General features: G+C 43.1%; 2 protein-coding genes across 3 annotated transcripts; one reads left to right on the forward strand and one right to left on the reverse strand.

Annotated features, from left to right (window-relative positions):
* The first annotated feature begins 42,203 nt into the window (after positions 1–42,203).
* apela (apelin receptor early endogenous ligand) lies at positions 42,204–43,037 on the forward strand. Its single transcript, XM_072255915.1, has 2 exons — positions 42,204–42,304; positions 42,965–43,037. Exons 1-2 carry the CDS (start codon positions 42,204–42,206, stop codon positions 43,035–43,037), a joined length of 174 nt encoding a protein of 57 aa, XP_072112016.1.
* Positions 43,038–57,254: 14,217 nt separating this feature from the next.
* On the reverse strand, positions 57,255–116,587 carry tmem192 (transmembrane protein 192). 2 transcript variants are annotated; one of them, XM_072255912.1, is made up of 6 exons: positions 116,400–116,587; positions 87,074–87,220; positions 85,023–85,275; positions 66,246–66,377; positions 61,441–61,549; positions 57,255–58,215 (listed from the first exon to the last, which is right to left on the reverse strand). In XM_072255912.1, the coding sequence occupies exons 1-6, from the start codon at positions 116,427–116,429 to the stop codon at positions 58,092–58,094; spliced, it is 795 nt and encodes a 264-aa protein (XP_072112013.1). In that variant the 5' UTR covers positions 116,430–116,587; the 3' UTR covers positions 57,255–58,091. The 2 variants fall into 2 exon arrangements, with proteins under 2 accessions (XP_072112013.1, XP_072112015.1); XM_072255914.1 differs by lacking the exon at positions 66,246–66,377.
* Positions 116,588–144,179: the final 27,592 nt, after the last annotated feature.

Here is a 144,179-nt window from a genome sequence, read left to right on the forward strand (position 1 = left end):
TGTGCAGAGTTAAATTTTTAATAGGAGAGCCAGGTAAAAATGATGGAGAGAAACAGGCAGGAATTCATTCCAGGAAGAGGCCACTGGTGGAGTTGTAGAGCAATTTCAGGTATGATGTTGAAAATGAGTCAGTTCAGGCCAAGAAATTGGAAGCTGTCAAAGTGGTAGAAACCATTAGAAATGTTACAGAGTTGGGTCGGGACTGAACAAGAGGAAAAGAATAAGGAAGAAGTTCTGTGCAAAAGAACTGTAGTCTCAGAAGTCTATAGTTTCTTGTATTTATGACCTTCTTCTTTTTCCCTGCTCTTGAAATATCCATATTGCATGCTTGCCTTCATTGGTAGGGCTGTTGAGTATCAGCGTAAGGCTGTCAGGCTGCTGTTATGCAGTATATAAAACTTCAGTCAGAACACACTCGGAGTATTGCGTGCATTTTTAGGCATGCCATTATCAGAAGGAAGTAGAGACTGTGGAGACAGTATGACTGTTTACCAAAATGTTGCTTGGAGTAAAAGGAATAAGTTATAAGAACATGTTCTTACTAGAGCTTTGGAGGCTGAGGGAGACCTGATAGAGGTTTCTTAAATTATCAGAGGCTTAGATATTGTAGACAGTCAGAATCTTTTCTCCCCGTATTAGAAACATCACACAACAGAAGACCTGCTTTTAAGATTGGGAGCAGGGGTAGTTTTGAGTGGTAGTGGAATGGGCTACTGGAGTAAGAGTGCGAAAGGTGCTGGTTAACAGGTGTTTAGATGGACACGTGGCTATGAATAGATGTTGGTGATACACAGAGAGGAGGGCATTTAGTGCACGCTTGTATCAAAGTTAGTACAGTGTCATGGATCAAATGACCTGTTAGATGTTCTATATAATTGTAAATAGTCCTTTACACTGTCCACAACTCCATGAATCTTCATGTCATCTGCAAACACACTAATCCACCCAACTACAAATCATTGTTATATATCACAGAGGCCCCAGAATTGTTCCTTATGGAACACTCCGGTCATAAACCTCCAGCCAAAATAATAGCCTTCCACATTTACTCTCTGTCTTCTAAGAGCAAGATAGTTCAGAATCTAGATAGCAAATCACCCTGGATCCCGTATATCTTTATCTTCTGAATCAACCTACAATATGTGTGGTCTTATAAATGTAATGGCTTCTTTGTAATGTTTCACTGCTAAGGCTAATGTAATGGCTTCTTTGTAATGTTTCACTGCTATGGCTAATGTAATGGCTTCTCTGTAATGTTCACTGCTGAGGTAATGGTTTCTCTGTAGCAGCAATGTTTGGGTTATGGCTGGAGATAACAGGACCGTAGTATGCCTGTTAGCCAATCGGAGATTGTTGCTTTGTCCTGTGTATCTGGAAGGATGTTGTTTTCGCGGTCTTTTGTCGAGGAGAGATGAAGAGGGAAGACGCGTGTGGAGAGAGCTGGTAGACCACCAGACAGAGTGGACTGGGATCTGAGGGTCTGAAGGTCGGCGATGCTCGGAGGAGACCGATGGCGGAAGAATGACTACTGAGTGAGCTCCAACGGGAACTTTGACTTGAATTGGGCCCTTTTAAAATTTTCATCACTAACCCTATATTCCGATTAAGATTCATAAAGTTCAATCATTTAATTGCATATGGTGTACTGTCTGAGATTTTGCGTTGTGGGTTTGTAACTGGGAGTACATTACACAGCATCCACACAAACGTGATTTCCAGTTTGGCGGGGCCAAAGTCTATTTCCCCTAGATGAACACAAGCTGGGTGAACCTGAGGGTTACATAAAAATTCCTTACTCAAATCCACTGCCTTATCCTCACAATGACAAATGACAAATGACAAGCACATTTGTCAATTCCTCAAAACACTCGACAGGTTTACAAAACATGACCTACCGGTACAAAGACCATGCCAGCAATCCTTAAGCACGCCACGCCTTTCCAAATACCCATAAATCCTATCCCTCAAAATCCTCTCCAATAGCCTCCCTACCTGATTTGAGGCTCACTGCTCTATCATTACCTGGACTATCAGATTTCCTTTCTTGAACAAAAGCACATTCTTTACTCTCCAGTCCTCCAGGGCCTCGCCTGTTGCTAGTGCGAACACAGAGATCTTTACCAAAGCCCCAGCAATCTCCTCACTTGTTTCTTTCAATAACCTGGGATATATACCATCAGACCCTGGGGACTTGCCAAACGTAATGCTTTTCAGAAGACCCAGCACTACCTCCTCATTAATCTCAAACTGTCCCAGTACATTAGCAATGTCCCACTCTGCTTTCACTATCCTCCAAACCCTTCCCCTTGGTAAATACTGAAGCAAAGTACTCATATGTTACCTCGGTCAGGTCCTCTGACTCCAAGAACAAATTCCTTCCTTAGTTATCCTCTTTCTTAATTGCAAATGTCACTTCATTTTTTAGGGAGGGAGGGAGCCAAAAGACATGAAATTATCCTTAATAATGGACTCCAACATCTTCCCAACCACTGAAGTCAGACTAACTGGCCTATAATTTCCTGACTTTTACCTCCATCCCTTCTTAGAGTGGAGTAACATTTGCAATTTTCCAATCATCCAGAACCAGTTCAGAATCTAGTGATTCCTAAGAAAGTTATTACTAATGCTGCCACAGTCTCTTTAGCAACCTCTCTCAGAACCCTGGGGTGCAGTCTATCTGGTCCAGGTGACTTATCTACCTTCAGACCTTTCAGTTTCCCAAGCACCATCTCCTTAATAATATCAACTACACTCACAGCTGCCCCCAACACTCTTGAATTTTGGCATTCTCCTGGTATCTTCAAAGTTCAAAGTACATTTATTATCAAGGTGTGTATCATTATACAACCTTGAGACCTGACTTCTTACGGGCAGCTCAAAACAAAGAACCCATTAAAAATAGACCATCCAATACCCACCGTGCAGAGAAAAAAAAACTGTGCAAACAATAAAAACAAGCAAATGACGTTCAGAACTGAAGTCCATGAGGGAGAGTCTGTCCACAGTCTCAGTTCAGTGCAGAGCCAAGTAAACTTGTCAGAGCCGGTCTGTCCCTTGCTTGACACCTGACCTTTTAAATTGTTGTCCACATCAGTTCTGTCGCTTCGATGTGCTCTGGGGCCTGGACCCTGGGCCCTGGACTCCACCACCTCAATTTGGCCTGTACCTGACCTTCCCAATTCAGCCTGGCGTTTCAATCAATCAGATCTCAGGTCTTGCTCTGCTGTTTCGCCTCCCCTCAGTTTTACATAGAACAAAGAACATATAGAATAGTACAGCACATTACAGGCCCTTCGGCCCACAATGTTGTGCCAACCCTCAAACCCTGCCTCCCATATGACCCCCCATCTTAAATTCCTCCATATACCTGTCTAGTAGTCTCTTAAACTTCTGCCACATTGAATTGCCTCCAAGCCCAAAGGAATGTTAAAAGTTATTGTTTGTGGTGATCGTTCACCTTAACAAGTATGATTTAACAAAGTATGTAGTTGTTTTCTTTGTCTCATTGGCCATCAGCAAGTAGTTGCTGAGATGTGCCAGGGTCATTTGAAACCAGAAGTCACAGTGCACAGTGAGGATAGACACAAGATACTTACCGAGTTCATCTGCTATTTCTTTGTCCCCCATTACTACCACCCTAACATCGTTTTCCAGTGGTCTGATATCCACTCTTGCCTCTCTTTTACTCTTTATATATCTGAAAAAACTTTTGGTGTCCTTCCTTGTATTATTGGCCAGCATACCTTCATATTTCACCTTTCCTTCTTTATGGCTTTTTTAGTTGCCTTCTAGTGGCTTTTAAAAGCTTCCCAATCCTTTAATTTCCCACTAATTTTTGCTATATTATATGCCTGTAGCGGTGTGCTACACACAGCGCTAAAATAACCACACGTAGTCGGTGAGTTAGAGTTGTGATGAAAGAGATTTATTCAAACTTCGTGGCCTGCTTTAAAGCCTTACTGTTCCCGTCCTCCCCGGGCATGACTGCTGTGGGGAAAGCATATTCCCAGACCCTTTCCGCGCGCGGGATTTTCCCCTGCTGGTGAAGATAGCCTGGCGCCCTTTTTGGGGCCAGCCTCTTTGCTGGCGCGCGCCGGTTTGTGTGTGCTAGAAAGTGGGTCGCCACATGCCCTCACTTTTGCTTTTATGCTGTCTTTGACTTCTCTTGTCAACCATGGTTACCTAATCCTTCCTTTAGAATACTTTTTCATCCTTGGGGTGTATCTATCCTGGGCCTTCTGAATTACCCCCAGAAACTCCAGACATTGTTCTGTCATCATCCTTGTTAGTGTCTCCTTCCAATCAACTTGGCCCAGTTCCTCTCTTTACTCCACTATAATACTGACCCGTCTGAGTTTTACATCTCCCTCTCAAATTGCAATGTATTATCATCACTGTCTCCTGAAGGTTTCTTTATTTTATTCTCCCTAATTAATTCCTTCTCTAGGAATCCAGCCCCAATCCGATTTTCCCAATTTACCTGTGTATTGAAATCCCCCGTGACCATTGATCCTTTTACAGGGCTTTTCTACCTTACATTGTCATTTCTAGCCCGTACCCTGTTTGCTGTTCAGAAGCCTGGTATACAACTCCTAACAGTGTCTTTTTACTTTCAGTTTCTTAACTCTACCTACAAGGACTGTACATCTTCCAATCCTATGCTGCCTCTTTCTGAGGATTTGATTTCATTTTTTACCAACAAAGCCACCCAACCCCCTCTGCCTACCCGAGTAAAACACACAAAAATCTGGAGGAACTCATCAGGTCAGGTCGAGTCCTGATAAAGAACCTCAGCCAAAAACGTCGACTCTTTATTCCGTTCCATAGATGCCGACTGACCTGCTGAGATTGTCTGTTACTCTGGATTTCCAGTGTCTGCAGAATCTCTTTATGGTTTGCCTTCTATCTGCAGTACCTGTCTGACCTTTTGATACAATGTGTATCCTCAAATGTTAAGCTCCCAACTCTGATCTTTTTGCAGATACAACTTAGTGATGCCAAATGCTAAATGTGCTACAAGATCATCTACGTTATTCCATATACTGCGTGCATTCAAATATAACACCTTCAGTCCTGTATTCATCATTTTTTTCCAATTTGCCCTCATTTTAATGGAAGTTAAGTTCTTATCTTTTTCTAAATATTTTATTTATTCTGGAAACTTTCGTAATTTCTCCTGCACTTTTCTTCCGTTTTACTTAATCCTCGCTTTTCCAAATTGTCAGACTCTGGAACCGATTATTTATAGAGTCAGTTCAATTGATCCTGCTGAATGCAGTTCTGTCCTATTACGTGCCTGCCCTTCCTCACTGTCTCACTGCACACTGCATCTACTTGAAGGCAGGGCAGAAAGAATGGTTGCAGGCAACATTTTGTTACTCAGCTAACTGGATAATACAGGAAATGAATTGGTGTGGTCAACGGAAGGAAATACTCCCGGTGGTTCAGGGAGGAACACACGTAGGCATAATGAATTCAGCAGGTGCTGGAAATCGCAAGCGATGCACACACACACACACACACAATGCTGGAGGAACAGCAGGTCAGGCAGTAGCTATGGAGGAAAATGAACAATTGACATTTTGGGCCGAGACCCTTCATCAAAGGAAAGGAAAGGAGGAGTGCAGAAGCCAGAATAAAAAAGGTAGAGGAAGGTGGGGGAGCAGAATCTAGTAGGTAATAGGTGTGTCCAGGTGAGGAAGGGGTGGGGTTGGGGGAAGAGACTCGGCCCAAAATGTCAACTGTTCATTTCTATCCATAAATGTAGCCTGTCCTGCTGAATTCCCCTACATTTTCTGTGTTGGTCAGGGAGGAAGTATGAACCTTTCTCACAGACACAATGCACATCATTTTGTGTGCCTAATAAATACATTTCAGAAAGATTACTTAAAGAATTTGCTGATGTTCAGTTACCAGAACAGCAACTGTGTTCGTCCCTACAATGAATCTGTCCTCCTTCACACTGGAGCATTCACGACACAGAACCATTTTATCACCCGCTGTAGTGCCAGGAACCAGACCCACGTCTGATCATTGAACCACACCCTTCCAGCCATTTATCTCCAGTATTGTCCTTAACACAGCAGGAGCATATGCACAGCAGAGGCTTTCTTGGCTGTAAGACAGTCCTCCACAGACTGTAATTCATGGACTGGACAAGGCTTCTCTTTCACTGTCACCCAGGCTTGTAGTGCTGCTGAGCCAAGTGTTCCTTCTGCAGGAACAGTCCTACTCGTCAAGAACTCAGTTAGTTATCTGGCAATTCTGGTTCTTCCTTTAATCACGTACAGTGGCATGCAAAAGTTTGGGCACCCCTGGTCAAAATTTCTTTTACTATGAATAGCTAAGCGAGTAAAAGATGACCTGATTTCCAAAAGGCATAAAGTTAAAGCTGACACATTTCCTTAATATTTTAAGCGAGATTACTTTTTTATTTCCATCTTTTACAGTTTCAAAATAACAGAAAGGGAAAAGGGCCTGAAGCAAAAGTTTGGGCACCCTGCATGGTCAGAACTTAGTAACACCCCATTTGGCAAGTATCACAGCTTGTAAGAGCTTTTTGTAGTCAGCTAAAAGTCTTTCAATTTTTGTTTGGGGGATTTTTGCGCATTTTTTCCTTGCAAAAGGCTTCTAGTTCTGTAAGATTGTTGGGCCGTCTTGCATGTACTACTCTTTTGAGGTCTATCCACAGACTTTCAATGATGTTTAGGTCGGGGGCCTGTGAGGGCCATGGCAAAACCTTCAGCTTGCGCCTCTTGAGCTAGTCCATTGTGGATTTTGAGGTGTGTTTAGGTTCACTATCCTGTTGTAGAAGCCATCCTCTTTTCATCTTCAACTTTTTTACAGACGGTGTGATATTTGCTTCCAGAATTTGCTGGTATTTAATTGAATTCATTCTTCCCTCTACCAGTAAAATGTTCCCTGTGCCACTGGCTGTAACACAAGCCCAAAGCATGATCGATCCACCCCCATGCTTAACAGTTGGAGAGGGGTTATTTTCATGAAATTCTGCACCCTTTTTTCTCCACACATACCTTTGCTCATTGCGGCCAAAACGTTCTATTTTAACTTCATCAGCCCACAGCACTTATTTCCAAAATGCATCAGGCTTATTTAGATGTTTCTTTGCAAACTTCTGACGCTGAATTTTGTGGTGAGGATGCAGGATAGGTTTTCTTCTGATGACTCTTCCGTGAAGGTCATATTTGTGCAGGTGTTGCTGCACAGTAGAACAGTGCACCCCCACTCCAGAGTCTGCTAAATCTTCCTGAAGGTCTTTTGCAATCAAACGGGGGTTTTGATTTACCTTTCTAGCAATCCTACGAGCAGTTCTCTCGGAAAGTTTTCTGGTCTTCCAGACCTCAACTTGACCTCCACCGTTCCTGTTAACTGCCATTTCTTAATTACATTACAATCTGAGGAAACGGCTACCTGAAAACGCTTTGCTATCTTCTTATAGCCTTTCCAGAGTGCTAAGCAGCTGCTTAGAGCAGCCCATGGCTGCTGATTGTTGGGACAAGGTTTGAGGAGTCAGAGTATTTATAAAGCTTTGAAATTTGCATCACCTGGCCTTTCCTAATGATGACTGTGAACAAGCCATAGCCCTAACAAGCTAATTAAGGTCTGAGACCTTGGTAAAAGTTATCTGAGAGCTCAAATCTCTTGGGGTGCCCAAACTTTTGCATGGTGCTCCTTTCCTTTTTTTTCATTCTAAAATTGTACAAAACAAAAATAATACACTGATCAATAATACAGGATTTGGTTGTTGACTTCAGAAGGAGTAGCGGACCGCACAACCCAATTTACATCGGTGGTGTGCAAGTGGAACAGGTCAAAAGCTTTAAGTTCCTCGCGGTCAATATCACAAATGATCTGACTTGGTCCAACCGCCAAGAAGGTCCACCAGCGCCTTTACTTCCTGAGAAAACTAAAGAAATTTGGCTTGTCCCCTAAAACCCTCACTAATTTTTATAGAGGCACCGTAGAAAGCATTCTTCTAGGGTGCATCACAACCTGGTATGGAAGTTGTCCTGTCCAAGACTGAAAGAAGCTGCAGAAGATCCAGAACACGGCGCAGCACATCACACAAACCAATCTTCCATCCTTGGACTCACTTTACACCGCACGCTGTCGGAGCAGTACTGCCGGGATAATCTAGGACACGACCCACTCAGCCAACACACTTTGCGTCCCCTTCCCTCCGGGAGAAGGTTCAGGAGCTTGAAGACTCATACGGCCAGATTTGGGAACAGCTTCTTTCCAACTGTGATAAGACTGCTGAACGGATCCTGACCCGGATCTGGGCCGTACCCTCCAAATATCCGGGCCTGCCTCTCGGTTTTTTTGCACCTTACTTTCCATTTTTCTATTTTCTACTAATGATTTATAATTTAAATTTTTAATATTTACTAATTTTTACTATTTTTAATATTTAATATTTGTAATCCAGGGAGCGGGAAGCGCAGAATCAAATATCGCTGTGATGATTGTACGTTCTAGTATGAATTGTTTGGCGACAATAAAGTATAAAGTATAAGTACAAGTATAATCTTGCTTAAAATGTTGAAAAGAATGTTTCATCTTTAACTTCATGACTTTTGGAGATCCGTTCATCTTCTACTCACTTAACTATTCACAGTAACAGAAATTTTGACCGGGGGTGCCCAAACTTTTGCATGCCACTGTATGTCTTTACTGCTGTTGGTAGCAGTTGTACATTAAGGGAATAAAAAGAAGCAAGCTGGAATCTGCTTGATGCCAGCCTACATAATTCCACCCCACAGTGCACTGATTTATTACAGTTGTCTTTGTTTTCTATTCTGCACCCTCAGAGTGTCATACGGCAGTGGCTAGGAATGGACCCAAGTGCAAGACACAGACACTGAAGGGCTAGGGACAGGACTAGGATACAGGGTGAGGGCAAGGACATGGACACGAAAACCAGGAACCCGGAACAGGACTGGACAAGAGAGCTAGGGGCCCGGGCTTGGACTCCGAGCCAGAGACTGGACAAGGACCCAGTACCTGGGTCTTGCCTCTGGCTTGGACCCCAGAACTAGGCAAGGACGAGGCTTGGCTGGCAGGCAGGATGAAGCTGAAGTCTTCAGACTTGAGGCTAGAGGCTAGAGACTTGAGGCAAGGCTTGGCAGGAGGCAGGAGTCTTCAGGCTTGAGGCTAGGCAGGAGGCTGGAGTCTTCGGGCTTGAGGCTAGAGGCTAGAAACTTGAGGCGAGGCTTGGCAGTCTCCTCCTGGGCAGGGCGCAGAACTCCACCCGATGAAGGCAAGGGACAGGAAGGGAACTAGGTACTAGGTGGCTCCAGGACAAGACTGCAGGTGAGACGAGGCGAGAGTTACCAGCAAGACAAGGCAAGGCTTCAGGCAATGCAAGGCGAGATGAGAACTTCAGGCAAGGCGAGAGTTACCGGCAAGACAAGGCAAGGCTTCAGGCATTGCAAGGCGATACGAGAACTTCAGGTGAGGCGAAAGTTACCGGCAAGACAAGGCAGGGCTTCAGGCGAGGAAACAGAAGGCAGAGGACGGGATACAAGGAGTAAGGACAAGAACAATCCAGCAGCCACGCCCTGGTCTCCGAAGGTATTTATGCAGCCAGCCCCAACGAGCATCAGCTGCCTCAGTTAGAGTTCAACAAGAACAGAAATAGGGTAGACAGGAAAACCTGGAGCAAGGGTCGATGGACCGGACCGTGAGCTGGAATACGGACTTCACGGACTGGACCATGACACAGAGGTATGTGCGGCCTGCATATTGAAAAAAAAAAAATCTGCTTGGGCTGCACACAGCTGTGGAGGAACCTGGGTTAAATCTATGCCCTGCATCAAGGACTGGCCAAAGGCTTGATATGGAGATGATGCCCAAGGAGGATGGGGTCGGCTGGGCGGAGTCATTCAGAGCTGGGCCATGGAGTTCAGGGTTGAGGACTGGCAGTACCTGCTCCAAGTGCTGACAGTATACTGAAGTCCTACAGACTTTCTCACCACCATCCTGTTGGTGGTAATGGGAACTACCATCTCAAACCATTTGCCCACCTTTCTTCAGCTTGGAAGATTCTCCATGATAATGGTCTCAATGGATGGGGAAGAGCTGTGGAGCCAAACAGAGAGAGGTTGGGATGGTGGCAAGCCAGAGTGAGGTAGCCCACAGCTTCTCCCACTTCTTCCTCTAATATCCCCCTCTTAGGAGGTGCTAAGAAAATCCATGGAACCCAGGCAGGTTTTTAATTTCAAAAATAAAGATTTTTAAAATGTACTCAAGTACAAAAAGACAGAATACACGATGTCGGCGTGTAGCATCATTTACGCCGTCATAGTCAGATTACAAACCCAGCACCCGAGTGCCCTCATTACTATCTCGGGTGACTTCAACCAGGTTACCATGGCTAGAACACTGCTGAACTCCACGCAGTATGTGAGCTGTACAACCAGAGGGGAGAGGACTCTGGATTTGATGTACGCTAACGTTAAGGATGCATACAGCTCCTCTCCCCTCCCCCCACTGGGAAGGTCAGATCACAACCTGGTGCATCTAAAACCCTGCTACATGCCTCTGGTGAAGAGTAAACCTGCAACCTCAAGGACAGTGAGAAAATGGTCGGAGGAGGCTTATGAGGCTCCAGGGTTGTTTTGAGGTGACAGACTGGCAGGCACTCTGTGAACCACATGGAGAGGATATTGATGGGCTCACAGAGTGCATCACTGATTACATTAACGTCTGTATGGACTGCAATGTTCCGACAAGAACTGTCCTTTGTTATTCAAATAACAAGCCATGGGTGACAAAGGACATTAAGGACATCCTGAACTCTAAAAAGAGGGTGTTTAGAGATGGAAATAGGGAGGAGCTGAGGGCAATACAGAGGGACCTGAAAGCCAGGATCTGTGAGGCTAAAGACAGGTACAGGAGGAAGCTTGAGTGGAAACTCCAGCAGAACAACATGAGAGAGGTCTGGAAGGGGATGAGGACCATCACTGGGTTTCGGCAAACTAGCAACAGAGGAGCTGAAGGCAGTGTGGACAGGGCCAACGAACTTAACCTGTTCTTTAACAGTTTTGACATTGTGGCCCCTGCCCATCCCCCACATGAGCCATCTGTTGTCAGCCCCCCAACCAACACATATTCCACTCTCCCCTCCTACCCCTCCTCACAGTCCCCCACCCCGCTCTCAACTATACCCCTTCCCCACACAAAACCACCACGGTGGGTGGGCTTCACGGTTGAACAGGTGAGAAGACAGCTGAAACGTCTTAACCCAAGCAAGGCTGCAGGACCGGATGGTGTCAGTACCAGGGTGCTCAAAGCCTGTGCCCCTCAGCTATGTGGAGTACTTCGCTATGTATTCAACCTGAGCCTGAGGCTCCGGAGGGTTCCTGTGCTGTGAAAGACGTCCTACCTCGTCCCTGTGCCGAAGATGCCGCGCCCCAGTGGCCTCAATGACTACAGATTGGTGGCATTGACCTCCCACATCATGAAGACCCTGGAGAGACTTGTTCTGGAGCTGCTCCGGCCTATGGTCAGGCCACACTTAGATCCCCTCCAGTTCGCCTACCAGCCCCGACTCGGAGTTGAGGATGCCATTGTCTACCTGCTGAACCATGTCTACACCCACCTGGACAAGCCAGCGAGCACTGTGAGGGTCATGTTTTTTGACTTCTCCAGTGCGTTCAACACCATCCGCCCTACTCTGCTGGGGGAGAAGCTGACAGCGATGCAGGTGGATGCTTCCCTGGTGTCATGGATTCTTGATTACCTGACTGGCAGACCACAGTACTTGTGCTTGCAACACTGTGTGTCCGACAGAGTGATCAGCAGCACTGGGGCTCCACAGGGAACTGTTTTGTCTCCCTTTCTCTTCACCATTTACACCTCGGACTTCAACTACTGCACAGAGTCTTGTCATCTTCAGAAGTTTTCGGATGACTCTGCCATAGTTGGATGCATCAGCAAGGGAGATGAGGTTGAGTACAGGGCTATGGTAGGAAACTTTGTCACATGGTGTGAGCAGAATTATCTGCAGCTTAATGTGAAAAAGACTAAAGAGCTGGTGGTAGACCTGAGGAGAGCTAAGACATTGGTGACCCCTGTTTCCATCCAGAGGGTCAGTGTGGACATGGTGGAGGATTACAAATACCTGGGGATACGAATTGACAATAAACTGGACTGGTCTAAGAACACTGAGGCTGTCTACAAAAAGAGTCAGAGCTGTCTCTATTTCCTGAGGAGACAGAGGTCCTTTAACGTCTGCCGGATGATCCTGAGGATGCTCTACGAGTCTGTGGTGGCCATTGCTATCATGTTTGCTGTTGTGTGCTAGGGCAGCAGGCTGAGGGTAGCAGCCACCAACAGAATCAACAAACTCATTCGTAAGGCCAGTGATGTTGTAGGGATGGAACTGGACTCTCTCATGTTGGTGTCTGAAAAGAGGATGCTGTCTAAGTTGCATGCCATCTTGGACAATGTCTCCCATCCACTACACAATGTACTGGTTGGGCACAGGAGTACATTCAGCCAGAGACTCATTCCTTCGAGATACAACACAGAGCATCACAGGAAGTCATTCCTGCCTGTGGCCATCAAACTTTACAACTCCTCCCTTGGAGGGTCAGACACCCTGAGCCGATAGGCTGGTCCTGGACTTATTTCATAATTTACTGGCATAATTTATATATTACTATTTAACTATTTATGGTTCTATTACTATTTATTATTTATGGTGCAACTGTAATGAAAACCAATTTCCCCCGGGATCAATAAAGTATGACTATGACTATGACTAATAGCATGGTTTAGTCTATAAAGCTCGGTGTTATTGGTCCTAAACATTAGCAGAGTTGAAACATTTTTGTCTGCAAAGCACCAATGCCACTCTTGTGCCACCCTGGGGTGAGATCAACTTCAGTTGTTTGAAAGCTTTCCACACAGGATCCAGATCCTTAATGACCAGTGGCCAAAGAAGCTTAGACTGCAGTCCTTTCCAACAAAACCTTTGATTTTGGTTGCACCCAGCTTCAGTGCACCCCTGAACAATATTCCTGTAGCTTGGAATATGTCTGCTACGAGCATTCCCTGACGGGTATCTTGTACTGAAAAAACAAGTCTTAGGCAGACCACAAGAACACTTTTCACTGAGATAATGATCTTCTATCAGCACTTGATGACCATATCTGTGTGTGACCCATCGATCAGAGAGTCCATTGTTGCACAGTTATTTAGGATGAGCCTGACAAGGCACTTTACATTCTACTCAAGTTCAAGGTGCGTTAATTATTATTCAACCATGCGCAGGTATACTGCCAAACGAAACAACATTCCTCTGACCCAAGGTGCACAATACAGTACATATAACTCAAACCCTTAACACTTAAAGTATTATTACCACAAATAAATTAATAATAAGCTGCATATAGGATACAAGTTAGAAATAGACAGTACAACACTACTGGCGCTTCATACGTGATGGGACTGCATGATGGAATTCATATGTGGTGGCAGGGAGTTCAGTAGTCTTACGGCCTGGGGGAAGAAGCTGTTTCCCATCCTAACTGTCCTTGTCCTAATGCTATGGTACTTCCTGCCTGATGGCAGGGGGTCAGAGAGATTGTTGGATGGATGGGAGGGATCATTGACAATGCTAAATGCAGCATTCCTGGTAAATGTCTCTGATGAATGGAAGAGAGAGCACAGCAGTCCTTGCAATCCTTCTGGTCAGATGCCTTGCAATTCCCGTACCTGATGGTGAAGTAGCTGGTCAGGACGCCCTGGATGGTGCTCCTGTGTAAATGGAGGGTGGGGAAGGGGGACCCTCACTTGTATTAACCTCCTCAGGAAGTGGAGAAGCTGCTGTGCTTCCTTGACCAAAGAGTGGTGTTGAGGGATGAGGTGAGTTCGTCCGTTATGGGCACTCCCAGAAGCCTGGTGCACCTAACTCTCTCCACGGAGCATCTGTCTCTCATCTCTTTAGTCCTGTCCATGTCTTCTCCAGACCTTCCTGCAAGTGCACCGTCCTCAAAAAGATGGATGATTGACTCCTCCTCATTTCAGCTGTCCTGAAGGTAGCACGAGTTGGGAATGAGGTTCCATCTATGTAGGAACAACCTGACATGAAGAGCCCCTCTCACTGCCATGCAAGTGTGCTCTTGATGCATGTTGCCGGGCTCTGGTGATGAGGTACAGGTTTCCCCCACCATCCGAAGGTAGAGCGTTCCTATGAAACGGTTCGTAAGCCGAAATGTCATAAAGTGAAGAAGCAATTACCATTTATTTATATGGGAAAATTTTGTGAGCGTTCGCAGACCCAAAAGCAACCTGCCAAATCATGCCAAGTAACACATAAAACCTAAAATAACAGTAACATATGGTAAAAGCAGGAATGATATGATAAATACACAGCCTATATAAAGTAGAAATACTTTTCCACAATCATTACTGAACTGTTCTCCGTAGCAAAAATCTCACGCAAGCACCGTTGGCAAAAACACGGTGCAAGCGCTCTCCAGTAACCTTTAAGCTATGTAGCTGCTGAATCATATCAAATAACACGTAAAAATACACAGACTATATAAAGTAGAAATAATGTATGTACAGTGTAATATCACTTACCAGAATCGGGAAGACAGCTTGCTGAGCACACTGATGATGGTGTGTTAGACTGAGTCGTCGCAGGCTGGGATGGTGCAGTGGCCCCCACCCTCCAGGCTGCTGAGCGATACATTGCCGCGAAGAATGCAGGAATACAGCGGTAACCCGGAGGCACACAACACATCTTTAAGAAAAAAGCCAAAATAAACATGCTAATTAATTAGGTGCCACCCGACACGTAATTGTCGGCCCAGATCAGTGCCGATTTCCGATTGCATCGCCTCTGATCTGGGCCGACAATTACGTGTCAGCGGCAACTAATTAATTAGCATGTTTATTTCGGCTTTTTTCTTAAAAATGTGCTGTGTGTCTCCCGGCTACTGCTGCATTCTCCGCGAATCGGTACAGTATCTGTCCGCAGCCTGGTGTTGGGGTGGTGGGACACTGGGGTGTCATCTCATCTATTTCCATTAGAGCAGGCAGCTCATCTTTTCCTATGACTGCCTGCCTCGATGTCAAAGGTCGAGGTTCGTCGTCTGCTGTGGCTGATGTGGAAGGCTTTTTTGACTGCTGAGCCTCGCACATTTTTCTATCACGCAGTTCTTTGTAAGGACTCAAACCATCCTGCAAATGTCTCCTAAACCGACGTACCCTTTCAAAATTAAAGTCGTACTTTAACATTACTCATTCGGTTTCGATTGTTATCCTTTCCTCTTCCAATTGCATCAGCTCTTCATCTATCAGTTCTTGGTCATGCGATGCCAAAACCTCTTCAACATCATCTTCGTCAGCTTCCACAAGACAAACTCACGTTGTCCTTACTTCGTTCACCACGATCGAAACGCTTAATTATGTCTAGTTTTACGCTAAGTGTAACACCCTTACGAGCTCTTTCAGGCTTTTCCGATACCCTAGAACTCATCTTTCAAACAGCTGCTCACAGGCTTGTGTTTAAGCAATGTCGGCGAGAATCCGGGGAAGAGCGGCTGCTCGGGATGCGCGCTGCCTTTTATCGTGCGCTGCTTTTTTTCGTAACAGTGAAAACACCTTCTAAAATCCAAAACAGGGTCTTTCATAACAGTGAGGTTTCGTAAAGCGAATGTTCGAAAAGCGGGGGACACCTGTATCTGGGCTGTCTTCCTTTTATTGTAAATACAAACGTAATTCACAATAAGATATACATGCCAAAGGAAAAACAGTGTAAAACTCTTTGCATTCTTTGTGTAATTAGGTCAATACATTTAGTAGCATTAACACCTTTTTTAAAACATAGCACCACTGCCACTCACGTGGGCCCCTGGGCCATCCTGCAGTGTGTTAGTTAAATAGGAGATGCTGCCTTTACCAGCAAAAGCTGCGGGCACAGAGAAAGTACCACATCATAACACGAGCAGAGGCACCACCTGATCTGTCTGCCCGACCATAGCCTCTCCACACTGAACTGCGGACAAGTCATTGCTGTAAAAATGCCAGTGGGGGTAGGGACTCGTGTCAGATACTGGCACAGCAGTACTCTCAGTGCAGTGTCTCTCTGCACACAACGTTGTAATTTTTAACACTGATTGTTCTGTGTTCCTGTTCCTGGGAAAACATCCTGTGCCCTATGCAGTGCATCTGAACATCCTTATCTTTTTCTCTGGGGCTCGGGGAGGATTTTAAGTTTGTGCAATATCTTGAAACAGGTTATGAACAATGACAGCCCATGTGGGCAAGATAACGATCTGTACTTTGCTAGAAATTAATTGCTTCTGCAGTCTGGTTTGAAAAGATTAACCGGAGATAAGTTTGAACTTCAGTTGGTTGGAAATCCATCCAAATGGCACGCCCCACCCCCACCCCCACCGGTCACATGTTCTGTCTGACCTCACTCTTACTGATTTTGTGTGCATCTTTGGAAGAACGCAGGGCAACTAAATGGTTAATCCAATTTTGCTCTGAAGAAACCAGGCAAGTGCATGGGATCAATTATTTTGTGATGGTATTTTTGGTCATAATGAAACCCCACTCGGATTTTAAAAATGAGGAAACATATTCCGTTAACTGAGTGCTGAATGATCAAAGACAGCATGTGATTAAAAGTCTCTGCTAATTATCACTGTGAACACAGTGACAGGACTGGAATTCAAAGGTACATTTAATCTCAGAGAAATGTATACAATATACATCCTGAAATTCTTTTTCTTCGCAAATATCCATGAAAGCAGAGGAGTGCCCCAAAGAATGAATAACAGTTAAATGTGAGAACCCCAAAGCCAAATCACCCAGCTCCCCCCACCCACGCATAAGCAGTAGCAAAGAACTGGGCACACAGCCAGCAGTCAGCTCGCTGCTTTCGATCTTCTGTCTCCCACGACACACCAGGTGACGCCACCAACCTCAAATCTGCCCGTCTCCGGAGCCATGAGAACCCAGCACCCTGAAAGCATGCTAGAATTCTATGCTGCGTCCTTGGCATATCAAAAATCGGCCAGTTGTGAGGCCTTGAGAGCGGGTCCCATTATAACCTGGCAGATAAAGGAGACTTTGTTCCCCTAAGGTTGTTGAGAGATGAGAATAGAACAAATCTCAATCACCATCTTCACTTCAACGAATTTTGAAGTGTGGTATGAGAATTAAAATTGAGAGCCAAGAAGAACTTCCTCAAGTCAAGGTTGAATAGTTGGTATAACTTCAATAGAAGTTTAATGAACCTTTCCTTTAAAGATTATAGCTAATCTGGTCATAGTCATAGTCATAGTCATACTTTGTTAATCCCAGGGGAAATTGGTTTTCGTTACAGTTGCTCCATAAATAATAAATAGTAATAGAACCATAAATAGTTAAATAGTAATATGTAAATTATGCCAGTAAATTATGAAATAAGTCCAGGACCAGCCTATTGGGTGTCCAGGGTGTCTGACCCTCCAAGGGAGGAGTTGTAAAGTTTGATGGCCACAGGCAGGAATGACGCTCAGTGCTGCATCTCAGTGGAATGAGTCTCTGGCTGAATGTACTCCTGTGCCCACCCAGTACATTATGTAGTGGATGGGAGACATTGACCAAGTTGGCATGCAACTTGGACAGCATCCTCTTTTCAGACACCACTGTGAGAGAGTCCAGTTCCATCCCCACAACATCACTGGCCTTACGAATGAGTTTGTTGATTCTGTTGGTGTCTGCCACCCTCAACCTGCTGCCCCAGCACACAACAGCAAACATGATAGCACTGGCCACCACAGACTTGTAGAACATCCTCAGCATCGTTCGGCAGATGTTTGGAAACCCCACATTAGATTTAATACATGATACTTCAAATCAGCCATAACCCCGACTAAATGCTGCTTATTTGAACCTGTCATGTAATGTACCAGCTTCAGTTCATGAGTCCTTGTTGGACTTAGTTGTGATGCATTTATGTTATTGAAAGTTGATTTTGCATGCATCCATAGCATTGTACAACTGAGTCTCTGTCTTTGCCAAATAAAACTAGACAAACCTTCCTCAGTAAAAACATTAGAATTGTTGTGCATCTGTCTACATAAAAAAAAACCTTCAGACTTTTCTTCCAATGTTCTTCCACAGTTCAGGGACTTGCCACTCTACAAGTCTGATCCAAACCTCTACCACTTCTGTACACTCATACTGACCCACACTGGCCTCAAGATCTTACATTTAAAATCCTATGTCTTGTGTTAACGACAAACCCTGCTCCTCAGTGTCTAGGGAAACCCCGCAACCAGCCAACTGTGTAAGCCAGTTTATGCGGAGGCTGCGTAAACGCCCAATTCACAGAACACTATAAGCGGTTAAGTACGTACACTTTATAAATCTTACTGCGAATATCAGTTAACAAAGAATACACTCTAAAAGAATAAAACAAAGAAAGGCTCCAAAGTTCAAATAGAGTTTTAAAAGTCAGTGCACTTAAGGTTTTGTTGGAGCTCAATATCCCGCAGAACCTCAACCCTCTGTCCTCGGCCTCCGACGACCCGCACGGGACCACTTCTTGGGTGGTCGATCAGAGCGCCTCTGAATGCGACCTTCCTCCGTCTTCTCTGCACAAGAAACCCGCCAAACCACACGGTTCTCAGCCATATGAGACAGAATATCACCCACTAAAAGAATAACATGGACACTTATTGGTTCATTTTCTCCCTTATCAATAATATAACCCAAACAAGCAGGGAGAGAGAGAACTCCTTACATCGCAGTTATTATTATAGAAAAGCCATTTTATATATCATACAATGAAGCCATTTTAGACACCTCAGCAGCCAGTGTAACCAAGACCCAGTTAGAGTAACATTTGTTGATGGATGGAAACTGGAAAGAAAAACCACTAGGCCATTCAGCACCGTGTCAGTCAGTGTCAGTTAGGCCGTACAGCACCGTGTCAGTCAGCGCCAATCATCTCCTCCGTGTGGGACAGTTACATATCCCATTGGAGACTGAGCAATTACTGGCAGGTAACTAAGCATCAGAGAGTGAAAGTTATCGCCAATACTTGGACCCCTCTCTGCTGAATGTTAGGACTATCAGATGAGATAATAATCCCCTTCACATCCATACCAATATAAGATAATTAACTCTGTTAGAAAAGAGTGGTATTAATTATTACTAATTTGATAACAATTATCAAATAATTGATAAGTATGCTAGAATATATACAGGTAGCATGTGTTAAGCACAAGAGCTTTCACATCCAATTATAATGTGTACTGATGATTAAAAATGTGAATTTCACTCCACTGCCACAAGGAACTGAAGTCAGCTACTAGTATTTTTGCTTAAAAAATTTTTTACTGACTATTTTGGTTGGGGCAATTTTCTTTGATTAAATGAATTGACATGATAGCAAAAGGCTCAAGATTTACTCTCATTGTAAACACCTGAGGTCAGTCTAGCCTTGTTAATCAGAAAACTTCTCATTTCAGTTGCTTTGGATCTAATTCCTTGGAAGCATGAATTATTATGAATATTAGCAAATAGACTTTTCGTTTGTGCGATAATAGAGCTCTTCCAAACTCAAGTTGGAATGCACAAATTAAATATATATCATTTTGACAGTTGATTATCAAGGTTCAATATACAGATAACAGGAAGCTGGAAATAGCCGAGTCTACATTTCAAGTGGAGCTGCAGATTATGATCGAATGGTGTTATGTAGAACTGCTCTGCAAACGTTTGAGGTACTCTGATACCCAGTGTAGAAGAGAGGTGGAGTATACCAGCCTAACATTTGAGAAGTTATGGTATTGACCTGCCCACCAATATGTAGTACGTGTTTCGGTGAGGTTTCTGCTTCTCATATCCCTTTTGCCAATCACCTGTCCAGCTCTTGGCTCCATCCCTCCCCCTCCTGTCTTCTCCTATCATTTCGGATCTCCCCCTCCCCCTCCCACTTTCAAATCTCTTACTAGCTCTTCCTTCAGTTAGTCCTGACGAAGGGTCTCGGCCTGAAACATCGACTGTACCTCTTCCTAGTGATGCTGCCTGGCCTGCTGCGTTCACCAGCAATTTTTATGTATGTTGCTTGAAATTCCAGCATCTGCAGATTTCCTCATGTTTGCGTTTCTGGTTCTCAATGTTACATTCAACATGAAGGTCCACCAGACCAGTTCCGGGGTAGGCAGATCTGTCATTTGAAGCAATAATGAGTAGGGAAGGCCTGTATTCATCATGGTTTAGAAAAGTGAAAGATGACTTCAGCGAAACATGTAAAATAATTAAGAAGTGTTGATTCAGGGAATCTGTGTCTCCTGGTTAAAGAGTCTACAACTCCAGATATTGGATAGTCCATTCAGAACAGAAGTGAGAAGAAATACGTTTACTCAAAGGGTAATGAATCTCCTAAGGAACTCTCCAGTTAGGGTGGGGGGTCTGCTGAAGATCAGTCAACACTGCATTGGAAACAGAGGTGAATAGACTTATGGATTTAGAGGAACCACTGGGCATGGGAACAGAAGAGGACAGTAGTGGCGTGTTAGTAGGTCAGTCTTGAAATTGTTGAATAGTAGAATGGATTGGAAGGACTGAATGCCTAAAACCGGTTTTTATTTCTTAATCTTGTGAAATTAAAATCAATGATGTAGTTGTAAACTCCAGTGGTTTAGATTACTGGAAGAACCCAAGGTAAAGGTTGGAGTCATTAAGGAGATGTGCAGGTAAAATTCAAAGGTTCATTTTATTATCAAATTATGTACATAGAATACAACTCTGAGATTTGTCTTCTCCAGATAGCCATGAAATACAGAAAAACCATGGAAGTTGTTGAAACAAAAGACATCAACCCCCCACCCCACACACAAAAAAGAAAAAGAAACAAAACTCATAAACCCCAAACCCTCCTTCACACAAAACTAACTGATCACCCACCTGGAACACGGCGTCTAGAACATCAAACCCCTAACCCACAACCTGTTCCCTCTCAAAAAATACAGCCATAATAATATCAAACCCCAACCCTCTCAAAAAACTAACAGATCTCCCACATGGAAAAACACCATCAGACCCCAATCTCCAACCCGTCCCTTGCACAAAAACTGACACATCACTCACCTGGAAAATGGCAACAAGAAAGAAAACAGTGAAAACTTTTTATACAAGTGTTTTTTTTCACACAAAGAGGTGCCTGGAACATGTTACCAAGTATAGTGGTGGAAACAGGAACCATTTGAGAGGCACTTAGACATGGACATGAAGGTGCAGGGAATGGAAGGATACAGATCATGTGCGGAGAGATAAATTTGATTGGTCAGAGCAGAGAGCATGGGCTGAAAGGCCTATCCCTATTCCGCACTGCTCTATGTTCTACAGATAGGGCATACTGTTAGGCTCAGGGAATAGAAAGCTCCCCAGAGCACATTTGCAGACTCCATGTGATCCGAGCGGAGGAGACAAAAGCCACCTTTGATGTCTAAACACCTCACAAGCTGCTTCACTGGAGAGCTGATGACACAAATTCTGACACCTATTTATAAAGTTATCAAGAATAATATTGCAAATATGGAATGGGCAGTAGAGAGATTGGGAGGTTAAGAGAGAGAATCCAGGGGTTATGAATGCAGCACCTGAAGGTAGAACTGGAGGAGTGCAGATACCTGAGAGGACCTGGAGCGGGATGAGGTTACTGGTCGGGGAAGGCACTTGAAGAACGGGAAATATAATATCAGGCTGTTGCTTTACCAAAACCCTGTTCAGTCCAGTGTTTATGAGAGTGTCTGTGAGAAGGTTGTGATCACTTCACCGATTAATCATTGTGGAAAATTTGGAAACATGGATACAGATTGTATTGCTGCAGATTGCCTGTTTTACATGCAGTGACACAAAGGGCAAATTGATTTGTGTGGTATTTACTGTGCAAATGGAGAAACAGCAATACTCCTTAAAAAAAGGCATATCTCTACCCAATGTGTCTATCTGATATTTTCCTTTTGTCTTTCTCCTGAGAAAAGCAAACAGAAGTCTGGACTGCTGTGGGGCTTCAAAATCATATAGCAATCCAGACTAAGGAAGTCAAGCTCTCAGCTCAACCAATTGTATCAGCAAATTATCCACCCAACTCCCAAATCCCGCCAACCTCTTTGTGCTTCAGTCAGTTTCCCAAACCAATTTACAATGTTGAAGGAGTTACTTCCCTAAGTGGTTGAGTTCACACAGACCCCAGTGCCTCTGAGCTTCTGACTGCCCCCTGTGCTCACTGACTTCCTTGGCTTTAGCTAGCAGCAGGCGAACTACAACATCCTCATCCATGTTGAAGAGGAATGGAGTACCTGATGCGGGATTTGATCCCAAAAGTCGGTAATTCCTGCCCGTAGATGCTGTGTGACCTTCTAATTTTCTCCAGTAGATTGCTAGTTGCTACAGAATCCTTCTACCTCATCATGTAGGATGTAATTTGTGATTTTGTTAAGAGTAAGTTTAATATTTTGGGGGAGACTTCATCATTGGATTGTTCGAAATATATCATGTAGGGGCATAGGGCATGGAACTGGATGTAGTTATTATGTTCAAGGATATTGGAGCTGGATGAAGCTCAACATGTATAATGAGATATAGAATGCTATCACTACGTAAACAATTTGGGCAGGGAGCCTGACAGAGAGCAATACCCAGGGAAGAGGGAACTATCGGCAATCGAAGCTGCAGGGATCAAATCTGGTGAGGTTAGGGCCAAGCAAATGGGATTGGATCTCATGAAAAAAATTGTTCAGAGAGGGGATGAAGGTAGACAGGGGAAACAAAAACACAGGAGAAGCTTTTCTCTTCATATGAAGACATAGAACAGCACTGCACAGGAAGAGGTCTGAAGGCCCATAATATCTGTGCTGACTGTGGTGCTGATCCAGGCTACTCCCATCAGCCTGAATCAGCTCACTCCCTGCCTGTCTGCCTATCTCAACTCTACTTTCCCTGGCAGCGCATTCCAGGCACCAACCATTCTCAATAAATCTCCTATGAACTTTCCCCTCTCACGTTAAAAGGTATAAACATACGTTTGATATTTCCGCCCTAGGAGAAAAAAAAACTCTGACAATTCTCCCTATCAATATCATTCATAATTTTGTCATAACTTTATATACTTCCATCAGCTTGCCGTTCAGTCTCTGATGTTCAAGAAGAATCCAAGTCTGTCCAGCCTCTCCTTTTAATATCTAATATATTCCAATCCTGGCAACGTCCTGGTAAACCCTCTCCAAAACCATCACATTCTTCATATAATCCAGCAACCAGAACTGCACAAAATACTCCAAATGTAAAGCAACACACACAAAACACTGAAGGAACTCAGCAGGTCTGAAGATGGGTCCTGAAGAATGGTGTTGGTCCAAAATGGTGACTGCTCTTCTCCAATGCTGCCTAACCTGCTGAGTTCCTCCAGAGTTTTGTGTGTTTTGCTCAGATTTCCAGCATCTGCAGATTTTCTCTTATTGCTGCTGAGTTCCTCCAGCATTTTGTGTTTCCACGTTGCTTTGTGTTGTTGCATGAATGAAGTCACCAGGGAAAAGTACTGGTAGATATGAAGCAGCCTCTTTATTCGACAGAACAAGTTACAGCATGGAGACCCTTTCGGCGGGAAAGGTCTGCTTGGCCCAGCCCTACACATTTTATGTGCTAGAGATCAAAGAACAATTCAGGACAATTCAAACAAATCCATATACTTCCTTTGAACCACACACCTCCCTCCTTCGCACCCACACTACAGACACATAAATAACAAATTTAAACCAGTGTTGTCTACCCATTGCTCGGAGTTGCATTTTAGATTTAATCTTCAGTGCATATTCAGATCTGAAGCCAATATTTGCTTTATGTCCTAACTCCAAAAAACGCCCTAACCCTTTGGATTTCCAGCATGTGCAGACTTTCTCATGTTTGTGATTTTATACTCCAAATGTAGCCTAAAGCTTCTTAGTTATCTAACTAAAATGACTTATCAAGATGACATCAGATAACAAAGGGCAAAATGAGCTTTCAACTGATGTGTCACGTCTGCACGGGCTTGCACCTCCTAGTCTCCACCCAGCAAACAGGAATCACCTGCAGCTTATTTAAACCGAGAACTCGCCCAAAATCCTTGTTCACTCATACGAACTAGCAAACGTCAACCAGTTGCTCCTACCCATCAGTCACCCTGGTGTTCAGTTGCCCCTTCTGTCTTGGTTTGTGACCCCTCTTGGCTTATTCTTTTGCATTTATTATTTAAGTTATCAATTACTGCTAAATCGTCTCCCCTGCCCTGCATATGGGTCAAGCCTTCTCAATATTCCCTGGTGGGACGGGTGAACCAGTGATAGACCCAGAAGAGTTTACTTGTCTAAAGGAAGTTGTCTGTCAACAGGAGGGCACGATCCAGAAGCAGCAGGAAACCACTGACCACTCCCAACCACAGACATCCCACCTCCCCCGCAACTTCCAGGAGTTTCCCGCATATTGATAGTGGCTCCCTGATGCCCGCAAATTATATACAATGTCACAGAAATCAATTTTTTTGAGAGCGAGCGAGAGAGAAGCAAGAGAGAGCACGAGAGCGACCACAAGAGAGAGTGCGCGCGAGAGAGAGAGCCAGAGAGCGAGTGAGTGAGAAAGCGAGAGAGAGCGAGCGAGCAAGAAAGCAAGTGAGAGCGCGCAAGCAAGAGCGAGAGCAAGCAAGAGAGGGAGAGAGAGCGAGCGATAGAGAAAGCAAGAGAGAGAGAGAGAGCAAGCGAGAGAGAAAGCAAGAGAGCGCGCGAGCGACCATGAGAGAGAGAGAGAGCGCCATTGCAGAGTGTTCCAAAAAAATATATAAAATGTACGTCACCCCAGACTACACTAAAGTGTACCCCTGCCTAATAGGGGTCAAAATAATGACAGTGTTGCTCGCTGCACTGTTTGTAACAATAACTTTTCTATTGCCCATGGTGGGTTAAGACTGTAAAAGACATGTTGAGGTGAGTTTAACAGGTGTCATTCGTTCATTAGCATAGCTAACATTATTTAAACTAGCTGGCCAGCTGCTAAAGAGCTACCCTACTGCAGACATCCCACCTCTCCCGGAAGTCTCCCGCAAATTGATTGTGCTACCTCCCTGAATCAGTTTTTTGCAGGGTGGGATGTCTGCAACCAACTCTCCCTCTCAATAAAGCAACCCCATGCCAGTCAGCCTCCTCCCTTGGAGCCCCAGATTCTGGTGCCTGAATTCTTTGATGGATCCCCAACCCAATGCTGCAGCTTCCTGTCCCATGTGTCTTACATATTGAGCTCCAGCCAACTCTGTACGTCCTAGACCAAGCCAATATTGCCTTCATCATTTCTCTCTTGACTGGGCGAGCTCTGACCTGGGCCACTCGTAATTAGGATAATAAAAGAACAATTTGCAATAAATATGAGGAATTCACTGTTGAGATATACCGGTTTTTCAACCATCCAGGAAGTGGGACGGAGGCAGTGGATCAGAAACTTCACCTGCATCAAGGCTCATGCTCAGTGTTGGATTCAGACTCTTGTGGTGGACTTCATCTAGAATGCAGAAGCACTGCTAGTCCATTCCATCACGGTCTGTCAGAGCACTTGAAAGATGAAACAGGAGATGCCCACCAACCTTGAGAGTCTCATCACTCTGGCCCTACTTGTTGACAAGCATCTTAGTTAACAACCCTCCGGGTCATCGGCCAGAACCCCAGTTCCATTCCCACAGCCATTTCAGACTGGAGGGCCACTCATAATCAATACCTCCAGATCCCGTGCAGAGCTCCCTTAACCCCCCAAGAGCGTGAGCGTTGGTGGGGAAATAACTTTGTGTGCTTACACCAGAGCAGCCAATCACCCACACATCAATTACCCCACTGTATCCAGGAAAACTGCCCCACCAGGCCCCACCAGGTAGAGATGAGGGTCCTTCTATCTGGTAAACTCCCCCTAGCCCCTTGTGCTAGCACCAAAGCCCAACTTACTCCTTCTGTCCTCCTGCACATCCCAATGACTCTATGCACACAGGAGGCTCTGGCGGATTCCAGGGCAGCACGCAACTTTCTGGACTGGATTCTGTGTGTGCGGCTACTGAGCCTATCTCTCACCCTTTCTGCATCACGGCCTTTGTTGGAAGTCCCTTGGGGTCTGAGATGGTCAGGGTACGCACATGGCCTGTGCACATTAGCATCGGAGAGTACTACGTGTCCATGCAATTCCTTCTGATAGACACACCCAACAATCCTGTCACCTAGGTTACCCCTGCTCTCCATTCACGACCCTCACTTCTCCTGGTCTTCCAGTTCACTACTGAGTTGGGGACCCACCTGCCTACAACCTCAGTTGACTTCACCCTCCCCCACCAAACTTCCCCAGGAATACCACGCTTTCAGTGAAAGGGAAGCCAGCACCCTACAGCATCCTGGGTAACCTGGCCTGCAGCCGCAGACCACACTTTCCAGGAGGTTCACCACTGCTCCAGTTCTCCCCCATCTGAACCCCTTCAGACCTTTTGCCGATGTATGTGATGTGGACGCCCAGGCCAGGACCAGGTGGAAAGACACACGCTGTGCCTTCTTCTCATGCAAGTTCAACTGTAAAAATAATAAGGATATTATGGGGGATTTCAGCTTCCCTGATATGAACTGGGACCTTCTTAGTGTAAGGGGTTTAGATTCTTTGTTAAATGTATCCAGGAAGGTGTCTTAATTTAATATGTGGATAGTCCAATGAGAGAAGGGGCTGTACTGGACCTGGTATTGGGTAATGAGCCTGGCCAGAAACTGACCTCTCAGTGGGTGAGCAGTCAGGGAGCAGTGACCACAACTCCTTAACCTTCAAGATAACTATAGATAAGGATAGGTATGGTCCTTGTGGGAGAGTTTTAACTTAAATTTTAAATAGGAAACTACAAGGGCATTAGGCAGGATCTAAGAAGCATTAATTGGGAACACCTTTTCTTTGGCAAGCTCACATCAGACATGTGGATGGTGATTAAAGATCAACTGCACAGAGTACAATAAATTTATGTTCCTGTTAGAAGGAAGGACATGGATGGAAAGACAAGAGAACCATGGATGTCCAGAGAGATGGTGAATTTAGACAAGAAAAAGGGAAAGTATATAAAGTTTCAGAAGTTAGGATCAGAGCACATGGGGAGTATGAAGCAGCCAGAAAAGAACTAAGGAAGGGAATTGGGAAAGCCAGGATGGCCATGAAAATCCTTGGCAAGTAGAATTAGGTGAATCCCAAGGCATTCTATACATACAAAAGAGAATAATTAGGGAGAGGGTGGAACCACGCAAGAGCAAAGGGGGAAGATTTGTTTGGATGCAGAGGATGTGAGTGAGGTACTTAATGAGTACTTTGCTTTAGTATTTACCAAAGGAAAGGACATGCAGGACAAAGAGATCAGTGCTGAGTGGATAAATAAGTTAGGGCATTTAGAGGTCAAGGAGGAGGAAGCTTTGGGCCTCCTAATGAGTATTAAGGTGGATAAGTCCCTCGGGCCTGATGGGATTTACCCCAAGTTATTGAAGGAGGTGAGAGACAAGACTACTGGGCCCTTGACCAGTAACTCTGTGTCCTCTCTAGCCACAGATGAGCTCCCAGAGTACTGGCAAGTGGCTGATGTTGTGCCTCTGTTTAAAAAGGGAACAAGGGAAAATCCTGGGAACTATAGCCCAGTGAGTCGCAAGTTAGTTGTAAGGAAATTGCTGGAGAAAATTCTAAGGGATAGGATATATGAGCATTTGGAAATCCAGGACCTAATTAGAGAGAGCCAGCATGGCTTTGCGCATGGCAGGTTGTAACTTACCAACTTGATTGAGTTTTTTGACAAGGTGACAGTAGATATCAATGAGAGTAGGGCAGTGGATGTTGGTAACATTGATTTTAGTAAGGTATTTGACAAAGACACTCATAGGGGCTAATCCAGAAGATTAAGATGTATGGGGTCTATGGCAAATTGGCTGTTTGGGTTCAGAACTGGCTTGCCGATAAATGACAGAGGGTAGTGGTTGAAGTGATTTATTTGAGCTGGAGGTCTGTAATTAGTGGTGTTCTGCAGGGATCTGTGCTGGGACCTCTGCTGTTTGTGATGTACATAAATGACCTGGATGAAAATGTAGATGGGTGGGTTAGTAAATTTGCAGATGATACCAAGATTGGTGGAGTTGTGGATAGTGTAGAAGACTGGCAAAGAATACAGCACCATATAGATCAGTTGCAGATATGGGCAGAGAAATGGCAGATGGTGTTTAACTGAGGTGAATGTGAGGTGCTTCACCTTGGTAGGGCAAATGCAAGGACAAGGTCCTTAACAGTGTTGCTGAGCAGAGAGATCTTAGGATACAAGTTAATAGCTTCCTGAAGGTGACTATTCAAATTGATAAAATGGTTAAGAAGGCTTATGGAATGCCTGCTTTTATTAGATCAAACTCTGGAGGTTATGTTGCAACTTTATAAAACTCTGGTTAGGCCACATCTGGAGTATTGTGTACAGTTCTGGTCACCCCACTATAGGAAGGATGTTGAGGCTTTGGAGAGGGTGCAGAAGAGATTTACCAGGAGGCTGTCTGGTTTAGAGGGCATGTGCGACCACAAGAGGCTGGATAAACTTGGGTTGTTTTCTCTGGAGTGTCAGAGACTGAAGGGAGATCTGATGGAGGTTTACAAGATTATGAGAGGCATTGATAGAGTGGACAGCGAGTGTCTGCTTACCAGGGTTGAAGTGACTAATACCAGAGGGCATACATTGAGGATGAGTGGGAGTAGGTTCAAGGGGGATATGAGGGGTAATTCTTTCACTTAGAAAGTCATGAATGCATTAGAATGCACTCCTGGTTTGGTGGTAGATCCAAATACATTAGAGGCTTTTAAGAGACGATTGGATAGACACGTAGATACAAGGAAGATGAAGGGATATGGACATGGTGTAGGTAAGAGAAATTGGTGTTTTTGATTTGCTGTTTAGGTGGTTTGGAGCAGCATTATGGGCCGAATGGCCTGTTCTGTGCTGTATTGTTCTATGTTCTAAAGAGCACCATTATGGGGGAGGAGACAGGGAGCTGTTCGCCATCAAATGGGCCTTGAAGGTATGGAGATATTGACTGATGAAAAACATCAAGCCTTTCCTGATCTGGACTGAGCAGCCGAACCTCATATCCATTCAACAGACCCGCCAACTCAACCCTCGCCAGGCTTGCTGGGCTCTCTTCTTCAAACAATTCAATTTCTTCATCGCCTACTGAACTGGCTCCAAGAACACCAAGCCCGAGAACCTGTCATGACAATTCAACCTAGCTGAAATGGAGATTGACCCTTGGCCCATCATTCCATCCTCCCAGATCGTCATCCTGATCCTAAAGAACCAGCCTCTGTCAGACACTACAGCACGAGCCTGCTCGAACTGACACAACTGTATGTATGTGTTGGCAGCCGTGTACTCTGATGGACCCTCTCCTCACCCCTGGACACTGGATTTTCTACGATGCTGGTTCTTGTGGCCCACCATTAACTCGGATGTATGTCAGTTCATTGCTGCCGGCTGTCAATGTGCCCAGTCCAATTCCTCCAACCAGTGGCCCTCTGGGCTCCTGTGGTCCTGCCAGTTCTTTGATGTCTGTGGTCCACATCACCATGGATTTCATCATGCGTTTGCCACCTTCGGATGGTGCCCTGGTGACCATGATAGTGGTGGACCTGTTCTCCAAGGTTGCTCACTTCATTGTTCTCTCCAAAATTCTGTCAACTGCTGAGACAGCAGACCTAGTCCTCCAACATGTAGCTCACGTCCATGGCTTCTCCCAGGACACTGTGTTGGACCAGGGCCCACTTATCATCCCTTATGCTTTCTCCTCCACACCTCAGTGAGTTTGTCCTCTGGCTGTCATCTGCAAGCCAGTGGACACTCAGAAATAGGCAGTCAGCACATGGAGAAGTTTCTGTGATGCTTCACTGCCTCTAATTTTTCCACATGGGAGTAGCATCTGCTCTGGGCTGGGCTGCCCCATAATCTACGCATCTCTGCCGTGCAGGTATGTCACCCTTTAAACTGTCTCATGGCTACCACCCCCCATCATTCCCTACTGAGGAGCCAACGGTGGAAGTCCTGAGTCTTCACCGCCCTCTGTGGTGGGGATTTACAGACATTCACCACCCTCGGAGTGGAGACATTTCCCCTCATCTAAGTCCCGCACAGTCCACCCCCTTTTTCAGAGACTGGGATCCCTGGTTCAACCGGTAATGATGTTGTGCATTTCAATGTGTTCAGCTCTCAGTCCTCGATTCTCTAAATGAAAGGGTTATCGCATTTGATCTTTCTTCATATGATGACCCCACCACTCCAGGGATCAGTCTGGTGAATCTTCATTGCACTCTGTATAACAAATACTTTCTAACCTATTTGTTAATCCTCTATGGAATTAATTTCCATCTTCTGCAGCCCCGTGTTGCCCCAACCACTCACCTCCCACCCGTCACTATTTCCACCTTCCCACCTCCCCCTCACCTGGATCCACCTCTCACTCCCGAGCTCTTATCCCGTCCCCACCCCTCATCTCTTTTCTCTGACTATTTCCCGTCCACTCTCAGTCCAGAGGGAGGGTCTCGGCCTGAAATGTTGACGGTCCATTTCCCTCCACAGATGCTGTCCGACCCACTGAGTTCCTCTGGCAGTTTGTTCTTTGGTCTGTATAACCCGTGTTAGTGTGGGGAGTGGGATTTTACACCATATTCCCGGTACAATCTCAACAAAGCACAAATAATTGTCACTTTGCCCGGACCATAGGCCCGCTTGCAGGTCAACAGTCTGCCGGTGTTTGCCCCCCAATGTGGTGAATCCGTCTGCTCGCCACCACCGTGGGCTCAGACATTTCCACAGCTGAGCCCCTCCTGTCCCCACCGGGACAAACATCCTGTCCGCCCCCTCTCTTACCATCTTCATCCTTTCAATAAAATCCCCCTCTCCCTCCTTCTTCTGCCGGGATCCCTTCACGGGGGAAGCGGCGCCAAGCAACAGGCCAAGTGGTCTCCTCCTACCTCCTCAGACTCCGGCCCCAGGAGACGCTTCACAAACGCCCCCAACTTCCCTCGGAGGGAAATAGATAGAAATCAGAAAGCGGACATTTTCTTTGGGATTTGTTCCGCTTTAACGGGCAGTTTGGTCTGTCACAGGAGACGGGGTAATGCTCTCTCGGCTGGTCCGCCTCCACTATTGGGTGTAACCAGTGATTGACATCGCCTTGCACCAATGGGAATAGCGCAGCTCTGCAATCAATTCAAACTGTCTGGGAGAGGGCACGGAGAGCCATCCTAGCTGCCGACTGCATCTACTGCTGCCGCCGGGCTAACCGCCGTTGGTGCCCAGACAGACTACTCCAGCTTGGGAACCGTATCTGGCTGTCCTCCCAAGATCTGCCCCTGTGAATCAACTCCTGCAGCTCTCGCTCTGATTCATTTGTCCATTTAAGGTTACCCATCGCATCAATCTAGTCACTTCCCATCTCCACCTGCCATCGTCCCTCAGGATCATTCAATCTTCAACGTGTCCTGCCTCAGTCCATTATCCATGGATGACTCAACCCACCTGAGCCTGCAGCACCGGAACCAAAGAAGGTGGAAGGTGGTCCACTGTACATGATTTGCCGGTGTTACGTACCCCGTAACTGGGTTGCCAAACCAGCAGAAATGGAACGCTCGTTGGAGTCTGGATTACTAGGAACTAATAAAGTTTTATTAAAGACATAAGTAATACAGTACTCTAATCACAAGGATATAAATGTAACAGGTTAGCAATGATAATACACACGTATACACAGAAATAGGGTAATAGGAATCGACCAAGCTCTATCGCAGTCTAAGGGTAAAATGATCAATCTTAAGCAGAGTTCAGTTCAGTTTAGTGCAGTTCGCAGTAATCGCTGTTGTTGTACCGTTGGAGGGAGGGAGGGAGAGAGAGAGAGAGAGAGAAAGAGAGAGATGCAATTTGGTTCAGGCAGACCTTTGATGTCTTCGCAGTTGGTTTCGGGCAGATCCTTTTATGTCTTCTAATCCCCGCTGTGGTCACCAACTGTGACCCCTCCATTCCGGATACGATTGTTCTTCCGCGGTGAACCTGGCACCCAGGCAAGGGCGGACACACACCCCAGGTTCCCACCGATCGTACCTTTACACCCTGTGAGCCTCTGATCAGTTCCCGTGAACCGGACCTCCAAACTCCCACCACTTGTGGGAGTACACTGCTCTTTCCAGGGTCTTGTGGTCTCGTGGCGTGTCGTGCTTTAGCAAACCTGCTTTTTTTATCCCCCTGCTGGGGTATCACCTGTCTATCAAACTTCAAACAGTTCAGGTTCAAAGTAACCAGTCTGTCAATATTCTGAATTGTGTTTCTTTTCCGTTAATCCCTCTCTTCTCTCTTATTAGCATTTTGAATGTTTCTCCATTGTCTCTCTTATCTCTCTCATTAGCATCAATCGTCCGATAGCTTTGTTTGGCGTCACACCGGTTGATGGATTCTTGTTGTCATGGACATGGTGTGCAGTACCTGGTCGACTGGAAAGAGTATAGCTCAGAGGAGAGGACTTGGTTGCCATCCAGTTTCTTCTTAGATCCCTCACTCATTGAGGAGTTTCACTGGACCCATCCAGGTTGCTCTAGGCTTTTGGGTGCCAGTGATAGGGAGGGAGGGATGGGGAGTGGGGCCGGGATGGTTCCTGTCAGAACTTCACAGGCGGGAACCTCCCAGTCTTCAATCAACTAACGGTAATTGCCTGCCTCTCGTTTCCAACTCATCGACTGCAGCCTATTTAAACCCAGCTCTCATCCACAATCCTAGTTCAATCGTATGAACCAGCTGGCTTTAACTGTTACCTTAGTGAGTTAAGTATCTATTTGCTCTTGTATTGTGGCCCCTCGTGGCTTGTACTTTGTGGTTTCCTATTAAAGTTATTGCTCATACTAAATCTTCTCCACTGCTTTGCATTTGGGTCAAGCCTCCTGAACATTTCCTAACAATAGGAAAGGACAGAACAAGGCCCAACAAACAGATATGAGACAATGACAATATAATTGATTTGGCAATACAGGATTCAGGATAAATATTGGCTGGATTGCTAGAGAGAATTCTATGTTTTCTTATGACATAAAAGGAGACCATTTTGGCTCATTTGTCTTTGGTGGCTTCTCAGAAATTCCATCAGCCCCATTTTCCAACATACACTCAGTGGCCACTGAATTAGGTACAGAAGTGGGACCCGCTGTGGTCTTCTACTGCTGTAGCCCATCCACTTCAAGGTCTGACGTGTTGTGCATTCAGAGTTGTCTTCTGCACACCCTTGTTGTAATGCATGGTTATTTAAGTTACTGTTGCTTTCCTGTCAGCTTGAAATAGTCTCTTCTGACCTCTCTCATTAACAAGGCATTTTCACCACAAAACTGCTGCTCACTGGATGTTTTTTTTTTCTTTTTGCACCATTCTCTGTAAACTCCAGAGACTGTTATGCACCAGCAATTTCTAAGTTACTCAAACCATTCCATCTAGTGCCAATAATCATTCCATGGTTAATGTCACTTAGATCACATTTCTTCCCCATTCTGATGTTTGCCCTGAACAACAACTGAATGTCTTAACCATGTCTGCATGCTTTTATGTATTGAGTTGTTACCACATGACTGACTGATCAGTTATCTACATTAATGAGCAGATATACCTAATAAAGTGGCAATTGACTGCATTTCTCTGTCAGATGTCCTTCATAGAACCACAGAACACTACAGCACAGAAACCAGGCCATTTGGCCCCTCTAATCTGTGCCAAAACTTTATTCCGCTAGTCCCATTGACCTGCACCTAGTCCATAACTCTCCAGACCTCTCTCATCCATATATCTATCCAATTTATTCTTAAAACTTAAGAGTGAGCCCGCATTTACCACGTCAGATGGCTCGTTCCACACTCTCACCACTGTCTGAGTGAAGGTTCCCCCTAATGTTCCCCCTAAACCTTTCCCCTTTCACCCTAAAGCCATGTCCTCTCGTATTTACCTCTCCGAATCTAAATGGAAAGAGCCTACTCGCATTTACTCTGTCTATACCCCTCATTATTTTGTAAACCTCTATCAAATCCCCCCTCATTCTTCTATGCTCCAAGGAACGAAGTCCTAACCTGTTCAATCTTTCCCTGTAATTCAACTCCTGAAGACCCAGCAATATCCTAGTAAATCTTCTCTGCACTCTTTCAATCTTACTGATATCCTTCCTGTAGTTAGGTGACCAGAACTGTACACAATACTCCAAATTTGGCCTCACCAATGTCTTATACAACCTCACTATAACATCCCAAATCCTATACTCAATGCTTTGATTTATGAATGCCAGGATTGCCAAAAGCCTTCTTTACAACCCTGTCTACCTGTGACACCACTTTCAGGGAATTATGTATCTGAACTCCCAGATCTCTTTGTTCCTCCGCACTCCCCAGTGCCCTACCATTTACTGTGTATGTCCTACCTTGATTTATCCTTCCAAAATGCAGCACCTCACACTTGTCTGCTTTAAATTCCATCTGCCATTTTCTGGTCCATTTTTCCAGTTGGTCCAGATCCCTCTACAAGCTTTGAAAGCCTTCCTCACTGTCCACAATGCCTCCAATCTTAGTGTCATCAGCAAACTTGCTGATCCAATTTACCACATTATCATCCAGATCATTGATATAGACAACAAACAACAATGGTCCCAGCACAGATCCTTGAGGCACACCACTAGTCACAGGCCTCCAGTCTGAGAAGCAATCATCTACTACCACTGTTACGTACCCCGTAACTGGGTTGCCAAACCAGCAGAAATGGATCACTCAGTTGGAGTCTGGATTACTAGAACTAAGAAAGTTTTATTAAAGAAACAAGCAACACAATACTCTAATCAAAAGGATAATAAATGCAACAGTTCAGCAATGATAAACACACATGTACACAGAATTAAGATAACAGGATCAATCAAGCTCTATCGTTGTCTAGGGGTAAATGACCAGTTTCAAAGTGACGCAAAATTCAGTTCAGTTCGCAGTAATTGCTGCCGTGGGAGATGGACAGTGTGGGGGGGAGGAGAGAGAGAGCAAAAACGAATGAATATTCAAACGGCTTCCACACACAGACCTTCGCAGTCAGCTTTCGGGCGAGTCCTTTGTGATGTCATCTGAGGTCACCGACTGTGACCCCTCCGTTTCCAGATACGAATCGTTTCCCTGCGGTGAACCTGGCACCCAGGCAAGGGTGGACACACACCAGGTTCCCGCCAATTGTGCCTTTCCACCCTGAGCGTCTAAGGCTTGATCCCGCGATCAGCCGTCCAAAAGCTTCCCACCGACTTGTGAGAGGCGCACCGCTTCCAGGGTCTCGTTACCTTGGGTGTTGTGTGTGTCCTGCCTTAGCGAACCTGTCCCTTTTTATCCCCCTGCTGGGGTATCGCCTGTCCATCACTTCAAACAGTTCAGGGTTCAAAGGGGGAGCCGCTCTTGACAGCTCTCTCTCCCGTCCCTTCATTAACATCTCCAAATGCTGCTCCATTGTTTTCCTTATCTCTCTCTCTCCTGAAGACAGGCAGCAGACCAACTGCTGATTCCACTGGTGCCAGCACAGGACAGCTACATCTTAATCTATGTGTATTCTTGTCACACCACTCTCTGTCTTCTCCCAGTTTCGAATCCAGATTACAACCTCTCCATGGATACCTAGTGTCTGAACCTTCTGAACTAGCCTCCCATGTGGGACCTTGTCAAAAGCCTTACTAAAGTCCATGTAGACAACATCCACAGCCTTTCCTTCATCTACTTTCTTGGTAACCTCCTTGAAAAACTCTACAAGATTTGTCAAACACGATCTACCATGCACAAAGCCATGCTGACTATCCTTAATCAGACCTTGGCTGTCCAAATACTTGTAAATCCGATCTCTCAGAACACTTTCCAATAATTTACCTCCTACTGATGTCAGGCTCACCAGCCTGTAATTACCTGGTTTACTTTTGGAGCCTTTTTTAATCAACAGAACAACATGAGCTACCCTCCAATCCTCCAGCACCGCACCCATGGCTAAGGACATTTTAAATATTTCTGCCAGGGCCCCTGCAATTTCTACATTAGTCTCTCTCAAAGTCTGAGGAAATATTATGTCAGGGCTGGGGGATTTATCTACTTTTACTTCACACCAAAGAATACAATAAGCAAAATGCTACTAACCAAAATGTTGTTGAGATGTGGGAGAAAACTGGAATACAATGGGAGGAAACCCATGGAAATCCATCCACTGCAACACTCTGCTCCCCCTTGCTAAGGAATCTTTTGTATCCATCTAAATTGGTAGACATAGAAACATAGAAACATAGAAAATAGGTGCAGGAGTAGGCCATTCGGCCCTTCGAGCCTGCACCGCCATTTATTATGATCATGGCTGATCATCCAACTCAGAACCCCGCCCCAGCCTTCCCTCCATACCCCCTGATCCCCGTAGCCACAAGGGCCATATCTAACTCCCTCTTAAATATAGCCAATGAACTGGCCTCAACTGTTTCCTGTGGCAGAGAATTCCACAGATTCACCACTCTCTGTGTGAAGAAGTTTTTCCTAATCTCGGTCCTAAAAGGCTTCCCCTCTATCCTCAAACTGTGACCCCTCGTTCTGGACTTCCCCAACATCGGGAACAATCTTCCTGCAGCTAGCCTGTCCAATCCCTTTAGGATCTTATACGTTTCAATCAGATCCCCCCTCAATCTTCTAAATTCCAACGAGTACAAGCCCAGTTCATCCAGTCTTTCTTCATATGAAAGCCCTGCCATCCCAGGAATCAATCTGGTGAACCTTCTTTGTACTCCCTCTATGGCAAGGATGTCTTTTCTCAGATTAGGGGACCAAAACTGCACACAATACTCCAGGTGTGGTCTCACCAAGGCCTTGTACAACTGCAGTAGTACCTCCCTGCTCCTGTACTCGAATCTTCTCGCTATAAATGCCAGCATACCATTCGCCTTTTTCACCACCTGCTGTACCTGCATGCCCACTTTCAATGACTGGTGTATAATGACACCCAGGTCTCGTTGCACCTCCCCTTTTCCTAATCGGCCACCATTCAGATAATAATCTGTTTTCCTATTTTTGCCACCAAAGTGGATAACTTCACATTTATCCACATTAAATTGCATCTGCCATGAATTTGCCCACTCACCCAACCTATCCAAGTCACCCTGCATCCTCTTAGCATCCTCCTCACAGCTAACACTGCCACCCAGCTTCGTGTCATCCGCAAACTTGGAGATGCTGCATTTAATTCGCTCATCCAAGTCATTAATATTTATTGTAAACAACTGGGGTCCCAGCACTGAGCCTTCCGGTACCCCACTAGTCACCGCCTGCCATTCTGAAAAGGTCCCGTTTATTCCCACTCTTTGCTTTCTGTCTGCTAACCAACTCTCCACCCACACCAATACCTTACCCGCAATACCGTGTGCTTTAAGTTTGCACACTAATCTCCTGTGTGGGACCTTGTCAAAAGCCTTCTGAAAATCCAAATATACCACATCCACTGGTTCTCCCCTATCCACTCTACTAGTTACATCCTCAAAAAATTCTATGAGATTTGTCAGACATGATTTTCCTTTCACAAATCCATGCTGACCTTGTCCGATCATTTCACCGCTTTCCAAATGTGCTGTTATCACATCCTTGATAACTGACTCCAGCAGTTTCCCCACCACCGACGTTAGGCTAACCGGTCTATAATTCCCCGGTTTCTCCCTCCCTCCTTTTTTAAAAAGTGGAGTTACATTAGCCACCCTCCAATCCTCAGGAACTAGTCCAGAATCTAACGAGTTTTGAAAAATTATCACTAATGCATCCACTATTTCTTGGGCTACTTCCTTAAGCACCCTGGGATGCAGACCATCTGGCCCTGGGGATTTATCTGCCTTCAATCCCTTCAATTTACCTAACACCACTTCCCTACTAACATGTATTTCGCTCAGTTCCTCCATCTCACTGGACCCTCTGTCCCCTACTATTTCTGGATGATTATTTATGTCCTCCTTAGTGAAGACAGAACCAAAGTAATTATTCAATTGGTCTGCCATGTCCTTGCTCCCCATAATCAATTCACCTGTTTCTGTCTGCAGGGGACCTACATTTGTCTTTACCAGTCTTTTCCTTTTTACATATCTATAAAAGCTTTTACAGTCAGTTTTTATGTTCCCTGCCAGTTTTCTCTCATAATCTTTTTTCCCTTTCCTAATTAAGCCCTTTGTCCTCCTCTGCTGAACTCTGAATTTCTCCCAGTCCTCAGGTGAGCCACTTTCTCTGGCTAATTTGTATGCTTCTTCTTTGGAATTGATACTATCCCTAATTTCTCTTGTCAGCCACGGGTGCACTACCTTCCTTGATTTATTCTTTTGCCAAACTGGGATGAACAATTGTTGTAGTTCATCCATGCAACCTTTAAATGCTTGCCATTGCATATCCACCGTCAATCCTTTAAGTGTCATTTGCCAGTCTATCTTAGCTAATTCACGTGTCATACCTTCAAAGTTACCCCTCTTTAAGTTCAGAACCTTTGTTTCTGAATTAACTATGTCACTCTCCATCTTAATGAAGAATTCCACCATATTATGGTCACTCTTACCCAAGCGGCCTCTCACGACAAGATTGCTAATTAACCCTTCCTCATTGCTCAAAACCCGGTCCAGAATAGCCTGCTCTCTAGTTGGTTCCTCGACATGTTGGTTCAAAAAACCATCCCGCATACATTCCAAGAAATCCTCTTCCTCAGCACCTTTACCAATTTGGTTCACCCAATCTACATGTAGATTGAAGTCACCCATTATAACTGCTGTTCCTTTATTGCACACATTTCTAATTTCCTGTTTAATACCATCTCCAACCTCACTACTACTGTTAGGTGGCCTGTACACAACTCCCACCAGCGTCTTCTGCCCCTTAGTGTTACGCAACTCGCCCCATATCGATTCCACATCTTCCCGGCTTATGTCCTTCCTTTCTATTGCGTTAATCTCTTCTTTAACCAGCAACGCCACCCCACCTCCCCTTCCTTCATGTCTATCCCTCCTGAATATTGAATATCCCTGAATGTTGAGCTCCCATCCCTGGTCACCCTGGAGCCATGTCTCTGTGATCCCAACTATATCATAATCATTAATAACAATCTGCACTTTCAATTCATCCACCTTATTACGAATGCTCCTTGCATTGACACACAAAGCCTTCAGGTGCTCTTTTACAACTCTCTTAGCCCTTATACAATTATGCTGAAAAATGGCCCTTTTTAATGCTTGCCCTGGATTTGTCGGCCTGCCACTTTTACTTTTCTCCATAGTACTTTTTGTTTCTAGACAGAGCTTTGTTTTATTTTTCTGATCAGAAAGGTATTCCTGCTGTTAATGCTGCCCTTCCTCAATCCTGCATTGAAATGCCAGTTTTGATTGTGTGTTTCTCTTTCTGGAATAGGATAAAACCGTAATCCTGTAATTAAGGGACAGGTCTATCAAGGATTACCATCAGCGAAGAGAAGCGTATATTGGTTCCTTGGCAAACATTCCCTCTCAATCTCATCATGATCTTGCTCTCCAGGGTCGTTAATGAAAGGATAATCAGCAGCCCAGTGATAAAACCATTTCCTCTCTCGAAGCAGAACTCGTTAGTGCGTAATATAATTCTATTATTGCCTAGTGTTGTCAGCTTTACCACAGGCCAAAACTAGACATTGTTCTAAGCTAGACTAGGAAAATGCTGCATTGACACAACAGTATACATACAAAAAATTGAAAAGAGAATCTATTTTATTTTGCAAACTTTAACCAAAAATAAAACATCAATATTTTCGTATGATCTGGAGGTGAAGGGAACAGAGTGGGACATGGGTGAAGGTGTGATGAGAGAGACAAAGGGGGAATGCTGCTCAGAGCCTGTCACTGAAGGTCAGCAGTAGATGAGAACCAAACCTTGCCTTCAATTAAAGGAGTCAAGCTCTAACTCCTGCTTGGGGGAGTTTGGACCTTCACCCTGTGCACTTCAGGTAGATTCTGTCTTCAGTGCTGCACCTAATGTGGTTTCTGACAAAGGAAGCCTAGGACCTGGTACCTGGGGTCTAATGTCAGAAATTTGTCAACAGGATGAGGTCTGCAGGGACCAAGCCTCAGTTCCAGATGGAGGACGGGTGTCTGATAGAGCAGATGGAATCCTACATCAGGTAACAAACCCCAAGGCAGACCCAACCCTAAACTACGCGAATCCATTGCAAATGCCCAATCTTCCTGCTCCACTCTGCCATATGACTACTGCAGCCTACCAAGGAGAGCTCACTTTGCTGTTTTAATCAACAACATCGGTGAAGGAATGGATTCAAAATGAAGAAGCTTGGCCTGAATGAAAGTGTCATGAGTCCTTCGTGTTATTTCCTTTTAGAACTGATCCTGAAGGGATCTGAAAAAGGAGGTACAAACACTGGAATACAAGGGGAAGCTGGAAGCTGCCTTTTCATGCCCAAGCAGTGGGACAAAAGTATGGACACCAAAGTACTTCATATTATTTGAAAATTATGCTCTCTTTTATATTTGTTTCATACCGGACTGTGCAAAATGTGTGTTTATTCAACCTGACTGCATGATGACAACACCTATATAACACATTTTACACATGCCAGGGTGCTTTACAGAGTCATCAGGCTCCAACTGCTGCAAAGCTGGGAAGGAGGATGGATAAGAAATGGTGATTCAAAGAGATGGGCATTGATTAAAGAGAGGGAAAGACATGCACTTCGCATGACTCAGACTCTTGAAAGAAAGCCAGAGAAATACGTTTGAAGTCACTGTTGTACTGGCAGCTGGTAATTTGCACCCAGTGCGGTCTCCCATAGATAGCAAGGTGATAATGACCTGTGCTACATTGAGTTAGCTGGTGGATGGATGTTGGCCAACGTATATCAAAATTAAAGGCAGTGCAGCAGGTATAGAAAGAAAGAGAAACACATTTAAGTATTGCTAGAAAATGAGTAAGTTTGAAGATAGGAACCTAGAGCGGGATAAAATTTGGAGGTGATTAGGGGATGTGTATGGAGGAAAGAGGCTGGGTGGGATGTGCAGGTGGAAGTGCTGAGGAATTAAAAGGACAGCTTTCTCAATGGGGGGGTGCAGTTATTAAGAGAATGTTGATAAGGTTTGTTCTAATCATCTTTGGCAGAAATTGTCTTTCGAAGGGAAGACTTTACAACTGTTGATCTCATTTCGTCAGTGTTTCCCCTGGTTTTCTGACAAATTTAGTGAGGAATAGGGACCCCCCCACACACAGAAATTTGATCACATGGTGTTTATTCTGGAATGAGTGGGTGGAGGGGGTGTCAGATGTAATATGTTGTAGAAAAGAAGCAGCTAGTTTGATAGAAAGGCAATAAACCCGTCAGATGTTATTTGTAAACTCCACTTGGGTGTTTATGAGTCATTATGTTCACTTTTGTGTTACTCCTGGTTGCAGAGGAACCACAGGTCATGAGCTATTGACCTTGAGATTACTTAAAGGTTTCCTTATAAGACATATTGTTATAGATAAAGGAATATAAAGATACTGCGATGTAACTGAAATGGAGAAACAGACTGAAGATGCCTGGAACAGAAACTGATTTGTACTTTCACATTGCCCGCACCTGGGCAGGGCGGGGGGGGGGCCCCTTCCGGATCCACTCAGGTTTCTATACATGTGGGATGATGTCCAATACAAAGTCAAACACTTGCAAATGATGAAGCATCACATTTTATTCTTATTCTCTGACAGTCTGAATTTAAAGACAGCCATCCTTTTGTTTCGGAGCCAGCTTACCCAACTACAGACAGACAATCACTGTTTACATGGCTTTCTTCTCTGTTGTTTGCTTATGGAAAAGAAGGGGTGTGAGTTTGTACCATACAAAGGAAGAGGCCCTGACCAGAGCTAATAACCAATAACCTTGTCTGATGTGATCATTAACTTTGTTAGAAAATGCAGCAGCTCTGTTGAGTTACAGGCTTGGCACTAGAGCATGATTTCTATCAGAAACACTTGGTAAAGCCAAGGGGTTTCATTTAACCAGTGCTCTGAATTTAATCCTGTGTTCTGCCAGCTTCAGCTCAGCTTCAACAGACTTGGAGAAACTTAAAATGAGATTCCAGCACTTCTTCTATATTATTCTTGTTGTATGCACAAGTCTTCTGCTGATCAACGGACAGAAAGCAGGTAAGCAGTTCCAATGGTTACGAAGGTTGCCAAGTGTAGAACACTGTTTAACCTTTCCATATAATGTCATTATTCCTAAAGATTTAAGCACAAGAGATCCTACAGATGCTGAAAATCCAGAACAACACACACACAAAATGCTGGAGGATTGCAGCAGGCAGAGACCCAAGTCCCGATGAAGAGTCTCAGGCTGAAACATTGACTGTCTCTTCGTTTCCATAGATGCTGCCTGACTTGCTGAGTTTCTCCAGCTTTTTGTGTGTGTTGCTGAAGCCTTGCCAAGGTGTTGTGTTTTATCTAGAGCAAGTTGTTAGAAGTGTAGCTTTTTTTGATCAAACAACAACTAACTGGAATTAATTTTATAGTAATATGTAGTGTTACATTTCACAAAAGTCACTGAAAATTAAAGATGTCCATATGCAATGGTTTCCCCAGTTACAACCTAAGGATACACCATGTGGAATTTTCAAGAGTCTTTAAAAAAAATCTTTGACAAGTTGTGGGAGATGTTAAATGACTGAAAGAAGCGGTAGCCAACCCTTCAAGTTTAGGCAGAAAGAACAAAAATTGAGTTAGTGTTTAACTGTATTCCCAAGTCTGTGCTTTAGACAATGGCAAATCCATTTAATATTAAATGACAAACAACCAATTTAATTCAATTCTTATTTTCAGGTAAAAATTGGAGAAGGAAAATGCAAAGGCACAATTGTTTGCAGAGAAGATGTATGCCTCTCCACTCGCGAGTTCCCTTTCCCTAAGGTTTGTAACTGTATTATCTGTAGCTACAAACCAATATTCCAGTCTACTGGACAAATTGTGATGTTTAAATAACTAGATGCACATGTAGGAGGCAGACTGAATTATTGCTGGGAATTAGTTTGTCGCTTTAGTTGTTTATTTCAGTCTCTCGTCTTTGTCTTGCCAAATCAAACGGACACATCAGTTGCTATTATTTTGGTGTCAATCCGAAAATACAAACCAATATAAACTTACATTGAAATGACATGTAGGTAGTTACTGTCCAGGTGGTCACTTGTGATTATTTTTTTCTGCTGTACTTTTGTAACTACTACTAGCTCAACTGAATAATTAACTCATCTTAAGGATGACTTCAAACAGCATTTATGTGGTGTTGGCCACTGACATCAAGTCGAGGTAAGACTCAGTGATCAGATTTGTTACGGCTCCCAGTGTGATGTACCTAATGAAGTGGCTGCTGAGTGTCTCACATTGCTATGGCCTGTCCATTTCAAGGTTCAACGCATTGTACGTTCAGAGATGATCTTCTCAACACCACTGTTGTAACGCGTGGTTATTTGGGGTTAGTGTTATCTTGAACTAGTCTGTCCATTCCCCTCTGACCTTCCTCATTATCAAGGTGTTTTCACCCACAGAACTGGATGTTATTTTTGTTTTTCATACCATTCTCTGTAAACTCTAGTTTGTGCATGGAAATTCCAGGAGATCAGCAGTTTCTGGGATACTCAAACTACCCTGTAAAGCATCAAAAATCAATCCGTGGTCAAACTCACTTAGATCATATCTTCCCTATTCTGATGTTTGGTCTGAAAAACTGAACCTCATGATTGGTTGATTAGATATTTGCATTAACTAGCAGGTGTACCCAATAAAGTGGCCACTGAGTGTAGGTTGATGGTTACAGAAACAGACCCCTAAGCTCACTGTGTTCACCCCACCCCCATATCAATTAGCTAATTATACTTGATCCCATTTTCCAGCACTCAGTCTACATTGGTACATCTCAGGAGTCTATCTTTCCTTCCCTCTCAAAGTGCATCATCTCGTATTTTCAATTCCATCTGCCAATCTTACCAATTCACCAATTGTATAGCTGAAGACTAATCTCAGTAGTAAAGTCTCCCCTACCTACAGGCCCCTTGAGCAGACACAAACTCACCTAAAGACATCCCACAAAATTCACACCCGGAGCCCGGAGCATGCTGCTCAGTAATAATCTGTTATGTGTCATAATCTCTGTTGGAAACCAGCAGGTTTCGGGCAGACTAGAGCCCAGGCCTACTTCACCAAAGTTTTGGTCTTCGGCGATTGATGTCTGTCCATGCATGAGTCTCTGGCAGCAGGGGCATGTTAGAAAGTTGGCGTGTACGGCTGAGGAGCTGCTGATACTCATGTCCCTGCCACAGACCTGAGGGCAGGTCACGGTGCCATTGAGGTTTGGAGTATGAGTGTCTGACTGAACAGTTCACCCAGAACTACAGTGCAAATTGTGGGAACGGATCTTCAGGTTTACTTTTAGGGAACAAAAAACTATCCTGAAGAGGAAAAAGGATCTAGTAGTTTCCCAGCTTATATAACGAATAAACTCTTCTCAGGCTTCCAGCTGGTCACAGGTAGCGATTATAAATCATGTTTCGATGACAAACTCCGCTAGAGTTGGAAGCCCAAGAAGAGTTTACTACCCTGAAGAGGATTTGCATGTCAGGACTGACTTTATATTGCTGCTTGCATCTAGCATTATTTCAAATATAGATCAGCTCCACGCCAGTGAATTGCTCTCATTCAAGTGAAAGGGAACCTAATTGAGAGCTAAAATTAAATTAAAATGTTATCTTCATGATTGATACACTGTGATGCTATTGATTATTTAGACAGGCACAGTGTGATTTGTTTCCCTTTGATATCCAGCCCTGCTGACCCTTGTATTATTTCCAACTGGATGGTAAAATCGAACTTTGGAAGTAAGTGAAGGAAGCACAATTACAGGTGGCTCCAGTGCAATAAATTGCAGGTGTCCTCACACTCCAGATCTGAATCTTGTGTAATTCACAGGCATTTAAAGACATTAACGCCTTATCTGCTAATTCCTAAGTGTGGTCAGAATTGTTTAATCATGTCACATCTACATGATTAATCCTCCAGGATAGTTTTGCTGTTTCAACACACATAGCAAAGAAAATATCATGCAGGCCAACAAATAGATCTTTAGCCCTGGTGGTACAGTGAAACTGGTGTCAAGCATTATATGGATTAAATATTCCATGTGATCACTTGCAGAATCAAACCGTATCTATCCAATCTAAAGCAGTTAATTTGTCTGCAAACACCATCTAAACTAGACTGCTTAATTGGCCAGCAAACATCACAGCCTAACTTGCCAAATGTGGCAAAGCCAGGCAACTTTAATAATTTGTTTCTCTCTGAGTCTGTAGAAAGTAGGTTTAAGTACCATCTCTCCTGGAGGGAGGGGTGCAAGTGGAGGCAGCTTTTGGAAGAGGTTTTAAATTAAATCTCTACATTTTTGGACTGATGAAAGCTACATGCAAGGTAATTTCAAAGTATAGGGTAGTATCAGAAATCTGTACTGGGAACAAACTGCCGCTGTAAGAATATATGGAGAAGTGAGTCAGTTTACAGAAATAAAGAGAGACGTTAGACAAGGGTGTATTTTCTCCCCTGATTTGTTTAATGTGTACAGTGAAACAATATTACAAAAAATAAGAGACATCTTGGGAATCAAAGTTGGCGATGAAAACATTAATAATTTTAGATATGCGGATGACACTGTGTTAATTGCAAGTATGGAGGAAGAGCTACAAAACTTAATTGATATAGTTGTTGAAGAAAGTGCAAAAATGGGTCTATCTATCAATTGTAAAAAGACAGAATGTATGGTGATATCTAAAAAGGAGAATCTTATCTGCAGGCTGAGAATAAACAGGGAAGACTTAAAGAAGTACAAATTGCTACTTAGGAAGCTGGGTGACATCAGATGGCAGGTGCGACATGGACATCAAAAGAAGAATGGAGATGACAAAAGACACCTTAACAAAAATGAAGAGTATACTGACCAATACTAAACTAGGCATGACAACCTGCCTCAGAGTACTGAAATGTTACGTTTATCCAGCTATGTTATATGGCTCAGAATGTTGGACAATATCTAGTAACATGAGGAAATGAACTGAAGCCGCAGAGATGTGGTTTTTGAGGAGGATGCAAAGAATATCATGGACGAAACAAATATCTAACGAGGATGTCATGAACAGAGCAAACGCAAAAAGAGAAATAATGTATGATATCATGAAAAGGCAAAGTGACTTCATTGGACATGTGATTAGGAAAGAGGAGTTAGAATGCACGGTAATTATGGGAAAGATTGAAGGGAAGAAAGCAAAAGGAAGGCAAAGACAAATGATGATGGAGATAGCGGACAGAGAACTGGAAATGAATACCAATGAATTGATCCACTTGACCGGAAACAGGAGTGTGTGGGCCATGGCAGTCAAAGCTCAAACTGGGCACGGCACCTGATGATGATGATGATGGTGATTATCTAAAATGTCTTGATTTACAATATTTAAATCTTAATTAATATCACTAGGAACAGACTATGGTACCACTTATTGTATTATTATTATTATTTCAGAGTGTATTTTGTTGATATTAGTGTGGTTTTAAACATGCTGATATTCTATGAAAGAACCTATTTAAGTAGAAATTCTTTTTTTAATACTTAGTTATATGAAGTAGAATGGGGGAATGGAAAGAGCAAGGCTGTAGTCCCTTGGCGAAATAATATTGCATTAACTATTTATTAGATGCCTTACTCCAAACTTCAGACCTAAAGAGAGTAGCTGACTTAACAATGGGTGTTAGATGGAGAAACACAATTGTCTGATAGAAAACCATTCCAATATTCCATTGCAAACCAATACATTATTTTTCCTATCCCTTGCTTGCACGGCCAAATATCAACCAACACTTTATGTTAAGACTATCCAGAAATTTTTGTTCCTTTTTTTCCACTTTGTGTGCAGTGATGAAATCTACAGTGTCTGTGTACCAGCTCTCTTCTGAATCTGAATTTGTGTTTTGTCAATGTGGATGTCTGAAAAAAATCTATCTCCTGAGCTATTGATTCTGCAGTGAAAACCTCCTCTTCAAGGTCAAGGATGAGCTTCCTCCCCTCCAGTTTTGAAGAATGGAAGATGCCAGTGTGTGAATTCTTTCAATCTGGTGGACTGCTGCCTGCTACTGACCCCAAACACCACCCCCCCATCTGCCCCACACACAAAGACCACAGAAGCACAGACACATAGATACAGAACACACACACACACACACACACACACACACACACACACACACACACACACACACACACAAAATGGATAGTCATACTGACCACATGGGTGCATAAACAACACCTAACATCAGGGTTGAACCCCCGTCCTTGTCGTTGTGAGGCCCTTTCTCAGCAATGATGGGAGTTGATGCCACTGTGTTGGTGGTCTCTCTGGGACAGCAGTTGTTGATGATATGAAAAGAGGGAGGGGAAGAAGATTGCTTCTGTTGTCCTAGTTTAGAAACAGCAATACTGAATCTGATGATAATTAGGGGGCTTGAACAGTGGAAGAAAGGTTACTGTAGGAAACAAGGTTGCAGTGAATTTTACAGTGACAAGTTATTGGAAAGGAATATAGTTACACTTGATCAGATTTCCATTGTCAAATTCACTTAATCTCCTTTAATAAGTCATTTGAAGCCATTCTACAAGAAGGGTCAACATTCAAGAGGATTTTGATTTCCAGAAAATTTCCAGTGAGAACCTTTATTAATTCTTTCATTTCTCCAGGAGGTGAAGAAATTAATAAATGTATTTGCCATCTCTAATCACCTAGAAGAAGGTGGAGATGAACTGTCTTTGTAACATACTCAAAACTCTGCTGTCATTGCATATAGAGAGCACACAGTCACGGGGTATACAGATCAGGAATGTCGACGGTGTTTGATAGTTTACCATTCAGGCAGATGGCTTGGTTCCAGATGATGTCAAGCATCTTGAAAATTGTTAGAGCAGACAGGTAGACAGCATTCCACGATGTTACTGAATTGTGTCTTGAAGATGGTGGATAGGCTTTGAAAAGTCAGGAGCTCATAGATTAATAGAGTTGTAGAGCATGGAAACAGTCCACTTGCCTCACCACATCCATGCCAACCAGAGACAACACGACCAATATTAATCCCATCTTCTACCACATCAATACCCATCATAATTGTAGTACCTCGATCGTGTCTTCCCTTAACCTCCTAGTCTCCAGGGAAAACAGACCTAGTTTCTCTAATGTCTTCTCATAACTAGAACATTCATCCCAGGCTACTTCCAGTTGAAGCTCCACTGCACTCTCTCCAGTTATCCTGACGAGAGTGAGGCACTCTCTGCAGCATGCCCAGTATCTGGCCTGCACCAGTAAGTGTCATGTGTGTCTCTAAATTATGCAGTGAGTGTTCTGTCAGTGGTGATGGTGGAGACTCCTCAATAGAAAATAGGAGCAGGACTGGGCCATTTTGTCCTTTAAGCCTGCCCTGCCATTCATTGAAATACTGACTGACCTACCTCAACAACATTTTCAAACAGTCCCCATATCTCTTGGTTCCCTTATTATTGACATCTTGTAGAGCAATGGAAGAATACAGCAGATACAGGCCCTTCAGCCCAAGGTGACGCTGCTGCTCTGAAAAACCCAGGTTAGACCACACTTGGAATATTATGTGGATGTCGAAGCTTTAGAGAAGGTGCAGAGGTGAGTTAACAGGATACTGCTTGGATGAGAGGGTATATCGTATGAAGACTAGTTGACAAGCTGTGGCTTTTCTCTTCTGAGCAACGAGGACGAGAGGTGAGTGACTAGATAGAGTTCTACAAGATGATAAAAGGCACCGAGAGAATAGATGGCCACAGACTTTTTCTTAGGGCGGAAATGGCTAATACAAGGGGGAGGAGCATAATTTTAAGATGATTGGTGGGAAGTACAGGGAGAATGTTATGGTAAGTTCTTTACATAGAGAGTAGTGGGTGTGTGGAACACCCTGCCAGGAGTGGTGGTAGAGGCAGATACATTGGGGGCATTTAAGAAACTTTTAGATAGACACATGGATGATAGAAAAATGGAGAGTTATGTAGGAGGGAATGGTTGGGTTGATCTTAGAATAGTTTCAAATGTTGGAACAACATTTTGGGTCAAAGGGCCTGTATTATGCTGTAGGTTCCCTGAATCCATGTCAATGATGGTGCCCACCCAATTCGTTCCTATTTCCTGCATTCAGCCCATCTCTCTCTAAGTCTTATCTTTCCATGTACCTATCCAAGTGTTAAGTAATATTATTGTACCTCTGGCAGCTTGTTCCATATACAGTACTCACCAGCCTTAACGTGAAAATATCCCTCAGGCCCCTTTTAAATCTTTTCCCCCTCAAATTAAATCAATGCCCCCTAGGTTTTGATTCTCTATCCTGGAAACAAGACTTTTACTGTCCACTTTATCTACCCTCTCATAATTGTAAACTTTCTATAGTATCACCTCTTGTTCTTCAACATTTCAAGGATAAAGACCTAATCAGGCCAACTTCTCCCCATGTCTCAGGCTCTCTAGTCCTTGGTACATCTTTGTAGATCCTTTCTACATTGTTTCCAGTTTCACTGCATCTTTCCTTTAACAGGGTGACCAAAACTTCTTAGTACCTCAAGAGCAGCCTCACCAACCACTTGTACAACTGCAACATAATGTTCCAATGATACTGAATCCCCGACTGATTAAGGCCAGTGTGCTTGCTCAACGCTGTTTTCACCACCCTGTCGCCTGTGCTGCAACTTTCAACAAGCTCTGCCTTTGTACTCCAAGGTCCCCCTGTTCCATTACATTTCCCAGTTCATAGTACAAGCCCTATACTGGATTGATTTTCCAAAATACATCACCTCCCTCTTCTCCTTTTAGCCTCTCCTAGACCCTTTTCCCTAAATGATCAAGATCCCCCTGTAATCTATGATCTTCTTCACTATCAACACCACTTCCTAATGTGTCAGCTGAGTAAAGAAAATAATGGAAAATTATACCACAAAGTTGCTCTTGGGCAGGTTTTCATAACTCTCAGATACCTACGGACAACATCACTATAAATCGCTTTTGAACAAATACAGTGACTGAGCCTGTACTACTCACTGCATGACAAGATTTCCCCTCATCTCAGTCCTAAAGAGTCTGTCCCTTATTTTGGGATTGTGACTCCTTCAGATGAGGGGAGCATCCTCTCTGCTTTCAGCTTATCAAGTCCTCTAACAATTTTTAAATTTCAATGAAATCTCTTCTCATTCTACTAAACTCTACAGAAAACTGGTGTATTCTATTCAGTCTCACCTCATACAGCAAACCTGCTATCCCTGAACCAGCATGGTGAGCCTCTGTGGCTAAGGAATTATTCCATTTTTAGGTATGGAGAATGAAAGTGTTGACAGGACTCCAGGTGCAGCCTCACCAAAGCCCATTGGAATTGGAGTAAGGCTCTTGTTACTCAAATCCTTTTATAATAAAGATAAACATAAAACATACCTTTTTCATCACATACACTGCCTGCATGTTGGCTTTCAGTGACTGGTGTACAAGGACTTCAACAATACCCAAAGCATCAGTCACCCTTTAAAAAAAGACTGCTTTTCTGTTCTTTGGACTAATGTCAACAGCATCACATTTTTCCACATTAATTTGCATTTGTCATATTTTCACTCACTCAGTGAGATTGTCTGTGTTGCATTTGAATCCTGTTTCTTATTCACAAGGCTGTCAGCAAACTTTGTCCTCCACCAAATTATCATAAAGATTGTGACTAGCTAGGGTCCAATAATAGATCCTTGTGCTATCTCACAAGCCACAGTTTGCTAATCTAGGAAATTCCCACATTTTGTTTCTGTCAATTAATTGGTTCCCAGTCGATGTCAGTGTAATATACCTGATTGCATGTGCTTTAATCTTGTCAACATCTTGTAGAGGATCGCTTTGAAAGCCTTCTGAAAGTCCAAACAAGCCTCATTCAGTGATTCCAATTCTACTTGTCACATCCGCAAAGAGCCCAGTTATTAAGATAAATATAATTTTCATTTCATATGTTTATATATTGATTAATCATATTTCTCCGTGTTCTGTTATTACATCCTTATTGGAGATTTTAACATTTTTTCCTGTGACTGATAGGGTGAAGATTCCCCATTTTCTCTCTCCCTTCTTTGCTAAGTAATAATTCTAGAAGCTATAGAATTTTGTAAGATGATAGCCAGTGTTCGCTCTCTGCAGCTACTACTACTACGTCAACTCAGGCCTAGGGGGCCGCATTGGGTACGATGACGGATTCTCCACTTCTCCCTCTCTCTCATCTGTGTGTTCAGCCATTCAGGATATTCCCTTGTGGTTTTTAAACTAAGTTACATGCTGCACTTGCACATTCTGATTCAACCCTTGGTTTCAGGCTTTTCTGCCAGGAATTTTGTTTCTCCTTCCATGAAGATAGACACAAATTAATCATTTAATTCCTTTGCCATTTTGTTATTTGTCAGAAATTCTACCACCTCTGTCCTTGCTATTTTTTTTTAACATTTTTATGTTTCTTGCCAGATTTGGTGGTTAGATGCTCTCTCCTGTTGGAAATGGTACAGATGTTACCCACCATTTAATAGGCCAAGCCTGAGTACTGTCTTTTCTTGCTGCTCTGCTTGTTGAGATCCTACAAATGGGATTGAACGTAGTGTAATCATCTGTCAATATTCCCCTTTTTGTATTATGGAACTAAGTTAATTGGTGAAGCAGCTGAAGATGTTTGGTCTTGGGACAGCACCCTGAGGAACTTCTCCAGTGATGACCTGTGATGGAATGATCAACTTCCAACAGCCATAACCATTTTTTTTTGTGAGGGGTTACTTCAACCAAGGAAGTTTTCTCCCCTGAATGCCCATAGCCTTCAGTGTTACCAGGGGTGCTTGCAGTGCCTCTCAGTCCATTGTTGCTTTGATGTCAGCTGAATGCTTCTGGCACTGAGTGAGCAGGTTGTGTGTGTGTTATTGGACAGCACTATGCATTTTAATGATGAATGAAAGTAGAATAAATGAATGGTAAGTAGTTAGACATGACATGCCCGGGCAATTTTTCAACATTATTAGTGAGGTGCAAGTGTTTTAAAGGTACTGGAATTACTTTGCCAAAGGTGGCATTGACTCTGCAGTAAAGTCTTCAGTACTGGCAAATGGAGCATAACATGAGCAAATGTGAAATTGTCCACCTAGCATGAAAAAACATTTTAAAACCACGTTAGTAAAACAGCGAGGGATTGCAGAATTCTGAGATATAGAGGGCTCTGGGTAGTCCTAGTGCATGAATTGCACAAGGTTTACACACAGTGGCCATTTTATCAAGCACACCTGCTTGTTAATGGAAATACTTATCAGAATGGGGAAGAGATGTGAGCTAAGTGACTTTGACTATGGAATAATTGTTGGTGGCAGACGGGGTGATAGCTCAAATTGTTGAGCTCCTGGGATTTTCATGTGCAACAGGGTCTAGAGTTTACAGAGAATGATGCCAGAAAGAAACATCCGGTGAGCAGCAGTTCTGTGGGTGAAAACGCCTTGTTAACGAGAGAGGTCAGAGGAGAATGGCCAGAATGGTTTAGGATGACAAGAAGGCCACAGTAACTCAAATAACCATGCATTACAACAGTGGTGTGCAGAAGACCATCTCTGAACACACAGCATGTTGTACCTTGAAGTGGATGGGCTACAGCAACAGAAGACCGTGACATTTATTCAGTGGGTATCTAATAAAGTAGCCGCTGAGTGTATACGCAGGAACTGAGTAATTAAGAAAGCAAACAGAATGTAAATGTTTATTACTATGGCCATTGAGGAAGGAGTTTATGTTTCAGTTTTGTAACACATTGACAGGAACACATGTTAAGTACTGGGTACCTTATTGATCATTATACTTAAGGAAGCATGTTAATGCATCAGAAAGGGGGAGAGGGAGTTTACTAGACAAAATATCTATGGTAGAGATGATATCTTATGAGGGATGTTTGTATCCACTGGAGTTCAGAGCAGTATAAGCTTCTTGATGGAGACTTGTAAGATCCTGAGTGGTCTTTAAGGGTAGATGTGGAGAATGTTTCTTGTGAAGGAATCCACAAATAGGGAGCACTTCAAAAAAAAAATCACCAGTTAGGACCAGGATTTTTTCAGATATTTGTGAACTTTTAGAACTCACTTCCTCAAGGCGATGGAAACAGAGGTAACCATGCATAGGCAGGAACACAAATGCAAGATTGCAATCAGATCAGGTGAAGCAGATATTTGGGAATGACTCCTGCCCTAAGTCACATGGTCATATGAATGTTCATATGTTGCCTTTGCTGTGCCCAGTACTCTCATTGTTTCTCAATATTACTTAGAGTGAACTAGCTCGAGATTAGACTCTACAACAGGAGTTAGTGTGCGGCTACTACAGTTCAGGGTTCGTTGGAGTGCGGAGTTCGATTCCGGCACTGCTCTGTAAGGAATCTCTGTACGTCCTCCCTAGTCAATGTGTGGGTTTTCTCTGGGTTCTCCAGTTTCCTCCCACAGTCCAAAGATGTACGGAATGGGTTAATCGGTCATTGTAAATTGTCCTGTGATGAGGTCAGGGTTAATCGAGTTTGTCAGGGGTTGCTGGGGTGGCACAGCTCGAAGCGACACAGCGTGGAGTTGTCTCTAAAATCATAAAATAAAACAGAACAATGGTGGGAAGTCAAGGTGAATCGTCTCTTTAGCTGCAGAGTTGCAAATGCTTCAGGCTGATCATTGATACTAACATGTAGAGCCTGTCATTATTAACGATAGGAATGTTCTTGGAGCCTCCCCATGAAAGAGATTTATAAGCTGTTTAATTGACCGTCAGTATTCAAAATTAGATGTAGCAGTATAGTTGAGCTTTGATTTTGTTTGTTGGTTGTGAGGTTGCTAAGGTCAGTCTAATAGATCCTGTTTTCACCATTCAGTATGCAAGTAGGCTGGCACCTCATCACTGTTTGTTTTGTCTGGTCATCTGCACCCCTTGTTGAACAAGTTGTTTCTTTAGCTTGACAGTAATGGAAGAGAGAGGCACATGAGGATACAGATTACCATGGTGAAGATTCCCCTTGTTGCCGATGGTTCACAGCTCCTCATAGATGCAAGTTTCAGTAGGCAGATCTGTAAATTTATCGTAGTTGTGGTGCTACACCCAGTGGCCATTTTACTATGTACCTAATATATCAGAGTGTATTTCTGTATGTTTGTGGTCCTCTGCAGTGGCCCAACCACTTCAATGTTCAATGTGATGTGCGTTCAGAGATGTTCTTCTGCACACCACTGTTGTAACATGTGGTTATCTGACTTAATCATACAACCACTGCTCACTGGATGTTTTTGGTTTAATCGCACTATTCTCTGTAAACCCTCGAGACTGTTGTGCATGAAAGTCCCAGGACAGCAGCAGTTTGAGATACTTAAACCACCTTGTCTAGCAGCAACTATCATTCCACAGTCAAAGTCACTTAAATCACATTTCTTCCCCATTCTGATGTTTGGTCTGAACAACAAGTGAACCTCTTGACCACGGCTGCATGCTTTCATTTAGCGTTGCTTCCTCATGATTAGTTGGTTAGATAATTGCATTTACAAGGTGTACAGCTGTATATATAAAGTGGCCACAGAGTGCACTTAACATGATGGTGCAAATACTCAGTACAATATTGTCTCCTTAAGGACTTGCAGTGACTAATGAATTGATGCATCTGCCTCATATAGATTGATGACAATGAAATCAAGCAAATTAACTCCCTGTGTTGATTCATCCACCACCTGCTACACAGGAACAGGCCATTTGGCCCATAAGATGCACCAACCATGATGTCATTTTAAACTCATCCCATCGGCTCGGACACGTTAAGACCAAGTCTAGCACTGCCAATGACCACTGAAGTCCATCATGCAGAGTACACTCTGTGTCCTTGAGACTGCTCTTTCCAAGTATTTTTCTACATGGACAAGCACAGATTCATCATTTGAGGGAGGATGATAGATAGCAATGAGGTTTCTCCATCATCATTTGACCCGATACCACAAGATTTCATGTGGTCTGGAGTTGAAAGGCCTTTCCCTCCCTTCTGTACACTACTGCCACCATCATTGGTGACTCAGCCTGCTGGTAGGACAGAACACAATGTAGAATTGTGACACTCACTTGGTATTTCATCCTTAGCATATGTTTGTATGAGTGTCACTGCTGTCAGCTTGTGCCTCGAGTGTGCGGGACAACTCTCCCAATTTAGACTTGCAAGGAGCACTTTCCAAGGTCAATGTAAGCTTAAGATCAAAGAGGGGATCAGCTACCCATAAATTTGATGCTGGATGATCTCTCTGGTTTCATCCTTTTTCAGCTTGAGCATTCTGCCAAAAAACATTTTTGTTTACTAGATCAAAACAGTGTGGGCCACACTGATGAAGGAAGACACTTTTCCTGCCCTATAGAGTGGTGGAGAATCAGTACAGATTTTCATTAAAAGTCCGTGGTGCTTATGTTCATCGTTATTAATGCATGAACTCAGGTCATTGGATTTTTGTTCAGGATTACTAGTCTGGTAATTTAACTACCATCTTCCCAATGCATTAGTGCAGCCCATCTGCAGCAGACTTGCAACAAAACACATGGAAACATAGGGTGGAGGGAAGTAGTTTCAGTCTACATGTGGCCAAGTCCTACATTTGCCTATCCCAATAGTGAAGTAGTAACAACCACCTCATAGGAATTTAAGCACAAATCCTTTCAATGAAACAAAGGGCAAGTTACTTTGTTCAATGTGCAAGAGATTTGATGAAGGTAAATGCCTTACTTTTCAAAAAGACCATAATTAATAGTAATCTATCTTGTATCTTTAACAATACTACATTGGCCTAAGTACCCAGCATTAAGACTTGCAGCTTCAGCAGAGTTAACGTAGTGTTTGCTCTTAATTCAAATTCAAATGCTAGGATACAAAGTAAATGGTAATTTTCAATACTGAGATTGAGGGGTATTTATCAGGAAAGGATGGGATGTTGAGGGATACAATTCAAAGATAAGTAAGTGAATGAGGTAGAGAGCAGCCATGTTCTAACTGAACAGAATGATAGACTTAGGGCCTGAAAAGGCCATTCATATTTTAATCACCTACAAAAAGCAGTAGTAGCCAATTCAACTAATTATTATAAAACACATGTTCTATTTCTCAGGTTATGCATTCCAAGTTCTTGCTTGCTACTTTACCAGAATTGTGCTGGTGATTTCAAGCATCTACTTCTGCACCAATTTCTGGAAATGTACCGTTGTCTGAAAGAGTTTCATCCCTGAACCACACCAGGTTTGCAAATCACAGTTATAACAAGGAAGATACTACAACTAACCTCAAAACACTAGGCTAGAAAGAGCTTCAATGTTGATTGTTCTATTCAGCACCTCCTGCTGGAAGTTTGTAAGTGGACTCTGGGCAAGGACAGGATAGGATTTGATAAAAGAACACTTGACATTCAAGACATGATCAAAAAATAATGAGTGAAGGCTCACATAACACTCCATAGAATGCATTATTATAGATGTCTTAATTATGTTTATCTTTCTCAAAACAGATCACCAGTGAAACCACAAAGGACTTCAAGCACCCTGCTACTGCATCACTATTACGGAGGTGGGGTGAAAACTAAAAAGGACTATTTCAAGGAAGTGAAGAGACCATGAGTCTGAATTGGTGAACAAATATACACTCAAGACATGGAAAAATAAAGTTCCTAATGGAAATGCAATAAAAAAAATCATTGAAGCAGGACTTTGAATAAATGCTCAAAATTGTAAACATAATTCACTCCAGGTAATTATTTCCTTCCACAAAGGACAACTAAATTAAGTACTTTGTTGTAACTGTAATCAAGTGGATGAACTACTATTTGAATAGTTGTAAAATCAAAAAGTACATGGCTTAGTAATCTATATTCCAGTCCAGTTAAACAAGATCATGCTATTGTAAAATAAAACAAATTTTTCTCAGCTGTAACAGTTCACCATTATTCAGCACCTTTTCTTTCAGGATCTGGGTGGAAATCAGTTAAATTAATGAAGGTTAAATAAGCTTCAGTAATTAGACCTCTGTCCTTTATTAAACAAGTTCAAGGTACTGTTTCAATACAATACTCTGAGAATAGCATTGTTCAAGGAAATAGCACAGAAAAGCAAAGCTAGGTTTACAGGAGTTCATTAATCAAAAAGTACTACATTGTCCAGTTCTCAGCTCTTCTTTAATGATCGATCTTACTGGGATATAGTTGTTCTCACAAACTACTGAATTACAGTGGTTAATTTGAAATTCTTGATCAGCATAGTCTTTCAAAATAGAAAAATTTCCCCCCACCCCCCACCACCCTCTTAGATCAGTAAAAAAATGTGTACTCAGGTCCCCAGAAGTTCATATCATTGTATTGAAGAGACTAACATATCAGCACAAATTCAAACTAAGATACTCAGCACAGTTCAAGAGGAGCTTGATGTTCTTTACATCTTCATAGCTTAAACATTTATTAAAGAAAACCATTTTCAGAAGACAAATCTTCCAACAGTGCTATAGCAAATGAAGGTCAATATTGCAAAAACGGGGAGAAAAATCTTCACATACAAATGCAGAATTATTCTGCATTATAGTTCACAACAAGGTCTTTTGGCACAGGTTCAGCAAGTTAAATCTGCCATGCTAATTTTGCCATGATTGATTTATATAACAGATGTTTAAAAATGAAAACAAGATGCTTGTAGCAAACTTCGTCTTCCCAAATCAATACAAGGCAACTTCAAGATACTTAAACAATTTACACTCAAATTCCACATTTGAAAATATCCCACTGGTTGAAGATTCAAAGCACATCTGTGCGTTCTTTCATTCCTTCATTAGATTTTAGAGCTTTCCGAAACTCAGTCTCGCACTTGCTGGGATATTAAGGCCAGTAGTTTTTTACTTAACTGCACATTGTGCATTTTTAAGTAATCTATGAGGTCTGCTTGCTTTTCGACCAGATTTTCCAAGCTTGTTCCATCCCTTCAGAACAAAATTCAACATTTTCATTTAAAAATAGCATTTCATAATTTTACATGTATAATATCAATAAAACATTTTTGAAATGTAATCAGTCAGAAACAGGGCAGCAGCAGGAAATTTGTGCACAGTTCATCACACATAATGATGGAAAAAAAACATCCTATTTTCAGGACTTTGATCAAAGAATATACATTATCCAGGAACCAGAAGAACTTCATGCTTTTCTTCACAATAGCAAAAATACAAGAAATGACAGTAGGGGCCAATTATCCCAGTGAAACTGCTCCACATTTCTCAGCTCTAGAGTCCTGCCTGAACATTGCACCCCCCCCACCACAAACTTTGCCTCAGATAAAGTAATTAGCTTTGATTATTAAAAGCTCCATTGTGATAGATATATATATTACTTTGCACATCTTATCCAACCCTAACCTGGGTGAAATTCCACTCGATTCATTCCCTTTCCCTCATTTTTTAATATCCCTGCAGCTTATTCTTTTACATATGCCCAACAGCCCCTTTAACTGTACATGCAGCATTGTACAGTATCTAATTTACATTCTGGTATTTTGTTGAAATGTGGAAAGGGAAGAACGAGAGAGAGAGAGAGAGAGAGAGAGAGAGAGAGAGAGAGAGAGAGAGAGAGAGAGAGAGAGAGAGAGAGAGAGAGAGAGAGAGCATGAACGAACTAGGGTGCCTAGGGTTTTCAAGTGTTCTGTATTTATCAATGTGCAATAGACAGCAAGGTTGTAAATCTGGTGGGAGCAAAGGATGCTGGGAATGGCGAAGGTGGAGTGCCACAGGACAGGTGTGAGACAGGCGTCAAGAGAAGGGAGTACCAGGGACTGGGACTGGGGCTGGGGCTGGGGCTAGCACTGGCACGGGTGCAGACACTCAGCCCTGAGACACTAGACAAGGTCATTTGGATAAGAAAATCTGCAGATGCTGGAAATCCAAGCCCCCACCCCCCACCCCCCACCACATCCACACATACATACAAAATGCTGGAGGAACTCAGCAGGCTAGGCAGCATCTATGGAAAAGAGAAAACAGTTGACGTTTCAGGCCGAGACTCTTTATCAGGACTGTGAAAAAAGATGGGATGTTAGAGCAAGGTGGTGGGGGGAGGGAGGAAGTACAAGGTGGTAGGTGATAGTTGAGAGAAATAAAGAGCTGGAGAAAGGGGGATCTGATAGGAGAGGGTAGAAGACCATGGAAGAAAGGGAAGGGGGAGTAGCACCAGAGGGAGGTGATGGGCAGGCAAGGAGATAAGGTGAGGGGGAAATGGGAATGATGAATGCGGGGCAGGGTAATTACCATTAGTTTGACAAATCAATGTTCATGCCATCAGATTGGAGGCCACCCAGAGAAAATATAAGGTGTTGCTCCTCCAACCTGAATGTGGCCTTATTATGGTAATAGAGGAGACTGACATGGATTGACATGCCAGAATTGAAATAGGAAGTAGAATTGAAGTGGGTGGCCATCCGGAGATCCCACTTTTTCTGGCGGATAGAGCATAGGTGCTTGGCGAGGCAGTCTCCCAATCTACATTGGGACTCACCGATATACAGGCGGCGACACTGCGAGCACCAGAGACAGTAGTTGACCTCAGACTCACAGGTGAAGTGTCACCTTACCTGAACGGACATTTCGGGGCCCTGAATAGTAGTCAGGGAGGTGTTGTAGGGGCAGGTACGGCACTTGTTCAATTTGCAAGGATAAGTACCAGGAGAGAGATCAGTAGGGTCTCCTGGTACTTATCCTTGTGGAAAACAAAGTGGGGGGGGGTGGAGAAGAAGGGCAAGATGTGCTTGTTGGTGGGATCCTGTTGCAGATGGTGGAAGTTATGGAGAATTAGGTGCTGAACATGGAGTCTACTGACGTGTAGGTAAAACAAGGGGAACCCTATCCCTGGTGGGGTGGTGGGCAGGGGGGGTGAGGGCAGGGGGGCGAGGAATGGAAGAGAAACGGGTGAGGGCAATGTTGATGGTGGAGGTAGGAAGGCCCTTTTCTTTAAAGGAGGACGACATTTCACTAGTTCTGGAATGAAAAGTCTCATCCCAAGAGCGGTGGAGAGAAGGGGAACTGAGAGAAGAGGATGGCATTTTTACAAGTGACAGAGTGGAAAGAGGCTTCATCCAGGTAGCTATGAGAAGGTCATTTGATTCCAAACAATTAGTTTATTGATGAATACAGAATGTCTCTCTGGTGCTTCTTGCTCCCTCCCCTCTCCCTTTTCCCAACCATGATTCTCCTCTCCTGGCCCCCTTACCACTCAGTCCACAATAGAGACTCCTATCAAAAATCGGGATGAAATTTGCCCCCCCCTAACAGTACAGTGCAATACACAAAATTACTACAGTACTGTGCAAACTTCTTGGGCACCCTAGCTACATGTACTGTACGTGCCTAAGACTCCCTTCTGAACTCCCTTGGTATATTATATAAGGATGTTTTGTTAGGTGAACATTTCTGAATAAGTTAAGAGTTTGATGAAATTGATTCAAAATCCTTTGTAATAGCCAAAGGGTTAATTGACATAACACTTGCTCTTTTTTGATACCTATTTGCTTGACCCAATTAGGAAAGAGTTCCATGCTAATTGATCTGTTGATCCTATTGTACTATCAAACTTCAAGGTTCCTATTGCACTTTGCTCTACATATTCTATCCCACAGCTGTCAATGCAGCCATATGTATGGAAGTAAGTGCAATCAATAACTAATGCTCTTGCATTCAATGCTGGTAATGTTGCCTTTCCACTCATCTCAGTCTTAATTTGATCTTGTTCCTCTAACTATAAGGGATAAAGGTTGGTTTCAACATCTCTTTATTGCTGTGGTTAGCACGGGTTTAAGTCTTCACCAAGTGGAAATTTAAAACCTGGAATCTTTCATGGCTAGACAAACACTACATTAACATATCAAGCCATCTGAAAATGGTTCACATTTTTACAAGCCTATAAATTAGAGACAGATGTTCAGAATTTATGTTGGTTTATTTTTACAACATATCAGTGGAGTTAATATGATGTCAAAAGGCGTGCACATGCCTACTTTCCAGCACTTTGATCTTGTTTCCAATATGGACAGTTTCTGCTCTTCCTCACTGAAGCAACAACTATTATACTCAAAGTGATGCTTTGATCTGGAGAAAACATTAACTTTGCCATTGCTGAAATTCCTAGTACCAACTAGTTAACAAAATCATCAAGACACTCACCTGAATCCAGTTTCTGACAGAATGTTACTGCGATTAGGGTATCTGTGTCTTCCCTCTTCCTCTTGGATGTCAGGACAAGGTTTCCTTCTATTGAACTTTGTTATCCTCACTGTGAAAGAATAGCAAGTTAGAAGACTCCAAATGCAAACTCTTAAAAAAAGCAAACCCGCACCTCTTTACAAGATAAAAATGCCATTTATCAATATGACGAGCAAATTAAACCATAGCTGCTTCTAAAGGGATAATAAACATTCACACAGCTTTTCTTCTCTGATGGACCTTCTGTTACGTTTTCTCATTTGAGCTATTGCTGAAATTAATCACAGAGGTTCTCCACTCAACTTTTCTGCCCAGCTGTCAAGGGACTGAGCTCCTCCAACACCACATTTTCAGCTTCTTTAGACTGCACAAAGACTGTTTGAAGGATCACACAGTGTAACAGATCATCTACTGTTGCAGGATTTTGAGGCCAATAGGGTCCATGGCTCCTCATCTCATTCATATCACAGCAACTGCAGTGCATGATTAAGGGATACAATTCAGACATCTGGGTGGATGAAGTCAAAATATTCCAGCTGCAATGCCAAAGCCTCTCAGTCTTAACGAGAGGCTGTAGTTAGATTAGATTATGAAGACACGCAGTCCTCTTTTATTGTCATTTAGTAATGCATGCATTAAGAAATGATACAATATTTCCTCCGGTGTGATATCACAAAACACAGGACAAACCAAGACTGAAAAAACTGACAAAACCACACAATTATAACATATAGTTACAACAGTGCAACAATACCATAACTTGATGAAGAAGTCCATGAGCACAGTAAAAGTTCAAAGTCTCTCAAATGTCCCACAGCTCATGCAGACGGGAGAAGGAAGAAAAACTCTCCCTGCCATACCCAACCACAGTCTGACTCTGAGTCATCCGAAAACTTCGAGCTCTGATCAGCTCTCTGACACCGAGTACTGAGCGCCATCTCTATCTGAGGATTCGACCTCCATCTCGGTCGCCCAACAGCAGGCAAAGCCGGGGATTTTGAGGCCTTCCCTCCAAAAGATTCCCCACCGCGCAGTAACGACAGCAGCGAAAGAGCGTTTCAGAAATTTTTCCAGATGTTCCTCTGTGCTTTCACGTCCGTCTCCATCAAATCAGAATTGTCCACAGCCCCTATTTAATGGATACGATATCATTTTTCACCAGAGGGCTGCACACACACGGCGCGCTGCTCTCTCTCCTCCCAAGTTACTGCTCTCGTACTTACATATTTTGTTGTTTCTCAGTTCTAAACCACTCACTTTGTTAAGAATCCATTTCCAGCTCTCATTCACTTTTAATCTCAAGTGCTTTGACAAAACCAATAATAGCTTTTCTGAACTGATGAGGTCCACCCCCATTTAAATTTTTTTCTGTACAGGTAGAACCTTGGAGAATGTCTGTTTTTATTTTTTAAATTGTGCTTCTATTTAATTCCATTTTAAAATAATCCCCAATTGACACATAAATAGAAATGGGTAGAGGTTGAGAGCTAATTTAAGTGCACAAACATTTACAGAAAGTACATGCGGTTCAATTTATAAATGTAGTTGGATATTAGGTGAGGTCTGGCTAAAGTGTTTCAATGGCAGGTTGGGCTTCCCATCAGTTTCATACTACTAGTGAAAATAACATGTTTGTGAAAAAGGGCTATGGCAACACAGCTAAAATCCACCGGCTTTGGACAAAAATTGTAGAGCTAGTAAATAAACTTAAAATACGTTCTTGCAGTGAAAGACTAGTTTAAAAAGGACATCTCAAAGTAATTGAGTCCATCATCAATCACTTCTTGGCAATCGGTTTGAACTAACTCAGACATCACACATTAGATGCAGAATAACTAGTGTAGAGTTATATTCCTGATATTTCAATAAATTACTAAACCTGCGGACCAGCTTAGCGACTTGCAATGTAACAGGTCTCAACAGCCAGCAAGGCATGGCAAAAAAAAGAAACTTGCTTTTCTTTACTGGCTTGCATTTTAAAAAAATTAAAGGTAACACAGCAAAATTTATTGTTTAAATTGAAACATGAAGCATTAGATAAAATGCAAGAGAGGCGACTTTAACCAACAAGCTCCCAAGATGAAAAGAATCTGTCAATGAAATAAATTGACAAAAAGAGTAGGGAACACCTGAGGCAGATTCTTAGACTGGATGGAATTATCCTGAAAAGCAAGGCCGTTAGAATTAAACTTGGTCCATTCCCTTTCAAAAATAAGGAGATCCACAGGACCCAGAAGGTGAATGTGTAAGCAAGGCATCTATGATGGAAAGCCTGTTTGGCAGATATAACAGTGAGGAACTTTGGAAGCATGTAACAAGGTATTTGGTATTTCATGTTTGTATCTCAAAATCAATCAAAACCTTTAGTCCAGCAATAACAATTGTATATGCCAAAGCACTGTATTTTGGGCCAAGAGTGAAGATTAGCGTTGACTAGGTGCAAGTGCAGGGGTCAGCTGGTGGTGTAGTGGCATCAGCACTGGACTTCAAGGCTGAGTTCAAACCCAGCTGGGTCCCAACCTGGGCAGCAGCACCTGTGTGGAAGAAAGGCCTGGTAATCTACTTCTGCATCTTGCCATGAAAACCCTTTGGACGGCTGAACAGCAATAAAAATGTGCAAGTGTACAAAACCAAATTTAGAGCACCACATGCCTGTCTAGATAGACTTAATTTAGCCTCTTCCAGAAGGAGCATTTTGTTCCTAAAGAACATCTTTAATTGAATTATCTTAATTTGTATTAAAATAGTGTTAAAGCCCCAAAATCCAAATATGATTTGAATTAGGTTACTAGACAGTCTGCTGTGCTGGAATTTTAAATTGAGCCCATACACTGCTTCTGGTCTACTTTATCATCTTCAAAGAAGAGATCACAAACCCTGGGTAACTATAAAAGGTACAAAAATATTATTTAAGGACTACAGAGTCTAAATCACATCTAGAGGATATTGTGGGTTGGTTAAAATAGCGAACAGTCCAGCTGCACAGATAATCAGATATAATTTGATAATGCTGACTGCCATACACCAGAAAAAGTCTATTTAGTTTTATAAAGGGGGGGGGGGAGAGAAACATTGACTCATACCTCAAGAGGTCTGCGTTGGGCATTTTCACACCTTACAAGGAGCAGATTAGGAGTCTGTGTGGGGCACCACTCCTCGCACAGACACTAGAGCAATGTGTGGTTATGTGCCTTGCTCAAGGACACAAACACACTGCCACAGCTGAGGCTCAAACTAGCGACCTTCAGATCACTGGATGAACGCCTTAACCACTTGGCCACTTTTAGTTTTATAAAAGTCACTGCAAGTAATACTAAGTCCGTAAAATCTAGGAATTGAAGGGAGTAGTTAATCTCTTGATAGAAAGTAAAAATGGAAACTTTAAACATCAATTTTTAACAATCGTTGTGCAAGTACCTGAAAATGTTCAGCAAGAGTCTTGCTGAGAAACCCAACTGTCAAAATAGGAGAATCCAGATTTGCATTTAAAAAGGAAATAAAACTGAAAAATAGACACAGAAACATAAAAAAACCTACAGCACAATACAAGCCTTTTGGCTCACAAAGTTGTGTCGAACATATCCTTACCTTAGAGGGCTATCCTCTAGGTAATTTCTATTTTTCTAAGCTCCATGTACCTATCCAGGAGTCTCTTAAAAGACCCTACCATATCCGCCTCTACCACCGTCGCCAGCAGCCCATTCCACGCACTCACTACTCTCTGCGCAAGAAACTTATTCCTGACATCTCCTCTGTACCTACTTCCAAGCATCTTAAAACTGTACCTCCTCATGCTAGCCATTTCAGCCCTGGGAAAAAGCCTCTGGGAAAAATCCACATGATCATTACCTCTCATCATCTTATACACTTCTATCAGGTCACCTCTCATCCTCCACTCAACCTATTCTCATAAGGCATGCTCCCCAATCCAGGCAACATCCTTGTAAATCTCCTCTGTACCTTTTCTATGGTTTCCTTATCCTTCCTGTAGTGAGGCAACCAGAACACAGCACAGTACTCTAAGTGGGGTACTCTAATTTTTAGTAAGCTCAGGTTGTTCAGTTGCAATGATTCAGAGAAATACAAGAACATTGTTTAGCCTTTACTTGCAGTTTGAATTAGATTAAAAAGATTACCAGATATGCAAGCAAATTTGCAATTAAACAAGGTTCACATAAAACCCAAATGTTTTACCATGCAAATTAAAAAGCATCTTGGGTTTAGATTGTCGTGTCAGGCAAGCCAACCTCTAAAATATCCAGTGCAGACCATCAAAGTAGTGTAGTGAATATCCCTCACTGACATGCATGTGTAGGGGTGAATGGAACACACTTATCAAATATCACGTCCATATCCGATAGTCATGATACACATGCTAATTCATTATTTTCTGGATATTATGTCATTGCAGTACAAGTTTTGTTTTTCCATGTAGTAACAGCTGCCAGACCAATCTACCTCTAATGTGAAATCAGGACAAGTCAAAAGATGCAATTTGCTCCTGTTTTTGTCCTGGTTTATGAATATATTACTGTTAAATTACTCTGGGAAAAGGGGCAAGAGCAGTGAATGGAGGCAAACATTCTTTCAAAAGCAAATTTCTTGCCTTTTAATTAAGAAAAGCAGGAAAGGGTGAAGTTTAGGAAGGATGGGAATGGGAATTATTCATTTGTAAATAGACTTGTTAAATCTATTGCAATGCCTATTGTAACTGCAACTTTGTAAGTACACAGCAGGGAATACTGGCTTCTTTTCTCCCAGCTCACCTGTGTAAATGACGAGGCATGCTGAGGAACAGAAAAGCTCCACTGTCAAGACTCCAAGAATTACGTATATCAAGAGTCCTTTCAGTTCAAGAGACAGCTGCACCGCAAGTATAAGTAGGATAACTGCAGTTCCTATATATAAAAATACAAGTTTATCAGTAAATCTTTCTCAAATACATATTTTTCCAGTGCATAAATTACAGAGAGAAAATAAGATTCTGTTTCATGAAAATTTGTTTTAACAAATATTTTAGAGTATATAATTAGAAAGTCTGAATTAGCCACTGAAATAAAATGCAAAGTCTCTTAATAACTTCACTTCTTTTCCCTTTGGGAGGGATGAGTCCCCAGGCACAAACAGCCTTTGCTGCACTATGGAGGTAAGGGGGGAGGGGGAAAAGAGGGGGGAAGTGGCCATGGAAAATTGTGCATCTTTTACAGTTGTACATGTGCCAGCCCAAGCCACTGGATAGCCATATTTCCACTCCTAATCCCATCTGAGGCTATAAATGTTGAGTCAGGAGTATCCAGTGGTGCCTTATTACCCATTTAACTTTACAGTGTCTCTATTCATTAACTGCTGTATAAGAAATCTTACAAAACAGAATCTATTGAACATACTCTGCCAGTTTTTGCAAAGTGATATGTATTCCTTCCATAATGTAAATTTGTAAAAAGAAATCAATTAATTTTAAATTATTTAAATTGAAACATGGAATGAGAACATGAATCTTGAGAATAAAAGGTGCCGGGAACAGGAAGCATACAGGAAGTAAGGGATACTGAGACAAGCTTAAGAAAAACAAGTCAAAGTAGTAGGTAGATTATCCTTTTAAAAAGACACTAGAAAGAAACCCCAGAGATAAACAGTACAAACATGCAAAAAGCTGAGATGAAAGAGGTAATCAGGTTTGTAGAAAACAAGCAGGTGCGCTATGTTAAGTGCTAACAGAGCAAAACTAAGAAACGAAGATAAAGAGATACACACCCAAGAAGTCAAGTGAAAGATGAAGAGAATATAAAAATTAAAGTGTGCTTTCCCAGAGTTTAAGTAATTCTGATGATTTGACTATAAAGCCAAAATGATTTTTTCTCCCTTTGCACATGTTTATCTCAGGATTTCACAACAGAATAGTTAGGGGGGAAAAAAGACTTTGAAAGAAGATTGCTGGGTGGACAAAAGTCAACAACAACAAGGAGGCTCTATCATGGGACTTCAAGATAGAATACAAAGGGGTGGTTCTGTTTAATTAAGTATATCCACCGCAGAGACAGGAACTGACAAATCTTTCAAAGATATGAGACAATTTATAATTAAAAAAATGACATCAATGTTCTATTATCCTACCATAGATTAAACCAGCTAATGACCCAAATTGCATTTCAACTATCTGGTTGAAATTACTTTTAGAGTTTGCAAGGAGAGGGGAAACAAAATCAAATCCAAATGATTCTAAAATCAGGTTGTGATTACAAGGTGGAGCAGAAGTTTTAATTTTTTTTTACAGAATCAGAGGGACAGAAATTAATTTTAAAAAGAGAATTCTCACAGAAGTATACAGTGGATTTTACCTGGGACACTTGGGACCATTATATTTTGGTCCAATTAAGCAGCTGCCCCAATTAGCTAAAGTTTTATGGAAATAGTTAAATAGAAGTAGAGTTATGTTTTTAACTCAGAAACAACTTATGTATTTCAAAGTTCAAAGCACATTAACAAAGTATGTATACATTACACAACCTTGAGATTCATCTAACAGGCAGCCACCAAACAGAGAAACCCAAAAGAACATCTTTTTAAAAAAAAGGCTGTCAAAACACCCAATGTGCAGAAGGAAAAAGCAAATCATGCAAACAATAAATGCAACAAATAGCGCTCTGAACTGGAGTCAACAAAGAGTTTGCCCACAGATCCTTGGTTCCACAGAGAGTGGAGTAGCGAGCTGAACCGCCTGCCCCTTACCTTGGACCCCGACACCCTGACCCTTACAATCTGGCCCGGTATCTAAATCATTGTCCAAACATCAGGTTCAGTCTCTTCGATACGCTCTGGGGCCTGGACCCTGCTGTCTCAATTCGGCCTGTACCCAACCATTTCAGTTCAGCCCGGCACTTAAATCTTCATCCAAACATTGGATTCGGCTGCTTCAATACAGACTGGGGACTGAACCCAACTGCCTCAATTCAGCTTGTACCTAAACTTTCCAATTAGTGCTTAAAATCAACCAACCCTTGGGTCTTCCTCACTCTTAGCAATGGGCCCGCTGCCTTGCCTCACTTCTGCTACATTGAAGTCTAAAGTTACAGACTTGTGATAATCGTTTGCCAGAAAAAGTGTGATTAAAAGTATTTAGTTGTTTTCCTTGTTTCAACGGCCAGAATTTGCTGAGATTCACCAGTGCCATCTTAAACTGCTATTTAAATGAAATACAGAAAACAAAATTAGAACACTGCCAATACCACTGCAGTACGATAAAACTGTATAGTTCCTAAAAGTCACAACAGTGAAATTCATCCAGTGTACGCTGATCTGTTCTTTTGATTGACTGTAAATGATCAAAATCAGCACTGACACCTAGTCCAGATAATGGATTGCCTTCATTGCTTTCCTGCATAATGTTGTAATCCAACAAGTTCAAAGGACATTTATTAATAAAGTACATATGTCACCGTATACTACCTTGAGATTCATTTTCTTGTGGGCATATACAATAAATCCATAATAGATCAATAGAATCAATCCAAAAGACTACACCAAATCGGGCGTTCAACCAGTGTGTAAAATATAACTGTGCAAATACACAAAGAAATAATAATAAATAAATAAGCAATTAATATTGAGAATATAAGATGAAGTGTCCTTGCAAGTGAGCTCAATGGTAGTGGCGACAGTTCAGTGATAGGACAAGTGAAGTTGAGTGAAGTTATTCTCTCTGATACAACAGCCTGTTGGTTGAGGTGTAATAACTGTTCCTGAACCTGGTGGTGTGAACCCTGAGGCTCCTGTACCTTCTTCCTGATGGCAGCAATACGAAGAGAGCATGACCAGGGTGGTGGGGGTCCCCGATGATGAATACTGTTTTCCTGTAACAATGTTCCATGTAAATGTGCTCAGTGGCTTTACCCTTAATGGACTAGGCCACAGCCACCACTTTTTGGAGGATTTTCTATTCAAGGGCATTGGTTTTTCCATACAAGGCTGTAATGCAGCTAGTCAATGTACTCTCCACTACACATTTATAGAAGTTTGTTAAAGTTTTAGATGTTCTGCTGAATCTTTGCAAACTCTTAAGGAGGTATAAGCACTGCTGTGCTTTCTTCATAATTGCACTTACATGCTGGGCCCAGCTCAGGTCCTCTGAAATAATGGCACTGAGGAATTTAAAGTTGCTGATCCTCTGATAAGGACTGGCTCGGAACTCTGGCTTCCCCCTCCTGTGGTCAATAACCAGCTCCTTGTTTTTGTTGACATTGAGTGAGAGGTTGTTGCCATGGTACCACTCAGACAGATTTTCAATCTCCCTCCTTTGATTTGGCTAACAACAGTGGTGTTGTCATCAGACTTTATTATAGCATTCAAGCTGTGCTTAGCCACACAGTTGCAAGTATAAAGTGAGTAGAGTTGGGGGCCAAGCACACAGCCTTGTGATGCACCTGTGCTGTAGCCAATCCGACCTGACTGGGGTCTGCAAGTGAGGAAATCCAGGATCCAATTTCACAGGGCAGTATTGAGGCCAAGGACTTGGAGTTTATTGATTAGTTTTGAGGGGATGATGGTATTGAATGCTGAGCTGTAGTCAGTAAAGAGCATCCTGATGTATACAGCTTTGCTGTCCAGATGCTTTTCATAAGTTCACCCTCCTGAAAGCTGCTCGCACAACTGAAATCACAGGATCGTCAGAGGCTGTGGGAATTTGCAATGGTTCTTTTATGTTTTGATGGTCAAAGTAAGCATAGAAGACATTGAGCTCATCTGGAAGTGAAGCCCTGCTGTAGCCCATATTACTTGATTTAACTTTATAACAGATAATAGTACCACCTCTTTGTTTCCTAATCTCTGGAGCTTTGCTCTTTAGCCTCTGATGCAGGTAGGAGAAGAACAGCCTGGTGATCCAATTTATTGAAATGCATTCTTGGCATGGAATGGTTGGCATTCCTTATCTTAGTATAACAGTGGTCCGGTGTGTTAGAACCTCTGGTTTTACAAGTTATATAGTGGCATGCAAAAGTTTGGGCACCCCTGGTCAAAATTTCTGTTACTCTGAATAATTAAGCAAGTAGATGAACTGATCTCCAAAAGTCATAAAGTTAAAGATGAAACATTCTTTTCAACATTTTAAGCAAGATTAGTGTATTATTTTTGTTTTGTACAATTTTAGAATGGAAAAAAAAGGAAAGGAGCACCATGCAAAAGTTTAGGCACCCCAAGAGCTTTGAGCTCTCTGATAACTTTTACCAAGGTCTCAGACTTTAATTAGCTTGTTAGGGCTATGGCTTGTTCACAATCATCGTTAGGAAAGGCCAGCTGATGCAAATTTCAAAGCTTTATAAATACCCTGCCTCCTCAAACCTTGTCCCAACAATCAGCAGCCATGGGCTGCTCTAAGCAGCTGCTTAGCATTCTGGAAATTAAAATAAATGACGCCCACAAAGCAGGAGAAGGATATAAGAAGATAGCAAAGCATTTTCAGGTAGCCGTTTCCTCAGTTTGTAATGTAATTAAGAAATGGCAGCTAACAGGAACGGTGGAGATCAAGTTGAGGTCTGGAAGACCAAGAAAACTTCCCGAGAGAACTGCTTGTAGGATTGCTAGAAAGGCAAATCAAAACCCCCGTTTGACTGCAAAAGACCTTCAGGAAGACTTAGCAGACTCTGGAGTGGTGGTACACTATTCTACTGTGCAGCGACACCTGCACAAATATGACCTTCATGGAAGAGTCATCAGAAGAAAACCTTTTCTGCTTCCTCACCACAAAATTCAGCATCAGAAGTTTGCAAAGGAACATCCAAACAAGCCTGATGCATTTTGGAAACAAGTCCTGTTGACTGATGAAGTTAAAATAGAACTTTTTGGCTGCAATGAGCAAAGGTATGTTTGGAGAAAAAAGGGTTCAGAATTTCATGAAAAGAACACCTCTCCAACTGTTAAGCACGGGGGTGGATCGATCATGCTTTGGGCTTGTGTTGCAGCCAGTGGCATAGGGAACATTTATTGGTAGAGGGAAGAATGAATTCAATTAAATACCAGCAAATTCTGGAAGCAAACATCACACCGTCTGTAAAAAAGACAAAGATGAAATGACCAAATAACAGGAATTCTGCAGATGCTGGAAATTCAAGCAACGCACATCAAAGTTGCTGGTGAACGCAGCAGGCCAGGCAGCATCTCTAGGAAGAGGTACAGTCGACGTTTCAGGCCGAGACCCTTCGTCAGGACTAACTGAAGGAAGAGTTAGTAAGAGATTTGAAAGTGGGAGGAGGAGGGGGAGATCCAAAATGATAGGAGAAGACAGGAGGGGGAGGGATAGAGCCAAGAGCTGTACAGGTGATTGGCAAAGGGGATATGAGAGGATCATGGGACAGGAGGCCCAGGGAGAAAGACAAGTGGGGGGGGGGGAACCCAGAGGATGGGCAAGGGGTATAGTCAGAGGGACAGAGGGAGAAAAAGGAGAGTGAGAGAAAGAATGTGTGTATAAAAATAAATAATGGATGGGGTATGAGGGGGAGGTGGGGCATGAGCGGAAGTTTGAGAAGTCAGTGTTCATGCCATCAGGTTGGAGGCTACCCAGACGGAATATAAGGTGTTGTTCCTCCAACCTGAGAGTGGCTTCATCTTTACAGTAGAGGAGGCCGTGGATAGACATGTCAAAATGGGAATGGGATTGGGATGTGGAATTAAAATGTGTGGCCACTGGGAGATGCTGCGGACAGAGCATAGGTGTTCAGATGAAGGGGATGACTTCTACAACAGGATAATGATCCTAAACACACCTCAAAATCCACAATGGACTACCTCAAGAGGCGCAAGCTGAAGGTTTTGCCATGACCCTCACAGTCCCCCGACCTAAACATCATCAAAAATCTGTGGATAGACCTCAAAGGAGCAATGCATGCAAGATGGCCCAAGAATCTCACAGAACTGGAAACCTTTTGCAAGGAAGAATGGGCGAAAATCCCCCAAACAAGAATTGAAAGACTCTTAGCTAGCTACAGAAAGCAGTTACAAGCTGTGATACTTGCCAAAGGGGGTGTTACTAAGTACTGACCATGCAGGGTGCCCAAACTTTTGCTTCAGGCCCTTTTTCTTTTTTGCTATTTTTAAATTGTAAAAGATGGAAATAAAAAAAGTAATCTTGATTAAGATATTAAAGAAACGTGTCATCTTTAACTTTATGCCTTTTGGAAATCAGGTCATCTTTTATCTGCTTAGCTATTCACAGTAACAGAAATTTTGACCAGGGGTGCCCAAACTTTTGCATGCCACTGTATATTGATGATAACTGGGCAGGGTCTTCAAATAAACCTGGTTTAAGTTACCGACTATGATTTGAAATACTATGGGATGGACTGTTTCTTGTTTGAAGACGGCAACTGCTGGTAATAAGTAAACTGTAGTCGGGATTATGAAAGAGAACTCTCTAGGTAAATAGAACTGGCGGTATTTTACTATTAGGTGTTCAAGATCGGGGAAACAAAAGTTCAGCAAAACCACATCGGAGTTAATCATGAAACACCCACTTCCACCTTTTGCCTTTTCTGAATCAACAGTTCAGTACATTCTGTAAATTGAGAAGCCTTTGGGTCCGAATGCTGTATATACATGCTGTGAGAACACCATGTCTAGTTCCGACATAGAACACAACAATCTCTCATTTCCCTCTGATACAGAAATCTTGCTCTCAGGTCCTCAATTTTGTTCGCCAGTGACTGCACATTTACTAACAAGATGCTGGGTAGAGGGGACCTCATTCCTCTGCGTTTCAGCCTGGCTTGGAGAACCCCTCCTGCCTCGCTTCCAGCCATGATAACAAACCTTCGCCTGCTTAAAAGTGCCGTACCTGCTTGGTCTGCTGAGCCCTTCAGAAGATCATGAAATTTGTAGATCACTAAGTTGAGTTAAAAGTACATTGTTTAAAGGCAAGTTACATGCTGCAGGTTGCAGTTTGAGCAATTCAAAAGTATATTTACAAGTATTGTATGCAGCCCGCAGAACTTTGCTGTGGTTCACCATTCCACATCTTTTGATTGGCACCCGTTGGCCTAAATGAAAATCATAACACAAGCACATGCAGCTGATGCAATTTACAAACTTTTCACTCTAAGCAGAGTACAGTCTCTAATGGCCACACAAGTGCACGTGACTAACACTAGTTAGAAGCTGTTCAGCAGCAACCTCCTGTCTCAGTTAAGCTGCATAGTATCCCAAATGAACAAAGGGAATTCAGGCCATAACACTGATTAATTTTTGTACTTTAAAAGTTGGCCCAAATAAGCAGCTGTCCTGATTAACTGATGGCCCAATTAACTGGAATCCACTGTATATGGAAAATCAGAATTCTAATTTGAATTTTGAAAAGCCAATGCCCTGATTAGATATATAAGAGAGATCTCTGTGCAGAATTCAACTCATCTGAGGACATCTGGTCTGCAAGTATGTGCACTTTAGAATTAAAGAATTACTAAAATAATTTAAAAATCTTTAAGTCAAGATTTTGTCCTGTATAAAATGAACAAGTAAATATTGTCCATGCTTAATTGCCCTAGTACTGAATAGCTTGCTGGGATTATTTCAAAAATTTATGTCCATAATGTGTCTCAAAAGGCTAGAACAACAGACTTCCTTCTTCAAAAGAACAAGCAAATCAGGTAATTTTCTATTCCATAAACTTTGTGGTCATCATTACTGGCAATGTACTAACTTTCTAAATCCAACTAATTGAATCTGGAGTTGAATCACTGGCTGCAACAGCAAAACCCAAACTCATTTGAACATTTTTTTTGCTCAAGTTCCCTTCAGTAAAATACCACATCCTGCATTATGCATTCCCATGCCCCACCCAAACACCACATAAAAAGGTTAAGATAGAATACAATTAAAAGATTACCCAAATGGCTATTACCTTCAGGCCTAATATGTGCAAGATTCCCACCAGAGAAAGATATAGAGTATGGTAATTTCAGATTTGTTTTGCAACAAGGTGAGGTAGGATTGAGAAGTGTTAGTAACGTCAGGACTTCTCTTCTCCAATATCTCTGCATGGATTATTGCCAAGTCAACAAGCACCAAATGGAAAATAGGATGCAGTGATGTGTTTATACCAATTTGCTCTTTACCTGGCATGCCTCACCAAAGTTAGGAAAAAACTGCAGGAGACACAGAGAGGGGTAAAAACTGAAATTCCAAAAAGATGTAAACACACCCAAGGAAAAGCTTTACTGTTACTAGAAGTGCCATTATAAATAAGGGGTAGAGGCATATGCAGATCTTAGAAATATGAGAATCCAAGTTAAAAAAAAGATTAACATAAGAAAATGGGTTTATTAGACCTTCATTATAAGAATGATATTGGGGCATTCTTAAAATGCTCAAGAGTTACATTCGGAAACCTTAACGATTTCCACAGGCTGCTGAATCAAAGAAAGAGAAAAGATGTAGGGTTAATCACTTGGGAGTAGAGGAGAATTTTTCTGAATAACAGTAGTAAATGAACTCTAAGTCGGCATCCATTTCCATGCCCAATTTATATTGGAAGTTACATTTGAAAATTTTAGAAGGAATGAACTTTAAAAAAAAGTTAGATAATACATGCACAAGCACAAAAGACCAACGTTCCGTCTTGCAGTTTCTATGAAAACATGATGGTTGTTGACCCAGCTTTCGAAAATGTCATTTGTAGTTTTACTACAGAATCACGAAGCAATGACAAATTCAGTCAGCTGCAGATTAAGAGAAAAGACACCATATTTGAATATTGTGCAATTAACTATTCAATGAATAAACCCTAAAAACATGTAATTTGGAAGGCTAGATTGCATGAAATTGAGGGAGAACTAGCTACATAGATACACAATATGCTGATGCCAGGTTGTTCTTGGACTGGAGGCCTGTGCCATAGGGATCAGTGCTGAGCCCATTGTAGTTTGTTATTTACATAAACGATTTAAATACGCTTGTACAAGATGTGGCAAGTTTGCAGATGATACTAAAATAGGTGGTACAGTTAAAATGTTACCAGAAATGACAAGAGGATCTGGATCAGCAAGTTAAATAGGCCAAGGAATGGCAAATAGAGTTCAGTCCAGATAATGGGGAGGATCTGGATTTCAGAAAGTAAAACCAGAGTAGGATTTTTACAGTGAACAGGAGAGGCCTGAGAAGTGCTGTAGAACAACAGGACCTTGGAGTTCAAGTAGATGGTTCCCTTGAAGTGGCACCACAGGTAGACAGTGTTGTATAGATGACATTTGGCAAGTTGGCCTTCAGTCAGGGCATCGAGTACAAGAGCTAGAATATTTTGCAAAAGTTGTACAAGACATTGATTAGGCTTCATGGCATATAAGTGGCAATAAATCTGAGCAACACATACAAAATGCTGGAGGAACTCAGCAGGCCGGGCAGTATCTATGGAAAAGAGTACAGTTGACCTTTTGGGCCGAGACCCTTCTTCAGGGCCTGTCAAAAGGTTTCAGCCCGAAATGTCGACTGTTTACTCTTTTCCACAGATGCTACCTGGCCTGATGAGTTCCTTCAGCACTTTGTGCATGTTGCTTGGATTTCCAGCATCTGTAGATTTTCTCGTTTGTGATAACAAATCGGATTCTGATTTAAAAGGAATATGACGATTAAATTCTTCATGCAGAGACTGGCTTATGTGCAATGAGCCGTCTGAGGAAGTGGTTGAGGCAACTACAATAACAACATTTAAAAGACATTTGGATAGTAAAGGCTTAGAGGCCAAATGCACACCACGGTACTAGCTTCGATGGGAACTTGGTGGACATGGACAAAGTCAGGCCAAAAGGCCTGTTTCTGTGAAATATTGCTCCATGACTAGACTATTTAGTCAAGTTTGCAATTAAAGGCCCAGATTATGCCGTGGTGTCTCCTATCAAGTACCTAATTGATCCAAATTTACCCAAGACAAACCTGGTTAAAAAGAATTTTAAAAGATGAAAGCCTCCTGAACCCAGCACATGAGGAACAGAGTCTACTTCTTTCCCATTTCTGGTATTTTTAATAATTGTAGACCCGTGAGGAGGCATTGGCCATACAATCAATCCCTCAAGCCTGCTGTGTCAATTAATAAATTCATAATTAATCTGAACTTCACTATAATCCATAACCAATAATTTCGCTTTAGGCCAAAATCTAAGGTGGAAGGTACATGAGGTTTTCTGGACAGAGTCATAAACAAGAAAAGTTTTGCATTCAATTTGTTCTGTTTTACAATTTTATTCTTTAACACCTTGTTCATTCTATTGAATCACATCAAACACTAGCTATTAACACTAAAACAATGCCGGGATGCAGGAATCCCTTTTGTAATAAAACAGAAATATGCTGGAAAGGCTGTGGAGGTCAGTCATCATCTATACAAAGAAAAACTGAGTTAATGTTTCAGATTGAGTTCCCTTTGTCAAGATCTAGGAATGTGGTATTATTTAGTTTTCAGTTCTGGTGAGGATGGGGGAGTGTGCACAGGTCAAAGGGAATGTTGTTCTTAAGCAATGCCACGATTGCCATGGAGATAAGCTGTAGCTGGAGGTTGTTAAAGGCAGTTAGAAGGAAGTTACAAAAGAACTTAACCCGAAAAATTCTGGAATGACAAACTGTATGAAAAGCTAGACAGGCCAGGCCATGCTAACAAAGAGAAAAGGCAAGTCAGCTCCACATTTGAATGACATAAAGAAACGGCTATTTCCCATGCCTTAGAGAAATCCTGAAAAGTTTAACCACCTTTTCTGACTATTCCTTTCTGAACCCCAATGATCAGTTCACAGTTTTATCCCTACGTCCTCATACCAATGCATTCAGAGCTTGACATGACATTGACCTCTTCTGTCACTACAGAACTATAAGATAAAATGATTGTTTAAGCCTGCTTTTGCCCCAGCAAAACCCCAAGCTTTCTCCTCTTTCCAACTATAAATTGATGACACTTTGGACATTGTAGTTATAGAGTGGTGTTTTCTACCACCATCAAGAGAAAATCTACAGTAGCTGGAAATCTGAGAAACACACACAAAATGCTGGAGGAACTCAACAGGCCAGGCAGCTTCCATGGAAAAAGAAAGTACAGTTGATGTTTCGGGCTGAAACTCTTCAGCAGGACCAATATAGGGTAGAAAGAAAGGAGCTTAAGAAGGGGCCGAGAAGAGCAAGAAGGGGTCATGAGAAGGCCTTGGTGAGTAGGGTAAAGGAAAACCCCAAGGCACTCTTCAATTATGTGAAGAACAAAAGGATGACAGGAGTGAAGGTAGGACCGATTAGAGATAAAGGTGAGAAGATGTGCCTGGAGGCTGTGGAAGTGAGTGAAGTCCTCAATGGATACTTCTCTTCGGTATTCACCAAGGAGACGGAACTTGATGATGGTGAGGACAATATGAGTGAGGTTGATGTTCTGGAGCATGTTGATATTAAGGGAGAGGTGGTGTTGGAGTTGTTAAAATACATTAGGATGATTAAGTCCCTGGGGCCTGATGGAATATTCCCCAGGCTGCTCCACGAGGCGAGGGAAGAAATTGCTGAGCCTCTGGCTAGGATCTTTATGTCCTCGTTGTCCATGGGAATGGTACCGGAGGATTGGAGGGAGGTGAATGTTGTCCTCTTGTTAAAGAAAGGTAGTAAGGATAGTCTGGGTAATTATAGACCAGTGAGCCTTATGTCTGTGGTGGGGAAGCTGCTGGAAAAGATTCTTAGAGATAGGATTTATGGGCATATTTCCAGTGGGACATTATGGGATACTTTTAAAGCATATATTCGTGGACAAATTATTTCATATACTGCTGGATTAAAAAAGTGAACTAATAATGAAATACTTAAACTGGTTGACAAGATTAAAGAAATTGGCAAGAAATATTCTATAGCCCCTCATCAGGAGCTTTATAAACAGAAAGTTGAACTTCAAGTGGAATATCATCTCTTATTATCATCTTTGATTGAAAGTCAATTAATCGAGACTAAGAGTCAGTTTTACACACATGGTGATAAAACTGGGAAATTATTGGCTAATCAATTGAAATTGGCCTCGGTTAAACGACAGATTCGTAAACAAGATGGCACTTTGACAGTTGACCATGACGAGATTAATAAGTCCTTTCAAGAATTTTATACCTCCTTATAGCAATCAGAATTTCCTGATGACTCCACTATAATGTATGAATTTTTAAAGAAATTGAATATTCCAAAATTATCATCTAATAAACATTCCAAACTAGACGTAGCTATTACAGTAGAGGAAATAAAGAATACTATTTTTCTGATGAACTCAGGTAAAGCACCTGGCCCAGACGGATATACAGCAGAATTTAAAAAATTTTTCTCTACTACACTGACTCCTTGGTTATGTAGAGTTTTTAGGGATGCAGTATCTACAGGTAAATTACCATAATCTTTTTATTGAGCTTCTATTTCCCTAATTCTCAAAAAAGATAAGGATCCTATTGAATGTGCATCTTATAGGCCTATATCTTTGCTGAATGTTGATTCTAAGGATTTTTTCTAAAATACTGGCAATGAGATTGGAGAATGTATTACCTCAAATTATTTCTGCTGATCAGACTGGATTTATTAAAAATCGTTACTCGTCTTTTAACATTAGGAGATTAATGAATATCATTTATACACCTTCCAGAATGTGTTATTTCATTGGACGCTGAGAAAGCTTTTGACAGAGTTGAATGGACATACTTATTTAACACCCTTGAGAAATTTAATTTTAGTTCAATATTTATATCTTGGATTAAACTGGACATTGGTCCCTTTGGTTTCGGGATTTACTAATAATCAAAGATCCCCTTTTTTTCCCCCATCTGTTCATGGTACTAGGCAGGGTTGTCCTCCTAGTCCACTACTATTTAATATTGCTTTGGAACCGCTAGCTATTGCTATTCGTGACTCCCCTAATATATATGGCATTACCCACGAAAATGAGACTCATAAATTATCACTATATGCAGACGATGTATATTTCTAACCCAGGAAAGTCTATTCCGGCAGTATTAACTTTGCTTGCTCAGTTTAATAGTTTTTTTGGTTATAAACTGAACCTAGGTAAGAGTGAACTTTTTCCATTAAATATGCAGATTCCCATTTATAGAAATTCTCCATTTAGAGTGACTACTGACTATTTTACTTATTTAGGAGTTAAAATTACTAAGAGACTTAAGTATTCAATTTCAAGCTTTTACTGTTAATCAGATTAAACAACTGATTACTAAGTGGTCCCCATTGTCACTATCATTGATTGGCCGAATCAATGCTATTAAAATGATTATTTTACTTAAATTTTTATCTTTATTTCAAACGATACCAATTTTTATTCCTAAATTTTTTTTGATACTACTGATTCCAAAATTTCCTCTTATATAGGCAAAACAAAAATCCCAGATTAACTAAAAAATATTTACAGAAATCCAAGTAAGATGGTAGTTTGGCATTGCCTAACCTAAGAGTTTATTACTGGGCAATTAATATTCAATATTTAATACTTTGGACACAAGATTGGAATATAACTCCAAGCCCACATTGAGTAAACCTTGAAGGCTACTCTCTACAGGGGTTTTCTTTAGCTTCCATTTTAGGAACTTCACTTCCTTTTGTCCTATCTAAATTGAATAAACAAATGGTTAATCCAATAGTTAAACATACATTGCGAATATGGTTTCAATTTCGTAAATTTTTTGGCCTGAACCAATTTATGTTATCAAGTCCTATTATATCTAATCTCTTTTTTCAACCCTCGGTTATGGACCAAGCCTTTTTGATACGGAAAATGAAAGGTAGAACATGTTTTCGTGACTTATTTCTGGATAACTGTTTTGTCTCTTGAGCAGTTATCTAAGAAATTTGATTTGTCTAGATCCCATTTTTTTTAAGATACTTACAAATAAGAAATTTTTTAAAATACTGCGTTGCCTACCTTTCCAACTTCATATCCTACTGATATCATTGATAAAATTTTAGGTTTAAATCCTTTTCAGAAGGGATTAATAGCCGTTATCTATGATATAATTATGAAATTACAGCCAGGTATATCTGATAAATTAAAAATGAATGGGAAAGGGAACTTCAACTTTGTCTACCTATAGAGAAATGGGGTAAAATTTTTCAATTAGTTTGTACTTCTATATATGCTAAACATACAATTTAAAGTAGTGCATAGAGCCCATATGTTTAAAGATAAATTAGCCTGCTTTCATTCCTATATAAACCCTATTTGTAATAGATGTCACTCTGAGGTGGCTTCTTTAACTCATATGTTTTGGTCCTGTCCTCTTTTGAAAAAACATTGGAAAGATATTTTTGATATTATTTCAACAGCTCTATGTTTTGATTTACAACTCCATCCTATTATGGCAATTTCTGGATTGCCAATGGTAGAATAGAGATCTTTGTCTTCTTCCGCCTGTCAGATGACAGCATTTGTTACTTTAATGGCTAGAAGATGTATTTTACTGAACTGGAAGGAAATCAATCCTCCTACTACATTCCAATGGTTTTCTCAAACTACATTAAGTTTAAATTTAGAAAAAATTATAAGTGATATTTTTGATCCTTTGGTTAAATTTGAAGAAACCTGTAAATCTTTCATGCAACATTTTCATATAATGTAATTTGACCTTTCCAAATCTTCTTTATTAACTTAAAATATACGAATAGAGGAGCGGAGTTGACGACATTACTGAATGTGTCTGATTCAAGATATTTGTCTAGCCCGGTTTTGTTCTGTTTGCTTTTTTTTGGGGTTTAGTATTTAGTTCTTTTTTTTTTCTTTTTCTTTTGACGTTTTTTCTTTGTTTATATATATATATATTTCTCTTTATTTCTTTTTTCTCTTTATGACTAATTTCATTATAAGTTTGGCAGTCTATTATACCCATGTTACTTAAAATCTTTTTTGTATATGTTTATTAAGATTATTCCAATCTCTTTGTATCAACATTGTTATTGTGTTTATAATTCTGAAAATTAATAAAAAGATTTAAAGAGAAAGGATCTATGGGCATTTAGGGAATCATGGTCTGATCTGGGACAGTCAGCATGGCTTTGTGAAGGGCAGATCGTGTCTAACAAGCCTGATAGAGTTCTTTGAGGAGGTGACCAGGCATATAGATGAGGGTAGAGCAGTGGATGTGATCTACATGGATTTTAGTAAGGCATTTGACAAGGTTCCACACAGTAGGCTTATTCAGAAAGTCAGAAGGCATGGGATCCAGGGAAGTTTGGTCAGGTGGATTCAGAATTGGCTTGCCTACAGAAGGCAGAGGGTCGTGGTGGAGGGAGTACATTCAGATTGGAGGGTTGTGACTAGTGATGCCCCACAAGGACCTGTTCTAGGACCTCTGCTTTTCGTGATTTTTATTAACGACCTGGATGTGGGGGTAGAAGGGTGGGTTGGCAAGTTTGCAGACGACACAAAGGTTGGTGGTGTTGTGGATAGTGTAGAGGATTGTCGAAGATTGCAGAGAGACATTGATAGGATGCAGAAGTGGGCTGAGAAGTGGCAGATGGAGTTCAACCCGGAGAAGTGTGAGGTGGAACACTTTGGAAGGACAAACTCCAAGGCAGAGTACAAAGTAAATGGCAGGATACTTGGTAGTGTGGAGGAGCAGAGGGATCTGGGGGTACATGTCCACAGATCCCTGAAAGTTGCCTCGCAGGTGGATAGGGTAGTTAAGAAAGCTTATGGGGTGTTAGCTTTCATAAGTCGACGGATAGAGTTTAAGAGTCGCGATGTAATAATGCAGCTCTATAAAACTCTGGTTAGGCCACACTTGGAGTACTGTGTCCAGTTCTGGTCGCCTCACTATAGGAAGGATGTGGAAGCATTGGAAAGGGTACAGAGGACATTTACCAGGATGCTGCCTGGTTTAGAGAGTATGCATTATGATCAGAGATTAAGGGAGCTAGGGCTTTACTCTTTGGAGAGAAGGAGGATGAGAGGAGAGATGATAGAGGTGTACAACATATTAAGAGGAATAGATAGAGTGAATAGCCAGCACCTCTTCCTCAGGGCACCACTGCTCAATACAAGAGGACATTGCTTTAAGGCAAGGGGTGGGAAGTTCAAGGGGGATATTAGAGGAAGGTTTTTTTTTTACTCAAGAGTGGTTGGTGCGTGGAATACACTGCCTGAGTCATTGGTGGAGGCAGATACACTAGTGAAATTTAAGAGACTACTAGACAGGTATATGGAGGAATTTAAGGTGGGGAGTTATATGGGAGGCAGGGTTTGAGGGTCAGCACAACATTGTGGGCTGAAGGGCCTGTAATGCATTATACTATTCTATGTTCTATGAATTGCAAGAGGGTTTAGAGGGTTATTGCTCAACAGCTCCATCGTGGGTACAAGCCTCCCCACCAGACGATATCTTCCACAGATGGTGCCTCAAGAAGGTGGCACCCATCATTAAAGACCCTCACCACCTGGTACATGCCCTCTTCTAAATACTACAATTGGAAAGGAGGCAAAGGGGGCTGACAATTCTCAATCAACGTTTTAGGAACAGCTTTTTGCCCCCAGATTTGTGAGTAGTCCATGAACACTACCTTGCATTATTTATTTCTATTGCAACTTATAATGGATTTTTATGTTTTGCATTGTACTGTTGCCACAAAACAAATCCATAACCATTAATTTCCCTTTAGGCCAAAATCTAAGGTGGAAGGTACATGAGGGTTACTGGACGGAGTCATAACCAAGAAAAGTTTTGCATTAAATTTGTTCTGGTTGACAATTTCAAAGGAGAATTGGGAAGAAAGCATTTGAGATGACCTTTTCCTGAAGGCATATCTCTATGTGAGCTACAAAACAAATTTCACAACTCATGTCAGTGACAACAAATCTGATTCTTAATCTTTATATGCACATCTCTCTGAAGGCTTTTCACTTCTTCTGTGAACACATGCCCAATCGGTTTCCCTCCAGCAACACACTCATCCACCTTGCTAAACAGGTCCTCAGATTGAACTATTCCTTTGGCTCCACTCCACTCACTTTCTCCAAATTAGGTAGAGTAGCTTGGGGAACCTACATTGGTTCAAGCTATCCCTTCCTTTTAGTGGAAATTTGATTAACAGCTTTTGTATCAGTCCTCGTAACAGAATTGGCAATATTCCTTCAGAAAGAGATCACACAACAAAAAAAGAACATTGGTAGCATCATAGCCTCCGTGGAGTAGAGAGGGAATGCAAAGGAGAGTTGGGGAAGAAAGCACAAGATGACCTGTTCCTAAAAGCATATCTTTATTTTAGCCACAAGACCATAAGAAAGAGGCAGAATTAGGCCATTTGGCCCATCGAGTCTGCTCTGCCATTTCATTAGCAACAAGGGGACAGGTTGCTGGACACTAAATTACTTTGATGAATGCCTAGGGTGTACCAAATATTTAAGTCATTGGTTGCAACACCTTTTCCAGTTTAGTCTATCTACAATGGCCAAGTTGTGTGTAGTTGACAGTCAAATGTATATACTACTTTTCATTATCAACATTTCCAAACCAGAACTAAACATTTATCTTTCTGGTCTGTATAAAAGTGCACAAGATGATGCCCTTTATAGTGAACATAGAGCACTGTAACACAGAAACAGGCCTTCAGCCTATTTTACTCTATGCCAAACTGTTATTCTGCTTAGTCCCATCGACTTGCAGCTGGACCATTCACGTACTTATTCAAACTTCTCTTCAATGTTGCAATCAAATCTGCATCTACCACTTCAGATGGTAGGTAGTTCCACACTCGTACCACCCTATGAGTGAAGGAGTACCTGCTCAGGTTCCTCTTAAGGATACAAGAACATAAGAAATAGGAGCAGGAGTAGGTCATCTGGCCTGTCAAACCTGCAATAAGACTCATCTCCACCTACCTGCCTTTTCCCCGTAACCCTCAATTCCCCTACTATGCCAAAATTTATCCAACCTTGTCTTAAATATATTTACTGAGGTAGCCTCCACTGCTTCATTGGACAGAAAATTCCACAGATTCACCACTCTTTGGGAAAAGCAGTTTCTCCTCATTTCCATCCTAAATTTACTCCCCCGATTCTGGAGGCCATGTCCCCTAGTTCTAGTCTCACCCACCAGTGGAAACAACTTTCCTGCCTCGATCTTATTTATCCCTTTCATAATTTTATATCTTTCTATAATTCCAAATATTTCACTTTTCATTCATAACCTAGAAATCTAGTCTCACCCAACCAAGTTTAGTTTATTATTTTTAATTAAGACTCCTTTTTATATCTAAATCAGTTTCCCACCCTCGTTTCTCACTGAAAACAGGGCCAATAAATTGCAACTACAAATTTTTCCAAGTTTTGTTTTGGTTCCCTATCTTTAATGTGCTGTGTCTTTCAACTCAGCAGCTGATGTCCATGCCTACAAGCAGTAAAATCTGCATTATGATGAGATATAGGCAGTTGGCTAACATTCATGCCAAGTACTAGGCAGGCAAAGTCCATTCCCATGATAGCTCCATTATCAATGGCACTACATTCTTGTACTTTCAACTAATGTAGTTAAAATTTGTTTGTACAATTAAAAATAAATTTTGCTCACCTGTAGAATGAATGAAAAGTGGCAGGTGTTTCAAATGCTTTATGGAACGGTATAGTGCCAGATAGCCTCTGTTTCTGACTTTGGAGTGTTGAGTTTGCAAGTAAAATTCAAAGACAGCATGCAGGGTCCAAAGGACAACTTTTGCAATTATTATAACAGTCACAGGTTTGAAAGACCCAAGGACATTACTACAATTGCCAGATGATGTTACACATAAAAAAACCAAAGTATATGCCAGAGCCACAAAAGCAACCTAGAATGAAAAAAACATTACTTTTACAAAAAAATAACTAATCAGAAATGCTAATTTATTATAGATAATGAATCTAAATGTCAATTTAGAATTCAATATCTCCTAATCAGTGTGTTCATACATACAAAAGATGTTAGATGCAAAACATATCATACACCTGTGGCCTTAATACTGATAGAAATATGCCAGTTAATTACTCTTAGTCTCAAGGTTTTTATTTTTCTTTTAAAATGTTAATGTTTTTCACCAATATTCGAAATATACAAGTTTTACTACACCTGGAACATGCTGGTGTTCCATAATCTTGAACTGCAAAGCGATTTGACAGTGTAATTTTCATTCCTCCCCACCTGACAGGGCAACTGATGTACTACCAGCATGATTTTGGAAGTCATATACACAAAAAATACTATTTAAATTGAGTAACGCTAAGGAAAAAGTTGAGAAGCAACATTGAAGGTGGAGGACATGGTGGAAGATTACAAATACCTGGGGATACAAATTGACAATAAACTGGACTGGTCAAAGAACACTGAGGCTGTCTACAAGAAGGGTCAGAGCCGTCTCTATTTTCTGAGGAGACTGAGGTCCTTTAACATCTGCCGGACGATGCTGAGGATGTTCTACGAGTCTGTGGTGGCCAGTGCTATCATGTTTGCTGTTGTGTGCTGGGGTAGCAGGCTGAGGGTGGCAGACACCAACAGAATCAACAAACTCATTCGTAAGGCCAGTGATGTTGTAGGGATGGAACTGGACTCTCTGACAGTGGTGTCTGAAAAGAGGATGCTGTCCAAGTTGCATGCCATCTTGGACAATGTCTCCCATCCACTACATAATGTACTGGTTGGGCACAGGAGTACATTCAGCCAGAGACTCATTCCACCGAGATGCAGCACAGAGCGTCACAGGAAGTCATTTCTGCCTGTGGCCATCAAACTCTACAACTCCTCCCTTGGAGGGTCATACACCCTGAGCCAATAGGCTGGTCCTGGACTTATTTCCTGGCATAATCTACATATTACTATTTAACTTTTTATGGTTTTATTACTATCTAATTATTTATGGTGCAACTGTAACGAAAACCAATTTCCCCGGGATCAATAAAGTATGACTATGACTATAAAGTGGGACACAATTGGGTGAAAGTTCACAAAATATACAATGATTACCAATCATTTCAGACAAATGTGATGGAGGCTGCCATTTTAGTGGCAAGTTACAATAAAAGACTCTTAGTGCTTTTTAAAAAAAGTGTTATTTTTTTCCAAATGCAACATGCAAATTTGAATCAGTTTACAATTTTTATTACATTTGAGATTTTAAGATTAAGATTTTAAGAGAGTTAAAGACCTCAATGAGAGTTTTTTTAAAAAAGTATCAAATCAACCTTATGTGCATTTTAATTTTTTAAAGTAGAATGTGGTTATAGTTTTAAAAAAAATCAAAGATGGTAATGAAGCATTTTAGGACACGGAATTTTGTCAAATATGCCCTTGAAGAAAAATTTCCGAAGTGTTGTTACAATGGTAACATGATTGCTACAGCAACAACATCTTAAAGATAATTTCTGTTGCCAACGTTCTTTTCAATTTTACAAAGTCTATTTTCAGTGGATTAAGGAATTCAATTGAACAAAATATTGAACAAAGATCTTATGGTCCACTAGCATGTACCTTCCCATTTAAAACTAAAGTATTGTTAAACATTTGATATGAAGTAGCTTTTAAAATATTACATATCTCAAAGGTTTCAAATACAATTCAAATAACCCCCAGCATATAGAAAATCCAACACTCACATGCAGAAATGTTAACAGGATTGCCCAACATCCTGTTGGCACACTTTTAAAGTAAGGTCTCACATCACCAACCAAAGTATCAGCATGCAGTAGGGGAAGGTCTATTGGTGGATCCTCTTCCACACTTTGAGTCACATCAGTGGAATTCTAGGGGGGAAAAGCAAAGCATGAAGAATCTGAAATACCAAAACACATCTAACAACACCAGCGAGATGTTTACCTATGCGAGTCATGCTATTTAGTGTAGCACCTGCAGTCTGTAACATTCAGCTTCTTATCTTACTGCACAAAGGAAACTTACAGCAATAAAAACTTCACACTCTCCCATTCCACTTTGAACCCTTCTACAGTCACAATAAAAAGAAATACATGGGCACCTTACTGCCAACAAACCGTGAAATTCACATCTGAGATCATGGCAAGGTTCCCTTCGGAAGCAACATGAAGAACTTTACAAGTATTTTCTCAGTAACAACATAAATTAAGATAGAGACAAAACTGCTGTGCTTCAACTACAGAACTAAAGAAAATAAGGGACAGAGCACTGGGCAAATCATATTATAAATTATTCTGTTGCAGAGGCAGGACAGATACTTACATGCTTCAATCACAGCTCAAGAAACAAAATATAATCAGGATTATGTAAAATCAAACCAAAACCACAAATGCCTCTCAGTAAAATAAATATTTCATTATATTCATGAAAAACTACTTCAAACCACATTTTTAGTTTGTTTTAAAATACAATTGGAAAAACCGCAGATGATCAGCAGTTAAAAAAATTTCAGTAATTGTAAACACAATACTGTAGATGCTGAAAAAAATAGAGTAGCATGCACAAAACTCTGGAACAATTCAGCAGGTCAGAAAATGGCATCAATGGAAAAGATGAGTATGTTTTGGGCTGAAATCCTTCATCAGGTCTATAAAATTGTTTAACATTTTCAATTAAGTACTCAAATTAACTTCTTTTCTCTCACAGCTCATCTTTCTTGTAAAAACTAAAGATTGACAAACGCTTTCAAACTGAATTCCCAAAAAGCTTATGTTTATTTTTCACTTATTTTAAATTGTCATATGTTTTCAATCTTTCACCACTCCCCACTAGCAACTCACTTTAGCCAAATGCTTCATCCATATCAAACTTGTGTAAATTGATGCAAGTGTGTGGTAAAAGTACAATATTAATAATAAAGTATTAGCAGCATACCTGAAGTTTTGGAGCAAATGTTCTGGCATACAATTTTACTGGGACTTTTTTCAGTTCATAATTGGAGTGGGTTGAGAGAATAACCTGGCCAGGTCATCTAATAAAGTCACATGGGTAGAATTTAGGAATAGGATATGGGCAATTGCTTTGTTGGAGTTATTGTAGTAAAAGCCTACAATAGATATTGAAGATTAAAGGAACAGATATGTTAGCAAATGGAAAAAAGATTCAAGATTAGCTTTATTTGTCATATGTACAATGAAACACGCAGCGAAATTGCATCAAAGCAAATCAACAAAGATTGTGCTGGGTGGCCAGCAAGCATTGCCACACTTCCAGCCCCAACGTAACATCTCTACAACAAACTAATCCTAACCATACGACTTTCAAATGTGGGAGGAAATTGGATCACCTGGAAGAAAGTCAGGTCACGGGAGTAGGTACAACCTCCTTATAGACTGTGGGAGGAATCCAACTCCGATCTTACTGCTGCAATAGCCAGCATTATTCAACTAGCAAGGTAGCTATACAGCACAGAAAGATGTAAAACAAATAGTGTTATAATAGTGGAGATTTAAAATTTACCCAACATTGACTAGCATTGCCTTGCATAGGCAGGAGTTTAAGTGCACACAGGTTTTTTTTGACATAAATATTAGAAATTCCTCAGAGAAGTGGCTGTAATTGACCACATCTTATGAATCTAGGCTGTCAGTTAGGAAAAAATGACCATAATATTGTTAGTTCCAAGGTAGTGACAGAAAGGGATAGGTTGATCATCAAGGTCCTAAATTTGGGAAAAGCTGATAAGGACTGAGCAAAATTAAAAGCAAAATCGTACGGCCAGATTTGGGAACAGCTTCTTTCCAACTGTGATAAGACTGCTGAACGGATCCTGACCCGTACGCTCCAAATATCCGGACCTGCCTCTCGGTTTTGTTGCACTACCTTACTTTCCATTTTTCTATTTATGATTTATAATTTAAAATTTTAATATTTACTAATATTTACTATTTTTAATATTTTTAAAATTTAATATTTGTAATCCAGGGAGTGGGAAGCACAGAATCAACTATCGCTGTGATGATTGTACGTTCTAGTATCAATTGTTTGGCAACAATAAAGTATAAAGTATAAATTAGATTAGGATGAGATTTACTGTAGGTAAAACAACAACCAACAAGTGGGCATCTTTTAAAAGATAACAAGAATTCAAGGACAGCACATTCCAGTAAGAATGAAAGGAATAGGCAACAAGATTAGGAAACCTGGATGACAAAGGATATTGAAGATCCTAAAGGGGGGGGGGGAAGGAAGAGAGAAGAAAAAGCATATGACAATATGACAAGCATAGGCAATTGTATTCCCTCGAGGAATATAGAGGGCATAGTAGAGTACCAAGGAAGGATAGGTACAAAAAAAATGGTAAGGCACTAAAGAATGTTGATGAACAAATACATTGAAGTTTTCAAAGTCCATAGGATGGCAAAAAAAGACCTATAAATATCTTGGCAGTTAAGATTATGGAGAATTCAGTCATTGTATAGTATGAAGGAGCAAGAGGGCAGCAGGGAAGGAATAGGCCTTTCCAGGGACCAAAGAGGTAATTACGTGTGGAACCAGGGGACGTGGGGGAGATCTTCAATGAAAACTTCTTGTCTGTATTCAACAAGGATAAATTCATGGAAGATAATGAGTTCAGGAAGGGAAAATGACTGAATATATCATTTGGGTATTAGTAAGATGAAGCTGTCTCATAGCATGTAAAGGACATTCTGCAAGGGGAAGATGAACAGTCAGATGCAGGAACAGGCAGGAACAGAAATGAAGTCCTGCAAAGGGATTTCAGGACCCTTATGGAATATAAAGAAAGTGATAAAGTCATCAGTAAGGGTGAAAGGGGCCATGAAATGCCTTGATAAACAGGATCAAGGCATTAAAAAAAAGATAACTAAGGAGGGGACAAGTCCACTCAAGGATAAAGGAAGAAATTTGTGCTTGGAGTTGGAGCAAGTGGCCAGGTACTAAATGAATGCTTCTTGTCAATATTTACCAAGAAGGATTTGGAGGATAGTGAAAGCAGAGTGAGGCATACTTATGTCCTAGGACATTTTGATAATGATGAGGAGGGAGTGCTCAGTCTTCTAAAGAGCATCATCCCGGGGTCTGATGGCATATAACCAAGAATGTTGAAAGCAGCAAGTGAAGATCTTTGTGCCCTCACTAGCAACAGGCGAGGTCGTAGAGGACTGGAGAGTAGAAAACGTGCCTTTGTTCAAGAAAGGAAATAGAGATGATCTAGGTAATTATAGACCAAAAAGCCCAGATCAGTGGTAGGGAAGAGGATACCAATGCAAGGGATTTATGGGCATTTGGAAATGCATGACCTGCTTAGAGACATTCAATATGGCTTTGTGCAGGGCAGGTACATCTGACAAACTTAAGGGTTTTCTGTTGAGGAGGGTGTTATTTACATGAATTTTAGTAAGGCATTTCGTAAGGCCCCTCATGGTAGGTGATTCAGAAAATAAAAATGCACGTGAGCCAGGGAAAATTACAAATTTAATTTTGGAACTAGTTTGCTCATAGAAGACAGTGCAAGTGCAGAAGGCCATTATTTTGGCCGGACGTCTATGACTAGTGGCAATCTATAAGCATCAATGCTGGGTGCTCTTTTGCGATATATATTTGGACGAAAATGTACGGGGTGGATTAGTAAGCTTGTAAATGAAACCCATGATTTGAAGAATCGTGGACAGTATAAAGAACTATTAAAGAATACTGCAGGATATGGGCAGAGAAAGGAACAAATCTGGGCAAGTGTGAAGCGTTGCACTTTGTGGGTTCAACTGAAAGGAGAAAGTATAGTAATAGTAGACACTTTTAATAGCATTGAGGTACACAAAGATCAGAAGCAGGTTTAATATCACTGGCACATGTCATGAAATGTGTTGTTTTGTAGCAGCAGTACATTGAAATTCATAAAATCTACATATTACAATAAGTAGTATATAATAAATTAAGTAGTGCAAAAAGAGGGAAAAAATAGCACAGTTCATGGATTTATTGTCCATTCAGAAATCTGATGGCAGAGGGTAAGAAGCTATTCCTGAAACATTAAGTGTCTTCAGCACCTTGTCCTTAATGAGCAGAGGGAATATCCTGTGTGATGGGGTTCCTAAAGATAGATGCCATTTTTTTAAAAAAAGACATCACCTTTTGAAGGTGCCCTGGATGCTGGGGAGGCTAGTGCCCCAGCTGAGTGAGCTTATAACTCTCTGCAGCTTTTCCTGATCACGTGCAGAGGTACATCTATACCGGATGTTGATGCCAACCCACTAGAATGCTTTCCACGGTACATCTGTAAAAATTTGTCAGTGTCTTTGATGACATACAACTCTCCCCAAACCCCTAATGAAGTAAAGCTGCTGTTGTGTCTTCTTTGTAATTGCATCAATATGTTGGCCCAGGATAGACCTTCAGGGTTGTTGACACCCATGAACTTGAAATTGCTCACCTTTCCACTGCTGAACCCTCAATGAGAACTGGTGTCTGTTCCCGCAACTTCCTCTTCCTGAAGTCCACAATCAATTCCTTGGTCTTACTGACATTAAGTGCAAGGTTGTTTTTGCGATAGTACTCAACCAGCTGATCTATCTCATTCCTGTACACCATCTTGTCACCACCTGAAATTTTACCAACAATTGTTATGTTGTTGGCAAATTTATAGATGGCATTTGAGTTGGGCCTGGCCACACCATCACTGGTGTAGAGCAGAGCAGAGGGCTAAGCACACATCCTTGAGATGTGCCAGTGTTGATAGTCAGCAAGGAGATGTTATTTCCAATCCGCATAGACTATGGTCTTCCAGGGAGGAAGTCAAGGATTTGTTTGCAGAAGGAGGTACAGAGGCCCAGGTTTTGGAGCTTGTTAATTGGACCTGAGGATATGATTGTGTTGAACACTGAGCTGTAAATCAATAAACAGCAGCCTGACGTAGGTTTTGCTATTGTCCAGGTGATCCAGGTGAGATTGCATCTGCTGTAGACCTATTGTGGCGAATAGGTAAATTGCAGCAGGTCCAGGTTCTTGCTTAGGCAGGAGCTAATTCTGAGTGCAACCAACCCTTGAAAGAACCACTGAGAGCCACTGGTTGATAGTTGTTTAGACAGCTCATCCTGCTCTTCTTGGGCACTGGCATGATAGTCTCCCTTTTGAAACAGGTGGAAAGCTCCAAATGCAGCAGTGAGATATTGAAGTTCTCTGAACACTTCCACTAGTTGGGTGGCACAGGTTTTCAAAGCCCTACCAGAGCCTGACACCTTGCCTGGGTTCACTCTCTTGAAAGATGTTCTGAAGTTGGCCTCAAAGACAGAGATCTGTTGGGGGTTTTTAAATTGTGAAAAGCATAGATGGGATAAGTTAGTCAGAACCTTTTTTCCCCCAGGGAGAATGTGAAACACCAGAGGACATGGTGTTAAGGTAGGTGTGTGGAAAGGAAAGCTTTTTTTATAAAAAACGAAACACAGAGACTGGTAAGTACCTGGAATATGTTACCACAGTAGTGGTGGATGCAGGGAGCTTGGTGGAGTTCAGGTAGACAAACGAATAGGAAGGGAATCGATGGATGACACATTTAACAGGAGGACATTTAGTATACATTGGCAACATTATGGATGGAACTTCCTCTCCAGGGCTGTACTGTTCTCCATATTTTGGAAATCACATGGCTGGAGATTGTTGAAGCCCAGAGGTTTTTGCCTCTTTGTTAGCCATAGTTGAAGTACTAGAAGACTGGAGGAAAGTTAATGTTATTCCCTTATTCAAGAAGGACAGCAGGGATAAACCACACAACTATATGTCATCAGGAAAATTAATGAAGAAAATTCTAAGACAAGATTTATGTTTACTTGGAATGATAGTCAGTATGGCTTTATGGAAAATGCTGTCTAACACATTTGATTAGAGTTTTTATTTGAAAAGGTGACAAATGAGATTGATGAAGGCAGGACAATCAGTATTGCCCACATAGATTTTAGACAGGCATTTGACAGAGTCTCACATGGCAGATTGTGTGGGCATGTGGCCATGTGGCCAAGTGGCCAAGTGGTTAAGACATTCGGCTAGTGATCTGAGGGTTGTGAGTTCAAGTCCCAGCCAAGGCAGTGTGTTGTGTCCTTGAGCAAGGCACTTAACCACACAGTGCTCTGCGACGACACTGGTGCCAAGCTGTATCGGCCCTTGCCCTTCTCTTGGACAACATCGGTGTCGTGGAGAGGGGAGACTTGTAGCATGGGCAACTGATGCTCTTCCATACAAACTCGCCCAGGCCTGCGCCCTGGAGAGTGAAGACTTTCCAGGTGCAGATCCATGGTCTCGCAAGACTAATGGATGCCTTTAAACATGGCAGACAGAACCACAAGGTCAAGGTACGCGAGATTCAAGGAAACTGCCTAACTGGATCCAAAACTGGCTTGGCAACAGGAGGCAGAACATAGTGATGGGAAGATGCTTCCCTGGAGAAATCAGTGACTGTTGGGTGTACTATAGGGATTGGTTCTGGGACATTTTTTTGCTTGTGATGTATATTAACGATTTGGATGTGATCAGCAACTTTGCAGTGGCATTTGGATGGTGACAGGATTTAGATCAGTTATAAAGATGGCAGAGACTTGGCATTTGGAATTAAATCTCATCAGGCATAAGGTGGTGTATCTGGGAATCAAATGGACGCAGAAAATACACTGCAAACAACAGGGCTCTACAGAATGTTGCTGAACAAAGATATCTACAGTTCCAAGTTTGTTGTTTCCTGAAAGAGGTAACACAGGTCCCTAGGGTGGTAAAGGCAGTGTATGGCATGCTTGCCTTCACTGGTTAGGGCTTCCAACTGATGGGATGATACATCATAAAGTTACATAATAGTTTCAGGTACACACAATATTGTGAACAGTTCTGGTCACCTGACTATACAAAGGATGTGACTGCACAGGAGAGAATAAAGAAATGCATCAAGGATGTTACCTCAATTGGATGACTTTAGATTGGGCAGGCTGGGCTTACTTTCCCTGGAGCAAAGTAGGCAGAATAACCTGATACTGTGCCTTGAAAAAGTATTCAGTCCTCACAACTTATTCCACATCTTACTGTCTCATTTTCCAAATTAAAAAAATATTGAAGTATGATTTTTTGAGCCAGTCTACAAAACAGTGTGCATCATATCAAATCAAAAGAAAAAACCCAAACCCTGTCCACAACTTACCAAAAATTAAAAAGCACAATTGTGAAGCTGACAAAAAATATTTGGCTTCTTTGTAGTTACTACACTAACTGCCCTCAAGTGCAATAGCTTCCCAACTCAGCCAACTTTTTGATGTAGAAAATTGGAAGATCAGCTGAATAAACATCCCCTCTCTCTGTAAGGTTCAAGAGTATGGTACATTTGCAACAGACCAAACCAGAATGAAGACAGCAGAGCCTTCAAGACAAGTCAGGGAAATGATAATAGAGAAGCACAAATCTGGGGACGGGTACAACACCATCTCAGGGTGAACACTGAACATACCTGGGAGCTCAATGCAGTCCATTGTGGAAAAGTAGAAAGATATGAAACCACAGCCACACTGCTAAGGTCAGGCCTCCCTTCTAAACTTAGTCACCAAAGAAGAAAGGCACTTATATCAGAGGCTATATGATACCAATAGCCGCTGAGTGAACTGTAGAAGTCAGTGACTGCAACTGGAGATGATGTTCGTGGCTCCACAATCTCTAAGGCCTTGTACAAAAAGGGTATTTATGGAAGAGTGGCAATGAAGAAGCCCTGGCTAAAAAAAAACATATTCTTGCCCATAAAGACTTTGCAAAGTGCATCTTGGAAGATACCGTAAAGATGTAGAAGGTTTTCTGGTCAGATGAGACTAAAGTGGAACTTTTTGGCCTCAACACTTAGTATGTTTGGCGTAAATATAATATTGCACATCAGTCAGGGAATACCATCCCTAATGTATAGTGGAGGTAGCATCATTGTACGGAGATGCTTGTCAGCAGCAGGCACTGGAAATCTGGTCAGGATTGATGAGAAGATGAATGCTGCCAACATTCTAACCTCCGCCAGAAAGCTTCAACTGTGGAGGAAGTTTGTCTTTCAGCAGGACAAGGACCCAAAGCACACTTTCAGAGTAACCATGGAGTGGCTTCAAATGAAGAAAATAGATGTTTTTGAGTGGCCCAGCCAGAGTTCTGACCTTAACCCAAGTGAACATCTCTGGGAAGACCTCAAGATTGCTGTCAACCACCACTCCCCAACCTGGCACAGCTTGAACAATTTTGCAAGGAGGAATGGGATAATCTTGCTCTATCAGGCTGTGTAAAGCTGATGTAGACTTATCCAAAAAAGATCACTGGCTGTAATAGCTGTGAGAGGTGGTTCAACTAAGTATGAACGAAAGGGGATGACTACCTTCCAGTTTTTGAATTTTTACTTTTTCATGCTTCACAATTTTCCATTTTTTTGTGTTCTACTGTGGGGGGAAAAAGGATCATATAATTCACAAATAATTCTCAATCAAATTGATCAAAATCCTGGGTTGTAATTTTCATGTATGTGAACAAAATGTTAGAAGCTGAATACTTTTACAATGCATATAAGATTATGAGACACAGACAGGATATATTCATTTTCCCATGATGTAGGTATTTACAGACATGAAGGCATCTATTTAAGGAGAGAGCGAGAAGTTTAAAAAGGAACTGAGGGCATGTTTGAGTGTTTGATACCTGCAATACACTGCTAAAGGTGATGGTGGACTTATTCCATTTGAGGTGTTTACACACTCTTGAACAGGCAAGAAAGGATACAGTCATCTGGGAAAATGGCATCAGTAGGTAAAAAGTCAGCATCAATGTGGTGGGCTTAGGGGCTTGTATTTTTTGTGCTTGATGTATCCTTGACCTGGAATATCAACAGTTTCTTTCTTTGCTAATGCTGACCCAACGGTATTTTCTACTTTTGATTGCTACATTATTTTTATTAAACAAATAATTTTCACGGGTTAATTGTCCATATTCCACCAATGAGTTACTGATAATAAAGATCTATGTTTAATCTAGTTAGAGTTAGCTTTATTTTACGAATAACAAGCAAGTAACTAAATTTTGCACTCACTTTTCTGTTGATGCTGTCTTTTCAACAGAGCTGGACAATATTTTACTAGTTGTACAGGAGATTTTGAATTGTGTTCATTGCACAGTAACTCCATGTGAAAAGATTTGAAGAGCTACTGCAGGGAAGTTATTTAATTAAATTTGTACATTACCTGACCTAACTGAGGTCTTACAAGCTTTTCTGATCTCTAGCATCTGCAGTTGCTTTGTCTTTGCAAGCATTTTAATTTAATTTCTTTCAGCAATGTTCATGTTGAAGCAGGATTTCTCTTCAATCTGAAGGGATTTCCTTTTGTCTTTTAACTCATTTACTGCTATTTCCTTTTACATGAACAACTTCAAGATGTTACTGCCAGGCTATCATTTTTATATCCCCACCAATCATTCTACTGCCCCCTGCCTTCCACCGAGTCACCATTCTTAGTTTTCTCTACTACTTTTAATTCAACTTCAAGTTAAAATCAACTACCTGCAATATTTTAGTTTTGACAAAAAGTCACCAACCCAAAATGTTCTCAACATCTGTGTACAGCTTTTGAAGATTCCTTGTATATAGGGCATATTGCCTGTCTATTCAGTTATAAAAAGTTTCAAATTATTGGGTCAGGTTTTGTTTGAAGGAAACCCTAAAGATTTTTTTTAAAGATTCCCAACTACCTTGTGGTACAGAAGCCAATTGGAAATGGTGTCAGGTTAGATGCAATCAGCACAAACAGTTTATTCAAAGATGCGATGTAACTGACTGAGCAATATCAACTGAAACTGTTGATGGAGGACTGGGCAAAGTGTAGATTATCAAAACAAAATGAATGGCATGGTAGCGAAGTGCTTAGAGCGATGCTACTACAGCGCTAACAGCCTAGGTGCAATTTCACCACCATCTGTAAGGAATTTGTACATTCTCCCTGTGTGTTCCCTTCAGAAGCTGTCTTTAGAATGTGAGAAGACACTATACAATTAGTTAACTGGTCACATGGGTTTAATTAGCAGCACAGGCTCAATGGGTCAGATCAGATGAGCTTGTTCCTGTGCTGCATCTTGAAATAAAATAAAATGAGTAAATAAAATCATGTGAGTTCAGATTGTATGGAACTAGTGCTTAATATATAAACAATTTCAAATCTGCAGAGAAATCCATTTTGAATTTATTACATCACAGCCCTTTTCAAAATAACTGTGAAGGTAGCTTAGAATAGGTAGTGAGTGCCATCACTTGCACAAGTATTATTGAATAAAGTTAGCAATTTTCCTTATAAATTTTGTAAGGCCATGTATAAAACGTGAATACAAGAAACAAGAGCGGGAGAAGGACAATCATCAAGAACATAGTCCACCTTTTACCCCAAAAACAGTTTTGGATTCTCTCCCAACATCCAGAAATCTGTTGATCTTTTTGAAAGCAATCGATAAAGCAGCTCATTTCATTTGCCACAACTGAATATATACCCAGATGTTTGTATTGGTTCCCTAAGGTTCAACTTTCTGGTCAATCCATGCCAACAAACAAATCTGGATTGTCATTTTCACACTTTATAGACATCCGTGTGATCAAATTTTAATTCTTTGCCTACTTCTTGCTATACGATTACCCACTATTCTTGCTTCAAGGTTAAAAATGCCTGTAATAATGATGATAGCAAGGTAAACTGAATGAGTTTCATGTCAACTGGTAACACCTGTACTTACTTCAGGATCAGGCTGGCAATTAGTAGACAGTAGCTTTGAACATAATACCAGATGGAGTCAAATGCATTCATAGTTGACAAGGGGACCAAATATGAAATGGCTTCGTCCCCTTCAAAGGCAAGTTATCATTTATGCGATAACTTCACTTTTGGGTCAGCTACATATTTGCACAAGCTGTTATGTTCCACTCCCCCTCCCACAAGAGTGAGAACAGCTTTGAATTCTGTCCTTTTGTTGAGATAAAGAGTTTGAAATAGTGCTGATTTCCAGAGTCAGGTACACAAGTGGTAGGTAATGGATGGGCTGCCAAATGGTTTTATTACCCAAGAATACAGAACAAGGAGGCAACAGCAGTTAGTCTACACCTGAAGCATCACAAAGGTCCTAATCACCAGATTAAAGATATTATTGTCTCAGCCAGTGCAGAGATTAATGAAGATATTGACAACAACCTTTCTTTCTGTCAGCAAAACAAAAGAGCTGGTCATTGATTTCAGGAAGTGGGATGGCACATGTGCTGCTATCCAATCAACACTGCTGACATCGAGGGAGTTGACAGCTTCAAGTTCCTGGAAGTGAACATCACCAATAGCCCTGCCCTGGTCCAACCACATGGATTTCATTGCCAAGAAAGCTCACCAATATCGCTACTTCCATGGGGGGGGGGGGGGGGGAGGGAGGGAGAGGAGGGCTAAAGACATTTGGCATGTCTCCACTGACCCTTACTAATTTAAAAAAAAATTTGGACTCTTGACTCACAACCTTCCTCACTATGATTGTTGGAACCCACTGTTTTTTAAAATAATACTTTTTAATAGCATTTGTACTTTTTATAAACTTATGTATTTTTCACAGTATATGTTGCTTCATCCCCACTTACTGGCAAAAAGCGGTATAGCAGCTAAACTAATGGTTTAATCACTCCTCTCATTTTTCATTGGCCGAGTATTAACACATTACCCACATAATCTTTTAATTATGTGGCCTATTAACTAATTCATTCCTATATGAGAAACTTTCCTCATCTTATTATAAAAGTGATATTTTTCAGGAGACATCTTTATTCCTTTTGTCTTTGCATACAGTTTACTTAGTACTTGCATGTTTGTTTTTACTCTAAAATAAGGAATCGTTAGAATTTAGACTGCTCACCATTTCTGACTCCCAGAAGAACCTCAAGGATCAGAAAATAAACAGAGATCCAACAGTTTGGTGCAAAATGTGGGACGATTACTTGAAGAAACAAACCAGACTAAGAAAGGAAGTTTTAAGCACATAGCTGGAAGGCAAGGCATTCCCCTGTTCCTCAATTGTCCAAGAATAAATATCTTCTGCACATCGTTAAAGGGAGTTTAAGAGTGAGCGGAGTCGTGGTTGTACAAACTGTGTAGGGCTGGTATAAATTCAGAGTCTGATACTATAGTAACAGTTATACGAGTTGTCGGACGAGAGGACGACAAAAGTTAAGATAGTGGATGGGTGTTTGTTTGGTTGTAACCTGATATTATAGTCACAACCGGGTTGTGAGTTTTGTGAGATGATGTCCAGAAGTGAACAGTACTTCTTAAAATTAAAATTAATATGATGGCCAAAGCTTTGAAACAGACTGGCAGGCCCCTCAACTTCCCAGCTGAGGAAGGAAAAGATAACTGAAATCTTAAGCTCTTACTTAGATGACGCATATAAATGATACCATTGGTAAAGAGATACAGAAGAAATGTGCAAAGTCTAGTGAGGACTAGCTTATAAGTGATGTTGAAGTGATATGCTGCAAGATCAAAAAATGTGTGTTCAGGACCCTAAAAGGAAAAAAAAAACAGTATGGGCACCAGCACCCTAAATGGAGCTGTGAAGGAGTAAGTTTATTGAGTTGATTGATGCTTTAAAATGCGCGAGAACTGATTTACAAAATCAATTGGATGACAGAGAAAAAATGCATACATGCCAATAGAGCAGAATGAAAAAGATAATAGATCAGCAAAAAAGATTTCTGCATTATTGGAACAGGTAAACAGACAACATGCAAAGTTTGCCTGTAGTTAAGAGCTCTGTTCAGAGTTGCAAAGTGAATTGAGGCAAATCTGCTTGGCATGAAAAGTCCTTCAGTGACTGGTTCAGCCAACCCAGTGGGCGGTGTTAATGATGATGTCAATCACGTTGAATGGCAGCCAACACTGACTAATCACCAAACAGAGTGATACCTTGGGAACTCCACAGAACTGCAGAGATGCTGACTTAGAGACCTCTAGTGGCTCAAGTGATGATGACTGTAATAAGGTAACTGGTCTGGTAGCCATGGCAAAACTTGCCCCAGTAAAAGGCTAAGAGAATGAAAACACAAAAGACCAATGATGGAAATTATGAAAAAAAAACAGGAAATTTGTTATTGACCAGCAGATCTAGAGAGAAAATTGACAAATGATCCAGGGAAGTTCTGCATCCTAAAAAGGGGAACTTAAAGACTTAGATTGAACTTCAATGTATTAGCAATAAATAAAAATTGTATCTATATGATGACATTCAAATTTTAACTACCATGCTAATAATTCAACAAATAAATCAGTTGACACGCGAGTTGAAGATAGTACAGGAGAGGATAGACAGAATTTACCAGCTGGTTGGGGGGACAAGCCCCAAACCAGAGTGATTGGAAGAAAGTGGCTGATTGCAAACAAAAGCCTTCAGAGGATGTTTCTGAATATGAAGACCGCAATAGGACAGTTTGGCTCAGTTACTCAGGAGAATCAGGAATAAACAAATGGATATGGAAGTTACGTGGTAGAGGAGGACAATGGGCTAGATCTTCTTGGTATATAGACAACAACCTCAACAGCAAGCTCAACCTTCTACCTCATAAGGCACAACTTTAGGCTATAATTGCAGATGTAATGGAGATGTTGTCAAAGTTGCAAAAATGACTAGGCCCAATCCTGCAGCCAGTTTATGCACACTAAAGTCAGTGGACGTGGAAGACTATGATGGTCATGACTGTGCAAGAACACAACATGCCAAGGAGATGCAAATCAGAAAGAAGAGCTCTTGTTGAACCCAGATCTGATTCTGTATACTGATGGTCCTCAACTATTGAGGGAGGAATTTGAATAGCTGGTCTGCTGTTGTTACAGAAGAGGAAGTAACGGACTCAAGAGACATGGCTCCTGATACCTCTGCACCACAGGCAGAAGTGAAAGTTTTAATTGCAGCCTGTAAGCTAGCAGAAAGAGGATCAGCTAATATCTACACAAATTCTCGATATGCTTTTGGAGTTTTTCAAAACTTTGTAAATTTATGGGGACAAAGGATTTCTTATAGCTGTGGGAATGCCAATCAAGAATGGCGTACTAGTACAAGAACTCATGGAAGTCATGCAACTATCAGAAGTTAAAGTATTAAAATGTAAAGGTCACTCTTAAATGACCACAATGGAAAGTCATGGAAATGCATTTGCAGATACAATTCTGCCAGGGTCCCTTGTAGAATCAAAAGGGTGGACCATTAGAAATCACTGTTTTTAATAATAGTTTTAATAAGATTTGTACTTTTCGAACAAACTCATGTATTTTTCTACAGCAAGTGTTGGTTCATCCCCACTCACTGGCAGAAAGTGGTATAGCAGCTGAACTAACAGTTTATCACCTGTCTCATTTTCCATTTAGTATTAATACATTGTTTTAATTATGTATCCTATTAACTAATTAATTTTTATCCAGGAATTTTCCTGATCTTATTATAAAAGTGAGAGATTTTTCAGAGGTGGCATTCCTTTTCACTTCGCATGCATTCACCTCTCAACTTCGCTTCTCAGCTCTATTTAGTTTGCTTAGTATTTGTATGTTTGTTTGTACTCTTAAAATAAACAGTCGTTAGAATTAAGACTGCTCTTCATTTTTGACCCCCAGAAGAATCCCAAGGATCAAAAAAAAACAGATCTAAGATGATCTTGTATCTTCTTGCTTACCTGCACAGCACTTTCTGTGTATTGTTATTGTTTCTACCTTGTTCTGCTTCAATACACTGCAAGCACACAGTGCAAGACAACCTTCTCACTGTATCTTGGTACATGTGACAATAATAAACCAATTCCAATATTACCAGGTTCAGCAAACTGACTAAAAATACTGGTGCTTCTTTGGAACAAAAGAGAATGTGGGAAGACTTCGTTTTTAAATATATTACAATTAAATCTCACTTCAAAGTAAATTTAATATCCAAGTACATATATGCTCTACTCACTTTATACTTATGACTGCGAGGCTAAGTACAGCTCCAATGCCACATTTAAGTTTCCTGACAGCACCACTGTTGTTAGCCAAATCAAAGATGGTGATGAATCAGCATATAGGAAAAGGACTGAAAATCCACATAGTGCACAACAACTACCTCTTGCTCAACATCAACAAAACCAAAGAATTTATTGTTGACTGCAGGAGGGGGGAAACCAGAGGTCCATGAGCCAGCCCTCATCAGGGGATCAGTGGTGGAGAGGATCAGTAACTTTTCAGCTCCTTGACATTAGCATTTCAGAGGATCTGTCCTGGGACACAATTGCCATTAGAAAAGCACACAGTGCCTCTACCTTAGATGTTTACGCAGATTCAGCACGTCATCTAAAACTTGTACAGAGAGTATCCTGTCTGAATGCATTGTGGTCGTGGTCGGGTAGAGGAACAGTGATGCCCAAGAATGGAAAAACCTGACTGAAAGGGTAAATAGCTCAATCCTTCCCCACCATTGAGCACACTACTGTTGCTGGCCAAATCAAAGATGTTGCCAAATTGGCATATAGGAAGGAGATTGAAAATTTAGCTGAAGTTGATTAGTGACTACAGGAGGAGGAAACTCGAGGTACACAAGGAGCACTGCCACAAGAATGCAGCATCCATCAAGGACTCCCACTATCTAGGTCTAGGCCATGCTCTTGTCACTACTGCCACTGGGAAGGTGGTACAGAAGCCTCAGGTCCCACACCACTAAGTTCAAGAAGAACAGTTATTACCCTTCAATCATCAAGATCCTCAACCTGCAGTGAGTCCACAACCTACGGACTCACTTTCAAAGACTCTACAACCCATGTTCTCAATATTATTTACTTTTTTTTGGGTATTGTCACAACTTATCTTCTTTTGCACATTGGTTGTCTGACAGTCCTTGTTTTGTATAGTTTTCCCACTAATTCTAATGCATTACTTTGTTCCAATGTGAATGTCTGCAAGAAAATGGATCTCAGGGTGGTACATGGTCTCATATATAAAGTTCAATAATGCATTTACTTTGAACTTTATTACCTTCCACTACCCAAGATTCATCTTCCCGTAGGCATTTACAGGAAAAAAGAAATGCACCAATTATGAAATGGCCAGTTGCCCAAATGTCCAAGATCAGTGTGCATTGAATATAAAACAACTGGAGAGAAGAAGAGAAGCATTTCATCCCAGGGGCTGATGAGTAGCTGAGCAGAACATCCCTGAATGATCAATAATGGCAGCACACTGGGAATGGTGATTGGCGTAGAAATTGGAATGGAGTGGTGGGAGTGCTGTGAGGGTTGAAGAAAGGGCTCTGGGGAACAGTGGAAAGTCAAAGGGGAAAGATGAACTTCATGGATTGTTGGGGGGGATGACAACAAGATGAAAGGGAGAATAGGTGGGAAGCACAAGGAAAGCAGCATCAATGAGTGAACGATGGTCACCCACGCAGCAGACTCATTGGACTTGCTCCCACTTGCCATGGACCAAGACCACACTTGATCAAACCGGTGTCGTTGCTGATATGCAGCACTTCAAAAGAAATCACTCTTCAATGTGAAGTCTGGGACCTGGCAAGTCCAGGCATGCGGAAAGCCCCAACAGCAACGAACTTTGCTCTGCCACTATTGCCCAGGAACTAAAATGCCTTGCCAGTAACATCACTATCTGAGTATTATAACCAGTGATAGGCATTTCAGCAAAAGTGTGATTACACTGCCTGGAAGGGGAAAACCACAGAGAGGAACACCATATAACCATATAACAATTACAGCACGGAAACAGGCCATCTCGGCCCTTCTAGTCCATGCCAAACTCTTACTCTCACCTAGTCCCACTGACCTGCACTCAGCCCATAACCCTCCATTCCTTTCCTGTCCATATAGCTATCCAATTTAACTTTAAACAACAATATTGAACCTGCCTCAACCACTTCTGCTGGAAGCTCATTCCACACAGCTACCACTCTCTGAGTAAAGAAGTTCCCCCCCATGTTACCCCTAAACTTTTGTCCTTTAACTCTCAACTCATGTCCTCTTGTTTGAATCTTCCCCACTCTCAATGGAAAAAGCCTATCCACATCAACTCTATCAATCCCCCTCATAATTTTAAGCACCTCTATCAAGTCCCCCCTCAAACTTCTATGCTCCAAATAAAGACCTAACTTGTTCAACCTTTCTCTGTAACTTAGGAGATGAAACCCAGGCAACATTTTAGTAAAACTCTGTACTCTCTCAATTTTATTGACATCTTTCCTATAATTCGGTGACCAGAACTGTACACAATACTCCAAATTTGGCCTTACCAATGCCTTGTACAATTTTAACATTACATCCCAACTCCTATACTCAATGCCCTGATTAATAAAGGCCAGCATACCAAAAGCTTTCTTTACCACCCTATCCACATGAGATTCCACCTTCAGGGAACTATGCACCATTATTCCAAGATCCCTCTGTCCTACAGCATTCTTCAATGCCCTACCATTTATCATGTATGTCCTATTTTGATTAGTCCTACCAAAATGTAGCACCTCACATTTATCAGCATTAAACTCCATTTGCCATCTTTCAGCCCACTCTTCTAACTGGCCTAAATCTCTCTGCAAGTTTTGAAAACCTACCTCATCATCCACAACACCACCTATCTTAGTATCATCTGCATACTTACTAATCCAATTTACCACTCCATCAGCCAGATCATTAATATATATGACAAACAACAACGGACCCAGTACACATCCCTGAGGCACACCGCTACACACCGTCCTCCAACCTGACACATAGGCTATGTCCACACTACGCCGGATAATTTTGAAAACGCCGGTTTCGAGTAAAAATGACAGGTGTCCACACTAAGCGTTTTCAAAATATCTCTGTCCACATTAGACGGATATTTGGGCGAATCTCCTCCTACTGGGCATGCGCAGGACACATAGAAAACAAGCGAAGCGGAAACTGTACACTTGGTGCGAGTTTGTCTAGTTACAGAGTATTAAAACTTAAAAGGAATTGCTCTTGGCTCTCGCGCAGGAGGACTTAAAACTAAAAAAAAACCAAATGCCGGAGCGTATGGAGGCAACCGACAGGGAATTCACAGACAGTATGACCTGGCTGACGACAAACATTGAAAAACTGACTAACTCTGTTGCACTAATAAAGCACCTTGTTAAATGTATAAAACATGACTGTGTCAGTGTTATCTTGTATTTCCATACAATATTACATTAGGCTGTTACACATCTATTGTCAGAGAAGTACTTGCATAAATAGGTAAACCACCTTGGTTCTTGATCCTCCAAAATACTCCGCATGGAATTTAAACTGGAGGTGGCGGAGGGTATTTTCTGTCCTTACCTTCATACAAGCAAGGACAGAAAACAGGGCAAAGTGAATATACTTGTTTATTCAGTAAGCTATGGGTCGAAGTATTTGGTGAGTACATTTCTAACTCTTCTGGCTTCAGTCTCGTTGCCCTCTGTTCTGAAATTGTTAGGTTCTGCAAAGTGCAGAATCAAATATCTTTGTGATGATTGTACACTCTAAACAATAAAGTAGTAGTAATAATAATAATAATAATAATAATAAGAAGAAAACAATGAAATGCCGGGCTGCCGCCATCTGTTCCGGCTCATCATGACAGCGGTTTTAAAAAGCTCCGGTTACCCCGTACACACTGCAACGGATATTAGATGTTGTCAGATTTATTCACTCTGGAGACAGTTTCTGAAAATCTCCGTTTTCGGGAGCTAAAAACGCTGGTTTAGTGTGGACAGAGGGTCAAAATGAAGAGAAAAAGCTTTGTTTTCAAAATTATCCAGTGTAGTGTGGACGTAGTCACATTTATCCACCACTACTCTCTGGGCGTCTCCCATCTAGCCACTGCTGAGTCCATTTTACTACTTCCATATTAATGCCTAACGATTGAATCTTCCTAACTAACCTTCCGTGTGGAACCTTGTCAAAGGCCTTTCTGAAGTCCATATAGACAACATCCACCGCTTTACCCTCGTCAACTTTCTTAGTAACCTCATCAAAAAATTCAATAAGATTTGTCAAACGTGACCTTCCATGCACAAATCCATGTTGACTGTTCCTATCAGACCCTGTCTGTCCAGATAATTATATATACCATCTCTAAGAATACTTTCCATCAATTTACCCACCATTGACATCAAACTCACAGGCCGATAATTGCCAGGTTTACTCTTAGAACACTTTTTAAACAATTGAACCACGAGCAATATGCCAATCCTCTGGCACCATCCCCATTTCTAATGACATTTGAAATATTTCTGTCAGAGCCCCTGTTATTTCTACACTAACTTCCCTCAAGGTCCTAGGGAATATCTTGTCTGGACCCGGAGACTTATCCACTTTTATATTCCTTAAAAGCGCCAGTACTTCCTCCTCTTCAATTGTCATACTTTCCATAACTACCCTTCTTGTTTCCTTTACCTTATACAATTCACCATCTTCATGGGATGGGCTTCACTTCTAAGAATGAATTATTCTGATGCCTCAGCAATTCCTCCATGGAACAAGTGAATGCCACATGACACCTCAACTCACTGCAACCTGGAAACAGCATTGTTCTCCACAGAAAACCACTTGTTACAAAGTTCAGTCAATACACCTATCAGGTCAAAAGTTCAAAGTAAATTTATTATTAGAGTATGCCTGTCACCATATACTTGAGATTTATTTTCCTTCAGACACTCACAGTAGGATAAAATACAATAGGATCAATTAAAAACTACACAAAAGACTGAAAGACAACCTGTGCACAAAAGGCAATCTGTGTAAATACATAATAAGTAAATAAATAATACTGAGAAAATTAGCTATAGAGCCCTTAAAAGTGAATCCATAGGTTGAGGAGGCAGTTCAGAGTTGAGGTGAGTGAAGTTATCCATTCTGGTTCAGGACCCTGATGGCTGAAGATTAACAACTGTTCCTGAACCTGGTGGTGTAGCACCCAAGGCTCATGTACTTCCTTCCCAATGGTAGCAGCAAGAAATGAACATGGCCTGGTCGGCGGGGGTCCTTGATGATGGATGCTGCTTTCTTGTGGCAGCACTGCCTGTAGATATGCTCAATGGTGGGGGAGGAGATTCCTGTGATGGACTGGGCTTGTATCCAAAACACATACACCTCTTCTTGGAAAGTTATGAACAAGGTCAGAGAGGATTTCAGCTCCAAAAAGATCCTGGGAAAATCTAATCATCCAGTAAGGTGTGATTGACAAGGAAGGAGTAGGGAAAGCTAACTCCAGTGGGATATTCCTCATGATCATGCTCCTGGAGAACAGTCTTGCCACAACAAACACTCCATTTGGTAGTGCCAAGCAGAAGATTTCACGGGACAGATTAAGAAGAGCCAACATGGTTTTGTGCAGGGAATCAGGTCTCATGAGTTTTTCTTGAGGCACTCGGAAAATTGACGAAGGCAAAGCAGTAGATGTGACACCTAGACTTAATACTTCATTAAGGCTTTTGACAAGATATCGCATGGTGGGCTGGTCCAGAAGATTAAGGCAGAAGGAGTCAGAGGCACATTGACAAACTGGATCAATTTTGGCTTGTAATAAGAGATTGAAAATAGTGGTAAAATGGTGTTACTCTACTCCCCCACCCCCGGACTGGAAGTTTTGAGAGATGGTTTCCCAAAGTTTTAGAGCTGGGATCTTTATACACCTAAATTAGATGAGAATGTAGGTGGTCTGATTGGTAAGCTTCAGATGGCATGAAAATTGATAGAGTCATAGCAAAAGTAAGTGATGAGCTGGAAAGTTGGGTGCAACAGGGGCAAATAGAATCTAGTCCATTCAAGTCTAACGCAATACATTTTGTGAAGCTAAATACTTGTGGTGGGAGTTGGAGAAAAGAGGCACAAGGGTGGAGGAAAAAGAAGAGGGAAATTTTATTTCCAATTAGTAAACGTCTGGAACCTCAGGAGCAGTGATGTACTCAGGGGCCTCGTGAAGAGTATCAACAACTCCCTGAAATATAGGGAATCCTGCACAAGAACTCCCAGGTCCCTTTGCATCTCTAATTTCTGAAAACAGTCTATGCCTTTATTCCTACTACCACACATTTCACTACACTAAATTCCATTTGCCACTTTGCCTATTCTCCTAATTGATCTACATCCTTCTGCAGACTCCTTTCTTCCTCAACACCACCTACTCCTCCACCCAGTCTTAGCATCGCCCACAAACTTGGTCACAAAGTCATCTATTTCCAACATACAAACCACTGAAACATAACATGAAAAGAAACTGTTTCACTGATTCTTGTGAAACACCAGACACCAACAGCCAACCAGAAAAGGCCCCCTTTACTCACACACTGAAACCTGCCAGTAAGCCAATCTTCTATCCATGTTAGCCCTTTTTCTGTAATCCATGGGCTCTTACCTTGTTCAGCAGACTCATGTGCGGCACCTTGTCAAAGGCCATCTGAAAATCCAAGTAAACAACATCCACTGACTCTCCTTTGTTTGTCCTGCCTGTTATTTCCTCAAAATATACCAACGGATTTGCCAGGCAAGATTTCCCTGCAAGGAAACCATGCTGACTTGGGCCTATTTTATTATGTGCCTTCAAGTATCCCAAAACCCATCCTTAGTAATGAAGTTCAACATCTCACCAATCACTGAAGTCAGGCAAACTGGCCTATGGGCTTTCCATCTTTTGCTTCGCTCATTTCTTTAAAGAGTGGAGTGACATTTGCAATTTTACATTCCTCCAGAACCATTCCAGTAACTAGTGATTCTTCAAAGTTTATTGCTTTTATGCTGTCTTTGACTTCCCTTGTCAGCCACGTTTGCCTCATCTTCCCTTTAGAATACTTTTCCATCTTTGGGTTGTATCTATCCTGTGCCTTTCACATTGCTCTCAGGAACCCCAGCCATTGTTGATCTGCTGTCATCCCTGCTAGTATCCCTTTCCAGTCAACTTTGGCCTGCTCTTCTCTTATGCCTCTGTAGTTACCTTTACTCCACTGTAATACTGATATATCTGATATCTCTCTCTCTCTCTCCTCTGCAGGATGAATTCTATCATTTTATGATCATTGCTTCCCAAGGGTTCCTTCACCTTAAGCTCACTAATCAGATCTTGTTCATTACACAACACCCAAACCCAAAATTTCCTTTTCCCTAGTGGGCTCAACCACAAGCTGCTCTAAAAAGTAATCTCATAGGTAACCTACAGAATCCCCTTCTTGGGATCTAGCACCAACATGATTTTTCCAATCTACGTACATATTGATATCCTATGACCATCATAACATTGCCCTTCTTATATACCTTTTCTATCGCCTGCTGTAAATCATATCCCACATCCTATCTACTGTTTGGAGGCCTGTATACAACTCCTGTCAGGGTCTTTTTAACCCTTGTGGTTTTTTAGCTCTACAAAGGAGAATTCTCCATCTTCCTATGTCACCTTTTTCTGAGGATTGGGTTTCATTTCTTTTTTATTAATATCCAAACCACCCCACTCCCTTTGCCTACCTGCCTATCTTTTCAACACAACGTATATCCTTGGACGTTAAGTATCAACTGTGATCTTCTTTCAGCCATGACTCAGTGATACCCACAACATCATACCTGCCAATTTTCAACTGTTCTACAAGATCTACCTTATTCCGTACACTGTGTGCATTCAAATATAACATCTTCAGTCCTGTATTCATCAATCTTTTCAATTTTATCCCCATGTAAAAGAAGCTAAATTATTATCCTTTTCTAAACTTCATCTTTTTAATTTTCTGGAGACTTTTCTCATCTCTCCTGCTCTTTTACTTTATCCTCTGGTTTACAAATTGTTGAACCCGTCCCCTATTTAGTTTAAAGACACTTCAACCCATTCTACTGACTAATTTTACTGTCAACTGCCTATCCTTCCTCACAGTCTCACTACACGCTGTATCTACTTGTATACCATCTGCCCTATCCTTTGCTCTATCACTCCAGTTCCCACCCCACTGCCCAATTAGTTTTATCAGGATATTGCCCAAAAGAAGGAGCTGCAATCAGAAGGAAAGATTGAACAACCTGGATTAATTCTCATAGGAACATAGAAAACTGGAAGGTAAGAATTGTATAAAGGGATGAGGGCCTGAGGCCTAATGGAAGTGAATGGAATTAGTGTAGATAGGCATATTGGTTGGCATCGAGATGGGTCAAAAGAAACCATTTCGCTCCTACGATTCCCATCTCCCAGGCAGCTTTTGATAACTATTCAAGTAAGAAACCCACAATTCACAATAAACATCTATTACAATTGGAATGACCACCTTCTAAATTATTTCATCCTCCAAAAGTCACAACAGAAATTCTGCCATTATAAAATTAATAACAAATTCTTCAGCATCAACAACAGTTTCACTTCAAGAATGTCACAGACAAGCTGTTAATTCACACTCAACAATGGTGCCCGCTATCTGAACTGCCCCAAGGTCCACAACAAACAGAGCATGTGAAGAGACTCAGTTTCATCATCAGGATACACCAGGACTGGTTTGTTGTTAATGACCAGGAAATCATAGATCCAATTAACCACAAATGATTGGAAGCTCCACCATACTTTGAAGGAAAATAAGTAACTCTGGAGGCATCATAAAGGTGAACCCGAACAGAAAATCTGCAGTCTGAATACAGGAATAAGGAACCTGGAGCAAGACTGAGAACAATTTGCCTCATGATATGATCATGGCTGATCTGCCCCACCTCAAAATATCTATCACCTCTTTAAACACCTTCTCTGAACTAACCTCCCTCCCCTCCCCCCCCCACAGCACTCTGTAGAGTTTTAGAGATTCAACACCATCAGTGAGAAGAAATCCCTACACACCCAAATTTAAAATAACCACCATTTATTTTGTAACTACACCCTCTCAGTCAATGTTCTTCCATTAGTGAAAACACTTCAATATTATACCCTCTTATAATCCTCCATGTTTCAATAAGATCACATTCTATTCTTCTGAAGAAGTGAGTCCCAAATGAGGCTGTACAACCCCTAAGGGAGTGGTTTCGTGTCCTAAGGGGTTGTTAAAAGAAACAAAAGTCACTGGGGGAGCGTTCAAGATTTTTTTTGGGGGGGGGGGGGAGGAGAAGAGTAAGCGGAACCCTAATTTAAGGCATGAGACCAGACTGACCTTGTCAACTCGCTGCTGTCATCACCACCCAAAAGCATTCCTAGTTTTTCTTTTAATTTAGCCCCATTAATGATGGATAAATATGTACGGTGCGAGTCTGAAGGTTGTGAAGCCTTGAATTCTAATCCTGTTAAGAAACAGCAACTACAGAAAGTGCATCAATACAAGGTTACATACCGGAGTACCGTTTTATTCCATGCCCATCACATTAGCAATGCCCCATGTCTTATTTGTAATACTGTACTGTCCAATGAAAGCGTCAAGATAGCAGGAATATTTCTGTAAAAGATACCCTGATAAAGGCAACTTAAGGTATTATTCAGTTGCAGAAAGCAGCATTTGAGAATGTGTTGCATACTTGAGTCATTTGCCAAGAAAGCTAAAATTGACCTTGATAGTGTCTCATCGCTTCTTATAGCATTTCCAAAATGATAGCAAAGTGTGGAAAATCTCATTCAATTGGTGTAAGATTAGTAATGCCCGTTGTATCAGAAGTGTGCGTTGCTGTTCTCAAATTGAATTTTAAAATCAGTTCCTTTGAGTAATAACTCTGTAGCTTGTCTTATTGATAAAATGAATGAAGACATTGAGCACCAACTATGCACAGAGCTACAAAAAACAGAATTTGGGATACAACTGGATGAGTCTCACTGCATTGTTAATGGCATATGTACAGTTTATCAAAAATGGAAAAGTTTTATGAAGAGATTCTCTTTTGTAAAAAGTCTTTTGTACAAATGGATTTCCCCCCGCCCCCCAGCTCCCTTCTTGGACATCCCAACCCAGCCAGCCACTGGATCTCACGGTGATAACCCCACCTTTCTCCAGCTTTGTACGTCTCGGGTGTATACAACTTCCATCCCGCCAGATCTCTGAGGTTGGGAGGTTTCGCCCGCCTGAACCCCGGTTTGTGTGAATGCTGTGCGAGTTACTGCCCCTAGCAAGAAATAACAGATCGTACACCGCATACAATTTATAAAGAAGTATATTTAATAATGTTAATATAAACAGTTATTAAATGAAAGAAAAAAAAGGGCCCATTACTCTTAAACAGTCAAATGTGCATAAGTTGGAGCTCATCTTGAAAGCACACACCACCTTCCGGACATCACTCGAAATCCATCATGAACAAATGGGTCTCCCATGGGAGTACTGGTTCTTCCTTCTTGAAGCCATCCATTTGCACAAAGCACCTTCTGCAACAGGGACGGCATCCTCAGCCAATTTCTTCCCCCCATCTTCTCCCAGCTCCTGCCAACAAAGACAAAGACCAAGTGTTCTCCAGAACCTTCACCCAATTGCACTATTGATTGGCTAACAGCACATTCCTAAGTTGAATAACAAGCCTCTTATCATTGTTCAAACCCAAACAAGCTGAAAGCAGAACAGACTGCTCTTACAGAACTGCCAAAATGAAAATGATGAAGAGTTTGAACACTTGCTTCTTCACACTGAAGTGTGTTGGCAATCAAACGGCTGCTGCTTAAAATGTTTCTTTGATCTTTTTGACACTGTGGTTAAATTTTTGCTCAAAGTTGACAAGAGTTTGGGAAACAAAGATTTAATTCCTACGTAGCGATATGGCATACCTAGCCAATCTGTATGGCAAAATGAACATTTTAAATATGAAACTGCAGGGTGAGAATTTCAATTTAATCCAGACAAAAAGTGCTATGACCAATTTTCTGATAAAAGTGGAAATATACAAACCAAACATTGGGATAAGAATGTTCTCACAGTTTCTCTGCATGGAAAGTATGGCACTTCCTTTTATAGATGGTGATTTGCAAGAATACTGCTTACTGCTGCAGTCACTGAAGACTTTTCAGAATCTATTCAAGGATTTGAACCATCTGCAAATTCCGGAATGAGTAATTAACCCATTTCTTTGCAAAGTGAAAGAACAGGAAGAGAGCTTGCATGAAGAAATAATCAAAATTCAGAATGATGAAGCAAAATTGCTTTCCAATATGTTTCTTGGTTTTTGGCGAAGAGCCAAACTGCCCTTCATTGCATTTCCATCCTCCTATACCTTGCTGAAAGAGGCTTCAGTGCAGTGAATCACATACTCATTAAAAAACAGAAACCGTTTGGCCATTGATAAGCTTGGGGGCTTAAAGCTTTTAGTCACAACTTGAACCAGATATTTCAAATCTTACTAAAAACCACCAAACTGAGGGATCACATTGATATTGAAGCTGCTGTACACTGCATTGGTACAGGCTTAAAGACAAATAAAAATTAGAAGCAAAATCACTTACCTCATGTTAGCATATGGTAGACGTTTTTTTAACACTATGGGGGTGATGGAAAGTAATTGTGCTTAAGAGAATGTTGGCAAGTTTATAGATGCTTTAGGGGGCACCTTGGCAGGTATAAGAGTGCTTTAGGGGGTGTTGGGAATTAAAAGGTTGGGAAACACAGATCTAAAGCACTCATAATTAGACAACCTTATCAACTACAGAATCTCATTTGGACTACCTCTAATACCACACAGCTATATCTTGCTAATTGTACACAATACTGATTATATGCAAGGATTCCTTACTGCTGTCCAGGTCTCGGCTGCTCCAAGATCCAGGACCCAGTTCACAGAAAGTCAAGAATGAAGTGCATCAACCTCATCTTTCCTCATTTAGCAGCTCCTTCTTAATAACTTTCTAACCAAAGTTGTGCAAAAAACTTATACTTTACCACCAAGTTTTGTTCAGGCACCCTTGCTACTTCTCTCCTATCCTCCAGCCAGTAAAGAAAGCTCCCACAAAGTTTATTTACTCACCCATGTTTCAACAGATCACCCTGTTACTCAAGATACAGCAAACCTGTTCTCTTTGCAAACTACTATCCATATCTCAACATACCCCTCAGTAATCTTTACTCAAACTTGCTCCTAATATGGCCCCTAAAGTTTCTTCAGATAGATAAAGTGTAAAAGGGAGGTGAAAGAAGATATCAGACTGCTGGAAAACAACACTGGAGAGGTCGTAATGGGGTACAAGGAAATGGCAGACGAACTGAATAAGTCTTCACTGTGGAAGACACTAGCAATACGCCAGAAGTTTGAGTGTGTCAGGGGCAGAAGTGAGTGAATTTGCCATTACTAGGGAGAAAGTGCTTGGGAAGCTGAAAGGTCTTAAGATAAATGCGTCAACTGGAGCAGATGGTGTACACCCCAGGGTTCTGAAAGTGGTGGCTGAAGAGATCAAGGCAGCATTAATAATTGATCTTTCAAGAATCACTAGATTCTGACATGGTTCTGGAGGACTGGAAAATTGCAAATGTCACTCCTCTCTCCAAGAAGGGAGAGAGGCAGAAGAAAGGAAATTACAGGTCAGTTAGTCCGACCTCAGTGGCTGGGAAGGTGTTGGAATCAATTGCTAAGGATATGGTTTCAGGGTACCATTTGGTAAAATCGGCTGAAGTCAGCATGGTTTCCTTAAGGGGAAATCTTGCCTGCTATATCTGTTGCATTTCTTTGAAGTAGTAACAAGCAGGATATGGCAAAGAAGAGTCAGTAGATGTTGTGTAATTGGATTTTCAGAACGTCTTTGACAAGGTGCCGAACACGAGGCTGCTGAACAGGTTAAGGGCCTATGGAATTACGTGAAAGATACCAGCATGGATAGAGCATTGGCTGATTGGCAGGAAGCAAAGAGTAGGAATAAAGAGAGCCACATCCGGTTGGCTGCCAGTGACAAGTGGTGTTTCACCGGGGTTTGTGTTGGGACCACTTCTTTTTAGGTAACATTTCAATGATTTGGATGATAGAATTGATGACTTAGTAGTCATGTTTACAGATGATATGAAGATATTGTAAGCAGTTTTGGGTCCCTTATCTAAGGAAGGATGTACTGACATTGGAGAGGGTTCAAAGGTAGTTCATGAAAATGATTCTAGCATTGAAGGCTTATCAGGAGTAGTGTTTGATAGCTCTGGGCCTTTACTTAGTGGAATTCAAATTTGGTGGGGGGGGGCTCATTGAAACCTGTTGAATGGCCTCGATAGAGTGGATGTGGAGAGGATGTTTCCTATGGTGGAAGGGCCCAAGACCAAAGAACACAGCCTCAGGAGAGAGGGACATCTATTCAGAATAGAGATGAGGAATTTCTTTAGCCAAAACGTGACATATCTGTGGAATTTGTTGCCACAGGCAGCTGTAGGCTATATCATTGGGTATATTTCAGGCAGAGGTTGATAGATTCATGATTAACCAGGGCAAGTAGGGATACAGGGAGAAGGAGGGAGAATGGGGCCGAGAGGAAAAATGGATCAGCCATGATGAAATGATGCAGCAGACTCAATGGGCCAAATTCCTCCCCTATGGCTTATGACCCTCTCTTCTATCAGATTCCTTCCTTTCCAACCCCCCCACCAACCTAGCTTTACCCATCTTCTTCTAGCTAGTCTTTTTGCCTCTCTCCCCACCTTTTGATTCCCTCTTTCTTTCCAGTCCTGAGGAAAATGTCGACTTTATTTATTTCCATAGAGGCTGCCTAACCTGTTGAATTCCTCCAGAGAAGCTCCTGGGTGTATGCCCTTGCAGAGCAAAGATGCAGTATTAATATGCACTACTTTCTGCAACTATAACAAATCATTATCGATGTCAAATAGTTTGCATCTTTTGATATGCGTCCTCTAGCAGCTCATCCCATCATCCAGCAGAGCTGACTGCCCACAAGTCGGTGGGTACAGGGTAGTTTACCTCACGGAGACCACCATCGCTGCTGTGGCTACAGAGCTGCGGGCCGACCCGAGCGAGCACGCGTTTCCCGCTGATCCTCGTCACCACACCGCCGGACAGCAGCCATTTCCATCCCCACCCTCCACAACACGCTCCGTACCCCGCGGCTGACTCACCTCCAGCTGGTTCCCGACCTCTGAGGTCATCGTCAGAGACTACAGAAATTTAAATAGACGAACTAAAAGAAAACACACAACCTCCAGGCGGAAAGCACAGCTTCGCCCCCAGTGCACTCAAAATATGGTCCCGACCTCCCAACCGCCGAGATTCTCAGTTCCGCCTTTTGGGCTGCAAACGCAACTCACGTTGAGGTTCCAAGGGGAGGGGAGGGGAGGGGAGGGGAGGGGAGGAGGGGAGGGGAGGGGAGGGGAGGAGGGGAGGGGAGGGGAGGGGAGGGGAGGGGAGGGGAGGGGAGGGGAGGAGGGGAGGGGAGGGGAGGGGAGGGGGGAGGGGGGAGGGGAGGGGGGAGGGGAGGGGAGGGGGGAGGGGAGGGGGGAGGGGAGGGGAGGGGGGAGGGGAGGGGAGGGGGGAGGGGAGGGGAGGGGAGGGGAGGGGAGGGGAGGAGGGGAGGGGAGGGGAGGAGGGAGGGGAGGGGGGAGGGGAGGGGAGGGGAGGAGGGAGGGGAGGGGGGAGGGGAGGGGAGGGGAGGGGGGAGGGTGAGAGGGAGGGGGAGGGGAGGGGAGGGAAGGGGTAAAGGGAGGGGGGAGGGAAGGAGGGGAGGGGAGGGGAGGGGGGAAGGGGAGGGGAGGGGGGAAGGGGAGGGAGGGAGGGGAGGGGGGGAGGGGGAGGGGAGGGGGAGGGGAGGGGGGAGGGAAGGGGGAAGGGGGAGGGGGAGGGAAGGGCGGAGGGGGGAGGGTGAAGGGGGAAGGGGAAGGGGGAAGGGGAAGGGGGAGGGGGAGGGAGAGGGAAGGGGGGAGGGAAGGGGGGAGGGAAGGGGGGAAGGGAAGGGGAGGGGGGAGGGTGAGAGGGAGGGGGAGGGGAGGGGAGGGAAGGGGTAAGGGGAGGGGGGAGGGGAGGAGGGGAGGAGGGGAGGGGGGGAGGGGAGGAGGGGAGGAGGGGAGGGGGGGGAGGAGGGGAGGGGAGGGGGGAGGAGGGGGGGGAGGAGGGGAGGGGAGGGGGGGAGGAGGGGGGGGAGGAGGGGAGGGGAGGGGGGGAGGAGGGGAGGGGAGGGGAGGGGGGGAAGGGAAGGGGAGGGGGGAGGGGAGGGGAGGGGAGAGGGGAGGGGAGGGGGGGAGGGGGGAGGGGAGAGGGGAGGAGGGGAGGGGAGGGGGGGAGGAGGGGAGGGGGGGAAGGGAAGGGGAGGGTGAGAGGGAGGGGGAGGGGAGGGGAGAGGGGAGGAGGGGAGGGGAGGGGAGGGGAGAGGGGAGGAATGGAGGGGGAGGGGAGGGGGGAAGGGAAGGGTGAGAGGGAGGGGGAGTGGAGGGGAGGGAAGGGGTAAAGGGAGGGGGGAGGGGAGGAGGGGAGGGGAGGGGGGAAGGGGAGGGGAGGGAGGGAGGGGAGGGGGGGAGGGGGAGGGGAGGGGAGGGGGAGGGGGGGGGAAGGGGGAGGGGAGGGAAGGGGAAGGGGGAGGGGGAGGGGGAGGGAAGGGCGGAGGGGGGAGGGTGAAGGGGGAAGGGAAGGGGGAAGGGGAAGGGGGAGGGGGAGGGAGAGGGAAGGGGGGAGGGAAGGGGGGAAGGGAAGGGGAGGGGGGAGGGTGAGAGGGAGGGGGAGGGGAGGGGAGGGAAGGGGAGGGGGGAGGGGAGGAGGGGAGGGGTGGGGGGAAGGGGAGGGGAGGGGGGAGGGAAGGGGAGGGGGGGAGGGGAGGGGGGGAGGGGAGGGGGAGGGGGGGGGGGAGGGAAGGGGGAGGGGGGGGAGAGGGAGGGGGGAGGGAAGGGGGGAGGGGGGAGGGGAGGGAGGGAAGGGGGGAGGGGGGAGGGGGAGGGGAGGGGAATGGGAGGGGGAGGGGAGGGGAATGGGAGGGGGAGGGGGAGGGGGAGGGGGGGAGGGGTGGAGGGGGAGGGGTGAGGGAGGGGGGAGGGTGAGAGGGAGGGGAGGAGAGGGGGGAGGGGGAGGGGGAGGGGGAGGGGGAAGGGGAGGTGGAGGGTGAGGGGGACGGGGAGAGAGAGGGGGAGGGGAGGGGGAGGGGGAGGGTGAGAGGGAGGGGTAGGGGGAGTGGGGGGAGGGAGGGTGAGAGGGAGGGGGAGGGGGAGAGAGGGTGGGAGGGGGAGGGGAGAGAGGGGGGAGGGGGAGGGTGGAGGGGAGGGTGAGAGGGGGGGAGGGGGTGGGGAGGGGGGGAGGGGGTGGGGAGGGGTGGGGGAGGGGGTGGGGTGGGGGTGGGGGTGGGGGAGGGGGGGTGGGGGGGGGAGGGGGTGGGGGGAGGGGGGGTGGGGGGGGGAGGGGGGGGAGGGGGAGGGAGGAGGGGGGGAGGGGGAGGGAGGGGGAGGGAGGAGGAGAGGGGGGGGGGTGGGGGAGGGGAGGGGAGGGGGGGTGGGTGAGAGGGGTGGGGAGGAGGGGAGGGGGAGAGTGGGTGGGGAGGGGGGGGGAGTGGGGAGGGGAGGTGGGAGGGGGGAGGGGGGAGGGGAGGGGGGAGGGGGAGAGGGAGTGGGAGGTGGGGTGGGGAGGGTGGGGGTGGGGGGAGTGGAGGGGAAGGGAGAGGGAGAGTGGGGGAGGGGTGGGGTGTGGGTGGGGGGAGGGGTGGGGGAAGGAAGGGTTGAAGGGGAGTAGGTGAGGAGGTGGGGGAGGAGGTGTGGTGGGAGGGGGTGTGAGGGGGGTTGAGGGGGAGGGGAGGGTAGGGGTGGGTGAGGGTTGGGGGTGGGGGTGAGGGGTGAGGGTGAGGGGGTGGGGGAGGGGGTGAGGGGTGAGGGGAGGGGGGGGAAGGGGGACTGGGTGGGGGGAGGAAGTTGAGGGAGAGGGGCTGGGGAGGAGGCTGAGGGGGAGGAGGGTGAGGGGAGGGAGATGGGCTGGGGAGGAAGGTGACGAGAGGGGTAGGCTGAAGGGGAGAGGGGGAGGGAAGGGGGTGAAGGTGAGGAGTAGGGGGTGAGGGTGAGGGAGAGGGTGAGGGGGAGGGGGAAGGGGTGAGGGTGAAGGGGAGGAGGGAAGGGGGACTGGGTGGGGGGAGGAAGTTGAGGGAGAGGGGCTGGGGAGGAGGCTGAGGGGGAGGAGGGTGAGGGGAGGGAGATGGGCTGGGGGAGGAAGGTGACGAGAGGGGTAGGCTGAAGGGGAGAGGGGGAGGGAAGGGGGTGAGGGGAGGGAGATGGGCTGGGGAGGAAGGTGACGAGAGGGGGAGGGAAGGGAATGTGAGTGGGAGGGTGTGCAGGAGGAAGTTGAGGGGGTGGGGAGAGGAAGGTGAGGGGAGAGGGTGGGGGAGGAAGGTGAGGAGAAATGAAGGGGGCAAGGGAAGGGAGTGGAAGGGGAGGAGTGGGTTGGCGGAGGGGGGGAGGGGGATGAGGGAAGGGGAAGGGGAGAGGAGGGAGAGGGGAGGACAGGGATGGGGAGGGGAGGGTGGGGAGAGGGAAGGCAGAGGGGAAGGGGAGAGGGAACAGGAAGGGGGAGTTAGGGGAGAGGAGGGGGAAGGGGAGATGAAGGGGCGAGTGTGAGGAGGGGGTGAGGGGGAGGTAGGGGAGGGGAGAGGAGGAGGAAGGTGAGAGGAGGTGGAGGCGGAAGGGGAGATAAGGGGAGGGGTTTGAGGAGAGGAGGGGGAGTTGGTAAAGTAGGTTGAGGGTACGCAGGCAGTGGGAGAATCATCCCTCCCGTGCTTCTTGATCTCGTCACCAGACACTCAGTGTGACACAACCCTGCCACTTTGATCCGGCTCATGCCTTCATTAACCAGGTCCAACACTTGCCTTTATTGGATCTTGCCCCTCCTGACATAAGTCATTGGGTTTGTGGGGGTGTGGCCATGGTTAATGGGGTGTGTCTAGGGTTAGTGGAGGTGTGTGCCCCCTTGGACCTTTGGGTTATATTTGACAGTAGGGCTGGTGGATGTATATGTGTGGCTGGGAGAGAGAAGGTTGTGGAGTTTAATGTGAGGTATGCTGGGTTGTGGCGTATAGGGTAGTGGAGCCACTTTAATCTGATTGATGCCTTTCATTAACCTGGTCCAACACCACGTGCCTAAATTAGGGTTAGAATGTGATTACATGGACAGTAGGCAAAATATCCCTCTAGGCAGCGGTCCCCAACCACTGGGCCACAAAGCACGTGCTACTGGGCCACGAGGAAACGATATGATTTGGCGATAGGAGTCAGCTGCACCTTTTCTCATTCCCTGTCACGCCCACTGTTGAGCTTGAACGCACGCGAGGTCATTACCCGCATGTCATCCATGTCAGCGGGGGAATAAGATCAACTCCTCAAGCTTGCAAATGACAGCGGGCTGAAAAGTATGTTTGACATAACATCTCTGCCGGCATTCCGGATCAAAGTCAAGACTAAATATCCTGAGATAGCCACGGAAGCACTGAAAACGTTGCTTCCATTTCCAACATATCTCTGCAATGAATGCAACGAAAACTAAACTGCCGAGTAGCTGGACATAAGGAGCCCCCTTCGAGTATCGCTGTCTCCCATTACCCCTCAATAATTGTTGTTTTGTTGCAGGGAAACAAGCCCAGGGCTCCCACTGATTCAGCGATATTGGTCTGTTGCAATAATTTTATATGTTCATATGGGCAAATTATGTGCTGTGTGTTTAATATCCAAACGTTACTTAAAATGTTATGATGCTATTGACTTACTTATATAACCATATAACAATTACAGCACGGAAACAGGCCATCTCGGCCCTTCTAGTCCATGCCGAACGCTACTCTCACCTAGTCCCACCAACCTGCACTCAGCCCATAACCCTCCATTCCTTTCCTGTCCATATAGCTATCCAGTTTAACTTTAAATGATCATATCGAACCTGCCTCTACCACTTCTACTGGAAGTTCGTTCAACGTTTACTTCAAGCTCCCCTGTCCTCCCCTGATAACTGACTTATCACTATATTCATACAAGGAAAATATGCGCTGTGTGTTTAATATTAAATTTGTTAGATAAACCCCTTTAGAAACAAAATTGAGTGTATTAGCCACCTATCACCTATATTCCGGTTGTGATTAACACCACCCCACCCCCGAACAGAATCACCAGAAACGATTTGTAGAAAAAAAACGGCACGTACACGCATGCGCACTGGTGCCCGCGCAAGGCTTCATGGTCATTGTAGTCTTTCTCGGAGTAAACAATGTATGTGACTGCTACTCTTGTCCGTTGGCAACCCTCCCCCCCTCCCGCCCAGTCGGCCGGTCCGCAAGAATATTGTCGATAATAAACCGGTCCGCAGTTCAAAAAAGGTTGGGGACCCCTGCTCTAGTGTTTGTAGATCATGTACTGGACTCACCTTTGTTTCTGGCCCACGTTGTTATCATTCAGGTCCCCAATTTGCCTTTATTGGCTTAATTATGGTTAGGTTTAGGTTGAGAGTATGCAGGCAATGAGAGAAGAGGAGAGGAGGGGGAGGGGGAAAGTGAGAGGAGGTGGAGGGGGTAAGGGGGAGGAGGGGGAAGAGGAGACGAGTGGGAGGGGAGAGGAGAGAGAAGGGGTGCGGAGGAGAAGCAGGGGGAACAGGGTGAGAGGAAGAGGAGGAAGGGTGAGGTGGAAGAGGGGATGAGGAGGGGGAGGGGAGGGTGATGGGGATGGGAGGGGTGAGGGGGAAGGGAGGGGTGATGGGGAAGAGGAGGAGGGGTGAGAGGGAAGAGGGAGAGGGGAAGAGGAGGAGGAGGGGAGAGATGATGGGGAAGAGGGGAAGGGGTAAAGAGGGGTGAAGGGTGAGGAGGGGTGATGGGGAAGAGGGGAAGGAGAAGGGAGGGGTGATGGGGAAGAGGAGGAGGGGTGAGAGAGAAGAGGGAGGAGGAGGGGGAAGAGGAGGAGGGGAGGGGAGGGGGAAGTGTATGGATTGTGGGAAGAAGGATGGTGGGAAGGACCTGTTGTGAGTTTGTCTATGGGGAAGCCAGTTCCTTTTTACATGCTTTCACGTTGGTATTTCTTACAACCTGTTTATGCTGACTAGTAACTAGCTATACCAGCATGCAATTCTTTGTAGAAGTTGTCAGTGCAACAAGAGCATAGACCAGAAAACAGGGTTAATAACTGATTTTCCCATTCTTTTTGTTCAATTATTTGTTAAAAACCAGTATTGGTTGCCTATCCCCAAATGCTCAATCGTTTTGGGGAAGATACTCCCAAAGTGCTGTTGAGTAGAGAATTCCAGTGGCAATGAAGAAACAATATATTTTCAAGTCAGTATGGGTATGCATTTGAAGAGGCTCTTGCAAATGGTGGTGCTCCTGAACCAACTGGCCTTGTCATTATTAGTGACAGAGTTACATACTTGGAGCTGAACAGCCACCAGGAGTGAGGTGTTGCAGGTAGCGCGCTCCACCGAGGCAGCGTCAAGGTTGGGGTCGGCACTGCCCTCCCCTTTTGTTCGCTCAGCGGGAGACAAGCTGCATTCTGATCGACTGCAGAGTTTTGCCAGTACTGTATTCAATTGGACTCAGGGTCTCAAGCTCCAGTGTTGCTGGGAGAGAGGCAGCAGAGCCGGTGCGCTCTACTGGGGGCAGTGTGGAGCAGCTTTCGGGCTGGAGTTGGTGCTGCACACCGACCCCCCCCCCCCACAGTGTTCACTTGGCCTGACAATGGACTCAGTGTCTGGACTATATACATATATAATTCGTGTGGTTGTAATTTACTGATCTCCAGGGAGAGGCATTGGGTCTGCTGCCACTGGGTGCGGTATAGTGCGACGTCCAGGCTGTGGTGAAGTCTGCTGTGCAGTGGTCCTGCCAAACTGAACTGGGTCTTGTGAGTAGATTATTGGTCAGCAAGAGCCACATGGCAGCACTTTTACTGACGGCTTCCACACATTGCCTTTCGCTAATTGACTGCCTACCTAAATTGGAGGTGTCTCGGGACATGCTCTTGGACCAAGAGAAGTCTATTTTGCACCTTTCATTTTATGGTTTGATGGGTCAACTATGTCGTGTATTGAAGTCAGTATTGATATGAGAGTCTTGCCTGCCTTTAAAGTCGAACTTAACTACATGTAGCACTGCACAGAGTCAACAAGGGGGTGGGAGACAATTAAAAGCATTTTGAGTTGGATACCATTCAAGCCTTGACTTGTTTGAGAAGATTACCAAGGAAAAAAGAACCATGACTGTGAGCTGCCAAGACTGAACTCTCCAACTGTTCACCCACCACTTTCATCCGTTAGGGGTGTATATCTATTTAATGTAACTGTATTCTGATTTGTACAGTAGCTGTCTCCTCTCTGACAGCCAATAAACTATCATTGTTCCACAATCTGTAAACTTCATCAAGTCAATATCTGACAGTGGTAGCACAGGAACCAGACCTGTGGGCTTCGAATATGAACTTCCTGGAAAATGGACACAATTTGAAGAGGAAGATACATTCAATGGTAGATGGGAGAATTGAGTTGACAGTGGATCGCTGGATTTTAAGGACAGATAAGTGAAAAAACACTTGGAGTAGTAACAACTGTAGATTTGAAAGGGTAGTGAGACAGAGGAAAATGTAGACCATAAGACCATAAGACAAAGGAGCAGAGGTCGGCGATTCGGCCCATCGAGTCTGCTCTGCCATTTTATCATGAGCTGATCCATTCTCCCATTTAGTCCCACTCCCCTGCCTTCTCACCATAACCTTTGATGCCCTGGCTACTCAGATACCTATCAATCTCTGCCTTAAGTACACCTAATGACTTGGCCTCCACTGCTGCCCGTGGCAACAAATTCCATAGATTCACCACCCTCTGACTAAAAAAATTTCTTCACATTTCTGTTGTGAATGGGCGCCCTTCAATCCTTAAGTCATGCCCTCTCGTACTAGACTCCCACATCATAGGAAACAACTTTGCCACGTCCACTCTGTCCATGCCTTACAACATTCGAACTGTTTCTATGAGGACTCCCCTCATTCTTCTAAACTTCAAGGAATACAGTCCAAGAGCGGACAAACGTTCCTCATATGTTAACCCTCTCATTCCCGGAATCATTCTAGTGAATCTTCTCTGTACCCTCTCCAATGTCAGCACATCCTTTCTTAAATAAGGAGACCAAAACTGCCAGCGCCTTATAGAGCCTCAACATCACATCCCTGCTCCTATACTCTATTCCTCTAGAAATGAATGCCAACATTGCATTCACCTTCTTCACCACCGACTCAGCCTGGAGGTTAACCTTAAGGGTATCCTGTATGAGGACTCCCAAGTCCCGCTGCATCTCAGAACTCTGAATTTTTTCCCCATTTAAATAATAGTCTGCCCAATTATTTCTTCTGCCAAAGTGCATAACCGTACACTTTCCAACATTGTATTTCATTTGCCACTTCTTAGCTCATTCTTCCAATCTATCCAAGTCTCACTGCAGACTCTCTGTTTCCTCAGCACTACCGGCCCCTCCACCTATCTTCGTATCGTCAGCAAACTTAGCCACAAAGCCATCTATACTATAATCCAAATCGTTGATGTACAATGTAAAAAGAAGTGGCCCCAACACGGACCCCTGTGGAACACCACTGGTAACCAGCAGCCAACCAGAACAGGATCCCTTTATCCCCACTGTTTGTTTCCTGCCAATCAGCCAATGCCCTATCCACGTATGTAACTTTACCGTAATGGACTCTTATCTTGTTAAGTAGCCTCATGTGTGGCACCTCGTCAAGGGCCTTCTGAAAATCCAAATATACACCATCCACTGCATCTCCCTTGTCTAGCCTACTTGTAATTTCCTCAAAAAATTGTAATAGGTTTGTCAGGCAGGATTTTCCTTTAAGGAATCCATGCTGAGTTCTGCCTATCTTGTCATATGCCTCAGGTACTCTGTAACCTCATTGTTGACAATTGACTCCAACAACTTCCCAACCACCGATGTCAAGCTAATAGGTCTATAATTTCCTTTTTGCTTCCTTGCTCCCTTCTTAAATAGCGGTGTGACATTTGCAATCTTCCAGTCCTCCAGAACCATGCCAGAATCTATCGACTTTTGAAAGATCATCGCTAATGCCTCCGCAATCTCTACAGCTACTTCCTTCAGAACACGAGGGTGCATTCCATCTGGTCTGAGAGATTTATCTACCTTTAGACTATTCAGCTTCCTGAGTACTTTCTCTGTTGTAATTGTGACTGTGCACACTTCTCTTCCCTGCCACCCTTGAGTGTCCGGTATACTGCTGATGTCTTCCTCAATGAAGACTGATGCAAAATACATAATGAATTCGTAGACCTCCTCTTAGAGATGGGTGCCATGAGGATGTAGTTCATATCATCAATGTGCCAGTACATCCATTAGTCAATAGAGGAAAAAAACCATGTCAGAGATGCAAGACACTGGAAAAATACCATCAGAGGTGTCTATGAAATGTTTTCCAAATTCTCTGAAAGGTTTGGAGAACCAATATCAGTGTCTCCACCCAGGGCAGCATCTCAAGCATTGGCCACGTGGTTCTTGAGTCGAACATCAGACTCCCTAAACATTCTGAATTCTACCATATAAGAGGTTATTAGACAAGGGATAAGGTTCAAGAGAGTGCTTAAAGCCAACTTGAAACAATGCAATACAATCACTGATCCTTCAGAATCCCTAGGATTGGGATATGACTATTCAAAATGGAGAAAGAATGTTTAGGATGTTGTGAACCTTGCCAATATATAGGGAGCACACAGAAGAAATGGCAGAAAAATCACACCACCTCATAAATGATCCCTCAGCCTGCCCCATCAGGCATTACCTTCTATCTGTGTAAGTGTCTGTGGTTCCAGAACTGACCTCTACAGTCCCCTTAACCCAGAAGACTAGACTAGAAGTAAGTCAGTCTTGGCCCGAAGAGATTGCCTCACAGAGCAGAGGGAAAGGGTAGAGAGAGCAGGGCACAAGACAGAATTAGTTCATAGAGGTGAGACAAGATGGAAGAGAACCTAGAGAAAGATTTGAGTTCAGGATTTGGAGAAGCAGGAATCTGGTACCAAATCCAAGATTCTTTCCCTTTTCTGGCAGAACTAGTTTATTTATATACTGTATTCATGGTCTCTAAAGCTGTAAATTAACTCTTGCATTTATTATAAATTTTCTATATTACAAGGGGCCAACTTCATGACAAAATACTTGGCAATATAAAATGCTTTGTGTACTTTTTAATCCGGAAGGCAATGTACTTCTAATAAGATTGTCACCTGGCTGTTAGATTTTTTTGCTGGCCCATCTGGGTTATCAAAATTGTTGCTGGCTTAGTTTTAACTGGAAATATCATGATATGAAATATAAAAGACTGATGAAATATTCAAACCATTAGGCACTCTCTTGTCATTTAAAATTGTAAGTTACTGCGGCATCAGAGACTCCTACTCACCTAAAGACTAATGGCAAATTATTACCCACCAAATGTGTTCAGAAGGTGGTGTTACAATATTTCTGTTACAATTTCCACTCATTTGCAATGATAATTCTGTTTCATTTGTACTTCCTCTAATTAATAGAGCTTGTGCCAAATTATTATTTGTTAACACCAGGGATGACATAACTAAAACTTAAATAGACTGGCTTTGATATTGCAATGTAATTTCCAGATTTGCAGCAAGCAGCTAGTTTGCAGAGCAAGACCAACTGAATTTACTATTTTTCAGTGTACAGTACATTTAAATAAAAGTTGGATTCAGCAGTAATTCTGCAATGGATCTAATGACATCATAAGTTGGGGAGAAAAATGCGAATTTTGCTATTTGTCAATATATTCTTTGCCATCATTGTGTTACCGTGATATTATAAAATACAATAAACATTTAGGGATCAATTCCGTATTTTATTTTAGTAGGATACATTGATAAAGCTGTATTTTCCTCGGATTGTTAATAGGGCATGAACATATGGTTGGTTAGACCACAGCTAGTACAGCAAGGTTGCTTTTTGTGGGACTAGATGGTGTGTGACTCACTATCACTGGAGAAGTTGTGGATAAGAGGCAGCACAGTAGCGCAGTTAGCACAACATTTTACAGTACCAGTGGCCCGGGTTCATTTCCTGCCGCTGCCTGTAAGGAGTTTGTACATTCTCCCCATGACCGTGTGGATGTCCTCCAGATGCTCAGGTTTCCTCCTGCAGCCCAGAGGTGTACCAGTGGTCATTGTAAATTGTCTTGTGATTAGGCTAGGGTTAAATTGGGGGTTGCTGGGTGGGGCGGCTGGAGGGGCCTGTTGCTCACTACTGTATCTCAATAAATAAATTTATCCATCATGACAAATAGACATTCTCTTGGTAGAATCCCACAAACTCAAAGGTACATGACAATTGTATACCCTTAAGATCAAAGGTAACACTGGGTTATTCAATACAATTTCAATGGTTACAATGACATTTCAACATTACAGTGGAAGCACACTGTAATTGATAAAAAAGTTTAAATGCCTTTGCCCTGGACAAACTAATTCGCAGTGAGATTCTAACAACTTCTTAGGACAGGAAACCAGATGCCCACAGATAGTATTGTTTATTTGCATATGTGTGCTTTAAATTTACTGCTTGCAATTTACAATTTACATTAAGCTGAAGACTTGCTGTTGCTTGAATTAATATCTGCTATATTTCCATGACTCCAGAACACTCTCTACATACCCTTCTCTTGGGTCACTGGACAGAAATCTGTCACAGGAAGGTCAAACTTTAAGGAGGATCTAATTTAAGTAAGGCAGTGAAAATGCCTCTCACTTCAGATTCCTTCCCCAATTACCAATCTATTATGTCCTGTTTCTAAACTATCTATTACCCCTATTTGGCTACCAATAAGACTGAGCAGAGATGGCAGGCAATAAAATGTTCCAGAATTTGATCACACCCTCTTCTTGGACATATTTGTTTTCTTGATTTCAACCAGTCTATAAACTGCAGCTTTGTCATTCGTGCTTGTTGCCTCCGTGCCTGTTGCCCCATTGCAGTTTAATCACATCCTTATCTTTGTCTCTTCAATCTCGGATAGCTAAAGCTATCAGTAGTTACTCTGTGGGCAGAGTTATCAGCATGGTAACTTTGTTTCAGGTTCACAGGCAACAGTTCTTATTCCATGCCATGACAAAAGATTATCGAATAATCTGAAAACTAGTCTATCTGTCCGTTTGAACGATTTAAAGGGGGGTTTGGGTGGTCTTATTCAAACAGCTGCAAGGACCTCACCTTGGTGGCACCCTTCCTGCACTGTGTCTTTGATTCCTGGCACAAGCACTGAAACAGTCCAGCTTCTTTGTGTTCACTCCCATTCAGGCTGGGGTGACTGCCTTCGGAAGCTGTGGGCAATTTCTTTTCTCTTTCAGACACGGTCTCCCTCTCTTCAATACTGATTCTAAAGCAAGGAAATTGACACAAACTTAAAGCACAGATAAGACAAAGTAAAAATCCATGCTCACTCGTTTCTTCCTCCTGAAGCTTCACAAATAAATTGAAAAAAAACTTGGAATAAACATTCAATCAACAATAAACACATATTCCAAAGAACAAAGAAGATGAAAAGATGGTTGGAAGGGGTCTACACAGACACATTCACATACATATACACACATAGATACGAACACACACACACACACACACACACACACAATTTCTTAGGGACTTCTTAAGGAGACATCCTGTAAATTCATTTCACCTCAGGTACAGAATCTTCCTCTAGGATTAACAAAAACATGACTTTGCACTTGCTACTCATACATGCATTCTTTTTCTTTCTTCCTCTCTCTCTCAAGTGAATTTATGCATGGCCACAACTCACACAACATTTTTCAAACTCAAACCATTCATGTTTCAGTTACATTCTCTCAAAGTTTAAACATTCAGCAAAACATACAGTCACAACCACCTTCCAGAATCTTCGACCTTAAGGCTTTGAAACAAAGAACGCTGGAAATTGCAGCAGGCCAGGCACCATCTCTAGGAAGAGGTACAGTCGACGTTTCAGGCCGAGACCCTTCGTCAGGACTAACTGAAGGAAGAGTTAGTAAGAGATTTGAAAGTGGGAGGGAGAGGGGGACACCGCTTTGCTGAACACCTACGCTCTGTCCGCCAGAGAAAGCAGGATCTCCCAGTGGCCACACATTTTAATTCCACATCCCATTCCCATTCTGACATGTCTATCCACGGCCTCCTCTACTGTAAAGATGAAGCCACACTCGGGTTGGAGGAACAACACCTTATATTCTGTCTGGGTAGCCTCCAACCTGATGGCATGAACATCGATTTCTCTAACTTCCGCTCATGCCCCATCCGTTATTTATTTTTATACACACATTCTTTCTCTCACTCTCCTTTTTCTCCCTCTGTCCCTCTGACTATACCCCTCGCCCATCCTCTGGGTTCCCCCCCGCTTTGTCTTTCTCCCTAGGCCTCCTGTCCCATGATCCTCTCGTATCCCCTTTGCCAATCACCTGTCCAGCTCTTGGCTCCATTCCTCCCCCTCCTGTCTTCTCCTATCATTTTGGATCTCCCCCTCCCCCTCCCACTTCCAAATCTCTTACTAGCTCTTCCTTCAGTTAGTCCTGATGAAGGGTCTCGGCCTGAAACGTCGACTGTACCTCTTCCTAGAGATACCTCAGGTACAGAATTGGGAGGTCTTGGTTTAGACCTTTACTTCCACTTATGTTTGGGATATGGTTATATGGTTCTATTCTAATCCAGTCTATTCTGACTGGTTAATCTTTGTGTTCAGCCACTACTCCTAGGAACTCTTGACATTATCCAGATACATCATCCTGGCTCCAGCCTGCTGATTGGGGCTGTGCAGCCATGTTGTTGGTTCTGTGAACCTTACGTGTTTGCTGACCCTGACTTGTCCATGTAATCGATCCCTTCCCTGAGTCTATGATAGCACCTGGTCTTACTAAGTGCATCTATCCCCAGGACATTTCCATTGAAAGGTGCACTGCCTCTATCTCAAGTATCTGAGGCTCACTTTTTTATCTTACACCTCTAAGGTAAATGGCCTCCTCAGTCATGGGCAAAGGTAGGTGAGCTATGGATAGTGAAGGTCCCATGTCCACTAACATATCTCATTGCTGGCCCCCTATTACAACTCTTGTGTACATCTATGGGTGACCAGTAATGGCAATGGGGGCTACCAATAACTGTTTATTTTGACATATATTCTGTCTTTACTAGTTCTATAATCTGGTGCGCAGTCAATGTATGTGGAGGAGATTCCACCGTGGTTTCTGCCTGTCTTGGTGGCTGACTGTTACACCTTCTTTCCTCCTTGTGACGTTGCCTCTGGCGAAACAAACCATCATCTTTACCCTTCTGTGTCTTTTCTGGCTGTTCTCTGCTAGGTGCCCCTGTTGCTGGCATACAAAGCAAGTTCTTCATGTACTTGCAGCAGCTATATTCACTACAGCCATGTTACAAACCCTCCTCCCTCTCTTTCAGTCCATTTTGTCTTTAGTCATAAAGGGGATAACTACACTCTTTCTATGTCTGGTGTTCCCACAACTGATGGTCTCACTTTAAGGACTCTTTATCTTGTTATTTATTTATATTTGCATTTGCATAGTTTGTTGTTCATTGACCCTGTCTACAGTTACGGTTCTATACATTTGCTAAGTATGCCCACAGGAAAAATAATCCCAGGGTTGTATGTGATAACATGTATGTACTCTGATAATAAATTTTACTTTGACTTGATTTCTCCGGCCCATGGAACTGTTGTGGAGTATGTGGATCCCACAGTTATCCCCAAGTCTAAAACCTCCTGATGGGGTCAGCTCAGCCCTTCCTTGAGCATTTTTAGGAAGACTGGATCTTCCCTCCCCAGTTGCCCAGCCCTGAGTATTCCCCATAGGTCCTGTAATTTTGCTCTGTATCATCCACGCAGGTTTATCGGCCTTCTGAACAACTGACATTATCATTATCCAGTTCTCACCTCCTCCAAAGTTGCTGCCTCACTTCTTAAAGTTCAGATGTTTTTTCTCATTGCTAGCATCCCCACCAGCTGTCCATGTTCAATCCTGCACCCCTGGGGTGAGACTGTCCCACACATTTCTCAGGTACTTAGCTTCAGTACGTGTATGTCTTTGGTGTGCATCTGGTGGACTTTGATCATTTCTTCTAGCTTACATCAACATTCTGCATTGCCACACACACAACTCTGAGGGGTGGGGGGGGGGGTTCAGACAGAATGCTCTGCTATTCCACTGGGGTGAAGAGCTTGTGGATAGTAGTGATGAGTGTGAGTGGCTGGCTGGGATCATCGGGATTCTGAGTCTGTCATTGTCTGGCTCTGTGGGGGCCACTCTGACAGGCAGTATTGGGTTTAAACTCTCCTGTTTGTGGACTCATTCCCACTAATTAACTTCCTAGCATAACTCTCATTTACCTCTTAGTATGCCCAGATCCCTGACTAATTCATTCTAATTGTTCTGCCTGTTTTACACCTCTCTCTCTGTAAATATTCTAACTGTTGCTTCAAACTGTCCAGCTCTGTTTGTACAGTATCTCACTGTTCTCTGTACCCCTCTGTATCCCTTTCCTCCGGCAGTGCTTCTGCTTGGACTATGTGATTCCAGGCACTTTGTTCTCTCTTGCAAATATACACTATATGACATAGAATGACTGCTGCTTCACCTCCCTTTCTCTTTGATTGGCTTTTCCACCACTGCCAATGTTCCTCTGGGCTCCAGGTCTCCACTTTTGTCCATTCCTTGTTCAGCCTTCTCTAGTTTGTGGAGTATATACTCTGAGTTCTCACCTCTTCACAATTAAGCCCTAATGTTGTTACATTCATTTTATGCAGAAAATTTAATATTCCTGCACTATGGTGTGTCTTGGGCCTTGAATGTAAAGGTTTTCCCACACACAGTCAGACACACACTTGCAAACTGTACTGCTCTATGCTTTCCTGTACGAGTATACATACACCTCTCTGGCATTCCGAACTGTATCTTCCATACTACCCAAGTGTTCTCAGTGGTCATACTATTCTTAAGTTGTTGCCCACCAAATAAGTATACATGCATCCCTCTGGTGTTTCAGTGACCACCTTTTGCAACTGGTGGCCCTGTCTGGTAGCTAATCTCACACACACACACCCACACACCCCACTACACTTTCACATTTACCTCTCCAGCTCTCCGTTGTGTTCTTTGATAGTTTGTGGCTCCATGGTTATTGGCCCAAGCATACCTAAGCATAAAGTATCACGATCAGAAATGCTCACCCCATCCCCCTTAGTGCTAAGGTTGCTGGCTATATTATTTAGTCACAAACGTATACTGGACAAGCTCCCAGATGTTGTGACTGTGACTAAGTCACTGGAGAAGCTATGAATATGAAAGTCTTTATTCATCATGACAAACAGACATTCTCTTGAAGACACTAGGGAGAGTCTCACAAACTCAAAATACATAACATTTTTATACCCTTAGGATCAGAGGTGATTCAATACAATCTCAATCATTGCAATGACATTGTTTACTTCATTATTTTGGGTTGACAGGTGGTTCCTTCGAGATACATATTTGCAGTTGAAGCAAATTGTAATTGGTAAGACACATCTGAAAGTTCAAATACCTTTGTCCTGGAGAAACTAATTCACACCATATTCTAAAAACTTCACAGAATAGAATGCCAGATTCCCACAGACAATGTTGTTTATTTGCAAATGTGTGCTCTTAACATCAAGTTACTGCTTGCAATTTACAATGTACATTAAGAACTGAAGACTGGTTCTTGTTTGAATTAATGTCAGCTATATTCATATAACTCCAGAATACTCCCTAAACCAGACATGCTAGAAGTGTACATGTGTACATGCCAAGGTTGAATCTGTCCACGGTGCTGTGAGGAACTATGCTTCTAGCTGCAGCATATCATACTCCACGAGGAAGGGTATCACTACCCTCATCTACATGTATTTTGTATTGCTATATTATGCTCTATTCTTGGTTGGTGCAGCTGTAACGAAACCCAATTTCCCTCGGGATCAATAAAGTATGTCTATCTATCTATCTATCTAAGTAGAAGGGGAGCAGGATGACATCAGGAACTTGAGAATGATCTCGCTGTTGAAGTTGGACTACAAGGTCTTGACCAATAGGGTCAAGGCTGCTCTGGGACAGGTGATCCATCCAGAGCAAATTGGTGCTGACCCTGGCAGGTTGTCCTTTGACAGTCTTGCATTGCTCAGGGATACCATCACCTATGTACAGAGCCTGATCTGCTTGGACGAGGAGAAAACCCTTGACAGAATATCACCCACATATGTGATGGATGTGCTCTCCAAAATGGGCTTTGGGGAGGGAATCAGGAATTGGATCCAGCTGCTCTACACGGACATCAGTGGTGTTGTCCAAAACAATGGTTGGGAAACAGATAGCATCCCCATTAAGTCTGGAGTCAGGCAGTGTTGCCCACTCTTCCCTGTCTTGTTTGTGTGTTGTATAGAACCCTTTACTGAAGCCCCCAGAAAGGGCAAAAACACAGGAGAGATGACATTGCTGGGCAGTAGAGGAACCCATATGAAAATCTCCCTGTACATGGATGTCACCCTCTTCTGGTTAGTTGGCGGTTTGACCAGTTTAGGTTGGTATCGGGGACAAAGTTAACTGCATGAAGGTTAGGGCCATACTTTTCAGCAACTGGCCCGACTGATCCAGTGTCCCTTCACTGTCAAAGCTGATTAACTGAAGGTGCTGAGGATCTGGTTCGGAGGGGCAGAGTCACGCAACAAGAATTGGCTGGAGTGGATTGGGAAGGCAAAACAGTAAATGGGACTGTGAAGAGGATTCTCCCTATTGATAACTGGGAAGAACCTGGTTATCAGGTGTGAGGTGTGAGCTCCCAGAGCTGCTCTGCTCAGCACAGTTGTGGTCTGAGGCCTGTCCCCTGTACCTTCAGCTCGGAAGTCACACAATCCATTTTCAGATTCACCTGGGGAGTCAAGATGAAGCGAGCCAGACAGATCAGAACGATCAGCTCCCTGGAGGCAAAGATGTAGTACCGAATGTTGCTTCACTCTGATGACCACCTTTGCTTCAGGCTCTGTGTAGAACCTATGTTTGTGGGCACCAAGTATGACTATATGCCAGGGTTCTATCTGTCCCTGGTGTTGCAAGGATGGTTCTGGCCCCGTTGCCACACAATGTCCCAGCAGGTGGACGATGCTGCACTACCTGTCCCTTGTGAAAATAGTTCTTCTGGACCAACAACCTTCGATCACAAGTCCATCAGGCAGTGGTCTACATGGAATGTTCTGTAGACACGGTACTCAAAGGACTCCATGGATACGGTGGTGTGGTTCCCGAGCAGACTGTTCAGACTATCTGGCAGAATGCCTCATTGGTAATCTCACCAAAAGGCATCAAGACCTTGTCTGGCAGGTGATGAGGAGGGAGCTCCAAGTCTGATCCTTCCTGCATGCCCAGAGCATCACTCCGACTTCGTGCTGGGATGACCATGATGAGGACGAAACAGTTGCTCACCTCTTTGCGGACTGTGGGTCTGTGAAGAGGGTGTGCAGAAAGATGCATCTTGAGCCGCTGCATGACAGAGGACTCTCTGCTATACGGGCTGTTCCTGAGGACACATGCAGAGAAGTGCTGCTGGCAGATCACCTGCTCAGGGAAAGCTGCCCCTTGGTCTGCCAGCACATGGAGAAGTCCGTGGAGTACTGCTGCCAACTGGTACATTCCAGCCTGCAGTTCGTGCTGCGAGACACACTGAAACTTAATGCAGCCACTTGGTGGGGAAGGACTATAGTATGGGGTTCTTCTGAAACTGGAGAGGGAGGGGCCAGGTTGAGTGAGGAGGTAGTAGGGTACCAACTGATGGAGTCACATGAGTGGCAACAGTCTGATTGGTTTTACGGAATGTGATAGAACAATACTGAAAGCATTGACCGTGAATGTAAGAATGAAAAGACATTGCACCGTTTGTTCTTGTAAATAATTTTTGTTATGAATAAAGTTAATTTTAATGAAACCTTTTAGGGACAAAGTAATTGTAACTCTGTTAGATATTAGTATTGTTCCTTGAGGATCAACAGAAACAATTTGATTTCTTGTGGTTAACATGGCAATGAAGAAGAGAGATGGCATTACTGATCCTCGAGGATGGCATTAGAAATAGAATCAGTTCAGGCCTTCTTGACAACAGCACTATTGAGGGGACAGGCAGGAAGCCCCCAGGTGTGAAAAGATCTTTTAAAAACATTCTTTGGCACAGATGAGGCATAATTTTCATCTTGACACATCTGCATTCATACTAAATCTGAGGTGTTAATACTGTTTTTTGTACAAGTGTTGCTTGACCTGGTAAGTATTTCTGGCATTTTCTGTTTTGCTGCTGCTCAGGTTCATTTGCCTTATAAATGCAACTTTATTCTTATTTTATGGTGTTGCAAGGAGTATAAGATAGATTAGAAATGTTGCCGTGGCTTTAGAAAGGGTAAGCAAAGAACCAGCCAATGCCTTGGAGAAAGTAACAACAGAAATGGTCACCATGTGTAAGATGGTTCTTCAAAACTGTATGGCATTAGATCTTCTCTTCGCAGCGTCATGTGTGAAGCCAAACAGAGCTGCAGAACGAATGATGCTAATGAGAGAGATAACGAGAGACAATAGAGAACCACTCAAGAGAGAAGAGAGAGATTAATGAGAAAGAGACACATAATTCAGACGCTGGCGTCTGCCACAGACAGTTTGGTTTGAACCTGAACTGTTTGAAGTTTGATGGACAGGTGATATCCCATCAGGGGGATAAAAATAGCGGGTTTGCTAAGGCACAAGACACATGCCACGAGACCCTGGAAAGAGCATTGTGCCCAACAAGTTGGTGGGAGTTTGGAGGACCGATTCACAGGAATCGGTCAGAGGCTCACAGGGTGTAAAGGTATGGTCGGTGGGAACCTGGTGTGTGGCTGCCCTTGCCTGGGTTCCGGGTTCACCACGGAAGAACGATCGCATCCGGAACGGAGGGGTCACAGTCGGTGACCACAACGGGATCAGCAGGCATCGAAAGGTTTGCCTGAAACCAACTGTATCTCTCACTCTCTCTCTCTCTCTCTCTCCAACAGTACAACAACAGCGATTACTTCGAACTACACTAGACTGGACTGAACTCTGCTTCACCTTAAGACTGATCATTTTACCCCTAGACTGCAATAGAGCTTGGTTATTTCCTATTACCCTATTTCTGTGTATATGTGTATACTATCATTGCTAACCTGTTACATTTATATCCTTGCGGTTAGTGTACTGTATTACTTACTTCTTTAATAAAACTTTATTAGTTCCTGGTAATCACAGACTCCAACGAGCGTTCCATTTCTGCTGGTTTGACAACCCAGTTACGGGGTACGTAACATAAGTGGGGATCTCGTCCCAGGATTTTGAATGCCAAAGTTGGGACTGGTTAAATTGATTGGGTTAAATTCCCAAGAAAATAAAAAGGGCAAACAGCAGAAATGGAGATTGAAGAATTTCTAAAGGCGCTAACCTTGGAGGCATTAGAGGATGCCAAGAAATCAGAAGTGGCGACTGTTGCAAAACGGTTGAATCTTTTTAAGGGGAAGCAGACAATGAGGAGAGCGGAGATGCACAGAGCTATCATTGAGCATTATGTATCTAAAGATGTGTTTCCCCACGGGGAGCTGGAGGTGGTGTCTATGAGCAAACCTGGAGGGGAGGTGGTGCAGCTGCAGATGGAAAAATTAAGGCTCGAGAATGAGTTCAGAGTAAAGCAGCTAGAAAGGGAAGAGAGAGTAAAGCAGCTAGAACGAGAAGAGAGAGACAAGCAGCTAGAACGGGAAGAGAGAGTAAAGCAGCTAGAACGAGAAGAGAGAGAGAAGCAGCTAGAACGAGAAGAGAGAGAAAGGCAGCTAGAACGGGAAGAGAGAGAGAAGCAGAAGGAAAGGGAGTTTGAGCTGGAGAAGTTAAGGATAACACTTGAGAGGGGCCAAATGCCGGACCAAGGAGGGTTCAGGGTGACCCAGGAGGTTAGGTTGGTTCCCCCATTTGAGGAGGCCGATGTTGATCGGTACCTTCTACATTTCGAAAAAGTCGCTGCAAGTTAGGACTGGCCAAGGGATAAGTGGGCTGTTTTACTCCTGAGCGTGCTTAAGGGGAAAGCTCAGCAAGCTTACTCAGCGTTGTCAGCAGAAGATGCCCAGAGGTATGATGTGGTAAAAGAGGCTATACTCAGGATTTATGAGTTGGTCCCGGAGGCATACCGGCAAAGGTTCCGGAATGTGAGGAAGCAGTGGGGCCGCACATATTTAGAGTTTGCCCGTGAGATGCAGATGTATTGTGAGCATTGGTGCGCCTCGAAAGGGGTCACTGGGGATTATGATAAACTGCTACAGCTAAGACTGATTGAGCAATTTAAAGGTTGTGTCCCTGAAGGTATGAGGCCCTATCTAGTGAGAAAGAGGCAGAAACCTTAACTGCAACTGCTAAGTTAGCGGATGAGTACGCATTAACACACAAAGCAAAGTTTACCCCGAATAAAAGCTACCAGAAGGGTAGTCGAGAGGGCAGAGAAAGTCCACCAGCAAAGCCAGAAAGTAAGCCGGGGACTAGTGAGAAGGATAAGGAAGACAGGAAGCAGTTTGGTAGGAAGTCTCCTGGTTTCGTATGCTATAATTGTGGAAAAGCTGGTCACATTGCGTCCAGGTGTTTTGCCCCAAAGAAGGAGACGGGGAAAGGAAAAACGACGACTCTGACTGGCTGTATTGATCTGGCAAACAAACCGCTAGGGGAGAAGAGATCTGATAGAGTTCAGGAAGGGCGCGAGAAGTTTATTTCGGCCGGATTGGTGTCGGTGAAGGAGGGGTCAAACCCAGTTCCAATACGGATCTGGAGAGACACTGGGGCTTGTCAGTCATTGATCTTAAGGAGGGTGTTAGAATTTAGTGCAGAGACCAAGACTGGGGAGGTCAGTGTGATAAAAGGCACTGGGAAAGGGACTGAAGCAGTACCTTCGCACCAGATATACCTGAAAAGTGACTTGGTCTCCGGACCGGTCACGATAGGGGTGAGGCCAGAATTACCGATGGAAGACATGGAGGTCTTACTCGGTAACAACCTTGCAGGTGGAGATGTGTACCCAGCAGTAAAGCTGACGAGCAAGACTGCCAGGACTGAGGACCCGCCCATGGATTCACAGGTTTATCCCACTTGCGCAGTAACTCGACGCATGTTGAGAAAGGCTGCCGAAACGAATGTAGATTTAGCTGAGACGTTTTTACCAGCCTTGTACCAGGAGGGGTTAGAAAGTGAGAAGAAGGAGCATAGTGGAGCGGAAGGAAGTGAGGGAGTTGAGGTAGATTTATCATTAGCGAGGAAGGAATTTATACAGGCACAGGAACAAGACGAGGAGCCGATGGTTTTGACAGAGACAGCTCTCTCCGAAGCAGAAGTAAAAGGGGAACCAGTGGGCTATTATGTGAAGGAGGGAGTACTGATGAGGAAGTGGAGACCAAGTACCGTGCCCGCAGATGAGGAGTGGGGGGTGGTACACCAGGAGGTAGTGCCGAAAATTTATAGGGAGGAGATTTTTAACCTGGACCACAAGATACCCCTCAGTGGACATTTTGGGGTGAGGAAAACAGTCGGTAGAATTATGAAAGAGTTTTACTGGCCGAACATGAGGAAGGATATTACTGAGTATTGTAGACCGTGTCACACCTGTCAGGTGGTAGGAAAGCCGAACCAGGTCCTGCCTAAAGTGCCCCTTCGACCGATACCCGCTTTCGGGGAACCTTTCTCCCGAATAATTGTGGATTTTGTCGGTCCCCTGCCCAGAACTGCGAGTGGGCGAGAGTATGTGATGACTATGATGTGCGCCGCCACCAGGTTTCCGGAGGCTGTGCCCCTGGCAAGCGTCAAGGCTCCCGCAGTGGTAAAGGTGCTTGTGAAATTTTTCACTATGGTGGGGCTGCCCAGGGAAATTCAGTCAGATTGGGGGAGTGTCTTCACACCTCACACATTCTGACGGATGTTGGATGAGATGGGAGCGAAGCAGATTTTGGCCTCCGCGTACCACCCGGAGTCTCAAGGTGCATTGGAAAGATTCCATGCAACATTAAAGACCATGATTAAAACTTATTGTCAAGAGAACGCTAGAGACCGGGACGATGCCTTGCCTCTCTTGTTATTTGCCGTAAGGGACATGGTTCAGGAGTCATTGGGGTTCAGCCCATTCGAGCTCGCCTTTGGTCATAGGCCAGAGGACATCTGACCTTCCTGAAAGAGCAATGGTCCAGCCCGACAGTACAAGTCAATGTTTTAAAATTTTGTGAGAGGCTTAAAAGGATCTGTGACCTTGCCAAAGAAAATCTACGAAGCTTCCAAACAAAAATGAAACAGTGGTATGATAGACGAGCCCAAGAACAAGTGTTTCAAGTGGACGATAGGGTCTTAGTTCTGTTTCCAGTGGTAACCAACCCCCTCCAGGCGAGATTCCACGGTCTGTACAAAGTGATTAAAAAGATAGACTCAAACAACAGGAATTCTGCAGATGCTGGAAATTCAAGCAACACACATCAAAGTTGCTGGTGAACGCAGCAGGCCAGGCAGCATCTCTAGGAAGAGGTGCAGTCGACGTTTCAGACCTTCGTCAGGACTAACTGAAGGAAGAGTGAGTAAGGGATTTGAAAGTTGGAGGGGGAGGGGGAGATCCAAAATGATAGGAGAAGACAGGAGGGGGAGGGATGGAGCCAAGAGCTGGACAGGTGATTGGCAAAAGAGGATATGAGAGGATCATGTGACAGGAGGTCCGGGAAGAAAGACAGGGGGGGGGGGGACCCAGAGGATGGGCAAGAGGTATATTCAGAGGGACAGAGGGAGAAAAAGGAGAGTGAGAGAAAGAATGTGTGCATAAAAATAAGTAACAGATGGGGTACGAGGGGGAGGTGGGGCCTAGCGGAAGTTAGAGAAGTCGATGTTCATGCCATCAGGTTGGAGGCTACCCAGATAAACAGATAAAAAGATAGACTCTTTGAATTATGTTATTGAAACGCCGGACAGATGTAAGCCGACACAATTAGTGCATATTAATATGTTAAAAGCTTACATCGATAAGAAAGCAGATCTGGTTGGTGTTATCACAAAAATAAATGAGGCTGGGGTGCCAAGTGATGAGGGGAAAACCCATCTTGAAAAGATAAATATGGTGTCGACCAGATTGGAGAACTCTATTGTTTTGGCCAACTTTGCTGATAAGGTCTCTCACTTAACCCCTGAACAGAGCGAGCTGCTGATAAAGCTAATTAACCAGCATGCAGACGTATGTCTGGATGTCCCGAGGCGATGCAAGGGGACGGTACATGATGTTATTGTTACATCAGATCAGCCTATTAAGCAACACCCCTATAGGATGAACTTGGAGAAGGGCAAGCTAGTGGAGAAAGAAATTGAACACATGCTAGCCACAGGTATTATTAGGCCATCCAAATCGGAATGAGCCTCTCCCTGTGTGGTTGTCCTGAAACCCGAAAGGAGCATACAATTCTGTACAGATTACAGAAAGGTGAACGCCATCACAAAAACTGATGCTTACCCCATCCCAAGGGTAGACGATTGCATCGATAAAGTGGGGAGGGCTAAGTACATCACGAAGATCGATTTGCTGAAAGGGTACTGGTGTGTTCCTTTAAACGACCGGGCTAGAGAAATCTCAGCATTTGTCAGTCCATCCGGGTTATACGAGTATAATGTTTTACCTTTTGGCATGAAGAACACCCCAGGGACCTTCCAAAGGATGATTAATTCAGTGATAAAAGGGTTAAAGAACGCAGAAGCGTATATTGACGATTTAGTGGTCTGAAGTGACATGTGGGAGCAGCACATTGTGGCAGTAGAGGAACTGTTTAAACGGCTGTCTGAAGCCAACCTGACAGTGAACCTCGCGAAATGTGAGTTCGGCCACGCTAAGGTCACTTATCTGGGGTATGTGGTAGGACAGGGGCAGCTGGCACCGATGCAGGCTAAGGTGCAGGCTATCTCTGAAGTTCCCATCCCGATGGACAAGAGGACCCTGAGAAGGTTTTTGGGGATGGTGGGGTACTATCGGAAGTTTTGCAAAAACTTTGCGGATATTACCCTCCCTCTTACTAAACTCTTGCCAAAGAATGAGAAGTGTGTGTGGAATGACCTTTGTCAAGAAGCCTTCGAGAGTCTGAAGGTGATTCTCGGTCACCACCCTGTATTGAATGCGCCTGACTTTTCAAAGCCCTTCTCCCTCGCAACAGATGCTAGCGACGAAGCGGCAGGGGCGGTGCTGTTGCAGACAGACAAAGAGGAGATCGAACACCCAGTGACTTATTTTTCTAAGAAGTTTAATGTCCATCAGAGAAATTATTCCACTGTGGAGAAGGAATTACTGGCAATCATACTGGCATTATAACATTTTGAGGTTTATATTTGTCCGGCATGGAAACCACTGATAGTTTACACTGATCACAATCTATGAGTGTTTTTGACCACAATGAAGGATAAAAACAAACACTTGTTAAGTTGGAGCCTGGTATTACAGAAATTTGATATAAAGATAAAACACATAAAGGGAACCGACAATGTGACTGCTGATTGTCTGTCTAGGTGCTAAAACTTAAAGTTCTCTGTATTAGCCGAATAGCTGATGACTACCTGTATATTAGTGTGTATTTTATAATGTGCATTCATGCCCGTAATTTTTACCCCTGGTAAAAATTCTTTTAAGGGTGGGGGTGTCATGTGTGAAGCCAAACAGAGCTGCAGAACAGATGATGCAAATGAGAGAGATAACGAGAGACAATGGAGAACCATTCAAGAGAGAAGAGAGAGATTAATGAGAAAGAGACACATAATTCAGATGTTGGCGTCTGCCACGGACAGTTTGCTTTGAACCTGAACTGTTTGAAGTTTGATGGACAGGTGACATCCCATCAGGGGGATAAAAATAGCGGGTTTGCTAAGGCACAAGACACATGCCACGAGACCCTGGAAAGAGCATTGTGCCCCACAAGTTGGTGGGAGTTTGGAGGACCGATTCACGGGAATTGGTCAGGGGCTCACAGGTGTAAAGGTACGGTCGGTGGGAACCTGATGTGTGTCCACCCTTGCCTGGGTGCTGGGTTCACCACAGAAGAACGATTGTATCCGGAACGGAGGGGTCACAGTCGGTGACCACAACGGGATCAGAAGGCATCGAAAGGTTTGCCTGAAACCAACTGTATCTCTCACTATCTCTCTCTCCAATGGTACAACAACAGCGATTACTTCAAACTGCACTAGACTGAACTGAACTCTGCTTCACCTTAAGACTGATCATTTTACCCCTAGACTGCGATAGAGCTTGGTTGATTCCTATTACCCTATTTCTGTGTATATGTGTATACTATCATTGCTAACCTGTTACATTTATATCCTTGCGGTTAGTGTACTATATTACTTATGTCTTTAATAAAACTTTATTAGTTCCTAGTAATCACAGACTCCAACGAGTGTTCCATTTCTGCTGGTTTGACAACCCAGTTACGGGGTACATAACAGCAGTTAAGGGGGGAACATGTGTGGCTTCAGGCATGGTGTGTTGTACTTACATGCCTGTTGAGTCTGAAGGTAGAACTGATTTGGATGATCAAATTCGTAAAGAAGCAGCTAAACTACATCAATCTGATGGATTCATTTTTTAAGTCAAGGAAACTGGGTTACTCAATATTACGAGTCATAACGTTTGTCCTGATGTACCTTATCATAATTTACATTTTTTACTTATTTAAGGCCAATCATTAATAGAGTAGTTCAAACTCACATAAGTGTGGCCATTAATCTACCTAACCATGACATAATCCTATGAATACCTCAAAGAATATAAATCCTTTGATAAAGGTGGCAGGGTGGATATAGTTCTTCACCAAAGCAGGTGTAAGATGCTTCTTCCCTCTGCTAGCCTCCTGGTCACCCTCAGGCAAGGTGTAGCACCTCCTTAGACCCCCACACCCCACCCCACCCCACCCCACCCCGATCAGGGTCACGTGAACCATGGGAGCAGGTGGTGCATAACACAAGTCCTGGTTATGTGTCCACTGACACCAGACAGACATCTCCGAAGAGTAGTGATAATGACTGTGTTCACCAGTCTTGTAAAGACATTGCCCCGAAGGCGGCAATGACAAACCGCTTGTGTAGAAAAATTTGCCAAGAACAATCATGGTCATGGATAGAGAAAAGAATAACAGTGTGAAGGGGGTCTTCCTCACAGTGATTCAGATTAAAGACAGATGGAAGACCATGATCATCCATGTCATATGTGTACGTTGCTAGTTCTTTATCCTACCCTGGGTAAAAATTATTGAAAATTTGTTTAACTCAATGCATAGCTCAGCAGATATGCACTGCGAGGGCAGTAAGAGTGAAAAGATAATCCATTTTTGGAGGCATCATCCGCGGACTGGAGATGCATTTGAACGCCTCAGATGACAATGTCAGGTCATCCAAGCCGCGTAGATCTCCAATACCTGGAAGTCAGGTCAGAATGTGCCTCACCTATTGCATGTTTGCAACGCTCAAACAAAAGCATAATTAGCAGAGTTGCGGTGTGAGCTGATGCCAAATCTGAAGCATCTAGAACGAGAGTGGTTGATATGCAAATGGTGAAAGCACATATAAACATGGAGGGAGCATGTGTAGAGGCTACATTAAGTGTGCTCAAGAAAGAGCATAAAGCTGATGTTGCCTCAGCAGAGGCAAAGGTATATGAAGCACCAGATGACTTAGACAGAGGTGAGTCTATAACCAGAACCAGTCATGCTTTAACCATATATAACTATATAACCATATAACAATTACAGCACGGAAACAGGACATCTCGGCCCTTCTAGTCCATGCCGAACTCTTACTCT

Source organism: Mobula birostris, chromosome 4 (assembly GCF_030028105.1).
Source record: "Mobula birostris isolate sMobBir1 chromosome 4, sMobBir1.hap1, whole genome shotgun sequence".
In the NCBI taxonomy this organism is placed as follows: domain Eukaryota; kingdom Metazoa; phylum Chordata; class Chondrichthyes; order Myliobatiformes; family Myliobatidae; genus Mobula; species Mobula birostris.

Coding starts and splice junctions, on each gene's coding strand:
- apela (XM_072255915.1), top strand. CDS start 42,204: ATGAGATTCCAGCACTTCTTCTATATTATTCTTGTTGTATGCACAAGT. Junction 42,305..42,964: donor CAGTTCCAATGGTTACGAAG/GTTGCCAAGTGT, acceptor TAAAAATTGGAG/AAGGAAAATGCAAAGGCACA.
- tmem192 (XM_072255912.1), bottom strand. CDS start 116,429: ATGACCTCAGAGGTCGGGAACCAGCTGGAG. Junction 85,276..87,073: donor TCCTGTTAACATTTCTGCAT/GTGAGTGTTGGA, acceptor TTTTCATTCTAG/GTTGCTTTTGTGGCTCTGGC. Junction 66,378..85,022: donor ACTTTTCATTCATTCTACAG/GTGAGCAAAATT, acceptor TTTTATATATAG/GAACTGCAGTTATCCTACTT.